The following is a 144,179-nucleotide window of genomic DNA, read 5'->3' on the forward strand; positions in this document are numbered from 1 at the left end:
CACACAGTATACACAGCCCCCCATATTACACCCAGTACCACATTACACACAGCATACACAGCCCCCCATATTACATCCAGCACCACATTACACACAGTATACACAGCCCCCATATTACACCCAGTACCAGATTACACACAGCATACACAGCCCCCCATATTACACCCAGTACCACATTACACACAGTATACACAGCCCCCATATTACATCCAGTACCACATTACACACAGTATACACAGCCCCCATATTACATCCAGCACCACATTACACACAGCATACACAGCCCCTCCATATTACACCCAGTACCACATTACACACAGTATACACAGCCCCCCATATTACACCCAGTACCACATTACACACAGCATACATAGCCCCCATATTACATCCAGCACCACATTACACACAGTATACACAGCCCCCATATTACACCCAGTACCAGATTACACACAGCATACACAGCCCCCCATATTACACCCAGTACCACATTACACACAGTATACACAGCCCCCCATATTACATCCAGCACCACATTACACACAGTATACACAGCCCCCATATTACATCCAGCACCACATTACACACACAGCATAAACAGCCCCCATATTACACCCAGTACCACATTACACACAGTATACACAGCCCCCATATTACATCCAGCACCACATTACACACAGCATACACAGCCCCCCATATTACATCCACCACCACATTACACACAGTATACACAGCCCCCATATTACACCCAGTACCAGATTACACACAGCATACACAGCCCCCCATATTACACCCAGTACCACATTACACACAGTATACACAGCCCCCATATTACATCCAGTACCACATTACACACAGTATACACAGCCCCCATATTACATCCAGCACTACATTACACACAGCATACACAGCCCCCATATTACACCCAGTACCACATTACACACAGTATACACAGCCCCCCATATTACACCCAGTACCACATTACACACAGCATACACAGCCCCCCATATTACACCCAGTGCCACATTACACACAGTATACACAGCCCCCCATATTACACCCAGCACCACATTACACACAGTATACACAGCCCCCACATCCAGCACCACATTACACACAGCATACACAGCCCCCCATATTACATCCAGCACCACATTACACACAGTATACACAGCCCCCATATTACACCCAGTACCAGATTACACACAGCATACACAGCCCCCATATTACACCCAGTACCACATTACACACAGTATACACAGCCCCCATATTACACCCAGTACCACATTACACACAGCATACACAGCCCCCATATTACACCCAGTACCACATTACACACAGTATACACAGCCCCCATATTACATCCAGCACCACATTACACACAGCATACACAGCCCCCCATATTACACCCAGTACCACATTACACACAGTATACACAGCCCCCCAAATTACACCCAGTACCACATTACACACAGCATACACAGCCCCCCATATTACACCCAGTACCACATTACACACAGTATACACAGCCCCCCATATTACACCCAGCACCACATTACACACAGTATACACAGCCCCCATATTACATCCAGCATCACATTACACACAGCATACACAGCCCCCCATATTACATCCAGCACCACATTACACACAGTATACACAGCCCCCATATTACACCCAGTACCAGATTACACACACAGCATACACAGCCTCCCATATTACACCCAGTACCACATTACACACAGTATACATAGCCCCCCATATTACATCCAGCACCACATTACACACAGCATACACAGCCCCCCATATTACACCCAGTACCACATTACACACAGCATACACAGCCCCCCATATTACACCCAGTACCACATTACACACAGCATACACAGCCCCCATATTACACCCAGTACCACATTACACACAGCATACACAGCCCCCCATATTACACCCAGTACCACATTACACACAGCATACACAGCCCCCCATATTACACCAAGTACCACATTACACACAGTATACACAGCCCCCCATATTACACCCAGCACCACATTACACACAGTATACACAGCCCCCATATTACATCTAGCACCACATTACACACAGCATACACAGCCCCTGTAAGGATTGCTCCTCTATTCTTTAACCCTCGATGTGATAGTCCCTTAGACGTCCGTGAGTGTAAACCTTATGCTACAAGTAACATGCAAAACACAAGCAGTAAAGATTCACACTGTTTATTGTTTGTTTAACAAAAGTATATAAAAGAAAGGATTTAGGGCGTGTATGTCCCAAGTCAATAACTAATTGGACAGAACACAAAAGGGGGTGAACATAACATGATTGGTTAGAAACTGCCGCAGCGGAAGGATATACATATATGGGCAAGTTTGTACTCAAAAAGAAAAGTTATGCACACGGTATAAAAAGATAACAGACAAAGACAGTAGCAAAAATGTGCTGGAACAAACAGTTCTGTAACACAAACAATTCTATGACATGTTGAAGCAGAGACGAGCTTTAACCCTTTCATTCCCCTCTTAGAATCATTAATCTATATAATATGATTCTCATTTAATTGTTTCCTTCTAGACCTCCATCTTCTCCTTGTTGGAGGTCAGGGCTGTCTGCCCCCGTTAGTACCTCGCGGGAATCACTTGCTTCTTCTTCAAGGTCTGGTCTGGGAACTTTCTTTACTCGGGATGCATGAATCCAAGTGGGCCCCTCGTCAGTCAGGACTGCTGTTCTGGTCACTGCTACGACTTCTGTCTCGGGACCATAGGTGAAGTCTCCTGGGCTCTTGTTCCTGGGGAGCACCTTTACCACGACTCTGTCTCCAACCTTGAAAGGGTGTGTTGGTTCCTGTGGATTCAAAGGATTTTTACAAACAACTTTATGTTCTATTTCCTCAAGTCTGGTTATAAGGGCCCTGACATACTCTTCCCTTATAAGTTCTAGATCTCCTTCCTGTATTATCTACGGTTTCTTAGCCCAGGGTGTGGGGAAGGGTCTACCCATTAGTATTTCAAAGGGTGAGTATCCTAGAGTTTTCTGTGGGGTCATTCTGATTTCTGCTAGGATAATGGGAAGGACCTGCTTCCATTTGTGGAAGGTACCTCCTGTGGCCTTCCTTAGTTTGTCTTTGAGGGTCCTATTCATTCTTTCTACGACCCCTGAACTCTGACTTAGTTGGGAATACTTCTGGCCAGCGAGAGAACATATCTACAATGACCAGGGCATATTCTTGTTTACCTGTACCAGGGATATGGGTAAAATCAATTTGTAAGTGTGTAAAAGGGGTAGTGGGGTATTCAAGATGCTGGTGTTTCGCTTTATTAGGGTTGTTAGGGTTGTTCCTGAGGCAAGTGATGCATCTGCTAACATATTGGTCCACAAGTGTTTTGGCCTCAGTAACATAAAAATCCTTGGTTAGTAGGAGGAGTGTTGTGGCTTTACTATGGTGACCAACACCATGGTAATGGGCAATGAGCAAAGGGGCACTGGACTGGGGTATACAGGGTTTCCCCTCTTTGCAGATTAATCCTGATTTAGGATTTTTCTGCAGAATTGGGTAAGTCCAGTCGGAGAGATCAGTATTAGTCGCAGCAGCTTGAAGTTGAGTGAGCAGATGGACGTTGTCAAGGGAGGGAGGGGCCATGACTGCCATGTGAGAATGGGCAGTAGGCTGTAGGGCCGCTTGTTTAGCAGTAGTGTCTGCAAGGGCGTTGCCAAGGGAGATATTATCCTTGCCGCCAGTATGTGCCTTGCAGTGGATAATGGCAATGTCAGAAGGGAGGGTAATGGCATGTAACAGATCAGAGATGAGCTGCGCATGCGAGATACCCTTACCATCTGCCCCGAGAAAGCCACGGCGTTGCCAAATGACCCCATGGTCATGAACAACGCCGTGGGCGAATCTGGAGTCAGTGTAGATGGTAACAGGCTTGTTCTGGTAGAGCTGACATGCTCTAGTGAGTGCAATGAGTTCTGCAGCTTGCGCGGACTGATAAGGTATTGGCAGGGCTTCCAATACAGTGTCAGGGAGGGTGACAATGGCATAACCAGCTTGGTATGTATTGTCATTGGGCCTACTGCAGGAGCCGTCAACAAAAATTATATCTGCGCCTGGTATGGGAACGGGAGACATGTCAAGTCTGGGAGAAGTTTCAGCTTCAATGGAAGCAGCACAGTCATGTAGGTCGGGTGGTCCATCCTCGGGACCTTTCAAGCCTAAAAGGGCATTGAGAATGGGTGCAGGGCCAGAAGAACTAGCAGTGTACTTGATGGTAAGGGTAGGGTTGCCCAAAAGAAGTACTTCATATCCACTAAGGCGTTGTGCTGACATGTGCTGTGTGTAAGCCTTTAAGTATTGCCAGGACATCATGTGTGGTGTGGAGTACTGTGGTGTGGCCTAAAGTGAGGGTAGTGGCCATTTCTGCAACCATAGCACAGGCTGCCAGAGCCCTAAGGCAGGCAGGCATACCTTGCACAGACACTGGCATGACTTTGGAAAAAAAATGCCACAGGGCGCAACTTCCCTCCATGAAACTGTGTGAGCACCCCCGCCATGGTTTTACAATTGTCCCTTGCATATAGATGGAAAGGTAGTACATAATTGGGGAGGCCAAGTGCCGGACTTTTCATCAACATACATTTTAAACTTTCATATGCAGTTAACATTTCTTGTGACCATTGTACAGTTTTAGGTTTGTCCTTCAGTGTGGCTTGTCTCAAAATGTTATCATAATAGGAGCAATCAGATATCCACTGTCTGCAGTAATTTACCATACCCAGGAAGGACAGTAGTTCCTTCTGGGTAGTTGGGGTGACCAGGCCCAATACAGACTGTATGCGTTGTGGACTGATTTTCCTCTCTCCCTGAGTGAGCACAAAACCTAAGTAATCAACATGCTTTTTACACCATTGCATTTTTGTTTTGGACACCTTGTGTCCACATTCACAAAGCCAGTTTAGTAATGAAACACCATCCTCTCGGCAGGCCTCCTCAGTTTGACTACAGAGCAGCAGATCATCTGCATACTGTAGCAGGACTGAACCATGGTGAGGTTGCCAGGGCCTCAATGTGGCCTGGAGTACAATGCTATAGACAACGGGTGAGTCAATATAGCCCATGGGTAATCTGCACCAGGTAAGTTGTTTACCCTCAAAAGAAAAGGCAAAAAGTAATTGTGTCTGTGAATCTACAGGTATGCTGAAAAAGGCATTCTTCAAATCAATTACAGAGAAGAACGCAGCATCTGCAGGGATTGCAGAAATGAGTGAGTTTACATCTGGAACAATTGGTGCAATTGGGACAATTAACTGATTAATCGCTCTGAGATCCTGTACAAATCTTATACTGCCATCAGCTTTGGCAACAGGGTTCACAGGAGTACAGTATGGTGATACAATATGTCTGAGAATACCCTGTTGTAAGAATTGCTGTATCATGGGGCGGAGACCTTCTATCTTTTCTGGTGAGAGGGGATACTGCTTTTGATAAACAGGTTGTGAGTTGGGTTTGAGATTGGCCTTATATGGTGTGCATGAGATTAGGCCAGTGTCATATGGACCTTCTGACCAAAGAGCGGGGTTTACTTGGGCGAGGTCAGGCATGTTGGTAGTCATTCCCCAAATTGGAAAATGAGGGGATTCAATATCCAACCCAGTACCAGTAGGTGAGGGCAGAATAGAGATGGAAAGTTTGCTAAGCAGGTCCCTACCTAGTAGGTTAATGGGGCACTCAGGTATGACTGTGAACCTATGTTTGCCCATGCGCAACCCCTTTGTTGTGGAGACAGAGAGGGCCTTGGTTAGGTAGGCATTGGTGGGTATCCCATTGATTCCCATTGAAGGAGCAGTCTTTTCCAAATCACCATCATATAGGTCAGAACACAAAACACTGGTTGTTGCACCGCTGTCCACTAAAAAGGGAATTTTACTTCCATTTATAATAAGTGGCAGCAGAGGTGAATCTTTCCAATGACGGGTGAGTTGAATAAAGGCTGGGATACCCTCCTCCGGGCCCCGTCAGTGCGCGGGGTCTTGCCAGTCAACTCTGAAACGTACATGATCAGAGAGAGGGTTGTCATGGCGTGGGCGGGGGTGTTGTTGGGGGGCAGGATTCAGAGCAGGCTGTCGAGGTGTCTGAGGGGGCTGGGGGCAATCTCTTGCCCAGTGACCATCCTGGCCACAGTTGTAACAGGAGGTGTGCCGTTTGCCGGCCATGTCTCCTGTAGGTGATTTATGTTGGGGTCTTTGGAATCTTCCCTGACTGCGGGGTTGGTTCTGTCTGTCAAAGCGTCTGGAGTTCTGATAGTTATGAGTGGGTGCAGGTTTCTTTACATCAAAACACCCTGCAGCCTCTTTCTCATATAGATGTTTCTCAAAATCTTTCGTACTATCAGAAGTCCAGGAAGAGACGCTTTGCTTAACAGAAACTATGACAGAAGGTAGAAGGTTGTTAATGAAGGTGGAAATGAGTAAGCTTTCCGAGTTAAGCAAAGGTAAGCCAGCGTCATCTATCCAGCAGTCCTTAAACCTTTTCCAAAACTCAGTAACAGACTCTGAAGGCTTCTGTTTACAAGCTACAGCGACAGGCAAAGAAGCACGGGTTTTAAAGACTTCCTTCATATGTGCATCAATTTCCTTCCACATATTCTCGATACCTGTCTGTGTGTTGAGGGTGTAGTTAGCGGCACTATTTTGTGCAGCAGGTGTGTGGATGGCAGGGACCTTTGTCCAATCCCATCCATTATAGTGGTCGGTTACACCATCTATAATCAGCCTCATGTCTTCTTGTGTATAGCTGCGTCCTTTGCAAGCTTTGCGCAAATAAGATATACAGCCATCGGGGGTAATGGTGGGCTTGGGACAGTGTTTTACTATCCTGTCTAACTCTTCTATTTCAATGGGTTTTATTAACATTTGGTCTCCCACTGTCATAAAGGGTAAGTGGAGGGCAACGGTGGTGGAAGAAGCTTCACCGCCGTCAGAGAATTCAGTTCCTCCTCGAGTGACATGGGGGGAGAAGGAGCCCTCGGCAGCGATAGTGGAATCGGCTGTGCGGCGGGTGGCTGGTTGTTTAAGGGATGTGGGCTGGGAGGTTATTACACTATTATCTAAACTCTGGGTTACTGGTGCGTTAGGGATAGAGCTAGTGGACGCATTTTCTAGCAGTGGAGGTGGAGGCGATCCCATCTGTTGTGAAAGGGTTACTGCTGCTAAGAGATCTGTGTCTTTAAGAGCAGGATATATTGGGCTGTAAGGGGGAGGCGAGAGGGTTTTCAAAGATTTACAGGTTCTCACTTCCTCCTTTCTGTGCTGTTGGGAACTGATATTTTTAATCCTCCTTTGTTTCTTATTGATGGATTTATCATACCAATAGGGCGCTATGGTCAGCCACTGCTCACCCCCGGCCCGCATATATGTCATATCCCATTGTGGATCATGATCATACCACGGCCAGGCTTCCCTGTCCCCTAAACAAAGACCTTTAACCATATCCATATAGAAAGGGTAATTACTGCCTTCCCGTGGGAATGGGTCCTATCCTGCTTTCTCTGTCCACCCTGCTAAATTATCCACCCAGGGATCAATCAAATAATAATCAGAGGTAGAATTACTGGCCACGTATTCTTTACATGTCTCCCCGGGTAGGGGAGGGGGGTATACAGTTTTCTTACTCTGACCAGAGCCCATAGTAAAAACACAATTTCCAGCAACTTTCTATGCATGCATCAGCTAACCAGTTAATTAGTTATTGACAATATCACAATATCATCTGCATAGTACTTTAACAAAACAATCGATAGTAATAATCTGTACGTTTACTCACCACTCGTACAGGGACTTGGAAATGCAGCGTATTGTGATAGGAAGCAAGAAAGTTATAAGGGTATTCAACAGACGTGCACTTACCACCCGTCAAGCTGAATACATGAAACTTATACTCTAATATCTGTTATGGCCATAACATAATAAGTAGACAATCAAATCGAGGTAAAATCTACGTTATGTATAGACTCCCAGGTCTATTTTAAGTATCCCAGATACTAACGTCTTTGGAGAATTGCGCTTGGACCCCTGGTCACTTCTCAGACGTATCTTTAAGTCCCAGACATTAAAGATGTTAGGTCACGTGTTCCCAGAACACTGACACGGATTCAGCTTCAGTGTATGACCGCAATCCCGTATGGCAAAGACAGACAATAAATTCTCTATCTTGCCGGTCCGGGGACGATCAACTGAATCCCGGACGAGCCCCCACTTGTAAGGATTGCTCCTCTATTCTTTAACCCTCGATGTGATAGTCCCTTAGACGTCCGTGAGTGTAAACCTTATGCTACAAGTAACATGCAAAACACAAGCAGTAAAGATTCACACTGTTTATTGTTTGTTTAACAAAAGTATATAAAAGAAAGGATTTAGGGCGTGTATGTCCCAAGTCAATAACTAATTGGACAGAACACAAAAGGGGGTGAACATAACATGATTGGTTAGAAACTGCCGCAGCGGAAGGATATACATATATGGGCAAGTTTGTACTCAAAAAGAAAAGTTATGCACACGGTATAAAAAGATAACAGACAAAGACAGTAGCAAAAATGTGCTGGAACAAACAGTTCTGTAACACAAACAATTCTATGACATGTTGAAGCAGAGACGAGCTTTAACCCTTTCAGCCCCCCATATTACATCCAGCACCACATTACACACAGTATACACAGCCCCCATATTACACCCAGTACCAGATTACACACAGCATACACAGCCCCCCATATTACACCCAGTACCACATTACACACAGTATACACAGCCCCCATATTACATCCAGTACCACATTACACACAGTATACACAGCCCCCATATTACATCCAGCACCACATTACACACAGCATACACAGCCCCCATATTACACCCAGTACCACATTACACACAGTATACACAGCCCCCCAAATTACACCCAGTACCACATTACACACAGCATACACAGCCCCCCATATTACACCCAGTACCACATTACACACAGTATACACAGCCCCCCATATTACACCCAGCACCACATTACACACAGTATACACAGCCCCCATATTACATCCAGCATCACATTACACACAGCATACACAGCCCCCCATATTACATCCAGCACCACATTACACACAGTATACACAGCCCCCATATTACACCCAGTACCAGATTACACACACAGCATACACAGCCTCCCATATTACACCCAGTACCACATTACACACAGTATACACAGCCCCCCATATTACATCCAGCACCACATTACACACAGCATACACAGCCCCCCATATTACACCCAGTACCACATTACACACAGCATACACAGCCCCCCATATTACACCCAGTACCACATTACACACAGCATACACAGCCCCCATATTACACCCAGTACCACATTACACACAGCATACACAGCCCCCCATATTACACCCAGTACCACATTACACACAGCATACACAGCCCCCCATATTACACCAAGTACCACATTACACACAGTATACACAGGCCCCCATATTACACCCAGCACCACATTACATACAGTATACACAGCCCCCATATTACATCCAGCACCACATTACACACAGCATACACAGCCCCCCATATTACATCCAACACCACATTACACACAGTATACACAGCCCCCATATTACACCCAGTACCAGATTACACACAGCATACACAGCCCCCCATATTACACCCAGTACCACATTACACACAGTATACACAGCCCCCCATATTACACCCAGCACCACATTACACACAGTATACACAGCCCCCATATTACATCCAGCACCACATTACACACAGCATACACAGCCCCCATATTACACCCAGTACCACATTACACACAGCATACACAGCCCCCATATTACACCCAGCACCACATTACACACAGCATACACAGCCCCCCATATTACATCCAGCACCACATTACACACAGCATACACAGCCCCCCATATTACATCCAGCACCACATTACACACAGTATACACAGCCCCCCATATTACACCCAGTACCACATTACACACAGCATACACAGCCCCCCATATTACATCCAGCACCACATTACACACAGTATACACAGCCCCCATATTACACCCAGTACCAGATTACACACAGCATACACAGCCCCCCATATTACACCCAGTACCACATTACACACAGTATACACAGCCCCCATATTACATCCAGTACCACATTACACACAGTATACACAGCCCCCATATTACATCCAGCACCACATTACACACAGCATACACAGCCCCCATATTACACCCAGTACCACATTACACACAGTATACACAGCCCCCCATATTACACCCAGTACCACATTACACACAGCATACACAGCCCCCCATATTACACCCAGTACCACATTACACACAGTATAAACAGCCCCCCATATTACACCCAGCACCACATTACACACAGTATACACAGCCCCCATATTACATCCAGCACCACATTACACACAGCATACACAGCCCCCCATATTACATCCAGCACCACATTACACACAGTATACACAGCCCCCATATTACACCCAGTACCACATTACACACAGCATACACAGCCCCCATATTACACCCAGTACCACATTACACACAGTATACACAGCCCCCATATTACACCCAGTACCACATTACACACAGTATACACAGCCCCCATATTACATCCAGCACCACATTACACACAGCATACAGTACACAGCCCCCCATATTACATCCAGCACCACATTACACACAGCATACACAGCCCCTCCATATTACATCCAGCACCACATTACACACAGTATACACAGCCCCCCATATTACACCCAGTACCACATTACACACAGCATACACAGCCCCTCCATATTACATCCAGCACCACATTACACACAGCATACACAGCCCCTCCATATTACACCCAGTACCACATTACACACAGTATACACAGCCCCCCATATTACACCCAGTACCACATTACACACAGCATACACAGCCCCCCATATTACACCCAGTACCACATTACACACAGCATACACAGCCCCCATATTACACCCAGCACCACATTACACACAGCATACACAGCCCCCATATTACACCCAGTACCACATTACACACAGCATACACAGCCCCCATATTACACCCAGTACCACATTACACACAGCATACACAGCCCCCATATTACATCCAGCACCACATTACACACAGCATACACAGCCCCCCATATTACACCCAGTACCACATTACACACAGCATACACAGCCCCTCCATATTACATCCAGCACCACATTACACACAGTATACACAGCCCCCATATTACACCCAGCACCACATTACACACAGCATACACAGCCCCTCCATATTACATCCAGCACCACATTACACACAGTATACACAGCCCCCATATTACACCCAGCACCACATTACACACAGTATACACAGCCCCCCATATTACACCTAGCACCACATTACACACAGCATACACAGCCCCTCCATATTACACCCAGCACCAGATTACACACAGTATACACAGCCCCCCATATTACACCCAGCACCACATTACGCACAGCATACACAGCCCCCATATTACACCCAGTACCACATTACACACAGCATACACAGCCCCCATATTACACCCAGTACCACATTACACACAGCATACACAGCCCCCCATACAGAGCCGGCCATAGGTATAGGCAAACTAGGCAATTGCCTAGGGCATTTGATATGCCTAGGGGCATCAGCAGCTTCTGCTGATTAAAATGATATGCGACATGCCTATATTCTGTGTGTACCATTTCATATGCAGATACAGCCACAGTCTCACGCTGTATATAGGCTTGCTGCATATCATTTTAATCAGCAGAAGCTGCTTGTGCATCCTAGCCACAAAGCAATGCAAATAAGATGCATTTTCATTAAAAAAAGGTGCCCAACGTTAGCATTGAGGCAAGATTTATGAGGACACATCTGTATCCAAGCAGAGGCAGAGGTCACAGTGTTAGTGGCAGTGTGAGTGCTGTGTGCATGTGAGTGGGTTGGTTGTGCAGTATTGTTCGGAATATGTGTAAGGAGCATTATGTGTGTTATGTAAAAATGCATTAATAATGTGCAACATGTGTAAGGGGCACTATGTGCGTCATTATGTGTATAAGGGCATTAATAATGTGCGGCATATGTGTAATAGGGTAGTACTGTATGTGTGTCATTATGTGTATAGGGGCACTAATAATGTGCAGCAAATGTGTAGGGGGCACTATGTGTGTCATTATGTGCATAAGGGCATTAATAATGTGTGGCATATGTGTAAGGGACATTATTTGTGAAAGGGCATTAATAAAGGTTGTCATAATGTGTAAGGCGCATTATGTTGATAAGGACATTAATAATGTGTCTCATATGTGTAAGGGGCGTTACTGTGTGGAATTATGTGTATAAATGGATTACTAATGTGTGGCATTATGTGTATAAGGTGCTCTACTATGTGGCGTTGCACATAGAAAGGGCACTACTGTGTTGTCTAATGTGAGTAAAGAGCAATAGGTGTGGTGTAATGTGAATAAGGAGCAATTCAGTGTGATGTAATGTGAATAAGGTGCTCTACTGTGAGGAGTAACTTTTAAGGTAAAGTAATACTACTGTGGGATTTAATATGAATTATGGACACTATCGCAAGATAAAATGTGAATAAAGTTGCAGTACTGTGTGGGGTAATTGGAATTGGGGTTACTATTGTGTGGCCATGCCCTTTGCCAGCAAAAACACACCCCTTTTTGGTCTGTGCGCCAAATGTGCGAACTGTTCCTGTTTAAAATATAGGGGGTACAAACACCAAAATAAGGACTGCTACGGGTGAGGGGTGATCGTGCTGGGAAACAGGTGCAAGGTCAGAGGCGGAACCAGCGGTGGTGCTAGGGGGCACCAGCCAAAATCTTGCCTAGGGCATCATATTGGTTAGGGCCGGCTCTGCCCCCATATTACACCCAGTACCACATTACACACAGCATACACAGCCCCCCATATTACACCCAGTACCACATTACACACAGTATACACAGCCCCCCATATTACACCCAGCACCACATTACACACAGTATACACAGCCCCCATATTACATCCAGCACCACATTACACACAGCATACACAGCCCCCCATATTACATCCAGCACCACATTACACACAGTATACACAGCCCCATATTACACCCAGTACCAGATTACACACAGCATACACAGCCCCCCATATTACATCCAGTACCACATTACACACAGTATACACAGCCCCCCATATTACACCCAGCACCACATTACACTCAGTATACACAGTTCCCATATTACATCCAGCACCACATTACACACAGCATACACAGCCCCCCATATTACATCCAGCACCACATTACACACAGTATACACAGCCCCCATATTACACCCAGTACCAGATTACACACAGCATACACAGCCCCCCATATTACACCCAGTACCACATTACACGCAGTATACACAGCCCCCATATTACATCCAGTACCACATTACACACAGTATACACAGCCCCCATATTACATCCAGCACCACATTACACACAGCATACACAGCCCCCATATTACACCCAGTACCACATTACACACAGCATATACAGCCCCTCCATATTACACCCAGTACCACATTACACACAGCATACACAGCCCCCCATATTACATCCAGCACCACATTACACACAGTATACACAGCCCCCCATATTACACCCAGTACCACATTACACACAGTATACACAGCCCCCCATATTACACCCAGTACCACATTACACACAGCATACACAGCCCCCCATATTACACCCAGTACCACATTACACACAGTATACACAGCCCCCCATATTACACCCAGTACCACATTACACACAGCATACACAGCCCCCCATATTACACCCAGTACCACATTACACACAGTATACACAGCCCCCATATTACATCCAGTACCACATTACACACAGTATACACAGCCCCCATATTACATCCAGCACCACATTACACACAGCATACACAGCCCCCATATTACACCCAGTACCACATTACACACAGCATATACAGCCCCTCCATATTACACCCAGTACCACATTACACACAGCATACACAGCCCCCCATATTACATCCAGCACCACATTACACACAGTATACACAGCCCCCCATATTACACCCAGTACCACATTACACACAGTATACACAGCCCCCCATATTACACCCAGTACCACATTACACACAGCATACACAGCCCCCCATATTACACCCAGTACCACATTACACACAGTATACACAGCCCCCCATATTACACCCAGTACCACATTACACACAGCATACACAGCCCCCCATATTACACCCAGTACCACATTACACACAGTATACACAGCCCCCCCATATTACACCCAGCACCACATTACACACAGTATACACAGCCCCCATATTACATCCAGCACCACATTACACACAGCATACACAGCCCCCCATATTACATCCAGCACCACATTACACACAGTATACACAGCCCCCATATTACACCCAGTACCAGATTACACACAGCATACACAGCCCCCATATTACACCCAGTACCACATTACACACAGTATACACAGCCCCCATATTACACCCAGTACCACATTACACACAGCATACACAGCCCCCATATTACACCCAGTACCACATTACACACAGTATACACAGCCCCCATATTACATCCAGTACCACATTACACACAGTATACACAGCCCCCATATTACATCCAGCACCACATTACACACAGCATACACAGCCCCCATATTACACCCAGTACCACATTACACACAGTATACACAGCCCCCCAAATTACACCCAGTACCACATTACACACAGCATACACAGCCCCCCATATTACACCCAGTACCACATTACACACAGTATACACAGCCCCCCATATTACACCCAGCACCACATTACACACAGTATATACAGCCCCCATATTACATCCAGCACCACATTACACACAGCATACACAGCCCCCCATATTACATCCAGCACCACATTACACACAGTATACACAGCCCCCATATTACACCCAGTACCAGATTACACACAGCATACACAGCCTCCCATATTACACCCAGTACCACATTACACACAGTATACACAGCCCCCATATTACATCCAGTACCACATTACACACAGTATACACAGCCCCCATATTACATCCAGCACCACATTACACACAGCATACACAGCCCCCATATTACACCCAGTACCACATTACACACAGTATACACAGCCCCCCAAATTACACCCAGTACCACATTACACACAGCATACACAGCCCCCCATATTACACCCAGTACCACATTACACACAGTATACACAGCCCCCCATATTACACCCAGCACCACATTACACACAGTATACACAGCCCCCATATTACATCCAGCACCACATTACACACAGCATACACAGCCCCCCATATTACATCCAGCACCACATTACACACAGTATACACAGCCCCCATATTACACCCAGTACCAGATTACACACAGCATACACAGCCTCCCATATTACACCCAGTACCACATTACACACAGTATACACAGCCCCCCATATTACATCCAGCACCACATTACACACAGCATACACAGCCCCCCATATTACACCCAGTACCACATTACACACAGCACACACAGCCCCCCATATTACACCCAGTACCACATTACACACAGCATACACAGCCCCCCATATTACACCCAGTACCACATTACACACAGCATACACAGCCCCCCATATTACATCCAGCACCACATTACACACAGCATACACAGCCCCCATATTACACCCAGTACCACATTACACACAGCATACACAGCCCCCCATATTACACCCAGTACCACATTACACACAGCATACACAGCCCCCCATATTACATCCAGCACCACATTACACACAGTATACACAGCCCCCATATTACACCCTGCACCACATTACACACAGCATACACAGCCCCTCATATTACATCCAGCACCACATTACACACAGTATACACAGCCCCCCATATTACATCCAGCACCACACTACACACAGCATACACAGCCCCCATATTACACCCAGTACCACATTACACACAGCATACACAGCCCCCATATTACATCCAGCACCAAATTACACACAGCATACACAGCCCCCATATTACACCCAGTACCACATTACACACAGTATACACAGCCTCCATATTACATCCAGCACCACATTATACACAGCATACACAGCCCCCCATATTACACCCAGTACCACATTACACACAGTATACACAGCCCCCCATATTACACCCAGTACCACATTACACACAGCATACACAGCCCCCATATTACACCCAGCACCACATTACACACAGTATACACAGCCCCCCATATTACATCCAGCACCACATTACACACAGCATACACAGCCCCCATATTACACCCAGTACCACATTACACACAGCATACACAGCCCCCATATTACATCCAGCACCACATTACACACAGCATACACAGCCCCCATATTACACCCAGTACCACATTACACACAGTATACACAGCCCCCATATTACACCCAGCACCACATTACACACAGTATACACAGCCCCACATATTACACCCAGTACCACATTGCACACAGCATACACAGCCCCCCATATTACATCCAGCACCACATTACACACAGCATACACAGCCCCCCATATTACACCCAGCACCACATTACACACAGCCCCTCATATTACATCCAGCACCACATTACACACAGCATACACAGCCCCTCCATATTACACCCAGTACCACATTACACACAGCATACACAGCCCCTCCATATTACATCCAGCACCACATTACACACAGCATACACAGCCCCCATATTACATCCAGTACCACATTACACACAGTATACACAGCCCCCATATTACACCCAGCACCACATTACACAGAGCATACACAGCCCCCCATATTACATCCAGCACCACATTACACACAGTATACACAGCCCCCCATATTACATCCAGCACCACATTACACACAGCATACACAGCCCCCATATTACACCCAGCACCACATTACACACAGCATACACAGCCCCCATATTACACCCAGCACCACATTACACACAGCATACACAGCCCCTCCATATTACATCCAGCACCACATTACACACAGCATACACAGCCCCCATATTACATCCAGCACCACAGTATACACAGCCCCCATATTACACCCAGCACCACATTACACACAGCATACACAGCCCCTCCATATTACACCCAGTACCACATTACACACAGCATACACAGCCCCCATATTACACCCAGCACCACATTACACACAGCATACACAGCCCCCATATTACATCCAGCACCACATTACACACAGTATACACAGCCCCCATAAATTACACCCAGCACCACATTACACACAGCATACACAGCCCCCCATATTACACCCAGCACATGACATTATACACAGCGCTCCCCATATTACACCCAGCACACGACATTACACACAGCCCCCCATATTACACCCAGCACATGACATTATACACAGCGCTCCCCATATTACACCGAGCACATGACATTATACACAGCCCCCCATATTACACCCAGCACATGACATTATACACAGCCCCCCATATTACACCCAGCACATGACATTATACACAGCCCCCCATATTACACCCAGCACATGACATTATACACAGCCCCCCATATTACACCCAGCACATGACACTATACACAGCGCTCCCCATATTACACTTAGCACATGACACTATACACAGCGCTCCCCATATTACACCCAGCACATGACATTATACACAGCCCCCCATATTACACCCAGCACACGACATTACACACAGCCCCCCATATTACACCCAGCACATGACATTATACACAGCCCCCCATATTACACCCAGCACATGACATTATACACAGCCCCCCATATTACACCCAGCACATGACATTATACACAGCTCCCCATATTACACCCAGCACATGACATTATACACAGCCCCCCATATTACACCCAGCACATGACACTATACACAGCGCTCCCCATATTACACTCAGCACATGACACTATACACAGCACTCCCCATATTACACCCAGCACATGACATTATACACAGCCCCCCATATTACACCTAGCACATGACATTATACACAGCCCCCCATATTACACCCAGCACATGACTTTACACCCAGCACATGACATTATACACAGCCCCCCATTTTACACCCAGCACATGACTTTACACCCAGCACATGACATTATACACAGCCCCCCATATTACACCCAGCACATGACATTATACACAGCGCTCCCCATATTACACCCAGCACATGACTTTACACCCAGCACATGACATTATACACAGCCCCCCATATTACACCCAGCACATGACATTATACACAGCCCCCCATATTACACCCAGCACATGACATTATACACAGCGCTCCCCATATTACACCCAGCACATGACTTTACACCCAGCACATGACATTATACACAGCCCCCCATATTACACCCAGCACATGACATTATACACAGCCCCCCATATTACACCCAGCACACGACATTACACACAGCCCCCCCATATTACACCCAGCACACGACATTACACCCAGCACATGACATTATACACAGCCCCCCATATTACACCCAGCACATGACTTTATACACAGCCCCCCATATTACACCCAGCACATGACATTATACACAGCGCTCCCCATATTACACCCAGCACATGACTTTACACCCAGCACATGACATTATACACAGCCCCCCCATATTACACCCACACATGACAATATACACAGCCCCCCATATTACACCCAGCACATGACATTACACCCAGCACATGACATTATACACAGCCCCCCATATTACACCCAGCACATGACATTACACACAGCCCCCCCATATTACACCCAGCACACGACATTACACACAGCCCCCCCATATTACACCCAGCACACGACATTACACCCAGCACACGACATTACACACAGCCCCCCCATATTACACCCAGCACACGACATTACACCCAGCACATGACATTATACACAGCCCCCACCATATTACACCCTACACAATACATTATACACAGCTCCCCCCATATTACACCCAGCACACGACATTACACCCAGCACATGACATTATACACAGCCCCCACCATATTACACCCTACACAATACATTATACACAGCTCCCCCCATATTACACCCAGCATACGACATTACACCCAGCACATGACATTATACACAGCCCCCCCATATTACACCCACACATGACAATATACACAGCCCCCCATATTACACCCAGCACATGACTTATACACAGCCCCCACCATATTACACCCTACACATGACACATACACAGCACACACACCATACTTGCCTACTTTTGAAAACTAGAATGAGGGAGATTTTAGCTGGTAGTAGAATGTTCCGTGCCGCTGAGAGGGTGTGTCATTCCCTGCCAAAAGGGTGTATCTAGCTCCACCTATGGGCGTATCTATATTTACTCAGGGGTGTGTCCTGCAGTGGCAGGTGAAACCTAAAGTACTAAGTACAGTATGCTGCCGGACAGGGTTTGAGTGGTGGTGTCTCTCCAGAAATCAAATTCCGCATTCACTTTAGACAACCTGTGCTCTACCAAGAAAGTAATGTGCCTGAGCTCAGGAACACTCTGGGCCTGATTTAGAGGTAGACGCTCTAGCAGCTGTTGCTGGAACCACGGGAGTAATAATATGCAAATCTAATTTTGGCCTATCTGTTGTGCACGTGCGCTCACCTTAATGTGCATGTCTTGAGACGCCCACTTTCTGTACCCCTATAAGCTGAGATTGAGGAAGAGACAGTGAGCTCCTCTCTATCTTCTGTTCTGCTACCAACACAACAAGTCAGTCTTCTGTGGGGATCTGGGGCAATTAATAGGTTTTTGTACTTCCTGTTGGGGCCAATGTATGTGCTTTTTTCCCCTGTGGGCGCCACATCCATTTTGTTATTGTCATGCGCTGCTAGAAAAGCCGGGGGCCACTTGATTTATGTTGCCCTCCCAGGCTAAAAGTTGTCAGCCAGCCCTTGATTAGCGTAAGGGTATTTGGACTAAGGGTGAGGGATAGGGCATTAGTTTTAGGATGAAGGGTTAGCGTTACATAGAATTTGATGGCAGATAAGAACCAAATGGCCCATCCAATCTACCCTCTATGGTTAGGGTATTAGAGTTAGTTTAGGGGTTAGGCAGTGGTTTCCAAACTTTACTGAATCATGGCACCCTAGAACATCAGCATTTTTTCAAGGCACCCCTACTCCAAAAGTTTCTTATTGATTAATTTTAAAAATTATATTAGATTATGTAAATTGTGCTTAATTGTCACCCTTAGGTTCAGTTATGTGGTGGTGGACATAGTTGTGGTTGTAATTGCCCAATAATTTATAATTGACAGCCAGTAGCACTGGTTTTGCCTATCAATTTGACAATAAATCATTTATTTTGGTTCTGGACCGCCAACCTGAGGCACCCCTGCAAGTGTCTCGTGGCACCCCAGAGTGCTTAGGCACACAGCTTGGGAACCACTGGGTTAGGGTATTAGGGTTTGTTTAGCAGTTTGGGATAGAGGATTAGGGATATGGTATTAAAGTTATATTGTTATGCAAATAGCCAGACAGTGCATGGAAATTTAGCGCCAATCCCAAAATTGTAGAGGGTCCCTTATGTGGCATAGATGCTCCCCCTTAATATCGGGTTTCAGATGATCTCTTGACAGCACTGGTGAGAGCATTATCACAAATGTAAACTAACTACAGGGGAGCCATTTAAAAGGATTTAACTTAGCAGAATTTGTCACTAGAAAATCAAACTCATTTATCCAAGTTCCCCCTTTAGAGAGAGAGAGAGAGTGTGTGTGTGTGTGTGTGTGTGTGTGTGTGTGTGTGTGTGTGTGTGTGTGTGTGTGTGTGTGTGTTGTTTGGTTTTTTTGGCATGATTTTTTTCTTTTTTTATTGTTTGTGTTAATATTTTAGATCTAAACTTCAACATTAGTGATAGGTTTTCTCAATGTATTCTTGAAATCAAAATTACAACACAGATCAGCTTTCTCCAAAACTCATCATACTGTACATAACAGGAAGACGGAAACAACTAAATACACATTTAGAATAGCCATCCCTTCTTACTATATCCATGCAATTGCATCTTCTAATGGCCTGGAGACAATGGGGGGTGATTCAGACCTGATCACTGAGCTGCTAACTTTGCTGTTCTGCGTTCAGATAGTCGCCGCCCCCAGGAGTGTAAATTCACTGTGCAAGTGTGCGATCCCATGTGTACGCTGAGCTACAAAAATCCACTGTGTGTAGTCTCTGCACAGCCCAGGACTTACTCCTACAGTGTGATGAGAACAGGCTGATCGGGGCCGGAGCTGACGTCACACACCTTCCATTAAAAAGCTTGGGCTCACCTGCGTTTTTCCGGACACTACCAATAAACGGTCAGTTGCCACTCATAGAAAACGGCCTCTTCCTGTCAATCAGCTAGCGAACGCCCGTGCGATCGGATTTTTTTTGCACCATCCAGTCACTGACTGGCCATGCCCTTTGTTGTTGTCCGGCACACGTGCGCATTGCGGTGCATACGCATGCACAGTTAGGACCTGATTGCCCGCTGTGCAAAAACACACAGCAACGATCAGATCTGAATCACCCCCAATATCTCTCCAGAATTGTGTAATAGCACAATATTACAAACATGGATATCTATTATGTAAACCGCTTAAATTCTGTTCAGAAGTTGCGGACTAGAGATTAGAGGACACCCCCCCCCCCAGCTCCTAGTGCTGCAGACATAGGGTCTACCCCGCAGTTCACTGTATGTAGATAGCGGAACCAATCACCTCCTCCAGTACTATCTGCATCCAGCTAAGTCTATAACAACTTGGGCCCAACTCACACCCTAACACTAATGCCACCGACGGAGACCATGCAGCCAGATCTAGCACCTCCGCCTGACCCTCCAGTGTGTCATTATGGAGGTGAAATTTCCAGGATCTCATCACACGTCTCATCAGGACTTTGCTCAGATCACAAGCTACGGACAGGGATAGGAAGATGGAAGAATAGAAAATAGAAAAAAAATCCCCTGCAACCTGGTAGCTAGCGATCCAGCATTTCTTAGTTTCCAACAGCATATAAATGTGTTTTCATGGAACTTAGGTGGTCATTCCGAGTTGTTCGCTCGTTGACGATTTTCGCTATACTGAGAATATCCGCTAACTGCGCATGTGCAATGTTCGCAGAGCGCATGCGCTTAGTTATTTTACACAAAAGTTAGGTATTTTACTCACGGCATTACGAAGTTTTTTCATCGCTGTGCTGATCGTAGTGTGATTGACAGGAAGTGGGTGTTTCTGGGCGGAAACTGGCCGTTTTATGGGAGTGTGCGGAAAAACGCAGGCGTTCGAGTTCCAAAACGCAGGAGTGGCTGGAGAAACGCGGTAGTGGCTGGGCGAACGCTGGGTGTGTTTGTGACGTCAAACCAGGAACGAAAAGGACTGAGCTGGTAGCAATGGCTGAGTAAGTCTGCAGCTACTCAGAAACTGCGGGGTAATCGTTACGAGAAAATTAGCGAAGCTTTCGGGGGTGATTCCGAGTTGTTCGCTCGCTAGCTGATTTTAGCAGCATTGCACACGCTAGGCCGCCGCCTACTGGGAGTGTATCTTAGCATAGCAGAATTGCGAACGAAAGCTTCGCTAATTTTCTCGTAACGATTACCCCGCAGTTTTGGAACTCGAACGCCTGCGTTTTTCCGCACACTCCCATAAAAAGGCCAGTTTCCGCCCAGAAACACCCACTTCCTGTCAATCACACTACGATTAGCAGAGCGATGAAAAAACTTTGTAATGCCGTGAGTAAAATACCAAACTTTTGTGTAAAATAACTAAGTGCATGCGCTCTGCGAACATTTGCGCATGCGCAGTTAGCGGATATTCTCAGTATAGCGAAAATCGTCAACGAGCGAACAACTTGGAATGACCACCTTCGTTTGCAATTCTGCTAAGCTAAGATACACTCCCAGTAGGCGGCGGCTTAGCGTGTGCAATGCTGCTAAAATCAGCTAGCGAGCGAACAACTCGGAATCACCCTCTTAGTCTATTTCATCACATGGGAAACGTACATCTACAGTGATTTCAGGTTATGACTGCAGTGACCTGTTGTGTCGATTATTGCTTCCATCGACACCCAAACTCTTCCAGTATACCAGCACCCATGAGATAGTTCCATCACAAAGAAATATATAAAGAAATATAAGAACATCTTCCAAATTCTTCTACAATCTACTGCAATGAGAGGTCACTTTTACCCCTTTCAGACCGCCTAAAGCGGGTTGCACCTGGGAGCCATACACAGGTGTTTCCCGGGTGCGACCCACCTCAGGCACCTCGCCGCCACTGTCCCCAACCCGACTTATTGACAGGTTGGTGACATCAGCAGTGACACGGGCGGAGTGGAGCTTGGAGATCACATGATCTCCAAGCGCTGCCCGTCGACACAAAGTGAACAGGCATTGGGTCGCATCGACCCGGCTTCCCGTTCACACAGCACAGCAAGCTGGGTTGAACACGCGTTCAACCCTGCTCGCTACCCGAGTTGGAATAACGGGTCGCTCGACCCAAATTATTCCAACTGGGCCCTTTTACACCGCACAGCAACACGGTTATGCACGCTCATGTGCAAATAACCCATGTTCAAAGCTGGCGGTCTGAAAGGGGTATTTGTCTAAATTAGGGGCCCATTTAGCAAAAAATATTTGCGGCTATTTCCCTCAAAACACACATCTGTTTGGGGGTTAGCCACAAATATTAGGTATTCTTGGAATCTATGTAGGAGGGACCGCAGCAGATGTCTCCATTACCTGCTACGATCTCTCCATTCCGGCCAGCAGATGCATACACAATAGGTTTCCATGGGGGATACTGCCAGACTTATCAATATCCGGAATGCAAAGCATTCCCAATATTGGCCCCCACAGGCAGAGAGTTTCCCCGGAACCCTCCAAGGAAGTGGCCTCTGTGTGGTCAGCGGGACCACACATGAGCAGCTGCACCAGCACCACACTCGGCACATCACAGGGGCTTGTCCATGCAGGTACCCGATGATACACCTATCTCAGTGGTTTCCAACCTTAATTGGGGTGTGAGCTACTCAAGAAAAATTAAACCTCCTGAGGTTCTACTAACATTTTTGAAAAAAAAAAAAAAAGGCTGTATTTCAATGGTTGCTGGGACTCTCTCAGTGTTAAGACCAGACTCGTTGGCAGTGGTGTAGCTATAAATTTTGCACCCCCCCTGCCAAAAAAGTTTCTGGCGCCACCTCCCATTGTTTTATGAAAAGAAGGGTGGGGCCTCACTGCAAGGGGCGTGGCATTGCAGGAAATGACTACATTATACCCCAGTTTTGCAACCTGCACACCCAGACGTTGGCCACCACATGAAAAAAAAATCCTGATTCATGCCCCTTACATTGTCAATTTTCCTCCTTATAGTAATGCCCATTACACATTATGCCATACACCGTAATGCCCATTACACAATATACCACACACCGTAATGCCACTTACGCAATATACCACACCGTAATGCCCGTTACACATTATGCCACACACTGCAATGCCCCTAACACATTATTCCACACACAGCAATGTTCCTGACACATTATTACACACACCATAATGCCCATGACACATTATGCCATGCACTGCAATGCCCGTCACATTATTCCACACACAGTAATGCCCGTGACACATTATGTCACACACCGCAATGCCCGTGACACATTATGCCACACACCATAATGCCTGTGACACATTATGCCACACACCATAATGCCTGTGCCACCTACTGCAATGCCCTTGCTAAATTATGCCACACACAGTAAGGCTTCTAATTACTTACAAGTTACCTGCTTATTGCCAGGGGTCTCATGCTCATTGTCAGGGGTTTCATGCTGGTTGTCAGGGGTTCCACATTCAGGGGTATGATGCTCTGGGTGCCATGCTTGTTGCCAGGGGTTGGGCTGCGGGAGCAGCCAGCAGGGGTCAAGCGACCTGGAATGCGGCTGCGAGCGACGGGTTGGCGACCACCAGGGCCGGATTAAGGCTGGTGGAGGCCCCGGGCAACGAACGTGTGGGTGTCCCCACCACTAAAAATTGAGGCCAAAGAACCCCCCCCCCCCCCCCCGTGCACGGGCGGGTCGGCGGGCACTCGCACACTCGCATACACATTACACACACAGTCACTCACACACACAAAATGACTCACACACATACTCACCCACATACGGAGCAGCAGCTTTACAGCAGCGCACGTCGGCGGCTCAGTCAGTGTCTCGTGGGGTAGTGAAGTGAAATCCTGTGAGACACTGACTGAGCTGCTGGCGTGCGTTACTGAGTAACACGTTAGGGGCCCCCACAGACAGCGTTTTAAATCGGAGCAGTCTCTGTCAGCAGCCGACGAGGAGCTCCGTGTACACTTTGTACACGGAGTTCCTCGGCGGCTGCTGAGGAAGCCTGCTCAAATTTATAAAGCAGTCTGTGGGGGCCCCTAATGTGTGGGGGCCCCGGGACGGCTGCGCTTGTCGCCCCTAGGATAATCCGGCTCTGGCGACCACTGATCTAGCCAATATGATCGCATATTGCAATGCAATACTGGGCGCTAATAGCCTAGATCGCAGTGAATATGCGCTCAATGAGAAATAGGTCCCATAGTGTTTTTGTAGCCAGCAACAGCCACAATATCTAAGCACTGTCCATAATGCAAATAAAATGTAAATCAAAACTCAGTGTAAGTGAGGTGAGGGGAAAAAGGCTTATTGCTGCATTAGTTTATTCACATTCTCCTGCCCAGCCAGCCACACAGATCCCAGCCCAGCCACCATGTATCCGTCCCTACCAGCTTCCCACTTACATTATTTTTAGCTATAGCAGGCTATCGTGTGGGTGGGGGTGGAAGAGACTCCCATTGCTGCCGCCCGTCGCTGGTGACACTGCCGCCCAGAAACAGTCTCCTCTCCTCCTATGCGGCCACCGCTACACACACCCGGAATTTACATAACATGACGCCCACATTATGACATCCATGCAGGCCCCGCCCCTGGTATTCCGGACTTGCCGAAAACACTGAATGCCGGGGGGCAAGGCCTGCACGTGGGCGTCATAATGTGGGCGTCATGTTATTTAAATGAGGACTGCCGTGCGGTTGTGGTTAGCGGCGGCGGGGCAGGCATTCCACTTTATACGATAACGCCCCCCCCGCCCCCTGGCAACTCGGACTCGCGCATGCGCAGTCCGCATTTTCGGCAAGTTCCACTAAAAACCGGGAGGACCCGGAGGTTTGGCGGGGCAGCGGGAGGCTCATGTAAAAAACGGGAGCCTCCCGCCGAATGCGGGAGGGTAGGCAACCCTGACACCCCCCCCTCTATATTACACTCTGTACCAGCTTACATATTATTATACACAGACCCCCCCCCCCTCCCCCTATATTACACCCAGTGCCACATTACATCCCCCACCATTACATCCGTACTGACCTGCTATAAAGCTGACCTGAGGACAGTGTGGGAGGGGACATGAACACCCAGAGAGAGCCGAGGAGCTGCTGCTGCTGGGCTGATGATACACGCAGCTGAGTGTGGTGGGAGGGGCCAGCCACAGGGAACCAAAGCCCTGCTTCTGACGGCTTCTCAGTGTGCACAGCAGTACAGCTGCTGCTGCTGCACACAATGCTCCGGTGGCTGCCCTGAAGTCTCCCGTGAAGGCCCCGCCCCCCGGCCTCTCCGGACTTGCGCATGCGCAGTATAGCATGTCATGGGTGGCTTAATATCCGGGAGGGCTGACAAGGTTTGCGGGGCAGCGGGAGGCTCTTTTAAAATTCGGGAGCCTCCCGCTAAATGCGGGAGGGTAGGCAAGCCTGATGTAGATGGATAGTATACTTAATGACGACACAGAGGTAGGTACAGCAGTGGCCTTCCGTACCGTACTGCTATATATAGTATACTGGTGGTCACTGTGTCAGCAAACTGCAAAACTAAAATGCACCACAGGTATAGAATGTAGATGGATAATAAGATTTTACTCACCGGTAAATCTATTTCTCGTAGTCCGTAGTGGATGCTGGGAACTCCGTAAGGACCATGGGGAATAGCGGCTCCGCAGGAGACTGGGCACAACTAAAGAAAGCTTTAGGACTACCTGGTGTGCACTGGCTCCTCCCACTATGACCCTCCTCCAAGCCTCAGTTAGGATACTGTGCCCGGAAGAGCTGACACAATAAGGAAGGATTTTGAATCCCGGGTAAGACTCATTACCAGCCACACCAATCACACCGTATAACTCGTGATACTATACCCAGTTAACAGTATGAAATATAACTGAGCCTCTCAACAGATGGCTCAACAATAACCCTTTAGTTAAACAATAACTATATACAAGTATTGCAGACAATCCGCACTTGGGATGGGCGCCCAGCATCCACTACGGACTACGAGAAATAGATTTACCGGTGAGTAAAATCTTATTTTCTCTGACGTCCTAGTGGATGCTGGGAACTCCGTAAGGACCATGGGGATTATACCAAAGCTCCCAAATGGACGGGAGAGTGCGGATGACTCTGCAGCACCGAATGAGCGAACTCTAGGTCCTCCTCAGCCAGGGTATCAAACTTGTAGAATTTAGCAAATGTGTTTGACCCCGACCAAGAAGCTGCTCGGCAAAGTTGTAAAGCCGAGACCCCTCGGGCAGCCGCCCAAGAAGAGCCCACCTTCCTCGTGGAATGGGCTTTTACAGATTTAGGATGCGGCAATCCAGCCGCCGAATGTGCAAGTTGAATCGTGCTACAGATCCAGCGAGCAATAGTCTGCTTTGAAGCAGGCGCACCCAACTTGTTGGGCGCATGCAGGATAAATAGCGAAGTCAGTCTTTCTGACTCCAGCTGTCCTGAAAACATAGATTTTTAGGGCCCGGACTACGTCCAGCAACTTGGAGTCCTCCAAGTCACGAGTAGCCGCAGGCACCACAATAGGCTGGTTCAAATGAAACGCTGAAACCACCTTTGGGAGAAATTGGGGACGAGTCCTCAATTCCGCCCTATCCATATGGAAAATCAGATAAGGGCTTTTACAAGACAAAGCCGCCAATTCTGACACACGCCTGGCCGAAGCCAAGGCCAACAGCATGACCACTTTCCACGTGAGATATTTTAGTTCCACGGATTTAAAGCCCAGTACTCACGGGCCGATCAAGGAGAGATGCGTGCTGAGCGAACCGCTCAGCACACATCTCTCCTGCCGCTCAGCACAGCGCGATCTGTGCTGAGCGTGCGGGGGGAGACGGGGGGGCCGCTCACTTCACCCAGCGGGTGAAGTGAGCGACCCGCTAGATTGGCCTGCATGCAGGCCAATCTAGCAGCGGCGATAGCGATGTGCGGGGCCGCGCATCGCTATCGCCGAGGGGGCTACACACGGAGCGATCCTGCCGATATTCTAAGCAATCTAGTCAGATTGCTTAGAATATCGCTCCGTGAGTACCCCCCTTAAGTGGTTCAAACCAATGCGACTTTAGGAAATCCAACACCACGTTGAGATCCCAAGGTGCCACTGGGGGCACAAAATGGGGCTGAATATGCAGCACTCCCTTAACAAATGTCTGAACTTCAGGTAGTAAAGCCAGTTCTTTTTGGAAGAAAATCGATAGAGCCGAAATCTGGACCTTAATGGAACCCAATTTTAGGCCCATAATCACCCCTGATTGTAGGAAGTGCAGAAATCGACCTAGCTGAAATTCCTCCGTTGGGGCCTTCCTGGCCTCATACCACGCAACATATTTCCGCCATATGCGGTGATAATGGTTTGCGGTCACTTCTTTCCTAGCTTTAATAAGCGTAGGGATAACTTCCTCCGGAATGCCCTTTTCCTTCAGGATCCGGCGTTCAACCGCCATGCCGTCAAACGCAGCCGCGGTAAGTCTTGGAACAGACAGGGCCCCTGCTGCAGCAGGTCCTGTCTGAGCGGCAGAGGCCATGGGTCCTCTGAGATCATTTCTTGAAGTTCTGGGTACCAAGCTCTTCTTGGCCAATCTGGAACAATGAGTATAGTTCTTACTCCTCTCCTTCTTATTAGTCTCAGTACCTTGGGTATGAGAGGCAGAGGAGGGAACACATACACCGACCGGTACACCCACGGTGTTACCAGAGCGTCCACAGCTATCGCCTGAGGGTCCCTTGACCTGGCGCAATATCTTTTTAGCTTTTTGTTGAGGCGGGACGCCATCATGTCCACCTGTGGCCTTTCCCACCGGTGTACAATCATTTGGAAGACTTCTGGATGAAGTCCCCACTCTCCCGTGTGGAGGTCGTGACTGCTGAGAAAGTCTGCTTCCCAGTTGTCCACTCCGGGAATGAACACTGCTGACAGTGCTAACACATGATTTTCCGCCCATCGGAGAATCCTTGTGGCTTCTGCCATTGCCATCCTGCTTCTTGTGCCGCCCTGTCGGTTTACATGGGCGACCGCCGTGATGTTGTCTGACTGGATCAGCACCGGCTGGTGTTGAAGCAGGGGTCTTGCCTGACTTAGGGCATTGTAAATGGCCCTTAGTTCCAGAATATTTATGTGTAGGAAAGTCTCCTGACATGTCCATAGTCCCTGGAAGTTTCTTCCCTGTGTGACTGCCCCCCAACCTCGAAGGCTGGCATCCGTGGTCACCAGGACCCAGTCCTGTATGCTGAATCTGCAGCCCTCTAGAAGATGAGCACTCTGCAGCCACCACAACAGCGACACCCTGGTCCTTGGAGACAGGGTTATCAGCCGATGCATCTGAAGATGCGATCCGGACCACTTGTCCAACAGATCCCACTGAAAGATCCTTGCATGGAACCTTCCGAATGGAATTGCTTCGTAAGAAGCCACCATCTTTCCCAGGACTCGCGTGCAGTGGTGCACCGACACCTGTTTTGGTTTTAGGAGGTCTCTGACTAGAGATGACAACTCCTTGGCCTTCTCCTCCGGGAGAAATACTTTTTTCTGTTCTGTGTCCGGAACCATCCCCAGGAACAGTAGACGCGTTGTAGGAACCAGCTGCGACTTTGGAATATTCAGGATCCAGCCGTGCTGTTGTAGCACTTCCTGAGCTAGTGCTACACCGATCAACAACTGTTCCCTGGACCTCGCCTTTATAAGGAGATCGTCCAAGTACGGGATAATTAAAACTCCCTTTCTCCGAAGGAGTATCATCATTTCGGCCATTACCTTGGTAAATACCCTCGGTGCCGTGGACAGTCCAAACGGCAACGTCTGGAATTGGTAATGACAGTCCTGTACCACAAATCTGAGGTACTCCTGGTGAGGAGGGTAAATGGGGACATGCAGGTAAGCATCCTTGATGTCCAGTGATACCATGGAATCCCCCTCGTCCAGGCTTGCAATGACCGCCCTGAGCGATTCCATCTTGAACTTGAACCTTCTTATATAAGTGTTCAAGGATTTTAAATTTAAAATGGGTCTCACCCAGAGCCGGCCTTAGGTATAGGCAAACTAGGCAAATGCCTAGGGCATTTGGTATGCTTAGGGGCACCAGCAGCTCCTGCTGATTAAAATGATATGCGGCATGCCTATATTCTGTGTGTGACTGCGGCTGTATCTGCATACGAAATGCTACGTTGTGTGTATTCCTGGAAATCACTGTAATGTAGCATTTCGTATGCAGATACAGCTGCAGTCGCACACAGAATATAGGTATGCAGCATATCATTTTAATCAGCAGAAGCTGCTTATACATCCTAGCCATATAGTAATGCAAACAATATGCATTTTCATAAACAAAAGGTGCCCGACGTTAGCAGAGCTGCCAGCTGACTCATGCCAGGCATCTCCTGCAGAACTAGCGGCGGTGCTAGGGGGCACCAGCCAAAATCTTGCCTAGGGCATCATATTGGTTAGGGCCGGCTCTGGTCTCACCGAACCGTCCGGTTTCGGTACCACAAACATTGTGGAATAGTAACCCCGTCCTTGTTGAAGGAGGGGTACCTTGATTATCACCTGCTGAGAATACAGCTTGTGAATCGCCTCCAGCACTGCCTCCCTGTCCGGGGGAGCTGTCGGCAAGGCAGATTTGAGGAAACGGCGAGGGGGAGACGTCTCGAATTCCAGCTTGTACCCCTGAGATACTACTTGTAGAATCCAGGGATCCACCCGTGAGCGAGCCCACTGGTCGCTGAAGTTCTTGAGACGGGCCCCCACCGTACCTGGCTCCACCTGTGGAGCCCCAGCGTCATGCGGTGGACTTAGAGGAAGCGGGGGAGGACTTTTGTTCCTGGGAACTGGCTGTATGTTGCAGCTTTTTCCCTCTACCTCTGCCTCTGGGCAGAAAGGACGCGCCTCTAACCCGCTTGCCTATCTGGGGCCGAAAGGACTGTACCTGATAATACGGTGCTTTCTTTGGCTGTGAGGGAACATGGGGTAAAAATGCTGACTTCCCAGCTGTCGCTGTGGAAACGAGGTCCGAGAGACCATCCCCAAACAACTCCTCACCCTTGTAAGGCAATACTTCCATGTGCCTTTTAGAATCTGCATCTCCTGTCCACTGCCGAGTCCACAATCCTCTCCTGGCAGAAATGGACATTGCGTTTATTTTAGATGCCAGCCGGCAAATATCCCTCTGTGCATCTCTCATGTACAAGACAGCGTCTTTAATATGCTCTACGGTTAGCAATATAGTGTCCCTGTCTAGGGTATCAATGTTTTCCGACAGGGAATCTGACCACGCAGCTGCAGCACTGCACATCCATGCTGAAGCAATAGCCGGTCTCAGTATAATACCTGAGTGTGTATATACAGACTTCAGGATAGCCTCCTGCTTTCTATCTGCAGGCTCCTTTAGGGCGGCCGTGTCCGGAGACGGTAGTGCCACCTTTTTTGACAGACGTGTGAGCGCTTTATCCACCCTAGGGGATGTCTCCCAACGTGACCTGTCCTCTGGCGGGAAAGGGTACGCCACTAGTAACCTTTTAGAAATTACCAGTTTCTTATCGGGGGAAGCCCACGCTTCTTTACACACTTCATTTAATTCATCAGATGGGGGAAAAACCACTGGTAGTTTTTTCTCCCCAAACATAATACCCTTTTTTGTGGTACCTGGGGTAATATCAGAAATATGCAACACATTTTTCATTGCCGTAATCATGTAACGGGTGGCTCTATTGGAATGTACACTAGTCTCATCATCATCGACACTGGAGTCAGTATCCGTGTCGACATCTGTGTCTGCCATCTGAGGTAGCGGGCGTTTTAGAGCCCCCGATGGCTTTAGAGACGTCTGGGCAGGCACAGGCTGAGAAGCCGGCTGTCCCACATCTGCTATGTCGTCAAACCTTTTATGTAAGGAGTCGACACTGTCGCGTAATTCCTTCCACATAACCATCCACTCAGGTGTCGACCCCGCAGGGGGTGACATCACATTTATCGGCACCTGCTCCGCCTCCACATAAGCCTCCTCATCAAACATGTCGACACAGCCGTACCGACACACCGCACACACACAGGGAATGCTCTGACTGAGGACAGGACCCCACAAAGCCCTTTGGGGAGACAGAGAGAGAGTATGCCAGCACACACCAACAGCGCTATATAACACAGGGATTAACACTATAACTGAGTGATTTTCCCAATAGCTGCTTGTATACACAATATTGCGCCTAAATTTAGTGCCCCCCCTCTCTTTTTTACCCTATGTAGTCTGGAAACTGCAGGGGAGAGCCTGAGAGCGATCCTTCCAGCGGAGCTGTGAGGGAAAATGGCGCCAGTGTGCTGAGGGAGATAGCCCCGCCCCTTTTTCGGCGGACTTCTCACGCTTTTTTCTATGTATATCTGGCAGGGGTATTTTACACATATATAGTCTCTATGACTATATTATGTGTTATTTGCCATCCAAGGTACTCAATATTGCAGCCCAGGGCGCCCCCCCCCAGCGCCCTGCACCCATCAGTGACCGGAGTGTGAGGTGTGCATGGAAAGCAATGGCGCACAGCTGCAGTGCTGTGCGCTACCTTGATGAAGACCGAAGTCTTCTGCCGCCGATTTCCAGGACCCTCTTCTTGCTTCTGGCTCTGTAAGGGGGACGGCGGCGCGGCTCCGGGACCGGACGACCGAGGCTGGGCCTGTGTTCGATCCCTCTGGAGCTAATGGTGTCCAGTAGCCTAGAAGCCCAAGCTAGCTGCAAGCAGGTAGGTTCGCTTCTCTCCCCTTAGTCCCTCGTAGCAGTGAGTCTGTTGCCAGCAGATCTCACTGAAAATAAAAAACCTAAAATAAACTTTCTTTTTCTAAGAGCTCAGGAGAGCCCCTAGTGTGCATCCAGCTCAGCCGGGCACAAAATTCTAACTGAGGTCTGGAGGAGGGTCATAGAGGGAGGAGCCAGTGCACACCAGGTAGTCCTAAAGCTTTCTTTAGTTGTGCCCAGTCTCCTGCGGAGCCGCTATTCCCCATGGTCCTTACGGAGTTCCCAGCATCCACTAGGACGTCAGAGAAAGTATACTTAATGACGACACAGAGGTAGGTACAGCAGTGGCCTTCCGTACCGTACTGCTATATATACTGGTGGTCACTGTGTCAGCAAACTGCAAAACTAAAATGCACCACAGGTATAGAATCTAGATGGATAGTATACTTAATGACGACACAGAGGTAGGTACAGCAGTGGCCTACTGTACCGTAATGCTATATATTATATACTGGTGGTCACTGGTCAGCAAAACTCTGCACTGTACTCCTCCTATATAATATTATACTGGTGGTCCCCAGTCCCCACAATAAAGCAGCACACTGAGCACAGATATGGAGTGTTTTTCAGGCAGACAACGTATACTGGTGGTCACTGTCAGCAAAACTCTGCACTGTACTCCTGCTATATAATACAGCTGCTCCCCAGTCCCCACAATTAAGCAGTGTGAGCACAGATATATGCAGCACACTGAGCACAGATAAGGAGCGTTTTTTTCAGGCAGAGAACGGATAACTGGAGGTCACTGTCAGCAAAACTCGGCACTGTACTCCTCCTATATTAATATACAGCTGCTCCCCAGCCCTCCCCACAATTAAGCAATAATGCACAATCAAGTTCAACAATAACGGAGAGGACGCCAGCCACGTCCTCTCCCTAACATCTCCAATGCACGAGTGAAAATGGCGGCGACGCGCGGCTGCTTATATAGAATCCGAATCTCGCGAGAATCCGACAGCGGGATGATGACGTTCGGGCGCGCTCGGGTTAACCGAGCCATACGGGAGAATCCGAGTATGGCTCGGACCCGTGTAAAAAGGGTGAAGTTCGGGGGGGTTCGGTTCCCGAGAAACTGAACCCGCTCATCACTAGTTATTTATATAGCGCACACATATTCCGCAGCGCTGTACAGAGAGTATTTCTCCATTCACATCAGTCCCTGCCCCAGTGGAGCTTACAATCTATATTCCCTACCACATGTACACCACAAACATTCACTAGGGTTCATTTAGTTGGGAGCCAATTAACCTACCAGTATATTTTGGGATTGTGGGAGGAAACCGGAGTACCCAGAGGAAACCCACACAAGTACAGGGAGAATATACAAACTCCACACAGTTAGGGCCATGGTGGGAATGGAACCCATGACCTCAGTGCTGTGAGGCAGTAATGCTAACCATTACACCATCCATACTACCCATACATATCTATCTATCTATCTATCTATCTATCTATCTATCTATCTATCTATCTATCTATCTATCTATCTATCTATCTATCTATCTATATATCTATCTATCTATCACTATCTCATCTCTATCTATCTCATATCTATCTATCTATCTATCTATCTATCTATCTATCTATCTATCTATCTATCACTATCTCATCTCTATATATCTCATCCCCATATCTATCTCATATCTATCTATCTATCTATCTATCTATCTATCTATCTATCTATCTATCTATCTATCTATCTATCTATCTATCTATCTATCTATCTATCTCTATGTATCTATCTCCTATATAATAGCCCTGTGACTCTGTGCCAGGACTTCTAACGCTGGGCGTGGCTAGGAGCTCTCATTGGGTTAGCAGCAGGTCTATCACACCAAGTCCACAGCTGATTGGGTGAGAAACGCCCTCCCACACAGGTTACTTCCAATGGGAGGCTCTGGCTTTGGCTGCTGTGTTTTCACAGAGCAGGATTAGCAATGGGACTGATGGAGCTGCAGCTCCAGGCCCACACCCCAATATAGGCCCACTGCATCTGCAGCACCACACCCTCCAACAATTTACACATAAACATCGGTACAAATTCGAAAAGGGGGCGTGGCCACGGGTACAAAAGCGTGGCCACACCCCTTTTAATATACTTTCAATGGAAGCTTGGAGAGTCAAAAACTGTACAGACCATAAATAAAAGGGACTGGTTCTGCCAAAAAGGTGCAGCTGGAGGGTATGCCACTGCATGTGCAGCAAGTCTCTGCGCTGTAGATAGGGGGAAAACATCCTTTTACTGCAGCGTCCTATGTCCTGCTGCCAGTCCGCCTGCCCCCTCTGCCATCAACAATCCCCACTCCCTAGCCGCGTCGCAGGTGGAACAAAAGCTGCTGCAGCCACCGGCAGTGGCGTGCGGTGAGGTCAGTCTCTGGTGAGGCACTGCAGCCATAATGTTCGCTGAGTCCTGCCGATGATGCAGAGCAGGGAGGGCAGGATGGGAGCAGTAGTGTGGAGCAGGAGGGGGCAGGATGGGAGCAGTGGTGCGGAGCAGGAGGGCGCAGGAAGGGAGCAGTAGTGTGGAGCAGGAGGGGGTAGGATGGGGGCAGTGGTGCGGGGCAGGTTGGGAGCAATGATGCGGAGTGGGGGGGGGAGGTTGGAAGCAGTGGTGCAGAGCAGGAAGGGAGCAGTGATGCGGGGCAGGTTAGGAGCAATGGTGCGGATCACAGGGGGCAGGATGGTAGCAGCGGTGCAGATCACAGGGGGCAGGATGGGATCAGTGGGGCGGAGCAGTGGTGCGGCGCATGGGGGGCGGATGGGAGCAGTCGTGCGGAGCAGGGGGGCAGGTTGGTAATGAAAGGAAGGGCGACAGGGGCCCCCACACATTAAGGGCCCCCACACTCTGTTATTTAAACTGGAGTACTCCACAGCTGCATAGCAGAGAGGGGAGTGGTGCCCTGCGCTACCCTACACATGGAGGGCGGGACTCCTGCTCCTGGCGCTGAGCGCAGTTAAACAGCCTTACAGTCACAATGGGGGAGTGACCGTCGCTAGAAGAGCGGCATATCCTGGCGGACACACTACTCCCGCCGCCATCGTGGCTCACCTCTGAAGACGTGACTCCCTCCCTCCAGGAGGATGTCCCCCGCTGCCCGCGGATCTTCACTGTCTGTCCACATGCTGGAAGCACCTGGCTGCCCCAACCCTCTATGCTCTTCCCCATTGATGTAAGTGAGTCACCGCCCCCCTCTCAATCCGCAGCGGCCGCCCAGTCTCCCTTCTCACTGTGAGGTGACGGACCCCATGCTGGCAGTGTTGGAGCTGTGTGCCCCTGCTGTGTGCGTATGTACACAGGTGAGTTTGGGGGGGGGGGGGGGGGGGGGGGGGAGTGCTGTGTCTCTGTTGTACAGTATGTGCACAGGAGCTCCTGCTGTGTGTGTGTGTGTGTGTGTGTGTGTGTGTGTGTGTGTGTGGGGGGGGGGGTGATGTGTGTCCCTGCTGTGGATGGGGGGCTGTGTGCCCCTGCAGTGGGTGTGGATGTATGTGTGTGGGTGTGTGTATGGTGGGTAGGCTGTGTGCCCCTGCTGTGTGTGATTAGTGATGGCCTCCACATGCCCCTGGGCCCCCACATGCCCTAATACTGGCCCGACTGCTGTCCATAGCGCCCAGCCGCCTTGGCCCCCTCTATGGACTGCTCCCCGCTCACGCTTGCCGCCGATCAGTGTCGTGTGTCTCCCCCCGTCCCCCCCCCCTCCCGCAGGCACCAGGTCGGAATGAGAATGACGGCTGCTGCGTTGATGGGACTGAGGAGCGGGACACGGCGGGAGCTCTGCTCACACTTGCTCCAGCTATCTGTCTTAGCGCTGCAGCTCCTGTGTGAGCAGAGCTCCCGCCGTGTCCCGCTCCTCAGTTCCATCAACGCAGCAGCCGTCATTCTCATTCCGACCTGGTGCCTGCGGGAGGGACGGGACGGGACGACACTGATCGGTGGCAAGGGGGGGGGTACAGTGACCTGACCCCACTGGCTGCGGGATCAGTAGGATACACACAGGTGAAGGGGGGCAGGAAACTAGACGCTACCGACACAGTTTCTGGAGTCACTGTCAGGGACCATTTCCGAAGCCCTGCCCACTGCCCAATCACATTGACAGGGGTGTGCTTTCATATGAGCTGAAAGCACACCCCTGTCAGAGCGGCACTGCTATTAGGTGCCGCTTCTGCTGCTTTTCTGAATGGGCTTTCACTGCCCAACGCTTGGCCCCGCCCCCCTCTTCCGGCCCTTTCACATAGACTGCAGGAGGCACCTACAGCGGTGCCTCCAAAGCACATTTAATACTGTTTCATAGAGGGTAACAATGATTAAAATAATATAAAGAGTAAACCAGATACTTATGACACAGAACGTGTGTCATAAGTATCTTCTTTATATTATTTTACTCATTACTGACAGGGGAGGAACTGCCTCCCCTGCCTCCCCTGACTGCACGTCCCTGGCCACCGGCATAGATGTGTATGAAAGCCGCACAGCAGAAGACTTTCATAGCCCTCCCTGCCCCTCATACTCTCTGAGCCCCGGAGCCTCCTCTGCACGTGATGTCACAGAAGGAGAGAGAATTGACTGCATAGGAAAGGAATGAGTTAAACATCTTGTGAGGGGTGGACCTAGCTGTGAGGAAGTACAGCCCTTAGGAAAAGGGGAGGGTTAATATATATAGGACAGGCTAGGCCATTTTGTGGTCTCTTTGCTGGTGAATTTGCCTTGGGGTGAGTGCTGCTGTGCAGAATCTCCCCATTACATTTGTGTTATTTGGGCCTGCAATTGTTTAGGTTACCTTATGGCTGCCTCTCGCCCGCGTAGGTCCGCCAGGACCCCAGCCCGTTACGGGGCTAGTCCCGTGGAAGGGGTGGCTTGCCCTGGAGACGGCGTCCCGTCCCCTGGGGCCTTAATGGGTTCCGGGGGTGCAGGGCGTCGGGCGCGGACTACGGCTACGACGGCGGCCGGGCCGGCCTTGATAGGCGGGCGCGGCCGACGCACAGGAGTGGAGAGGTGGTCTGGCCGCCCGGAGGTGGATGGGCAACAGCCCTCGCCTCCGATCACGGCCGGGGATGCTCCCTCACCGGGTGCCCGCAGGCGCGCGCAAGCGCGCCGTGCCGGGCGCCCATCCGGATCTTCTCGCTCGGTTCCCATCTCTCCCTCCTTGCCGGGGCCGGATAGTGGGCCCGGGCGGGGGGAGGGAACCGGGCGGGAGTTCGTCACGCGCCGAGCGAGGCCTGTCGCAGAGCCTCGCGCGGCGTCTCCAGCAGAGATCTCAGCCGAGGACCCCCGGGCCGGAGGAGGTGGGACACGCGCATGGCGTGCGCGCGCACCCACCTGCGGCTCCAGCGGCGTCCTCTTTGTCCCCCAAGCCCTCTCCTCTGCAGCCGGAACACGGCGTGGAGCGGGGGGGGGGAGGCCTGGCAGGGATCAACCAGGTGTTAGGGGAACAAGTAATGTAGGTGCGGCGGGCGCAGAGCGGATTGCAGGCAGCTTTTCTCGGCGCAGAGCCGACCCCAAAGGTGGAGCTGGCTCCCGCGGGGGGGAAGGGAGACATGGTAGAACAGGCCCCGGGGGCCGGGTGCGGGGTGGTGATATGTGGGAAGCCGGGTCGCAGTATCTCAGCGGCCCTGGCATCTCCCCGCCGGGTCGACCTGGGCGCAGGACAGCGGGGCATAGTGAGGCGAATCCTGGGAGCCGGGCGGCTCGGGGCACGCCGCCGCTGGCCCGGCATCCCTCAGGGGACGGCGCAGCGTCTCGGGGTGGCGCTAACCCTCCCGGTACGCTGGCGTCTGCCCTGGCCACGGTCGTGGCGGCGCTGGGGCCGCTGGCCGGAGCCCCGGAGCTCGATGACGGTTCCGGGGAGGTGGCGGGCGGATCTGGGACGCATAACATATCAGCCGCCCAGCGGGTGGCACGCGCCTGTCGTGAGCTGGGAGTGGCCGCGGCGCAGCTCCATCAGCAGCCCGGACAGGGCGAGCGAGGACGGTTACCAGGGACGCCTGCCCCCAGAGGGGCTAGGCGCGCGCCACTGCTGTTGTCCGGGTCCTGTCCCCCTCTTTTTCCCGCAGATTATCAAGAAGGTGCGGAGGTGTCGGCATCGGAGAATGAGGATGTCGCGTATGTCACGCCAGAGGAATCCGGGTCTGAACAGTCTACGGCTTCAGGTGAGGAGGAGCAGTCGGGGTCGGGTTCTGACACGCGTTCGAGTTCGCGCAGCTCTTCCTCTTCATCCTCTTCTTCCTCCTCGTCTTCCCTGTCATCGCCAGCGTCCGAAGTCAGTAGCACGACTAGGGCGAAGAAACGGGCGACTAAATACGCCAAGAAGGCGGCAGGGCAGCGGGAGAGGCGGAAGAGGCGAAGGCGGCTTAGCAGGGACTCTCGCAGGGCCAAGAAGCGACGCGACCTGCCTGGCGTGGTCCGCTGCGAGTATACTGCAGTCATGCGGGGGCTAAGGGACAGCTGCCGCAGAAAGATTCGCAGGGGGGACTACGTAGATGTGTTTGTCTTGACAAAAGACGCTAAGAAAGACTTCAAGGCGGCAGCTGCTAAGAAGGGCGTCGGGGCCGAGGCGTTCCGTACCTTCGATAACTGGCTGGCCGGCTTTTGGGTCTTCGCAGCTTGTTACCTTGAGGATAGGCCAGAGGAACACATGAATGTCATTCGGTACCTGCATCTCGTGCATGATATGCAACGCACGTCGTCGGGCACCGAATGGCGTAGATACGATGAGGAGTTCCGGGAGAAGCAGGACGGGTTGCACGTTATGGACTTCGGGTTTAAGGACGTAGAAGTCTGGCTCAAGGTCACTCGGGCCTCACAGCAGAGTAAGGAGCCCCGGAGCGCGGGGGCGGACGGGCACCGCGCAGGGTCGTCCGCCCATGTGCCCGGCGCGGACGGCGGATCGGCCAAGCCCGGTAGGTCGGCCGTCCGGGCAGGGGGGCAGCCCGCGGCGAAGGGAAAATGTTTCGCGTTTAACAACGCGACATGTTCCTACGGCAAGCAGTGTCGGTTTCGGCACGCGTGCCTGAATTGTGGCGGTTCCCACTCGGCCTCCTCCTGCTTCAAGGGTAGTCGGCAAGGTCCCCGTAGTAAGCACACTTACCCAAGATCTGCCCCCAGCGGGAGCGCTCCACAGAGCGCCAACGCCAATTAATTTGGATACGATGGGCAGATGGTTGGGTTGGTATCCGAATAGGGCGGATGCCTCGTTTTTGTATTCAGGTTTTCGTTTTGGTTTTCGCTTGCCCGTTGCGAGCGATGTTACGGTACGGGCCCAGAGGAACCTCCAGTCTGCTCGAGCCTTGCCTTTGGTGCTACGGGAAAAGGTTGACAAAGAGGTCAGGCTGGGCAGGATGGAGGGGCCGTTTTCATCACCCCCGGTGGAAGGCTTGGTCATCTCCCCGGTGGGGGTGGTTCCCAAAAAGACTCCAGGCTCTTTTCGGCTTATCCAACATCTTTCTTACCCGGCGGGGGCGTTGGTCAACGACGCAATACCTCCGGCTCATTGCTCGGTGGTGTATCAGTCGTTCGACGAGGCGCTGGTCCGCAGCTACGGCGCTGGGGCCCTCATGGCAAAGATCGATGTGGAGTCCGCTTTTCGGTTGCTGCCGCTGCATCCGGACTCATTCCGCTTTATGGGTTTCCGGATTGGGACGGAATATTTCATCGACAAATGTTTGCCGATGGGATGTTCCGTGTCATGCTCGTATTTCGAACGTTTTAGTTCCTTCCTGCATTGGTGCGTGGAGTCTTCGTCGGGAGGTCACGGGGTCGCCCATTACCTCGATGACTTCCTCTGTACGGGACCAGCGAATTCACCGCGATGTGGCGAGTTGCTTTTCAGCATTCGAGCTTTGTTTTGCCACTTCGGAGTCCCAGTAGCCGTAGATAAAACTGAGGGGCCGGTTTCTTGCCTGTCATTTCTGGGCATCGAGATTGACACGGTGGCGGGTTTATGCCGGCTGCCTGTAGACAAAGTGGCAAAGCTCCGCGACGCCATTTGCCGGTTCGTGGGGTCGCGCAAGGTTAAGCTGCGACAGGCGCAATCCTTGCTGGGCATGTTGAACTTTGCTTGTCGGGTTATCCCGATGGGCAGGGTTTTCTGCCGGAAGCTAGAAAGGGCGACCGCGGGGTGCGCCAGACCACACCATTTCGTACGTTTGTCCGCTGAGATAAAACGGGATCTGGCAGTATGGGCCTCGTTCCTGGAGGATTTCAACGGGGTGTGTATATGGCAGGCTCCAACGGTCGACAGCGCTAGACTGCAGCTGTTCACCGACGCAGCGGGTGCCTCCGGATTCGGTTGCTATCTGGAGGGATCTTGGTGCGCGGCCTCATGGCCGGCGGATTGGCATCGTGCGGGTCTGACGAAGGACCTTTTGCTCCTTGAGCTTTTTCCCATCATGGTTGCGCTGGAGATCTGGGGCGAGAGGCTGGCACATCGCAGCATCCTGTTTAGATGCGACAATCTGGGCGTTGTGCACGCGATTAACAACCAAAGGGCAAAGTCGCTGGTGGTTCTACGGGTGCTAGGGCAGTTGCTATTGACATGCCTACGCAAGAACGTGTGGTTTCGCGCGCAACACGTGCCGGGGCTGGAGAATGGTATCGCTGACGCGTTGTCACGAGGGCAGTGGGACAGGTTTTGCTTGTTGGCTCCCGAGGCTGACGAACAGGGTTTTCACTGTCCCGGTTATGTCTGGCAGGTCATCGGGCCGGACTGGAAGGTCTAGCACTGCGATCGGTCGCGCCATCCACGCTTAAGGCTTACGACCAAGCTTGGAGCGAGTGGGAGGAATTTGCTCGAGGACGGAACCAACGAGGTAAGAGCGGGCATCGGATGATGCTTTCTTTTATGTGGCAGCTTTATGTTTCGGGTAGGTCCAGAGCTGTGGTATCCCGGTACTTGGCAGGCATCTCGTTCTTCAGCAAACTTAAGGGTGTTCCCGACGTTACGAGAAGTGGTATTCTGCTGAAGGCGATGAAAGGATGGGCGCGGGTGGCGCCGACGCCGCCTGACAGGAGGCGGCCCATTGATGCGGCCTTAATGCCGGGCGTCATTGGGGCGGTCGGAGCTATCGCGTCGTCCATGTTTGAATCGCTGCTTTTTAGAGTGGCGTTCTCCATGGCTTACCACGGAGCCTTTAGGATTTCGGAATTGGTAGCGCCTTCTAAGAGAGCAGATTCACGCATTCTCGTCGGGGATGTAGTGGTGGGTGAAGGGTCCTTGCTTTGCAGATTGCGACGCACTAAGACGGACCAGGTGGGGAGAGGTCAATGGGTCGCACTGGTTCCGTCACTTGAGGAGAGCATATGCCCAGTACGGTTGGCAGTGCAATATGCGGCAGTAAGGCCCGACTGTTGAGGGTCGTGGTTGCTGCACTATAACGGGCTGCCAGTGACAAAGTATAAATTTCCAAGGATATATATAAAAAAGATTTTATAAAGGAGCGCTTGAAACAAAGATATACAATCAAATGAATTTATAGTCAATTTATTTAAATCTACTCCACATAGAGCATAAAGATAAAATGCATAAATTTCATAAAATGTGCAAATATTACAATCCCATGCCTTTAAAATAACCGTCCATTAATGAACATCCATAAATCTGTTTGTGACCAATTTATAGCGTCTGTGTGATATTCGGACTCACTGGTCCCTTTAGTATAAATTTTCACAATCTCTGTGGTACCACATAACTTATATGTCCAAAGCGGGGGAGAGGGGGAGAGCGCTGTGTGAGATGGTGACCACAGCGGTATGCTACGACCCCTCTTGCAAGCTCTTTCCCGGCCGTAGTTTAAATTGCTGGATACTCACGGCCGCCGCAGTACTCGGCTTCACGGGGAGCGGACCTCTTTAGCCAGGTCTCGCTTTTGCTGTATCCCCGGTCGAACGGCTCACCAGCCTGCCGCAGGTCACAGGATGAAGTGTAATGGCTAAGGCAACAGGATCAATCAAAGAAATGCCCTCCTTACGCGTTTCTCCGCAAATAGGGCAAGCGGTTTCGTCAGAGGAATACTGTAGCTGCAGTGTTGGATCATTTTATAGCAGGGTCAACCAATCATTCTGCTAATTAACTTAATTCTGCTCAGATGATTTTATTCGGCATGTGTAGCCTATTAGGAGGGCATTTCTTTGATTGATCCTGTTGCCTTAGCCATTACACTTCATCCTGTGACCTGCGGCAGGCTGGTGAGCCGTTCGACCGGGGATACAGCAAAAGCGAGACCTGGCTAAAGAGGTCCGCTCCCCGTGAAGCCGAGTACTGCGGCGGCCGTGAGTATCCAGCAATTTAAACTACGGCCGGGAAAGAGCTTGCAAGAGGGGTCGTAGCATACCGCTGTGGTCACCATCTCACACAGCGCTCTCCCCCGCTTTGGACATATAAGTTATGTGGTACCACAGAGATTGTGAAAATTTATACTAAAGGGACCAGTGAGTCCGAATATCACACAGACGCTATAAATTGGTCACAAACAGATTTATGGATGTTCATTAATGGACGGTTATTTTAAAGGCATGGGATTGTAATATTTGCACATTTTATGAAATTTATGCATTTTATCTTTATGCTCTATGTGGAGTAGATTTAAATAAATTGACTATAAATTCATTTGATTGTATATCTTTGTTTCAAGCGCTCCTTTATAAAATCTTTTTTATATATATCCTTGTTAATTAGTGGGTGGAACAGTACCACCGGTAGGAGCTGCAGGAACTTGGTATCAATTAAAACAACTAAGACTAATAGATTTTTTGGTGGTTATATAAGCGCTGTGTGTTTATATATTTTTTATTAAGTATCAATTTCGTTGGATGCTGGGTCGCTGTCTGACGAGCTTGGGCCTTTCACCCTCCGATTTCGGAACACACTCCTTCCGCATAGGAGCTGCGACGACGGCTGCGGCGGCGGGTTTTTCAAGGGCGGAAATCCAGGCGGTGGGGCGATGGAAGTCGTCTTGTTACAAGCGATATATTCGCCCCGTCGTTTGAGATTTTTGCTCGCGCGACGTATGTTTTAAGTTAAAGTGTTAAGATCTTATTGTGCTGTTTTAGCGTGTTATAGTGCTGTACGTTGGTCCGTTTACCCGTTTGTGTATCCTACTCAGGGATTAGCCACTCGCCGCTGCTGGCGTGAGCCGGCAGCGGGGGTCTGGAGTTATTTTGCGATTTTTGCCTGACTTGACGGACTGAATTCTGATCTTCAATTCGGCTAATTTGTTCTAATCAAAGTCCCTCAGCAGGTTTTACGCTTTCACCTCCAGCTGAGTTCTTACATGTTTTATCCCTGTTTATATCCCCCCCCTCCCCCCCCCCCTCGTTTATTTTCTTTTGTTCATTTTACCTTTCCCTTTGTGTGTTCATGTTTCTGCTTCAAATTGGCTAGAAGCTCGTGAGATCGGCTAGGCCGTGACTGCTGCAATATTTGGAAGCACAAAATTTTTTTCTTTTTGGCAGATCCTTCAGGTTAACATTTACAAACAATGGCGTAGATTTTAGTAACCAATTTTACCCCTTTTTCCTCCTCTTCAGGTCGGTTTGCTGATGACTTGCCCGTTTGGGTGGTGGGCCACTCGTATGTTTTTTGGGCTGCAAAGTTCTTGTCCTCTGATAGGGCTCAGAGGTTTCCTGGAGGTCAGGGAATCAGATGGCTTGGTTGGCGAGGAATGATGTGGGAAGATCTGAAAGGTAGACTAGTCTGTCAGGCCAGCAAGCATGGAGTTCCCAAGGTTCTGGTTGTCCATTTAGGTGGCAACGACCTAGGGAATAGGACTGCTTTGGAGCTACGGTGGGCCATGATTCTGGATCTGGCAAGGGTGGCCGCAGCTTGGACCGATTGTGTATTGGTATTTTCCTTGATGGTGCCAAGGTTGTGTTGGCGAGGTGTGGAGGACGGTCGCGTAATGGATGAGGCCAGGAAGAAGGTGAATGGGGCGGTGGCGAAGTGGGTGCTGTCCCACGGAGGCAAAGTAGTTCGCCACCCTAGGATTCGGTTCCGAGACAGTCACCTTTTTCGGCCTGATGGGGTACATCTATCCACTGAGGGGATGTTGTTTTTCCTGGAGGATCTGTTCCTTGTGTTGCAGGAGTTAGGGTAGGTTATGGTGGCGGTGCGAGGACTCTGGGATGGAGTCTTTCGCTTTTGGCGGAAAAGAACGGCAGTGTCACTCACCGCGGGCAGCGGCGGCCGCGCTTGTCCCTGCGGGTGACCTGGTCTGCCCGGCGCCTCTCTTCTCCCGGCGATCTCCGGTTCCAGCAGCGGGTCGGCGAGTTCCTCCGGCGGCTTCCCGGAGCGAGGGCGCCGCCATCATAGTGAGGTCAAGGAGGCGGAGCAGGACTGACGTCACCTGCCTGCTCCGCCAATCAGGCAAGGGCGGGGAATTCAAAACCAGACGCCGGGCAGAGATCCGGTGCCTGAGTATCTTCGTTTCTCCCGCAGAAGCTGTGATTCCAGAGCTCCCACGTTCCTGTGATCTCCGTGCCTCCAAGCACCCTGTACCTCCAAGCGCCTCCGTGCCTCCAAGCACCTCCGTGCCTCCAAGCACCCTGTGCCTCCAAGCACCTCCGTGCCTCCAAGCACCTCCGTGCCTCCAAGCACCGCGTGCCTCCAAGCACCTCCGTGCCTCCAAGCACCTCGTGCCTCCAAGCACCTCCATGCCTCAAAGCACCTCCGTGCCTCCAAGCACCTCGTGCCTCCAAGCACCTCCGTGCCTCCAAGCACCTCGTGCCTCCAAGCACCTCCGTGCCTCCAAGCACCTCGTGCCTCCAAGCACCTCCGTGCCTCCAAGCACCCTGTGCCTCCAAGCACCCTGTGCCTCCAAGCACCTCCGTGCCTCCAAGCACCTCGTGCCTCCAAGCACCTCCGTGCCTCCAAGTATTCCGTGCCTCCAAGCACCTCCGTGCCTCCAAGCACCTCCGTGCCTCCAAGCACCTCTGTGCCTCCAAGCACCTCCGTGCCTCCAGCACTTCAGTGCCTCCAGTGCCTCAGCATTCAGTCTCACTGTGCTCCCGGCACCTGTGTGTCTCAGTACCTGTACTACCAGCACCTCAGTGCCTCCAACACCACAGTGCCTCCAACACCACAGTGCCTCCAACACCTCAGTACCTCAGTATTCAGTATTTCTACAAGTCTTGTCTTTCAGGAAACCTTCAAGAATTCTTCCGTGCTTCCTGCCTGCCGTCTTAATCCTGCATGAGGAAGACCTACATCCGGCCATCTCTACTGCGACCCAGTAGCGGTTCCTCTTCCCGGTCATCGGAAGAAGCCCCGAGTCCACAACACTCCCAAATCAGGTCAGTGACAGTATACTCAGGCCAGATGGACCCGGGGAATCGGAACACGGACTCAAGTGCCATCCAGAATCTGGCTTCCCGAGTACAAAGTCAGGAAGCGGCGCAAGGCCAGGTGATGCAGTACCTCCAGTAGTTGTCCGGGCGTCTGGATCAGATTCAGGCGTCTCTAGCCTCTGTAATTCCGGCACCTGTTCCAGTAGTCGCACCAGTTGCCGTTGCCAGCAATGTTCAACCATCGGCCGGTATCACCCCACGCCTTCAGCTGCCTACTCCGTCCCGCTATAATGGGAATCCTAAAAATTGTCGCGGTTTCTTAAACCAATGCGAGGTACATTTCGAGCTACTTGCACACAACTTTCCTACAGACCGGTCCAAGGTAGCATATATTATTTCTCTGCTGGAAGGGTCTGCCTTGGATTGGGTGTCTCCATTATGGGAACGATCTGATCCCATGGTTTCCAACTATACCAACTTCATCACGTCCTTTCGAAGAATTTTCGACGAACCCGGCAGAATGACCACTGCTTCTTCCGACTTGCTCCGTGTTCGACAGGGCGCCCGTTCCGTGGGTCAGTACGTGGTTCATTTCCAGACCATTGCCTCCGAACTACGCTGGAATAATGATGCCCTGAGAGCTGCCTTCTGGAACGGTCTTTCCGACCGGCTGAAAGATGAGCTGGTTACTAGAGATCTGCCGGATCCATTAGAAGATTTGATTTCCCTTTGCGTCAAGGTGGATCTTCGGATGCAGGAGCGTGGAAGAGAACGTAGCCGTTCGGATCGTTCCAGGTTCCGGAATCCTACTCCTAGACCGGTGGCCTCACCTAGCTCGGACGAGCCCATGCAAATTAACCGATCCCGACTGTCTCCGGAAGAACGACAGCGTCGTCGTGAGGGTAAACTCTGCCTTTACTGTGGAGCCGCAGATCATTTTCTTAAATCTTGTAAATCCCGTCCGGGAAACGGGCAGGCCTAGCTTGTTCCGGAGGAGTCAAGCTGGGAGTTACGACAAAAGCTTCTCCAACTTCGGACTGTTTGCTTCCTGTAACTCTAGTCTCCAATTCAGTCTCCAAGTCTTGTGAAGCCCTGTTGGATTCCGGGGCTGCGGGGAACTTCGTATCTTCCTTCTGTGCCCAAAGCTTGGGTTTAAAGTTACGGCCTATCGAGCGGCCAATTTCACTGACGGCTATCAACGGGACTAGAATTTCCAAAGGTCTTATAATGTGGCGCACGGGGCCAGTTAAGCTGCAGGTCGGGGCTCTACATCAGGAAGGTCTGGAACTCTTGGTAATCCCAGAAATGCACCATGATCTGGTTCTTGGAATGCCTTGGCTAAAAAGTCATAATCCCCACATCGACTGGAAGTCTTCACAAATTCTGTCCTGGAGTTCCTTTTGTCACACTAATTGTCTCACTCCTGTTTGTCCGCTCCGTGTCTCCTCCAAGACGGATGAAGAGCACGTTCCGGAGGCGTATCAAGGGTACAAGGACGTATTTTCGGAACAAGCAGCTGATCTGTTACCACCTCATAGGCCTTGGGACTGCCCTATTGACCTTGTCCCAGGGAAGACGCCACCCCGTGGTCGCACATATCCTCTGTCACTTCCCGAGACTCAAGCTATGTCGGAGTATATTAAGTCCAATCTGCTCAAGGGATTTATTCGCCCCTCTTCCTCCCCTGCTGGAGCGGGCTTCTTTTTCGTGAAGAAAAAGGACGGGGTGTTGAGACCATGCATCGACTACCGCGGCTTAAACGATATTACTATCAAGAATAAATACCCCTTGCCACTAATCACAGAGTTATTTGATAGGGTTCGTGGTGCCCGCATTTTTTCCAAACTCGACTTGAGGGGAGCTTATAATCTTATACGCATCCGAGAAGGGGATGAATGGAAGACTGCCTTCAATACCCGAGATGGGCATTACGAATACTTGGTGATGCCGTTCGGTCTCAGTAATGCTCCCGCTGTTTTCCAGGGATTTGTCAATGAAATCTTTCGTGACATGTTATATCAGAGTGTTGTGGTATATTTGGACGACATACTGATCTTTTCCAAGAATCTTGTCGAACACAGGACTCAAGTCAAAGAGGTGCTCCACCGTTTACGAGAGAATCATCTCTATGCCAAGCTTTCCAAATGTACCTTTGAAGTAACATCAATTCCGTTCCTCGGTTATATCATCTCGGGGACGGAGCTTCGCATGGATCCGGAAAAGCTGTCTGCCATTCGTGACTGGACTCAGCCTCTTTCGTTGAAAGCAATACAAAGGTTTCTGGGCTTTGCGAACTACTACAGGAAATTCATTAGGGGTTTCTCCACCATTGTTGCGCCCATTACTGCCCTGACGAGAAAGGGTTCTAATCCAAGTTTGTGGCCTCCGGAAGCCATTGAGGCTTTTTCCCACTTAAAGTTAGCTTTCATGACGGCTCCAGTTCTCCAACAACCAAATTTCGATGAACCTTTCTTCCTAGAGGTTGATGCATCTTCAGTCGGGGTTGGGGCTGTTCTCTCTCAGTACTCCTCTGATAAGAAATTACACCCGTGTGGCTTCCATTCTCGTAAATTCTCTCCGGCCGAACGAAATTACACTATTGGAGACCAGGAACTCTTGGCAATTAAATCCGCCTTGGAAGAGTGGAGATATCTTTTGGAAGGGGCTAAACATGTGTTTACCATCTACACGGATCACAAAAATTTTCTGTACATCAAATCCGCACAATGCTTGAATCCTCGCCAAGCGAGATGGGCACTTTTCTTTTCTCGATTCTCGTTTGTTATCAAGTACCGGGCCGGGACTCTCAATATTAAAGCAGATGCGCTTTCCCGTTCACAAGCTTCCACAGACGAGGATGAATCTCCTGAGCGGGGTTTAATTCTAAATCCAGTTTCTGTCTCTGCTGCTTTAACTACTCCAGCTCCTCCTCCTGGAAGAATGTCCGTACCAGCTAGATTCCGGCCAAGAATACTACAGTGGGTCCATAACTCCAAGTTTTCCGGTCATCCCGGTGCCCAGAAGATGTACAAGTTTCTGCAAAGGTCTTACTGGTGGAACACCATGAGGAAGGATGTACAAGATTGCGTTAATTCTTGTCCACAATGTACACAACATAAATCTCCTCGTCTGCCTCCTGCAGGGTTACTTCGTCCTTTGCCTATCCCTGTGAGACCCTGGACTCACATTTCCATGGACTTCATCACTGACTTGCCCTGTTCCAAGGGTTGCAACACCGTTTGGGTAATCGTTGACCGTTTTTCGAAGATGGCACACTTCGTGCCTTTGACTGGTCTCCCGACAGCTCCGAAACTGGCTCTACTGTTCATCCAAGAACATTTTCGATTGCATGGGTTGCCACAAGAAATTGTTTCTGACCGTGGAGTACAGTTCACCGCCAGGTTTTGGTAAGCCCTCTGTTCAACTCTACAAATTAAACTTAAGTTTTCGTCCGCTTATCATCCCCAAACAAATGGTCAAACGGAACGAGTCAATCAAGATCTAGAGACTTTCCTTCGTTTGTATCTCTCCCCTTCACAGGACAACTGGGTGGAGTTGTTGCCTTGGGCAGAGTTTGCCCATAACCATTTGTTTCATTCTTCCACTGGGGAATCACCATTCTTCGTCAACTACGGGTTCCATCCACGTGTTCCAGAATTTCCAAGCCTTCCGATAGAAGAGGTTCCAGCTGTAACGTCCACTCTACGACACTTCAGACAAATTTGGAGAAAGGTTCATGCTAATCTTAAGAAGGTTTCAGTCAGGTACAAGTTCTTCGCAGATAAGAAACGGCGAGCCGCACCTCAATATAAAGTTGGGGACAGGGTATGGCTGTCCACACGTAATCCCCGGTTGAAGGTGCCCACCATGAAGTTCGCTCCAAGGTTCATCGGTCCTTACCCTGTGCTACAAGTCTTAAATCCTGTGGTCTGTAAACTGGGTTTGCCTTCCCACCTTCGAATACCTAACGCCTTTCATGTTTCTCTACTCCGTCCCCTCATTCTGAATCGGTTCCACTCAGCATCCCCTAGGCCAACGTCTGTAGTGACAGAAGCTGGAGCGGAGTTTGAAATCAAAGCTATTCTTGACTCTCGTTATCTTCATTAAAAAAATTACAGTACTTGGTGGACTGGAAGGGTTATGGTCCTGAGGAGAGAAGTTGGATTAAGGCTACTGAAGTAACGGCTCCTCGACTGGTTCGGATCTTCCACTCCAGACATCCAACTAAGCCCGGAAAGTGTCCAGGGGCCACTCCTGGAGAAGGGGGTACTGTCACTCACCGTGGGCAGCGGCGGCCGCGCTTGTCCCTGCGGGTGACCTGGTCTGCCCGGCGCCTCTCTTCTCCCGGCGATCTCCGGTTCCAGCGGCGGGTCGGCGAGTTCCTCCGGTGGCTTCCCGGAGCGAGGGCGCCGCCATCATAGTGAGGTCAAGGAGGCGGAGCAGGACTGACGTCACCTGCCTGCTCCGCCAATCAGGCAAGGGCGGGGAATTCAAAACCAGACGCCGGGCAGAGATCCGGTGCCTGAGTATCTTCGTTTCTCCCGCAGAAGCTGTGATTCCAGAGCTCCCACGTTCCTGTGATCTCCGTGCCTCCAAGCACCCTGTACCTCCAAGCGCCTCCGTGCCTCCAAGCACCTCCGTGCCTCCAAGCACCCTGTGCCTCCAAGCACCTCCGTGCCTCCAAGCACCTCCGTGCCTCCAAGCACCTCGTGCCTCCAAGCACCTCCGTGCCTCCAAGCACCTCGTGCCTCCAAGCACCTCAGTGCCTCCAAGCACCCTGTGCCTCCAAGCACCCTGTGCCTCCAAGCACCTCCGTGCCTCCAAGCACCTCGTGCCACCAAGCACCTCCGTGCCTCCAAGTATTCCGTGCCTCCAAGCACCTCCGTGCCTCCAAGCACCTCCGTGCCTCCAGCACTTCAGTGCCTCCAGTGCCTCAGCATTCAGTCTCACTGTGCTCCCGGCACCTGTGTGTCTCAGTACCTGTACTACCAGCACCTCAGTGCCTCCAACACCACAGTGCCTCCAACACCACAGTGCCTCCAACACCTCAGTACCTCAGTATTCAGTATTTCTACAAGTCTTGTCTTTCAGGAAACCTTCAAGAATTCTTCCGTGCTTCCTGCCTGCCGTCTTAATCCTGCATGAGGAAGACCTACATCCGGCCATCTCTACTGCGACCCAGTAGCGGTTCCTCTTCCCGGTCATCGGAAGAAGCCCCGAGTCCACAACACTCCCAAATCAGGTCAGTGACAGGCAGTTTGTAGTTGTATTGTTTAGAGGTAGTAATTTTCAGAGTTATATGGTTTAGGTGCACTCACCTCCATCGACTTATTGGCCGCTCGACCACCCATCCGGGAGGCAGCGGCAGGGCACCCGTCAGCGGTGGGAAGTCACTGTGGGGGTTGAGTTGACACCTATTACCGGTCGTGATAGTGTGTAGGATGTTTGGTGATTTTACCATTTTAAGGTTAGCGGTAGTTTAATAGAGCCGTTCTTTTTTCTGCCACCATTATGCCGGCTGATTCGGCATATTAACAAAGTTTTCAATTACAGGTTTGCTATGGTTAGGGTCAAATAAATAGCTAGCAATTTTTCTGCCAAAATCAAGTCTCCGTGTCTTTATTTCCTGGTTTAGAGTTAACAAAGGGTTACTTCGAATGAAAGGGGTCCACCAAATATCACTAGGATGTTTAATGCCTCCCAGCCACAGGCGCGCCCAGATCCCCAGAGGCCCTTACTCCGCAACACAGCACCTGGGCTGCCGGCCTGGAAGCCCCGAGATGGCTAATGTAACGGATAGAGTGGGTGATATCGTGGAGGGTAATGTCAGGACGCTGAATCAATGTAAAAGGTGACAGTGCTGTGCAGTGCAGTGGGTGTGCAGTCAGGGCCGGTGCTAGAGTGTTCGTCGCCCCCCTGCAAACTATAAATTTGCACGCTCGCATACTTTACAAAGGCACAGCGCACAGAATACCCCTGTAGTCAGGGCCGGTGCAAGGTTTCTCGGCACCCTAGGCAAAAGTTCTGCCTACTGCCCCTTCCCCCTAACAGGCCTTCAGGTGAAAAGCATACTGCTGCTCTCCCCCAACCTCAGTCTGTTGCATGGCTGCTCTCTTCTCCCCATCTCCATAGTCTGTGTGGATTCCTGCTGCTCTCACTTCCCCCCCTACTCTTTTAAATGTCTTCTGTCCTATCCCCTCCACCATCTGTGTGCATGCTGCTGCTCATCCACCCCAGATAGTGTGCATGCCTGCTGCTCATCTCAGCACCTGCCCCCCAAGACTGCTGCTCTCCCCCTCTTTCCTTATCAAATGCGGACAGTGCACTGTGCAGCCACCTTACCTGCAGGCTGCGATGCAGAGTTGGTACTGAGTAGTCTGTGAAAGAGCCTGGAATGAAGAGCAGCACCGCATGTCACCCTGCAATACAGGAGCTTGGCAGTCATGGCTTTTGTAGATACGAGTGCTCGGGGGATTGCGGCAGTTGTGAGAGGTAGGACCACGCTACCTTTTTCATGCAGCTGTAGCAGGTCGCCCCCTCAGGTCCCGGCGCCCCTAGGCAGCTGCCTAAAGCTGCCTAGTGGAAGCTCCGGCCCTGCCTGTAGTAGAGACACTTACACATGTAATGCCCCCTGTACCAGAGACGCTTACACAAGTAACACCCCCTGTAGCAGTGACGCTTACACACGTAACGCCTCCTGTACCGGTGACGCTTACACACGTAACGCCTCCTGTACCGGTGACGCTTACACACGTAACGCCCCCTGTACCAGTGACGCTTACACAAGTAACACCCCCTGTAGCAGTGACGCTTACACACGTAACGCCTCCTGTACCGGTGACGCTTACACACGTAACGCCCCCTGTACCAGTGACGCTTACACACGTAACGCCTCCTGTACCGGTGACGCTTACACACGTAACGCCTCCTGTACCGGTGACGCTTACACACGTAACGCCCCCTGTACCAGTGACGCTTACACAAGTTACACCCCCTGTAGCGTGACGCTTACACACGTAACGCCTCCTGTACCGGTGACGCTTACACACGTAACGCCCCCTGTACCAGTGACGCTTACACACGTAACGCCCCCTGTACCAGTGCCGCTTACACACGTAACGCCCCCTGTACCAGTGACGCTTACACACGTAACGCCTCCTGTACCAGTGCCGCTTACACACGTAACGCCCCCTGTACCAGTGCTGCTTACACACGTAACGCCCCCTGTACCAGTGCCGCTTAGCCACGTAACACCCTCTGTACCAGTGCCGCTTACACGGTAACGCCCCCCTGTACCAGTGACGCTTACACACGTAACGCCCCCTGTACCAGTGACGCTTACACACGTAACGCCCCCTGTAGCAGTGACAGTTACACACGTAACGCCCCCCTGTACCAGTGACGCTTACACACGTAACGCCCCCTGTACCAGTGACGCTTACACACGTAACGCCCCCTGTACCAGTACCGCTTACACACGTAACGCCCCCTGTACCAGTGACGCTTACACACGTAACGCCCCCTGTACCAGTACCGCTTACACACGTAACATCCCCTGTAGAACTGATGCTTACACACGTAACGCCCCCTGTACCAGTGCCGCTTAGCCACGTAACACCCTCTGTACCAGTGCCGCTTAGACATGTAACGCCCCCTGTACCAGTGACGTTTACACACGTAATGCCCCCCTGTACCAGTGATGCTTACACACGTAACGCCCCCTGTACCAGTGCCGCTTAGACACGTAACGCCCCCTGTACCAGTGCCGCTTAGACACGTAACGCCCCCTGTACCAGTGCCGCTTAGCCACGTAACACCCTCTGTACCAGTGCCGCTTAGACATGTAACGCCCCCTGTACCAGTGACGTTTACACACGTAACGCCCCCTGTACCAGTGATGCTTACACACATAACGCCCTCTGTACCAGTGCCGCTTAGACACGTAACGCCCCCTGTACCAGTGCCGCTTACACATGTAACGCCCCCTGTACCAGTGCCGCTTACACACGTAACGTCCCCTGTAGCAGTGACGCTTACACACGTAATGCCCCCTGTACCAGTGCCGCTTACACACGTAACGCCCCCTGTAGCAGTGATGCTTACACACGTAACGCCCCCTGTACCAGTGACGCTTAGAGACATAACGCCCCCTGTACCAGTGCCGCTTACACACGTAACGCCCCCTGTAGCAGTGATGCTTACACACGTAACACCCCCTGTACCAGTGACGCTTAGACATGTAAACCCCCTGTACCAGTGCAGCTTACACACGTAACGCCCCCTGTACCAGTGACGCTTACACACGTAACGCCCCCTGTAGCAGTGATGCTTACACACGTAACGCCCCCTGTACCAGTGACGCCTAGACACGTAACGCCCCCTGTACCAGTGACGCTTACACACGTAACGCCCCCTGTAGCAGTGATGCTTACACACGTAACGCCCCCTGTACCAGTGCCGCTTAGAGACGTAACGCCCCCTGTACCAGTGCCGCTTAGAGACATAACGCCCCCTGTACCAGTGCCGCTTACACACGTAACGCCCCCTGTACCAGTGACGCTTAGACATGTAAACCCCTGTAGCAGTGACTCCTAGATACGTAACGCCCCCTGTACCAGTGACGCTTACACACGTAACGCCCCCTGTACCAGTGCCGCTTACACACGTAATGCCCACTGTACCAGTGGCGCTTACACACGTAAAGCCCCCTGTACCAGTGACGCTTACACACGTAATGCCCCCTGTACCAGTGATGCTTACACATGTAATGCCCCCTGTACCAGTGACGCTTACACATGTAATGCCCCCTGTACCAGTGACGCTTACACACGTAATGCCCCCTGTACCAGTGACGCTTACACACGTAATGCCCCCTGTACCAGTGACGCTTACACATGTAATGCCCCCTGTACCAGTGACGCTTACACATGTAATGCCCCCTGTACCAGTGACGCTTACACATGTAATGCCCCTTGTACCAGTGACGCTTACACACGTAATGCCTCCTGTACCAATGACGCTTACACACGTAATGCCCCCTGTACCAGTGACGCTTACACATGTAATGCCCCCTGTACCAGTGACGCTTACACACGTAATGCCCCCTGTACCAGTGACGCTTACACATGTAATGCCCCCTGTACCAGTGCCGCTTACACATGTAATGCCCCCTGTACCAGTGCCGCTTACACACGTAATGCCCCCTGTACCAGTGACGCTTACACATGTAATGCCCCCTGTACCAGTGACGCTTACACATGTAATGCCCTCTGTACCAGTGACGCTTACACATGTAATGCCCCCTGTACCAGTGACGCTTACACATGTAATGCCCCCTGTACCAGTGACGCTTACACATGTAATGCCCTCTATACCAATGCCGCTTAGACACATTATGCAGCAGTCGCACATACACACACATACACACACGACATATATATATATATATATATATACACAAACACACACATACATACTGTACATACATTACACACATACACAGTCACACATATATACAGTATACACAGACACTGTATATATACACACACTCACTCTCTTTCCAGACACTTCTCTAATGAAGTCTGGCTGGCCGAAGCTTTTGCAGCTCATCCTCCTGCTGCTGACTGGTCCCGTCTAGCTCCGCCCCCCTTTGGCTCCCGTCCGGCCACTGAATGTCACACAGGGGAGGGGGGAGAGGAGGTTTTGTGCTGCCGGTGCCGAGGGGGAGAGGAGGTTTTGTGCTGCGGTCGCCGCTGCATGTGTGACAGCAGGGAAAGCAGCAGCAGCTCAGCACAGGGATGCAGAGCAGGGAGAACGTCTCTCCTTCCTGGTGCCTCCCTGCACTGCATCCCTTTGCTTAGCGGCTAGCGCCGGGCCTGTGTGTAGTGTCACCGACACTGCACAGCACTCTCACCTTTTACATTGATTCAGCCAGTCAGTCAGATCTGCCAGCCTGTCACTATTGTTATCACCAGTGTCCCAACGCCCGACATTACAGGGAAGCAGACGCACTAAATAAACTACAACTCCCAGCAGCCCTTAGCGCCGAAGCTTTCCGCTCCTTAGGGCTGTTGGGAGCTGTAGTTTATTGAGTACATCTTCTTCCCTGTAATGTGGCGCGATGGGACACCGGCGCTAACAATAGTGACTGGCTGCTGTGCGAGTCTCTGGGAGAGCCACTGCCAAAGGGAGGACAGCAGCTTAGCTGCTGACAGGAGGAGAAGCATTACCCCCTCCCCCACTCGCAGTACCTCCGAGCCCCATCCACGGCACCCCCACACACCCCCTCCAGCACCCACGGTAGCTCCTGACCCCCACCCGCAGTGACCCCGCACCCGTACCTCCCACCGCACCACCGCATACGCCCCTACCCCACCCGGGGCAACCCTGCAACTGCTCCTCCCCCACCCGCAGTGGCTCTGGAGCACCACCCGCAGCACCCACGCACCCTCCCCCACCTACGGCACCACCGCACCAGCCCCTCCCCCACCTACGGCACCACCGCACCAGCCCCTCCCACACCTGCGGCACCACCGCACCAGCCCCTCCCACACCTACGGCACCACCGCACCAGCCCCTCCCCCACCTACGGCACCACCGCACCAGCCCCTCCCACACCTGCGGCACTACCGCAACCGCCCCTCCCGCCGCACCCCAGGATCCCATCCGCCTCTTCCCCGCACGCCCTACTTCCCCAACCAAAGCACCTACTAGGTGATTCACCAGGCCCTGTGTGCGCTGTCCATGCTGTTGCAAGGGGCTTCCACCCTTAACCATTGCACGCCCTTTGTCCGTGCAATATTTAACCACTCACACAATTATGATTGGATGTAATACTCCATATAATAAAAATATTGCACGCCTCAAGGGTGTGCAAGAGTTAAGGGGGCGTAGCCTCTTACGACGGTGTGAAGAGCGCCCGTAGGGTGCGATGAATCACCTAGTAACTATATAATCTCTATCTATCTCATCTCTATCTATCTATCTATCTATCTATCTATCTATCTATCTCTATCTATAACTATCTCATCTCTATCTATCTCATCTCTATCTATCTATGTCATATCTATCTATCTATCTATCTATCTATCTATCTATCTATCTCTATCTATAACTATCTCATCTCTATCTATCTATGTCATCTCTATCTATCTATCTATCTATCTATCTATTCTATAACTATCTCATCTCTATATATCTCATCTCTCTATCTATCTCATCTCTATCTATAACTATATAATCTCTATCTATCTCATCTCTATCTATCTATCTATCTATCTATCTATCTATCTATCTATCTATCTATCTATCTCTATCTATAACTATCTCATCTCTATCTATCTATGTCATCTCTATCTATCTATCTATCTATCTATCTATTCTATAACTATCTCATCTCTATATATCTCATCTCTCTATCTATCTCATCTCTATCTATAACTATCTCATCTCTATCTATCTCATCTCTATCTATCTATCTATCTATCTATCTATCTCTATCTATAACTATCTCATCTCTATCTATCTATGTCATCTCTATCTATCTATCTATCTATCTATCTATCTATCTATCTATCTATCTATCTATCTATCTATCTATTCTATAACTATCTCATCTCTATATATCTCATCTCTCTATCTATCTCATCTCTATCTATAACTATCTCATCTCTATCTATCTCATCTCTATCTATCTATCTATCTATCTATCTCTATCTTTCTATCTATCTATCTATCTATCTATCTATCTATCTATCTATAACTATCTCATCCCCATATCTATCTCATATCTATCTATCTATCTATCTATCTATCTATCTATCTATCTCTATCTATAACTATCTCATCTCTATCTATCTCATCTCTATCTATCTATCTATCTATCTATCTATCTATCTCATCTCTATCTATCTATCTATCTATCTATCTATCTATCTATCTATAACTATCTCATCTCTATATATCTCATCTCTCTATCTATCTCATCTCTATCTATAACTATCTCATCTCTATCTATCTATCTATCTATCTCTATCTATAACTATCTCATCTCTATCTATCTATCTATCTATCTATCTCATCTCTATCTATCTCATATCTATCTATCTATCTATCTATCTCATCTCTATCTATCTATCTATCTATCTATCTATCTATCTATCTATCTATCTATCTATCTATAACTATCTCATCTCTATATATCTCATCCCCATATCTATCTCATATCTATCTATCTATCTATCTATCTCATCTCTATCTATCTATCTATCTATCTATAACTATCTCATCTCTATCTCATCTCTATCTATCTATCTCATCTCTATCTATCTATCTATCTATCTATTCTGTAACTATCTCATCTCTATATATCTCATCTCTCTATCTACCTCATCTCTATCTATAACTATCTCATCTCTATCTATCTCATCTCTATCTATCTATCTATCTATCTATCTATCTATCTATCTCATCTCTATCTTTCTGTCTATCTATAACTATCTCATCCCCATATCTATCTCATATCTATCTATCTATATCTATAACGATCTCATCTCTATCTATCTATCTATCTATCTATCTATCAATCTCATATCTATCTATCTATCTATCTATCATTATCTCATCTCTATATATCTCATCTCTCTATCTCATCTCTATCTATAACTATCTCATCTCTATCTATCTATCTATCTATCTATCTATCTCTATCTATCTATAACTATCTCATCTCTATCTATCTATCTCATCTCTATCTATCTATCTATCTATCTATCTATCTATCTATCTATCTCTATCTATAACTATCTCATCTCTATCTATCTCATCTCTATCTATCTATCTATATATGTCATCTCTATCTATCTATCTATCTATCTATCTATCTATCTATCTATCTATCTATCTATCTATCTATCTATCTATCTATCACTATCTCATCTCTATATATCTCATCCCCATATCTATCTCATATCTCTCTATCTATCTCTCTATCTATCTATCTATCTATCTATCTCTATCTATAACTATCTCATCTCTATCTATCTCATCTCTATCTATCTATCTATCTATCTATCTATCTCATCTCTATCTATCTATCTATCTATCTATCTATCTATCTATAACTATCTCATCTCTATATATCTCATCTTCATATCTATCTCATATCTCTCTATCTATCTATCTATCTATCTATCTATCTATCTATCTATCTATCTATCTACAACTATCTCATCTCTATATATCTCATCTCTCTATCTATCTCATCTCTATCTATAACTATCTATCTATCTATCTATCTATCTATTTATCTATCTATCTATCTATCTATCTCATCTATATTGTTTCTTTGCAGGGTAAATACTGGCTGCTTTATTTTTACACTGCAATTTAGATTTCAGTTTAAACACACCCCACCCAAATCTAAGTCTCTCTGCACATGTTACATCTGTACCCCCCCATCCCCCCTATCTCATCTCTATCTATCTATCTATCTATCTATCTATCTATCTATCTATCTATCTATCTATCTATCTATCACTATCTCATCTCTATATATCTCATCCCCATATCTATCTCATATCTATCTATCTATCTATCTATCTATCTATCTATCTATCTATCTATCTCTATCTATAACTATCTCATCTCTATCTATCTCATCTATATCTATCTATCTCATCTCTATCTATCTATCTATCTATCTATCTATCTATCTATCTATCTATCTATTCTATAACTATCCCATCTCTATATATCTCATCTCTCTATCTATCTCATCTCTATCTATAACTATCTCATCTCTATCTATATATCTATCTATCTATCTATCTATCTATCTCATCTCTATCTTTCTATCTATCTATAACTATCTCATCCCCATATCTATCTATCTATCTATCTATCTATCTATCTATCTATCTATCTATCTATCTATAACTATCTCATCTCTATCTATCTCATCTCTATCTATCTATCTCATCTCTATCTATCTATCTATCTATCTATCTATCTATCTATCTATCTATCTATCTATCTATCTATCTATAACTATCTCATCTCTATATATCTCATCTCTCTATCTATCTCATCTCTCTATCTATCTCATCTCTATAACTATCTCATCTCTATCTATCTCATATCTATCTATCTATCTATCTATCTATCTATCTATCTATCTATCTATCTATCACTATCTCATCTCTATCTATCTATCTCATCTCTATCTATCTATCTATCTATCTATCTATCTATCTATCTATCTATCTATCTATCACTATCTCATCTCTATCTCATCTCTATCTATCTATCTATCTATCTCATCTCTATCTATCTATCTATCTATCTATCTATCTATCTATCTATAACTATCTCATCTCTATCTCATCCCCATATCTATCTCATATCTCTCTATCTATCTATCTATTTATCTCTATCTATCTATAACTATCTCATCTCTATCTATCTCATCTCTATCTATCTATCTATCCATCTATCTCATCTCTATCTATCTATCTATCTATCTATCTATCTATCTATCTATCTATCTATCTGTCTATCACTATCTCATCTCTATATATCTCATCTCTATCTATAACTATCTCATCTCTATCTATCTCATCTCTATCTATCTATCTATCTCATTTCTATCTACAGTATCTATCTATCTATCTATCTCATATCTATCTATCTATCTATCTCTCATCTATGTCATAACTATCTATCTATCTATCACTATCTCATCTCTATCTCATCTCTATCTCATCTCTATCTATCTATCTATCTATCTCATCTCTATCTATCTATCTATCTATCTATCTATCTATCTATATATCTATAACTATCTCATCTCTATCTCATCCCCATATCTATCTCATATCTCTCTATCTATCTATTTATCTCTATCTATCTATAACTATCTCATCTCTATCTATCTCATCTCTATCTATCTATCTATCTATCCATCTATCTCATCTCTATCTATCTATCTATCTATCTATCTATCTATCTATCTATCTATCTGTCTATCACTATCTCATCTCTATATATCTCATCTCTATCTATAACTATCTCATCTCTATCTATCTCATCTCTATCTATCTATCTATCTATCTATCTATCTATCTATCTATCTATCTATCTATCTATCTATCTATCTATCCACCAGCCGCATCACACTAATGACTGTGTATACAATCTGCTTGATGCATTTTTTATTCTGTAATTTCTTTACAAATAAAACCATTCAGTTAGTGACCCCCGCTCTCTGTAATTTCTGACATACACTGAACCCCCCCCTGCAACACTCACTCAATACCCTGTGTGTAACCTTTGCAAGGACAGCACCGATGGAAATCCAATTTTCTTTACAACATAATAAATTTCTGTTGTCCTCAGAGATCAATGTCTGTAGGACGAGATACCCCCATGGTACTACTAAGCAGATCTGTGCAATCGATGCACCGTGACTTTCCCTGACCTCTCGTATGGTGATCACCTGTCTTGAGGTGATGGAACCATATTGGAATTTGTAACTAACGGTACGTCCTTCTCTATTATTCCAAACATCAGTACAGAGCGGGACGTGACGCACAGCAGCTGCAGGTGTTGTTCCAAAACAATGTAATGGGATCCCCTGAAGTTGCCGTTGTGGATAGGGGCTGAAGTCAGTGTCATGAAGTGAGTGTCATTTTGAAATAAAGTTGATTCAAAAAAGATCAGTTGGAGAAGTGACAGTTGGAGCTGCAGAGAGAGGAGAGCGGAAGCTGAGAGTCTCGTCCATTTATTTGCCGTGTCTACCTTTTGGAGGGGAGGTCGCATCCTGATTTAGGTCCTCAGATTTGGTGAGAGGAACCCATTATTAGCACACACAACATCTATGTGTGATATTAAGATATCGCTCCTACTTTATATACCAGCTTTGCGATGTTGCTAAATAAATACACTTTAAGGGACTCAACGTATGCATAAATGATATGTTGTCTGTATTAGGTTATTGAGACATTCTACCAATGTGTAAAGAATGTTTCTAATTTAGTATAGGGAACATTCAATTAGATAAATGGTAATTGCTTTTGTTATTGTACAGTCATTTAGGTGATTTATTGTGCTTATTGAACCAAATGTATATAAACTCTCTAGCGGCCGGCCGACACACGCCACACTTCATTCACACAACACGTATCTAAGGAAATAACGACTCGGACAACTGAATTGGCAGTGAAAGGGGTCAGCTTTATATTTGGAGAGACTTTAATTTTCATTTAATTTTAAATGAAACTGAGGTATGGTGGCGGGGGATAGAATGGCCTTGCTTAAGAAACAAATTAACCCGAACAAATCAATATGAGCCAACTGCCGACAAAAGCAAGGATGAGGCCATCTGTCACCATCCCTGCCAACGACTCGTAAGGGGAAGAACCATCTGCCCAACCTCTTGCGAACACCTTCTAGTATTACCGATAAGGCCAACTGCCACCATCTTTATCAACTTGAGGCGCTCAACCCTGCCCAAAGAAGCCAAAGGACCCACCTGGACCAATGATGCCCTTGCTACAATCTGACATCCAAGCCTAGCCTTCTCGAATGGCTTGGCCTGCACCCCAGGGAAACCACATAAACCAAACTTCATATCCCAAAGGCTGTTCTGAGACCAGCCAAAAACCAGGTTCCTCAGAACCACAGCCGCCACCATACCAAACCAGCAAAACTAAATTGACCTCAAATCCTGAAACAGATCAGACATGAAAAGGGCCATGTCCTCCTCTGAAAGATGAGCTTCATCACTTCTGAACAAATGCCTTTGCAAAAAGTAAATAGCCTTAATAATTGCCCAGCCGACCAGAGCATTCACCCTATGCCGTGACAAATCAACCGCACCAGGGGCGGGATTTACTAAAGGAAAAATGCATCCAAAGGCCCGTTTTCGGGCTTTGGCTGCATTTACCATATGTACTAAGCTATGGACACCAGGGATCCGGTGCGGATGGTAACTCGAGCAGAGACCACAGCACCGCTAGAACTTTTACAACCAGGTCCCATAGCTCCCATTACAGCTGCCACCACAGGGCCTATTGCTTGTGCTAACTTTGATGCAGGCCCTGTGGAATAGAAGGAGCAGCTGCACCCCGTCCCGCCACCGGGCCCCCTGGTAAGTATAGGGACTAAAGCCAAAACCACAGATGCACATGGCACCGATACTGTTGACACATCCAGCACGCCGCCATGACCTACCCCTGCTACTGAACCAGCCCCTTGACCAAGAGTCCTGCTGACAACAGGCCGCTGATGAACTACAGCCACATAAGACCTCCGACATGCCGAAACAACATCTCTATGGTGCGCGGCCTGCACCACCCTCCTAACGCCAGCAGAAGGAGCACAACCACGCACAGCCTCAGAAGCATCATCACAGCTACTGTACTTGCCCCAGCAGCTAAGTTCCCAAAATGGTGCCTCTGCCTAACCTGACGGTGTGCCCTAGCGTTAGTGGGGCCCCCACTGTAATTGGTGGGAAAGGCAGCCGATCACCTGGGACACTCCATGGCCACAAAAAAGGAGAGTTGGGAGAGAGAAAAGAAATTAAACACTGAAGAGGGAGACCGCAAAGTAAAATCGGGACAGCAGAAAGACAGACAGAGGGAATAAACAGAAGACATGAGCAGACGATAACAATACAATGCAGTAACAGACAGGAATTAAGCACAACAATGGAATAATCAGAGCAGGACTTCTCTGTCCAACGACCAAAACAAAAGAGACAGATCCGACTCAGCCCAGCATGTCAATTAATATACGTCCTAGCCAAAACAAGCCACTCCATTGGCACAGACAAATTAAAACCTCTCTCCCTAAAAAAACTTAACCCCTTCTTGTGTCCGGCAGAAAGTGTGCGTGTGCAGGCCTAGAAGTTGCATCCATGTTCTTTCTATGGGTGTAGTATGGTATTCCGGTGGTCGGGCTCCCGGCAACCACCATAGCGGTGCCGGGAGCCCGACCGCCGGCATACCGACAATGTGGCGAGCGCAAATGAGCCCCTTGCGGGCTCGCTGCGCTCGCCACGCTGCGGGCACGGTGGCGCGCTGCATTTTATTCTCCCGTCAGGGGGGTCGTGGACCCCCACAAGGGAGAATAAATGTCGGTATGCCGGCTGTCGGGATTCCGGCGCCGGTATACTGTGCGCCGGGATCCCGACAGCCGACATACTGAAGACCACCCCTTTCTATAGCAGTGACCCATTCCAGTAATTTGGGGTTATTAGAAATAAATCTAGATTGCTGTTGCATAAAATTTGTGCCCCATTATCTGTGTCTGGTTGGGGAACCCTTGCCTCTTACTGTAGTCTACCTGTGGCTCGCCAACTGGAGAGCAACAAGTAGCAATCATCTTATCAACAGGCCCGCAAGATCGGTAAATGTGTCATTAGAGCATTGCAATTTATGACATTGGTTTGTAATGTTGCAAAGGAAATTGAATGTGGGAAAGGGGGGGGGGGGGGGTTCAATAACTATAACATGCCTGGGTTTTGCACAAATGATGGAAAATTAACCAACTAGAAAGATGATTTTCCTAAATTCCCCGCTCAGTGATGTCAGTTCCACCACACTTGCAATCGTGTCCGGGGCACATAGAGGTAAATGTAATAGTTTGCCACCTGCAGGCATCCGCGGGTTCCCGGCAAGTCTATCCAATGTTTTAAAGTAGCAAACATGTCAAAGGCTAAAGAATGATTGCCACAGTACTTTAAACTGGGCAGGCTCACCGGGAACCCACTGGTGTCGGCAGTTCGCAGGCGATTACATTAACCCCGTAGATTGTATTTTATGCGTTGGCATTGTTCTAGAACGTGACACGTTTATGACCTTGAGATTATCCATCTGCCGCCAAGCCAAGAATTGATGAAATTATTTATTTAATAAAAAATAATATGAGCGGGAGACGTTGTTCAGGATCCCAGCTATGGCCGCTGCAAAGATTTTATAGGACCGTGGTTACTTGTAAACCTGACATCAGTGTAAATCTTTCCCTCCGTAACGCAGCAGACACCAGAGTTATTTATGCATCGCGACGCGTTACACGTTCGCTGGCCTTGTCCTATGTCATGATTAATTTTCTGGCTAAACCTCTGGCTTCTAATCTCGGTTTGAAACTCATTTAATAACACTGTATTCCTGGCATATTTTTAATCACGATGCTACAGTATATGTAATCCTTTTAATCCTTTCATTTCTAGCCGGCCGTGTTTGGTGTAGATGCTGCAAATGTACTGCCGAAAATTGCGGTAATGCATATTTTACATAACACTTGTGTTAGATAATGCTCAGCGCAATAAAAATCAACTTACTCTGCGTATTGTGTGTACCTCTCAGTATTATTCATTGTCATTGTTTTATAGTAACTATATCTATTCACCTTCTTAAATAATGACAGGGTCCTGCACTTTGTAAGGCCGAGAAGCCGCACCCCACAGAGCTGACACTTGCAGAGTTCACACACAACAGCAGTGCAACGCCCGTCCGTCACTCCTGGAGCGTCTCCACGCCCTCCGCGTATAAACAGTCTTCCAGCAGGAAAGTTTCCATTGTTTTTCCCCATCTGTCATGAGAATAAATTCTTGTGTTTGTTTTTCTCGTGCTATAAACAGACCCTGGCGAGAGCGAGCGCAGTGCGCAATAAAATGATGTTATGTGACACAGGGGGATATGTATCAAATCTTGGAGAGAGAGATAAACTGCCAACCAGTCAGCTCCTAGCTGCCATGTTACAGGCTGTGTTTGAAAAAGGACTGGAGCTGATTGGCTGGTACTTTACTGTATCTCTCTTCACTTTATTACTGTCCAAGGCTTAGTACATCTGACCCAAAGTACCAACCAATCAGCCGCTTTCATTTTTGAAACACAGCCTGTAACGTGGCAGGTAAGAGTTAATTGGGTGGTAGGGCGAGATGATTCCCACGTTCAGCTCTATTGTAGCAGTAAATAACAAGCGCCTTGTTTCTGGATGCAGAGAATTGTGCAGTGCGCAAGCAGATAACGTATGTCTGATTTCAGTGAGGGATGAATGATGCTGTGTTGCCGTTCCTTTAATGTTAGACATTAACAATCAACTCAAAAAATCATGCCGATGTTACTCACTGCAAGCTGCCATATTACCACCACCAAGTCTGTCTTGTCGCACAATGAAATGTGCTTCATTGGGTTCTGTTTTCCGGGGTGGAAGTGACCTGCAACCTTACCAAGAGAAGCCATTTTAGATGGGAAGTAGGGAAGAGGTATCGGAAAGCATCAGTATAGAGGGGTTTAGTTATGGTAGAGCATTAATAAAAGGGGAAGCATGATATATGGGGGTGGTGGCATGAGTTTGGGTGAATGAATGCTCTATGTAGTTTATGGCAGTCACTAATATGCTCTCTGTAGTTAATGGCGGTCCCTAAATGCCCTCTTTATTATGTGGCATTTAAAAAGCTGTTTTCTGTATGGTATGGTGATCACATGGATGCTCTGTGTATTTGTATGGCGGTCACTATGATGCTCTGTGTATTGTATTGTGGACACTCTGTGCTCTTTGTTTTTTTTATGGTGGTCAAGAATTCTTTCTGTGTTGTATATCTGTCACTGGGGCGATCTTTGTATTTCATGGTTGTCTCGAAAAGGCTCCCTGTATTGTATGTTTGTCACTAGTACTCTCTGTAGTATTATTATTATTATTATTATTATTATTATATGGCATTCACTAGGATGCTCTCTGCATTGTGGGTGGTCACTGTGATGCTCCCTGTATTGTATATTAGTAGGAAGCTGTATGTTTTGGTTACAGACAGGCAAATATAATATAACTTAATTTTATCTATGTTCCCTGCTAGTGAAAATGTTTTTTTTAACCCTGCGTTGGCCCCTCCTACATGGGATTTGGCCCCAGTTATATTTCATTTTTTTTTCCAGGGCCACTTTGAATTCCCATTCCCCCACCCTGCTTCCATTATATCTTACTTCTTATAGAACGCACACAGAGATCCGCGGAGATGTTCATCTACGCCGGTCTGAGCAGGTATGTAGGTAAGTTGATGGCACTTTTCCCGGTAGGGTCCTTGTGTCTCAGATCCTCTGCTCTGAAGAACTTTTAATTTCCTTTTGGTAAAAAGTGTTTTTTTCCAGGAAAGTGTTGAACGGATGACTTGTTATTCCCTACCGGCTATGACAGTGGTAAGTGATAACAAGCCTGGTACATTCATCTAGAAGCTGACAATTATCTCTTCCACGGTCTCATTCATTACCATAACTAATATAAATGTATTCAGTGTCTGCCCATTAAGCTGCTTATATATACAAAATCCATCTCGTTTATTACATTACCAGCGTTTGCTTATTGCCATGCCTGGCTGAAGGCCTCTTATCATTATTTTATTTCTTCTCTCTCACTCCGGCACCTGGGACCCCAGGCTGCTGTCAGCGAGCGGCCCACCATTGCCTTGTACAGTACATACCATGCTCTGTGCTATCCTAAGGAATCCCATCCTTCTTTTAGCAATAGCGTTTGTGCATTTTTACAACAGAAAAAGGAAACGCTCCCATTTCTGGTATACATTCAGCTGTAAATGAGCCTCATATGCTTGAGTTACGCATAATAGCATTTACCTGGCAGAAAATGCTTAATACCTTGTGTTTAACCCTTGCTTTTCACACTGATCTCCATATTAAAAACACTGGTTCAGTCAGGGCCATCTTAGTGTGTAGGCACACTAGGCAGCTGCCCGGGGCCCCACAATTCTGGGGGCTTCTAAGCTACGAGGCAGCATTCTCTATCATCCTGCAACCAGACAGTGAATGGCTGTCAGGGTGCTGGTTGGTGGATACCTGGAGCTCTCCACCAATCAGTGTATGGAGGCATGTGGAGAAATGGTGCAGGACAGCAGGAAGACAATGGGAGTCAATCCGAGATAATTGCTCGCTGGCTACTCTTTGCAGCGCTGCGATCAGATAGTCTCCGCCTATAGGGGAGTGTATTTTTGCTTTGCAAGTGTGCGATCGCATGTGCAGCCGAGCGGTTGCCCAAAACGTACTCAGCCGCTGCGATCACTTTAGTCTTTTTGTTCCCGGAACTGACGTCAGACACCCGCCCTGCAAACACTTGGACACGCCTGCGTTTTTCCAACCACTCCCAGAAAACGGTCAGTTGACACCCATAAACTCCCACTTCCTGTCAATCTTCTTGCGATCGGCTGTGCGAATGGATTCTTCGTTAAATCCATCGCTCAGCAACGATCCGCTTTGTACCCGTACGATGCGCCTGCGCATTGTGGTGCATACGCATGCGCAGTTTTGAGCTGATTGCACCGCAGCGAATAAACCTAGTGTGCGATCAGGTCATAATGACCCCCAATGTTACAATGTTTTTAATTTGTTCCCATGAACGGGTGGGCAGGGGCCCCAGTGCATTGCTGTGTCCAGGGCATACAGACGGCCCCGAGTTCAGTCTCCAGTTTTACACATTTCAGGTACTAATATTATTATAATATATAATGCAGGGCAGGTAATCCGGCCGCGGCTGGGCTGTCCTTAGGAGCAGGCACTACGCCGCCTGTAGACGCTGCGTGCCAGTCAGTGAGGCACAATCTATGACAATACGCTCTGTGCTTCTCCACGTTGCATGGATCTTATTTCCTGCCTCTGATGCTTCAGACGGAGCATGGAACAAACACATAGAAGATTAATCGTCATTTCATCCTCTGTGTGCAGAGGGACCGGGATTTAATGCAGCCGGCATACACTGGCAAATGTTCATTATAGGTATTATTAATAATGCTCGTTATAGGTATTACTCTGCCTACGTCCAGTGACTTTTGTGTGACGGGAAAGAGGCTGAGCAATAGGTGACCCGAGACCAGCAAATGGTTCCATTCGGCGCACAGGACCACGCGGGATATAAAATAGTTAGTTTTTGTTGGTCCTTGTTCCTGTGAGTGTGGAGAAGGCTGGAAAGATATGTAATTAGCTGTCACAGCATATGGCGAATTCATTCTCTTTCGCTAGGTGTTTGCTCAGACTGACTGTCTGGCACAATTACACAAGTCAATGTGAATCATCCTAATTAGGTTTTCCCAGGACACAAATCTCCCGTGGAACCATCTTAGTATTAGGATACAGTCACTGACCAGTGGGGCTCTGCCGAGCGGATAAGAGAATAAAAAATATATATCTTTCCCCCAACACTGTCTGCTGCTATCTGCATTTGCCCTCCGAGAGAGAAGTGGCTCAGTGGTCAAGTGCACAAGCTACAAATGACTGATACTGTGAGACATTGGGGGTCTATGTACTAAAGCCTTGAAGAGAGATAAAGTGGACGGAAATAAAGTAACAACCAATCGGCTGTGTTGGACAAATGACAGCTAGGAGCTGATTGGCTGGTACTTTGGACCAAATGTATAAAGCCTTACAAAGTGATAAAGTGGAGAGTGATAAAGGAGTAACACATCAGCTCCTAACTGTCATTTTTCAGGCACATCCTGTAACATGGCAGTGAGGAAGCTGATTGGTTGGTACCGTATCACTCTTTGGGGTCTATTTACTAAGCCTTGGATGGAGTTAAAGTGCATGGAGATAAAGTACCAGCCAATCAGCTCCTAACTGTCATTTTTAAAACACATCCTGTAACATGACAGTTAGGAGCTGATTGGCTGGTACTTTATCTCCACGCACTTTATCTCTCTCCAATGTTTAGTACATATAGATCCCATTGTCTGATGATGGTCACGTTTAGGATCATTTTATTATGTAGAATGATATACTGATAGTTGACCATTTTTACTGACGCGTTATTGATTCAATTCCACAACATAAAGGAAGCGAGCAGCAGCAGACAATGGGGTATACGGGAAAATCTATAATGCTTGAAAGGTGCACACCTTGCACCCAATGGGAAAACGTCACGGGTGCCACTTTCCCGGAGATCTGAGCATGGCATTACACTACGGCATGGCGCCAGAGTCTGCACCGCGAAGGAGCCGGTGAGAGATGGGGGGCAGCACAGCGGCGGCACACGAACCCCCTCCTATCCGGCCACTGCGATGGGATTTCATATGCCGTTTCAAATACAACACTGCCGTATCTCCAGTGATCACAGATGGTAGAGATTTACTGACGGCTGGCAGCAATACTTTCCTCTGTGCAGAGTTACCCTTCAGCAAAGTCATATACTGCATAATTATTACTGATGGGTGTGAGTAGAATATACCGGGCACCGCTCCAGCACTGACGCCAGATACCCCCACCCCCATTACACACCGGCTTCCTATATACTCACTGGTATTATCAGTATCTATCCTGCTATATTGCTGCAGGAATAAATTAATGTACAGCTGCACCGAGGAGGCTCCTTAGATGAACCGTCCCCCCCTCACGCTATACCCAGGACACATATAAATATTGATGGGTTTTTCTCCTACCTACAGAATGTGAAACAAGAATCATTGTAATCAATCTTTGCTTCTGGAATAAGATGGGCTGAGTTGTGTGCAGTCCGTCAGCCGGTGATTCCCAGGCTAACAGTCCAGGCTTTAGTGATCTACGTGCTTGAGCACAGATGGTTAAATCATATTGACTGAGGTTCTTATTAAGTCATTTGTGCTCAAGTATTGCCTGTCCTTTAAACCTGGACTGTTAGTGTGTGCCTTGAGGACCGTGGTTGGGAACCCCTGCCCTAGCCTAGGCAGTCATCAACAATCTTCCCAAAATGTGAACCGGTCCTGACTTTAGGCCCTGGGTAGGCGGAGGTTATATACTGCATAGAAAAATGCTATTAAAGCTCCGTCCAGTTCTGCCAAGAAACAAGGTTTTGGTTTATAACACACGGGCTTCAGGCCAGGTGACATGGTCAAATTATAAACACCCAGACACCAAAACGATAATAAATACCCCAATAAACCAGAACAGAGGAGGTCATTAACAATTGATAGAACTACAGCCAACTACAGGCCCCATATTTAGGGGGCTGTAGTTGGCTGAATATAAAAATGCCTTTACTGTACTTGCCTGCCTTTCCCCTCCCCCATTCCACCACTACTCCCCCCTAATCCGCCTCTCCAGGCATATACAGTCGTAAATGTATATTTGATCACAGAGGCACGTACACAGACCTTTAGTGGATGATCCCCGTTGTGATCCACCACCTATCAGGTTGGTAATTGTACAGCGCAATAGACTATGCTGGCACTATATAAATAAAAAAATAAATATACACTGTAAGCTCCTCCAGGCAGAGAAACTCTTTCCACCGCTACCTGCGCAGTCCTGCGTAGACATACAGATGTAGCCATGCTTATCTTGCTGTGATGCGGCCCGCTGCATGGCATGCCAGGCTGTAACTATTCGCAGCTGGTGATTGCACCATTAATTCCAAATAGTGCTCATTGGCTGCGAATAGTCACAGACCGGTGTGACATGCAGCGGCATGCTGCATGTCACACCGGTCTGTGACTATTCGCAGCCAATGTTGCAACATACCGCATCACAGTAAGATGAGCCACATCGCAGTAAGGTGAGCCACATCGCAGTAAGATGAGCCACATCACAGTAAGGTGAGCCACATTGCAGTAAGGTGAGCCACATCGCAGTAAGGTGAGCCACATCGCAGTAAGGTGAGCCACATCGCAGTAAGGTGAGCCACATCACACTAAGATGAGAGACATCGCAGTAAGGTGAGCCACATCACAGTAAGGTGAGCCACATCGCACTAAGATGAGCCACATCGCAGTAAGATGAGCCACATTGCAGTAAGGTGAGCCACATCGCAGTAAGGTGAGTCACATCGCAGTAAGGTGAGCCACATCGCAGTAAGGTGAGCCACATCGCAGTAAGGTGAGCCACATCACAGTAAGGTGAGCCACATCGCAGTAAGGTGAGCCACATCGCAGTAAGATGAGCCACATCGCAGTAAGGTGAGCCACATCGCAGTAAGGTGAGCCACATTTCAGTAAGGTGAGCCACATCACAGTAAGATGAGTCACATCGCAGTAAGGTGAGACACATCGCAGTAAGGTGAGACACATCGCAGTAAGGTGAGACACATCGCAGTAAGGTGAGTCACATCGCAGTAAGGTGAGTCACATCGCAGTAAGGTGAGCCACATCGCAGTAAGGTGAGCCACATCGCAGTAAGGTGAGACACATCCCAGTAAGATGAGCCACATCGCAGTAAGGTGAGTCACATCGCAGTAAGGTGAGCCACATCGCAGTAAGGTGAGTCACATCGCAGTAAGGTGAGCCACATCGCAGCAAGGTGAGCCACATCACAGTAAGGTGAGCCACTTCGCAGTAAGGTGAGCCACATCGCAGTAAGGTGAGCCACATCGCAGTAAGATGAGCCACATCCAGGGGCGGATTGGGAACAAAAAGCGGCCCTGGAAAAATTTGTACTAGTGGCCTCACATGGGCAGCACCAGAGGTGTAAGGTCTAGCCATGGGCCATGGCAGCAGCACCCTCCCCCCAAGACTTTCCAGATAGTGGGCATGTCCAGCATCAAGGGGGAAGTTAAAAAGAAATAAAATTAAATGTTATGAGCACATTATATGATACACCTTCAGAATTTAGGAAACTATATCATTCTCTAGAAAGATATATTTTCTTGCTTATTACACCAACCGTATCCCAATCACTATTCACTCAATCTTATATGTCAGCCAAGCAGGCAGACAGAGCATACACTAGATTATCTGCAATCACAGGCTATGTGGCAAAGTAATTTTCATATATGCAAATTATTTTGCATCTTATTGATTATGTCTATAAAAAGGACCACATGTCCTCAAACAAAACAGGCCCCATGGGTGCGTCGGCTCATCGGGAATCTTTTTCTTGGGGCGGGCGAGCCGTGCAATCGTCCCTGTAGACCCTATGGCCAATCCCTCTCTGGCCACATCGCTGTAAGGTGAGTCACATCGCAGTAAGGTGAGACACATCGCAGTAAGATGAGCCACATCGCAGTAAGGTGAGCCACATCGCAAGATGAGTTAAATCGCAGTAAGGTGAGCCACATCGCAAGATGAGTTAAATCGCAGTAAGATGAGCCACATCGCAGTAAGATGAGTTACATCGCAGTAAGGTGAGCCGCATCGCACTAAGATGAGCATGGCTACCAGGGCCATTTCTTGGGGCGGGCGAGCCGTGCAATCGCACGGGGCGCCCACCGTGGCACTGGCTGTGGCTCCCTGGCTTCCCCCTCTTCCCTCTCCCCGAGTACCCAGCTCAGGGGGCGGAGTTTCGTCGAATGACGTAACCGCGTCATCCATTGAAACTCCGCCCCCCAAGAGGAGTACTGAGGAGGAGCGGAAGCCAAGCTTTCTTTCTTTCTCTCTCTCTCTCTCTCTGTAAAATGTGGACTCTTCCCTGCCGTAATGTGTAAAATGGGGACTCTTGTCTGCCGTAATGTATAAAATGGGGACTCTTGCCTGCCGTAATGTATAAAATGGGGACTCTTGCCTGCCGTAATGTGTAAAATGGGGACACTTACCTGCCATAATGTATAAAATGGGGACTCTTGCCTGCCGTAATGTGTAAAATGGGTACTCTTGCCTGCAGTAATGTGTAAAATGGGGACACTTACCTGCCGTAATGTATAAAATGGGGACTCTTGCCTGCCGTAATGTGTAAAATGGGTACTCTTGCCTGTCGTAATGTGTAAAATGGGGACACTTAGCTGCCGTAATGTATAAAATGGGGACTCTTGCCTGCCGTAATGTGTAAAATGGGGACACTTGCCTGCTGTAATGTATAAAATGGGGACTCTTGCCTGCTGTAATGTATAAAATGGGGACTCTTGCCTGCCGTAATTTGTAAAATGGGGACTCTTGCCTGCCGTAATGTGTAAAATGGGGACTCTTGCCTGCTGTAATGTGTAAAATGGGGACTCTTGCCTGCCGTAATGGATAAAATGGGGACTCTTGCCTGCCGTAATGTGTAAAATGGGGACACTTGCCTGCTGTTATGTATAAAATGGGGACTCTTGCCTGCTGTAATGTATAAAATGGGGACTCTTGCCTGCCGTAATGGATAAAATGGGGACTCTTGCCTGCCGTAATGTGTAAAATGGGGACACTTGCCTGCTGTTATGTATAAAATGGGGACTCTTGCCTGCTGTAATGTATAAAATGGGGACTCTTGCCTGCCGTAATTCGTAAAATGGGGACTCTTGCCTGCCGTAATTTGTAAAATGGGGACTCTTGCCTGCCGTAATGTGTAAAATGGGGACTCTTGCCTGCCGTAATTAATAAAATGGGGACTCTTGCCTGCCGTGATGTGGAAAATGGGGACTCTGCCTGCCGTAATGTGGGGATTTAATGTATCAAGGACATTACTGTGTGGGGCTTAATAAGGTAGATTTTTTTTTCCTATGGTGGGCGTGATCTCTTGGTGCAGGGTCAAATACTGGGGTGTGAGGTAGTCTTTTTAGACGAGACCACGCCCATTAAAATGAGGCCACGCCCATTAAAATGATGCCACACCCCCTTGCTAAGAGTGCGCACAAAGTTTGTTTTTTTTAAGCTAAGGGGGGGGGGAATGGGGGGCGCATTTTTAAATCTCGCATTGGCTAGAAAGAGCCCTGCTGGCTACAGCTGTACATGCGCTGCAGAGATATAGGGCAGACACTGATTTACAGATGGCTTTTATTTGACTTGGAGATGGCAAATATTACTTCATGCCTCCAGTTGCAGGTTGTTTGTCTTCCGCAGACGGGGGCTCCTGCATTTGGGTGACTCAGAGGAGGTCCTGTCCCCATAAGCACCTGAATTAATCCTCTACCTGCGTATGTCTGACTCATGGCTGCTGCTCTGATTACAGCCCGGCTCTCGGCGCACTGCACTGGCAGCAGAATTATTCATAGCCTCTCACCGACGCTGAGAAAATACAGCAATGCTCAGACTGTGGATGAGCAACTTTCCCTCTGTCATCGCTCAGATACAGCTACTGGATGTCTTATCAGGACGTTCCACACACCAGGAAGCCAATTATTGCTGCTGCTCTGTGATATTGTCTTATACATAGGTAGGTAGGCTTACCATACTGTCCCTTTAAACCAGGACACATGTATAACACAGGTTCTGTGGCTGGCTGACATCAAGCCTGCCTTTCACCTGTTTTTAATCAGCCACAGAACCTGTGTAATCCAGAACAGTGCAGGTTTTAGTGATAGCCAGGATTCAGCACAGATGGTTAATACAAAATAACTGAGGCACTAATTAAGTCACCTGTGCTCAAGCAGGGATATCAATAAAACCTGGACTGTTGGCGTGCCTTGAGACCCGAGGTTGGAAATGCCTGAGCTAAACGATAGAGATGAGCGCCTGAAATTTTTCGGGTTTTGTGTTTTGGTTTTGGGTTCGGTTCCGCGGCCGTGTTTTGGGTTCGACCGCGTTTTGGCAAAACCTCACCGAATTTTTTTTGTCGGATTCGGGTGTGTTTTGGATTCGGGTGGTTTTTTCAAAAAACCCTAAAAAACATCTTAAAACATTGAATTTGGGGGTCATTTTGATCCCATAGTATTATTAACCTCAATAACCATAATTAACACTCATTTTCAGTCTATTCTGAACACCTTACACCTCACAATATTATTTTTAGTCCTAAAATTTGCACCGAGGTCGCTGGATGACTAAGCTCAGCGACCCTAGTGGCCGACACAAACACCGGGCCCATCTAGGAGTGGCACTGCAGTGTCACGCAGGATGTCCCTTCCAAAAAACCCTCCCCAAACAGCACATGACGCAAAGAAAAAAAGAGGCGCAATGAGGTAGCTGTGTGAGTAAGATTAGCGACCCTAGTGGCCGACACAAACACCGGGCCCATCTAGGAGTGGCACTGCAGTGTCACGCAGGATGTCCCTTCCAAAAAACCCTCCCCAAACAGCACATGACGCAAAGAAAAAAAGAGGCGCAATGAGGTAGCTGTGTGAGTAAGATTAGCGACCCTAGTGGCCGACACAAACACCGGGCCCATCTAGGAGTGGCACTGCAGTGTCACGCAGGATGTCCCTTCCAAAAAACCCTCCCCAAACAGCACATGACGCAAAGAAAAAAAGAGGCGCAATGAGGTAGCTGACTGTGTGAGAAAGATAAGCGACCCTAGTGGCCGACACAAACACCGGGCCCATCTAGGAGTGGCACTGCAGTGTCACGCAGGATGTCCCTTCCAAAAAACCCTCCCCAAACAGCACATGACGCAAAGAAAAAAAGAGGCGCAATGAGGTAGCTGTGTGAGTAAGATTAGCGACCCTAGTGGCCGACACAAACACCTGGCCCATCTAGGAGTGGCACTGCAGTGTCACGCAGGATGTCCCTTCCAAAAAACCCTCCCCAAACAGCACATGACGCAAAGAAAAAAAGAGGCGCAATGAGGTAGCTGACTGTGTGAGAAAGATAAGCGACCCTAGTGGCCGACACAAACACCGGGCCCATCTAGGAGTGGCACTGCAGTGTCACGCAGGATGTCCCTTCCAAAAAACCCTCCCCAAACAGCACATGACGCAAAGAAAAAAAGAGGCGCAATGAGGTAGCTGACTGTGTGAGAAAGATAAGCGACCCTAGTGGCCGACACAAACACCGGGCCCATCTAGGAGTGGCACTGCAGTGTCACGCAGGATGTCCCTTCCAAAAAACCCTCCCCAAACAGCACATGACGCAAAGAAAAATAAAAGAAAAAAGAGGTGCAAGATGGAATTGTCCTTGGGCCCTTCCCACCCACCCTTATGTTGTATAAACAAAACAGGACATGCACACTTTAACCAACCCATCATTTCAGTGACAGGGTCTGCCACACGACTGTGACTGAAATGACGGGTTGGTTTGGACCCCCACCAAAAAAGAAGCAATTAATCTCTCCTTGCACAAACTGGCTCTACAGAGGCAAGATGTCCACCTCATCATCATCCTCCGATATATCACCGTGTACATCCCCCTCCTCACAGATTATCAATTCGTCCCCACTGGAATCCACCATGTCAGCTCCCTGTGTACTTTGTGGAGGCAATTGCTGCTGGTCAATGTCTCCGCGGAGGAATTGATTATAATTCATTTTAATGAACATCATCTTCTCCACATTTTCTGGATGTAACCTCGTACGCCGATTGCTGACAAGGTGAGCGGCGGCACTAAACACTCTTTCGGAGTACACACTTGTGGGAGGGCAACTTAGGTAGAATAAAGCCAGTTTGTGCAAGGGCCTCCAAATTGCCTCTTTTTCCTGCCAGTATAAGTACGGACTGTGTGACGTGCCTACTTGGATGCGGTCACTCATATAATCCTCCACCATTCTATCAATGGTGAGAGAATCATATGCAGTGACAGTAGACGACATGTCCGTAATGGTTGTCAGGTCCTTCAGTCCGGACCAGATGTCAGCATCAGCAGTCGCTCCAGACTGCCCTGCATCACCGCCAGCGGGTGGGCTCGGAATTCGGATTTGGGATTTCGAAGAATGCACAGTTCTTTGCTGTGCTGCTTTTGCCAGCTTGAGTCTTTTCATTTTTCTAGCGAGAGGCTGAGTGCTTCCATCCTCATGTGAAGCTGAACCACTAGCCATGAACATAGGCCAGGGCCTCAGCCGTTCCTTGCCACTCCGTGTGGTAAATGGCATATTGGCAAGTTTACGCTTCTCCTCCGACAATTTTATTTTAGGTTTTGGAGTCCTTTTTTTTCTGATATTTGGTGTTTTGGATTTGACATGCTCTGTACTATGACATTGGGCATCGGCCTTGGCAGACGACGTTGCTGGCATTTCATCGTCTCGGCCATGACTAGTGGCAGCAGCTTCAGCACGAGGTGGAAGTGGATCTTGATCTTTCCCTAATTTTGGAACCTCAACTTTTTTGTTCTCCATATTTTATAGGCAGAACTAAAAGGCACCTCAGGTAAACAATGGAGATGGATGGATTGGATACTAGTATACAATTATGGACGGACTGCCACGGTTAGGTGGTATAAAAAAACCACGGTTAGGTGGTATATAATACAATTATGGATGGACGGACTGCCTGCCGAGTTCCGACACAGAGGTAGCCACAGCCGTGAACTACCGCACTGTACACTGGTTGATAAAGAGATAGTAGTATACTCGTAACAACTAGTATGACACTATGACGACGGTATAAAGAAAGAAAAAAAAATACCACAGTTAGGTGGTATATATTATAATAATAATACAATTATGGATGGACGGACTGCCTGCCGACTGCCGACACAGAGGTAGCCACAGCCGTGAACTACCGCACTGTACACTGGTTGATAAAGAGATAGTAGTATACTCGTAACAACTAGTATGACACTATGACGACGGTATAAAGAAAGAAAAAAAAATACCACAGTTAGGTGGTATATATTATAATAATAATACAATTATGGATGGACGGACTGCCTGCCGACTGCCGACACAGAGGTAGCCACAGCCGTGAACTACCGCACTGTACACTGGTTGATAAAGAGATAGTAGTATACTCGTAACAACTAGTATGACACTATGACGACGGTATAAAGAATGAAAAAAAAACCACGGTTAGGTGGTATATATTATAATAATAATACAATTATGGATGGACGGACTGCCTGCCGACTGCCGACACAGAGGTAGCCACAGCCGTGAACTACCGCACTGTACACTGGTTGATAAAGAGATAGTAGTATACTCGTAACAACTAGTATGACACTATGACGACGGTATAAAGAAAGAAAAAAAAATACCACAGTTAGGTGGTATATATTATAATAATAATACAATTATGGATGGACGGACTGCCTGCCGACTGCCGACACAGAGGTAGCCACAGCCGTGAACTACCGCACTGTACACTGGTTGATAAAGAGATAGTAGTATACTCGTAACAACTAGTATGACACTATGACGACGGTATAAAGAAAGAAAAAAAAATACCACAGTTAGGTGGTATATATTATAATAATAATACAATTATGGATGGACGGACTGCCTGCCGACTGCCGACACAGAGGTAGCCACAGCCGTGAACTACCGCACTGTACACTGGTTGATAAAGAGATAGTAGTATACTCGTAACAACTAGTATGACACTATGACGACGGTATAAAGAATGAAAAAAAAACCACGGTTAGGTGGTATATATTATAATAATAATACAATTATGGATGGACGGACTGCCTGCCGACTGCCGACACAGAGGTAGCCACAGCCGTGAACTACCGCACTGTACACTGGTTGATAAAGAGATAGTAGTATACTCGTAACAACTAGTATGACACTATGACGACGGTATAAAGAATGAAAAAAAAACCACGGTTAGGTGGTATATATTATAATAATAATACAATTATGGATGGACGGACTGCCTGCCGACTGCCGACACAGAGGTAGCCACAGCCGTGAACTACCGCACTGTACACTGGTTGATAAAGAGATAGTAGTATACTCGTAACAACTAGTATGACACTATGACGGTATAAAGAATGAAAAAAAAACCACGGTTAGGTGGTATATATTATAATAATAATACAATTATGGATGGACGGACTGCCTGCCGACTGCCGACACAGAGGTAGCCACAGCCGTGAACTACCGCACTGTACACTGGTTGATAAAGAGATAGTAGTATACTCGTAACAACTAGTATGACACTATGACGACGGTATAAAGAAAGAAAAAAAAATACCACGGTTAGGTGGTATATATTGTAATACAATTATGGATGGACGGACTGCCTGCCGAGTTCCGACTGCCGACACAGAGGTAGCCACAGCCGTGAACTACCGCACTGTACTGTGTCTGCTGCTAATATAGACTGGTTGATAAAGAGATAGTATACAATACATACAACAATATACTACTATACTGGTGGTCAGGCACTGGTCACCACTAGTCACACTGGCAGTGGCACTCCTGCAGCAAAAGTGTGCACTGTTTAATTTTAAATTAATATAATATTATGTACTCCTGGGGGCTCCTGCTATAACAACCTGCAGTGCTCCCCAGTCTCCCCCACAATTATTATAAGCTTTGCCTTTTATACATTGATGTGCAGCACACTGGGCTGAGCTGAGTGCACACAGACTGAGTCACACTGTGTGACTGGCTGCTGCTGTGTATCGTTTTTTTTCAGGCAGAGAACGGATATAGCAGAGAACGGATATATTATATTAAAATAAATAAAAGTTAACTAACAACAACTGCACTGGTCACTGTGGTAAACTCTGTCTGACTCTGCACAATCTCTCTCTCTCTTCTAATCTAATTTCTAATGGAGAGGACGCCAGCCACGTCCTCTCCCTATCAATCTCAATGCACGTGTGAAAATGGCGGCGACGCGCGGCTCCTTATATAGAATCCGAGTCTCGCGAGAATCCGACAGCGTCATGATGACGTTCGGGCGCGCTCGGGTTAACCGAGCAAGGCGGGAGGATCCGAGTCTGCTCGGACCCGTGAAAAAAACATGAAGTTCGTGCGGGTTCGGTTTCAGAGAAACCGAACCCGCTCATCTCTACTAAACGATAGGATTACCACCTAATCCCTTTAATTCTGGACACATAATAATTACACAGGGTCTGCTGCGGGCTGACTTCAATACTCCGTTTCACCTGGTTTTAATCAGCCACAGAACCTGTGTAATTGGGTGTAGCATGGTATGCCGGCGGTCGGGCTCCCGGCGACCAGCATACCGGCGCCAGGAGCCCGACCGCCGGCATACCGACAGTGTGGCGAGCGCAAATGAGCCCCTTGCGGGCACGGTGGGGCGCTACACGCGCCACGCTATTTTATTCTCCCTCCAGGAGGGACGTGGACCCCCACGAGGGAGAATAAGTGTCAGTATGCCGGCTGTCGGGATTCCGGCGCCGGTATACTGTGCGCCGGGATCCCAAGAGCCGGCATACTGAAGACCACGGGGTAAATTTACTAAGATGGGAGTTCTATTTAAGATGGGATGTTGCCCATGGCAACCAATCAGATTCTACCTCTCATTTATCCAGCACCTTCTAGAAGATAATACCTGAAATCTGATTGGTTGCTATTGGCAACATCCCATCTTAAATAGAACTCCCATCTTAGTAAATTTACCCCCACCCGTGTAATTAATATGTGTCCAGAATTAAAGGGACGAGGCAGTAACCCTACTAGACGATCATAGGCCGGGTACAGTTTTGCCTTAATAACAGAGACGCAGACTCGTATGCATCTGCCAGGAGCCACGTCTCTTGCGGGGGCTTTGGGGCTGGTGCAGCGAGACCCAGTACTCAGAATGACAATCTGTTTATGCAGCGCGCAGGTAAATGCGCTGCTCAGTCTTCTTCTCTTATGCAGGTTTTTCATGACAGCATTTTAAAAATGAATAAAAAAGTGTTCCGGGGTATCTCCTTCAGCCTGCACTAGAGCATGAAGCGTTGCATCCCACAGATCATGGATAATGGTTTACAGCCTGCAGGGACAGTGAGGAGGCAGGATAATTACTGACCTGTAACCCATCGCTGACGTCAACTGTCTAAATCCACTGTATAGATCAATTTCATTACCTAACGAATCATTGCATTGTTTCTAAGCTTCTATTTACCTCTTCTCCATTATGCATGGATGCAAGATGGTCAGCATTGTGCTACAGTGTAAAGAGCAGAGCCTTGTCAGTCAGCGGCAAGCCGTGGCACTCACCCCACGTCGACACCTGCCGGCTCCCTAGGTATAGTCATGACTGTTCAATGCATAATGCAGGGTAAATAGGAATAAGAATTAGAGATGTGCACCGGAAATTTTTCGGGTTTTGTGTTTTGGTTTTGAATTCGGTTCCACGGACGTGTTTTGGATTCGGACGCGTTTTGGCAAAACCTCCCTAAAAAAATTTGTCGGATTCGGGTGTGTTTTGGATTCGGGTGTTTTTTATCAAAAGCCCCTCAAAAACAGCTTAAATCATAGAATTTGGGGGTAATTTTGATCCAATAGTATTATTAACCTCAATAACCACAATTTCCACTCATTTCCAGTCTATTCTGAACACCTCACACCTCACAATATTATTTTTAGTCCTAAAATTTGCATCAAGGTCGCTGGATGACTAAGCTAAGCGACCCAAGTGGCCGACACAAACACCTGGCCCATCTAGGAGTGGCACTGCAGTGTCAGACAGGATGGCACTTAAAAAAATTGGCCCCAAACATCACATGATGCAAAGACAACCCTTATGTTGTATAAACAGGACATGCACACTTTAACAAACCCATCATTTCAGCCACAGGGTCTGCCACACGACTGTGGTTGAAATGACTGGTTGGTTTGGGCCCCTACCAAAAAAAAAAGCAATCAATCTCTCCTTCCTCAAACCGGCTCTAGAGATGCAAGATGTCCACCTCCTCCTCCTCATCATCCTCCGATTCCTCACCCCTTTCATTGTGTACATCCCCCTTCTCACAGAGTATTAATTCGTCCCCACTGGAATCCACCATCTCAGGTCCCTGTGTACTTTCTGGAGGCAATTGCTGGTGAATGTTTCCACGGAGGAATTGATTATAATTCATTTTGATGAACATCATCTTCTCTACATTTTGTGGAAGTAACCTCGTACGCCGATCGCTGACAAGGTGACCAGCTGCACTAAACACTCTTTCGGAGTACACACTGGAGGGGGGGCAACTTAGGTAAAATAAAGCCAGTTTTTGCAAGCGCATCCAAATTGCCTCTCTTTCCTGCTAGTATACGTACCTACTTGGATACTGTCACTCATATAATCCTCCACCATTCTTTCAATGGTGACAGAATCATATGCAGTGACAGTAGACGACATGTCAGTAATCGTTGGTAGGTCCTTCAGTCCGGACCAGATGTCAGCACTTGCTCCAGACTGCCCTGCATCACCGCCAGCGGGTGGGCTCAGAATTCTTAGCCTTTTCCTCGCAGCCCCAGTTGCGGGAGAATGTGAAGGAGGAGCTGTTGATGGGTCACGTTCCGCTTGAGTTGACAAGTGTCTCACCAGCAGGCCTTTGAACCTCTGCAGACTTGTGTCTGCCGGAAAGAGAGATACAACGTAGGCTTTAAACCTAAGATCGAGCACGGTGGCCAAAATGTAGTGCTCTGATTTCAACAGATTGACCACCCGTGAATCCTGGTTAAGCGAATTAAGGGCTCCATCCACAAGTCCCACATGCCTAGCGGAATCGCTCCATTTTAGCTCCTCCTTCAATCTCTTTAGCTGCTTCTGCAAAAGCCTGATGAGGGGAATGACCTGACTCAGGCTGGCAGTGTCTGAACTGACTTCACGTGTGGCAAGTTCAAAGGGTTGCAGAACCTTGCACAACGTTGAAATCATTCTCCACTGCACTTGAGTCAGGTGCATTCCCCCTCCTTTGCCTATATCGTAGGCAGATGTATAGGCTTGAATGGCCTTTTGCTGCTCCTCCATCCTCTGAAGCATATAGAGGGTTGAATTCCACCTCGTTACCACCTCTTGTTTCAGATGATGGCGGGGCAGGTTCAGCACTGTTTGCTGGTGCTCCAGTCTTCGGCACGCGGTGGCTGAATGCCTAAAGTGGCCCGCAATTCTTCGGGCCACTGACAGCATCTCTTGCACGCCCCTGTCGTTTTTTAAAAAATTCTGCACCACCAAATTCAATGTATGTGCAAAACATGGGACGTGCTGGAATTTGCCCACATGTAATGCATGCACAATATTGGTGGCGTTGTCCGATCGCACAAATCCCCAGGAGAGTCCAATTGGGGTAAGCCAATCTGCGATGATGTTCCTCAGTTTCCGTAAGAGGTTGTCAGCTGTGTGCCTCTTATGGAAAGCGGTGATACAAAGCGTAGCCTGTCTAGGAACAAGTTGGTGTTTGCGAGATGCTGCTACTGGTGCCGCCGCTGCTGTTCTTGCTGCGGGAGGCAATACATCTACCCAGTGGGCTGTCACAGTCATATAGTCTTGAGTCTGCCCTGCTCCACTTGTCCGTGGTTAAGTGGACATTGGGTACAACTGCATTTTTTAGGTCACTGGTGAGTCTTTTTCTGACATCTGTGTACATTCTCGGTATCGCCTGCCTAGAGAAGTGGAACCTAGATGGTATTTGGTACCGGGGACACACTACCTCAAGAAATTCTCTAAGTCCCTGTGAACTAACGCCAGATACCGGACGCACATCTAACACCAACACAGCTGCCAAGGCCTGAGTTATCCGCTTTGCAACAGGATGACTGCTGTGATATTTCATCTTCCTCGCAAAGGACTGTTTGACAGTCAATTGCTTACTGGAAGTAGTACAAGTGGTCGTCCGACTTCCCCTCTGGGATGATGATCGACTCCCAGCAGCAACAACAGCAGCGCCAGCAGCAGTAGGCGTTACACTCAAGGATCCATCGGAGGAATCCCAGTCAAGAGAGGACTTGTCAGACTTGCCAGTGACATGGCCTGCAGGACTATTGGCGTTCCTGTCTAAGGAGGAGGAAATTGACACTGAGGGAGTTGGTGGTGTGGTTTGAAGGAGCTTGGGTACAAGAGGAAGGGATTTAGTTGTCAGTGGACTGCTTCCGCTGTCACCCAAAGTTTTTGTACTTGTCAATGACTTCTGATGAATGCGCTCCAGGTGACGTATAAGGGAGGATGTTCCTAGGTCGTTAACGTCCTTACCCCTACTTATTACAGCTTGACAAAGGCAACACACGGCTTGACACCTGTTGTTCGCATTTCTGTTAAAATAATTCCACACCGAAGAGGTGATTTTTTTTGTAATTTGACCAGGCATGTCAATGGCCATATTCATCCCACGGACAACAGGTGTCTCCCCGGGTGCCTGACTTAAACAAACCACCTCACCATCAGAATCCTCCTTGTCAATTTCCTCCTCAGCGCCAGCAACACCCATATCCTCATCCTGGTGTACTTCAACAGTGACATCTTCAATTTGACTATCAGGAACTGGACTGCGGGTGCTCCTTCCAGCACTTCCAGGGGGCATGCAAATGGTGGAAGGAGCCACCTCTTGCCGTCCAGTGTTGGGAAGGTCAGGCATCGCAACCGACACAATTGGACTCTCCTTGGGGATTTGTGATTTAGAAGAACGCACAGTTCTTTCCTGTGCTTTTACCATCTTAACTCTTTTCAGTTTTCTAGCGGGAGGATGAGTGCTTCCATCCTCATGTGAAGCTGAACCACTAGCCATGAACATAGGCCAGGGCCTCAGCCGTTCCTTGCCACTCCGTGTTGTAAATGGCATATTGGCAACTTTACGCTTCTCCTCAGAAGCTTTTAATTTAGATTTTTGGGTCATTTTACTGAACTTTAGTTTTTGGGATTTTACATGCTCTCTACTATGACATTGGGCATCGGCCTTGGCACACGACGTTGATGGCATTTCATCGTCTCTGCCATGACTAGTGGCAGCAGCTTCAGCACTAGGTGGACGTGGATCTTGATCTTTCCCTATTTTACCCTCCACATTTTTGTTCTCCATTTTTTAATGTGTGGAATTATATGCCAGTAATATTATTATATCAATAGGAATGGCCTACTGTACTGTACAACTATATACTGTTGGTCACCAAAATGCTGCACTGTACTACTATATATACTGCTCACAAAAATGCAGCACAGATATGGAATGGATACTTGCAGTGACACAGAGCTGCAAGATACAGCAATGGCCTACTGTACTGTACAACTATATACTGTTGGTCACCAATATGCTGCACTGTACTACTATATATACTGCGCACAAAAATGCAGCACATATATGGAATGGATACTTGCAGTGACACAGAGCTGCAAGATACAGCAATGGCCTACTGTACTGTACAACTATATACTGTTGGTCACCAAAATGCTGCACTGTACTACTATATATACTGCTCACAAAAATGCAGCACAGATATGGAATGGATACTTGCACTCAGTGACACAGAGCTGCAAGATACAGCATTGGCATACTGTACTGTACAACTATATACTGTTGGTCACCAAAATGCTGCACTGTACTACTATATATACTGCTCACAAAAATGCAGCACAGATATGGAATGGATACTTGCACTCAGTGACACAGAGCAAAATGCAGCACACTGAGCACAGATATTTGCAGCACACTGAGCACAGATAGGGAGCTTTTCAGGCAGAGAACGTAGATATTTGCAGCACACTGAACACAGATATTTTCAGCACACTGAGCACAGAAATGGAGCTTTTCAGGGAGAGAACGTAGCCACGTCCTCTCCGTTCAATCTTCAATGCACGAGTGAAAATGGCGGCGACGCGCAGCTCTTTATATAGAATACGAATCTCGCGAGAATCCGACAGCGGGATGATGACGTTCGGCGCGTTCGGGTTAACCGAGCAAGGCGGGAGGATCTGAGGCTGCCTCGGAACCGTGTAAAATAGGTGAAGTTCGGGGGGGTTTGGATCTCGGAGAACCGAACCCGCTCATCTCTAATAAGAATGCTGCGTTACTGGTGAGTCTTTCCACACTGGGAGTATAATACACTAACCAGTGGTGACTAGGGTTACCACCTCATCCCTTTATAACCAGGAGTGACTAGGGTTACCACCTCATCCCTTTATAACCAGGAGTGACTAGGGTTACCACCTCATCCCTTTATAACCAGGGGTGACTAGTGTTACCACCTCATCCCTTTATAACCAGGAGTGACTAGGGTAACCACCTCATCCCTTTATAACCAGGAGTGACTAGGGTTACCACCTCATCCCTTTATAACCAGGAGTGACTAGGGCTACCACCTAATCCCTTTATAACCAGGAGTGACTAGGGTAACCACCTCATCCCTTTATAACCAGGAGTGACTAGGGTTACCACCTCATCCCTTTATAACCAGGAGTGACTAGGGTAACCACTTCATCCCTTTATAACCAGGAGTGACTAGGGTTACCACCTCATCCCTTTATAACCAGGAGTGACTAGGGTAACCACCTCATCCCTTTATAACCAGGAGTGACTAGGGTTACCACCTCATCCCTTTATAACCAGGCGTGACTAGGGTTACCACCTCATCCCTTTATAACCAGGAGTGACTAGGGTAACCACCTCATCCCTTTATAACCAGGAGTGACTAGGGTAACCACCTCATCCCTTTATAACCAGGAGTGACTAGGGTTACCACCTCATCCCTTTATAACCAGGAGTGACTAGGGTTACCACCTCATCCCTTTATAACCAGGAGTGACTAGGGTTACCACCTCATCCCTTCATAACAAGGAGTGACTAGGGCTACCACCTCATCCCTTTATAACCAGGAGTGACTAGGGTTACCACCTCATCCCTTTATAACCAGGAGTGACTAGGGCTACCACTTCGCCCCTTTATAACCAGGGGTGACTAGGGTAACCACCTCATCCCTTTATAACCAGGAGTGACTAGGGTAACCACCTCATCCCTTTATAACCAGGAGTGACTAGGGCTACCACCTCATCCCTTTATAACCAGGAGTGACTAGGGTTACCACCTCATCCCTTTATAACCAGGAGTGACTAGGGTTACCACCTCATCCCTTTATAACCAGGAGTGACTAGGGTTACCACCTCATCCCTTTATAACCAGAAGTGACTAGGGTTACCACCTCATCCCTTTATAACCAGGAGTGACTAGGGTTACCACCTCATCCCTTTATAACCAGGAGTGACTAGGGTAACCACCTCATCCCTTTATAACCAGGAGTGACTAGGGCTACCACCTCATCCCTTTATAACCAGGAGTGACTAGGGTTACCACCTCATCCCTTTATAACCAGGAGTGACTAGGGTTACCACCTCATCCCTTTATAACCAGGAGTGACTAGGGTTACCACCTCATCCCTTTATAACCAGGAGTGACTAGGCGCACAGGTTGCCTAACCAGAGGGGTTCCTTGTGAGGCTAGGACAGTGTCGTCACAAGGGGGGTGCGGCCCGCAACCAGGAGTCACTCGCCGATGACAGGGACAGGAGCCGAGTGCTGCACCGTTACATTATGTGCAGCACTTGGCTCCTGTCACTGTGTAGGAGCCAGCACTGCAGAAACAGCACTCCACACCTCCCGAACCCCCCAAGTGACGAAAAACAGGGGTCGGTACACAAAGCCCCGCCCCCTCCTGAAAACCACACCCACTTCCTGGGAAGCCACACCCCTTTTCTGCCTGCACTGCAACGGGTGTCCACAACATAAGTGACGCCTTTGGGCTAAGGTACACACCTTATGTTTATACTTGTCACTTGTTGCTACTGGGTTCAGTATGAAATACCTACAATCAAAATCACGACGGTCAAAATACCAACAACAATTGACCGACGGTCAAAATCCCAACAAGGTCGAAATACCAACATTTAAAATGTCGACAGGTCAAAAAGTCGACATACGTTTTTCAAACAATTGATGTGTACGTCGACATAGGTCGACGTGGACACCGTATAAATGTGCCACGTCCCCTCGCATGGTTCGCGCTTCGTCCCTCCAGTATGAACAAGTCAGTCTCAATGAAAAACTCATGTTGACTTTTTGACCTGTTGACACTAGAAATGTCAGTATTTTGACCATGTGGGGGGTTTTGACTTGTCGGTATTTTGACCGTCGGTCAATGGTTGTCGGTATTTTGACCTTTGGGATTTTGATTGTAGGTAAATTGACCGCACCCTGTTGCTATTGGATGCTAGAGCGGTGAGGGCCCTGTAGGTTATTATAGTTATCTGTGTAGCCTGGTGACTCCGAGTGGTAGATTTACTAAGTCTTCAAACACGGACCAATAATTTCTCTATTGCAGTCCAGATAGTGACAGAATGTAATTGGTTCCTATGGGCACCACCAATTGTCTGTTTTAGAAGCTTTAGTAAATATACCCCTAAGTACAGATCAGGACAGGGACCTGCACGGCAGTGTCATCATCTCCTTACAGGAACCTGTGGGGGAGAGTGCAGGCCGAAGTGTCAAGAACAGCATTGGTGAGACCCTCTGTGTTTGTCTGTCTCCCTTCCTCCTGGGCGGACAGTGGGCCTTGCTCTCTGGCGCATGATTACCCTTAGGTGAAAATCGGGATCTGAGGCCAAAAGTGGTGATAAACTCCGCTAAAACCTGAACTCCCTATTTGTGGTTTCGGATCGGTGGTGCACTGCGGTCTGCTCTGTGCAGGTGTGTCGTTCGTCTGATTAGTTGGCTACACATCGTTCTGATTTGTAGCTAACCTTTGTGCTAGCGATTGTATGGGTGGAAGCCAGACAGCCTCTTCACTCTACGGGAGGTAATCCAATTACTGGCGGCCAATGCCTGCAGGTAATTGTATCGCTAGGGGCTATCCAATTAGTCCCAATGCAACGCACTCCTACCCACAATGTCGGCACTTATAGTATCGGGGATTATGCTTCGGGTGCCTCAGATTTATCCCCGATCCCATGTGTTTTCGCGCAATCATCGCGGGTCCAGTTTTGATCGCCCAAAATGGCATTGGGACTATTCGGATGCCCCCCTAAGTGTCCACTCCATAGACCAATGTAATCTGAGATCCGGACAAGCCTCTTCACACTGAAAGCCACTGAATGCCACACTGCCCTATACTCAGGGCCGTAACTACGTGTGTGCCAAGTGGGCTTGGCACACAGCGCAGTTGCCCTGAGGGCGCACGGCCAGCGGCATGTAATGAGTCAAATTGACTCATTACATGCCGCCTCTAAGTCTCTGCGCCGTGCGCCGCGCTGTGAAGATAGAAGACATCAGCGCCGGGCAGCGGAGAAGGAGGAGGGAGGGGGAGCAGGGAGCCGCAGCAGCGCTATGTTATTGGTAGTAAGCGCCGCTGCGGCTCCCTGCTCCCCCTCCCTCCTCCTTCTTCTCACCTCACTGCCTGCACCGAGGGAGCTGCACAAGGAGCCTGTCAGCGGGGAGAAGGTAAGTATACCCCCCCCCCCCCCTCTCTCTCTCTCTCTCTCTCTCGGACACCGCCTGCCGCAATGTGTAAAAAATGGCACTGGCTGCCGCAATGTGTAAAATGGGACTGGCTGCCGCAATGTGTAAAAAATGGGACTGGCTGCCGCAATGTGTAAAAAATGGGACTGGCTGCAGCAATGTGTAAAATGGGACTGGCTGCCGCAATGTGTAAAAAATGGGACTGGCTGCCGCAATGTGCAAAAAATGGGACTGGCTGCCGCAATGTATAAAAAATGGGACTGGCTGCCGCAATGTGTAAAATGGGACTGGCTGCCGCAATGTGTAAAAAAATGGGACTGGCTGCCGCAATGTGTAAAATGGGAATGGCTGCCGCAATGTGTAAAATGGGACTGGTTGCCGCAATGTGTAAAAAATGGGACTGGCTGCCGCAATGTGTAAAATGGGACTGGCTGCCGCAATGTGTAAAATGGGACTGGCTGCCGCAATGTGTAAAAAATGGGACTGGCTGCTGCAATGTGTAAAAAGGGGGACTGGCTGCTGCAATGTGGGACTGGCTGCCGCAATGTGTAAAAAGGGTCTATCTGCCGCAATGTGTAAAAAGGGGGACTGGCTGCCGCAATGTGTAAAAACTGGGGGACACTGTCTGCTGTAATGTATAAAAGGGGCTCTACCTGGTGTAGTGGCGCTACTGTGCAGCGTAATTTGAATAATGTAGACTACTGTGCACCGTAGTATGAATTGCTATTATTTTGTGGCCACGCCCCTTCCCCGTGAAGCCACGCCTATACTAAACAATGGCTGGACCTACCCAACAAGAGTCTAGCAGTGCCATGGGCCTTCTGCCTACTTAATGATGGAGGTGAAGTGACCTAGCACCTCCAGGTGCTTAATGTTGGGGACTCCTATTCAATAAATAGGACCTAGTGCCCACAGAAGGCTCAGGCTTAGTACCCGCAGATGGCTCAGGCCTAGTGCCCGCTTTACAATGGCGACCTACACAGTAAATAGGGCCTAGTGCCCACAGGTGGCTTGGGCTTAGCACTTGCAAGTGGCTCAGAATTCTGGTGGCCTATTGGAAGTAGTCACAAAATTCCAACTATTGTCTCTGGCTGAACCAGCCTCATCCTGGGTCTTCACCTGAGGAGCAGAACCCTCCGTTACCTCAGGACTTCTGGGACCCAGTGGCCCAACATTCACCAGGTGTTAGCTCTTTTGCATCATCAGCTACTTCCCCAAGTATTTCCGGTGTCTTCCTCTGCATCCTTCTTGCTTGCTGCTTCCTCTCCGGAATTTTCTCTGCTTCCCACGTCTGGTGTCTGTCTACAGTGGGACAGGGACTAAAGTAAATGAAACTAAGGGCCTATGCATCAAAAAATATTTGCAGGATGTTTTGTTTTTTTGTTTGTTTGTTTTTTGGGGGGGGGGGGTACCCACAATTATTAAAGATTCCCCAAATGTATTCCATGTGACCACAGGGTCATAGCGAGTTGATAATGGAAGGATCTGCGACCACCTCTCAGTGTTTGTGCGCAGCTGCTTGGGTCTGCGAGGTCGCACGCGGGCGTCTCAGGATATAACCAGGTGGGTGGCAGCATTATCATATTTTCCCACTTCCGGCGCCTACAAGATCGCAGCTACGAATGGATTTGCGTCTATCCCTGAATCGAGCCCTGTGTCCGCAGTCTCCTTTATCCCTTGGCTCAGATCCATACTGAAAGTTTTCAGAGTACGTCAAAGTCTAAAAAAGACTCTGCAATAAAAACGAAACACCTCGCTTATCTTCTGCGCGGTGATGACAAGCCTAAAATATTGATCGGCTCTATGAATGCTTTATGGGATTATAAAAGTGTGTAAAAAAACAGATTTATAGTGTCCATCCCCAATACTTGCGTCATATAAAACCTCTTCTCTCGCTGTTTTTTTTTTAAATATATACAGTATATCTCATTTGAAGGCATTTTCAAATATATCTATAGATACCTATTTATAGCCATGTATAGAGAGGTGAGGTCATAGGCTGTCATTGGGGGTAATTCCAAGTTGATCGCAGCAGGAAATTTTTTAGCAGTTGGGCAAAACCATGTGCACTGCAGGGGAGGCTGATATAACATTTGCAGAAAGAGTTAGATTTGGGTGTGGTGTGTTCAATCTGCAATCTAAATTGCAGTGTAAAAATAAAGCAGCCAGTATTTACCCTGCACAGAAATAAAATAACCCACCCAAATCTAACTCTTTCTGCACATGTTATATCTGCCCCCCCTGCAGTGCACATGGTTTTGCCCAACTGCTAAAAAATTTCCTGCTGCGATCAACTTGGAATTACCCCCATTGTCCAGAAGTCGTGCAATAAGAGGACAGATCTGCCCTGTAGGTTCGGGTAGGAGAAGAAATGCATCCAGATTCTGCATATGGTAGCAGGTAGGTGCTGCAGATTAGACTTCCCTTAATGGGGGATTTGCCCATTGAGTAGTAAAGGGGTTGTCTATGACTAGGGGTGGCAGCGTTCACAGTGCAGACCAACCACTGCTAACCGCTGTTCCCACTATGCAGCTAGCACTGTGTGGCATTGTTCTAGCAAAAAGTGTCAGCTACTTGCAGTGGTGCAAGTAGAAATATTTTCTTAGTTTCTACTGAGTGCCGAAAATGGGCGTTGCCATGTGGTTTGAAGGGGCGTGGCCACATGCTGCTAGTGGGAGTGGCTACATGACATTAGCGGCGTGGCTACACGACAGCCCCTTTTTGGGGCGGAATCTGGAGGCAAGGCTAAAAGTATACAGTAATGCCTCCGGTATAATAGAAATATATAGTAATGCCTCCAGTATACTAGAAATATATAGTAATGCCCCCATTTGAATAACAATATATAATAATGCCTCCAGTATAACAGGAAAATACAGCCACTGTCGCGCTCCCAGTAACCATGACAAAGTGGGAGGAGCCGTCATGCTGCCGAGCACCATGGTCTTGTTGCTTTGTGGCACATTATAATTGTGGTAATGGCAAAGTGTGTGGCAGGTGGTACTGCGTACCCGCTGCCAAATTCTTAAGGGTACTCCGTACCCGAGTGTACCCGCGTACTCGTCAGTGTTGCTGGTCGAGGGAAACCTGAGTCAGCCACTCACATACTTTGACTGCTGGAAGGCCCACATTCTGAGAAGCGTCAGCGGACCTGGGCCTCTCCTGGGCCCTAACAGCAGCACGGACCCAGGTAATTAGTACCCGCTCCTCCCCCCTCTCTGCGCCATTGCGTGCCACTACTAATGACATCCGCAGGTGGAAATACACTGGGTGGTGCGACAAATGCGCATTCAGATGCAAAGACGCTCGCCTAGACGGGCTGATACTCGCATTAGCATATACTAGCATATGCAGCCCCAGAATATCCCGCTATCTTCTCAGACACGATGATACATGTCTGTGAGCTATGTCCAGAAATCCAACATACCAACAGCTGGTCCCACTCCGGCCGGTCTATTCCTGGTATGGCGGAATTCCAGGTTCTATGCAATGACTCGGAGAAAGAGGCAGTGATGGTGCAGAATTATTACCGCTGTCAGCACCGGCGGTTTGTGGAAATGTCATGGAAATTTCCTAGAAAACTACAAGGGCTGCAAAGATGACAAAGAACAATCCGATATATGTGTAGAAGTTGTGTTAGCATTACTGAGATCCAGAGACAGTAGACAATGCCTGAAACTGATAGGACTGGTTTGTTTTTTATCATTTTGTTGTGTGTTAATGGGGCTGATTCTGAGTTGCGCACAAGCCACAATGTGTATGGATCTCGTGGATTTCAGTACGCTGCAGCGCAAGCCGCACAGGCTGTGAGGGAAATCTCACATGTGCAGACTTTAGAAAGGGTTTGTGCACTCAAACACATCCTGCTCAAATGCTGTTGTAACAGATGATGTGTGATGCTGACATATGATGATGTCCTCTGTGACGCTGACATATGATGGTGTCCTGTGTGACGCTGTCCTGTGTGATGCTGACACATGATGGTATTTTTGAGATGGAAATGACAAGACTGCAACAGGTAATGAATGTGTGGTTTGAAGGAGAGGAAGGAGTAAAGGATAATTCCAAGACTGCGCATTTGAGGGCTAGAGGAGATGGTTGTGCCATAAATAGTGAAATTGTGGGAGGTGAGGTTATGCGGGAGGGTGGGAAGATGATCAGCTCAGTCTTAGACATGTTAAGTTTAAGATAGCACTGGTACATCCAAGAAGATATATCAGAGAGACAGTTTGAGATACGAGTGAGAAGAAAGGGGTAGAGGTCAGGGAAGGAAAGGTAGATCTGAGTATCATCAGCATAGAGATGATATTGGAGGTCAAATGAGCTCACCTAAAGAGGACATATAGGTAGAGATGTGCACCGGAAATTTTTCGGGTTTTGTGTTTTGGTTTTGGGTTCGGTTCCGTGGCCGTGTTTTGGGTTTGAACGCGTTTTGGCAAAACCTCACCGAATTTTTTTTGTCGGATTCGGGTGTGTTTTGGATTCGGGTGTTTTTTTCAAAAAACCCTAAAAAAAGCTTAAATCATAGAATTTGGGGGTCATTTTGATCCCAAAGTATTATTAACCTCAATAACCATAATTTCCACTCATTTTCAGTCTATTCTGAACACCTCACACCTCACAATATTATTTTTAGTCCTAAAATTTGCACCGAGGTCGCTGGATGACTAAGCTCAGCGACCCAAGTGGCCGACACAAACACCTGGCCCATCTAGGAGTGGCACTGCAGTGTCACGCAGGATGGCCCTTCCAAAAAACACTCCCCAAACAGCACATGACGCAAAGAAAAAAAGAGGCGCAATGAGGTAGCTGTGTGACTAAGCTCAGCGACCCTAGTGGCCAACACAAACACCTGGCCCATCTAGGAGTGGCACTGCAGTGTCACGCAGGATGGCCCTTCCAAAAAACACTCCCCAAACAGCACATGACGCAAAGAAAAAAAGAGGCGCAATGAGGTAGCTGTGTGAGTAAGCTAAGCGACCCTAGTGGCCGACACAAACACCTGGCCCATCTAGGAGTGGCACTGCAGTGTCAGGCCGGATGGCCCTTCCAAAAAATACTCCCCAAACAGCACATGACGCAAAGAAGAAAAAAAAGAGGCGCAATGAGGTAGCTGTGTGACTAAGATAAGTGACCCTAGTGGCCGACACAAACACCTGGCCCATCTAGGAGTGGCACTGCAGTGTCACGCAGGATGGCCCTTCCAAAAAACACTCCCCAAACAGCACATGACGCAAAGAAAAATGAAAGAAAAAAGAGGTGCAAGATGGAATTGTCCTTGGGCCCTCCCACCCACCCTTATGTTGTATAAACAGGACATGCACACTTTAACCAACCCATCATTTCAGTGACAGGGTCTGCCACACGACTGTGACTGAAATGACGGGTTGGTTTGGACCCCCACCAAAAAAGAAGCAATTAATCTCTCCTTGCACAAACTGGCTCTACAGAGGCAAGATGTCCACCTCATCATCATCCTCCGATTCATCACCGTGTACATCCCCCTCCTCACAGATTATCAATTCGTCCCCACTGGAATCCACCATCACAGCTCCCTGTGTACTTTGTGGAGGCAATTGCTGCTGGTGAATGTCTCCATGGAGGAATTGATTATAATTCATTTTAATGAACATCATCTTCTCCACATTTTCTGGAAGTAACCTTGTACGCCGATTGCTGACAAGGTGAACGGCGGCACTAAACACTCTTTCGGAGTACACACTTGTGGGAGGGCAACTTAGGTAGAATAAAGCCAGTTTGTGCAAGGGCCTCCAAATTGCCTCTTTTTCCTGCCAGTATACGTACGGACTGTCTGACGTGCCTACTTGGATGCGGTCACTCATATAATCCTCCACCATTCTTTCAATGGTGAGAGAATCATATGCAGTGACAGTAGACGACATGTCCGTAATCGCTGTCAGGTCCTTCAGTCCGGACCAGATGTCAGCTAGAGATGAGCGCCGGAAATTTTTCGGGTTTTGTGTTTTGGTTTTGGGTTCGGTTCCGCGGCCGTGTTTTGGGTTCGACCGCGTTTTGGCAAAACCTCACCGAATTTTTTTTGTCGGATTCGGGTGTGTTTTGGATTCGGGTGTTTTTTTCAAAAAACACTAAAAAACAGCTTAAATCATAGAATTTGGGGGTCATTTTGATCCCAAAGTATTATTAACCTCAAAAACCATAATTTACACTCATTTTCAGTCTATTCTGAATACCTCACACCTCACAATATTATTTTTAGTCCTAAAATTTGCACCTAGGTCGCTGGATGACTAAGCTAAGCGACCCTAGTGGCCGACACAAACACCGGGCCCATCTAGGAGTGTCACTGCAGTGTCACGCAGGATGTCCCTTCCAAAAAACCCTCCCCAAACAGCACATGACGCAAAGAAAAAAAGAGGCGCAATGAGGTAGCTGTGTGAGTAAGATAAGCGACCCTAGTGGCCGACACAAACACCGGGCCCATCTAGGAGTGTCACTGCAGTGTCACGCAGGATGTCCCTTCCAAAAAACCCTCCCCAAACAGCACATGACGCAAAGAAAAAAAGAGGCGCAATGAGGTAGCTGTGTGAGTAAGATAAGCGACCCTAGTGGCCGACACAAACACCGGGCCCATCTAGGAGTGTCACTGCAGTGTCACGCAGGATGTCCCTTCCAAAAAACCCACCCCAAACAGCACATGACGCAAAGAAAAAAAGAGGCGCAATGAGGTAGCTGTGTGGTAAATGGCATATTGGCAAGTTTACGCTTCTCCTCCAACAATTTTATTTTAGGTTTTGGAGTCCTTTTTTTACTGATATTTGGTGTTTTGGATTTGACATGCTCTGTACTATGACATTGGGCATCGGCCTTGGTAGACGACGTTGCTGGCATTTCATCGTCTCGGCCATGACTAGTGGCAGCAGCTTCAGCACGAGGTGGAAGTGGATCTTGATCTTTCCCTAATTTTGGAACCTCAACATTTTTGTTCTCCATATTTTAATAGGCACAACTAAAAGGCACCTCAGGTAAACAATGGAGATGGATGGATACTAGTATACTTATGGATGGACTGCCGAGTGCTGACACAGAGGTAGCTACAGCCGTGGACTACCGTACTGTACTGTGTCTGCTGCTAATATAGGCTGGTTGATAATGAGATGTAGTATGTATAAAGAAGAAAGAAAAAAAAAACCACGGGTAGGTGGTATACAATTATGGATGGACTGCCGAGTGCCGACACAGAGGTAGCTACAGCCGTGGACTACCGTACTGTACTGTGTCTGCTGCTAATATAGACTGGATGATAATGAGATGTAGTATGTATAAAGAAGAAAGAAAAAAAAACCACGGGTAGGTGGTATACAATTATGGATGGACTGCCGAGTGCCGACACAGAGGTAGCTACAGCCGTGGACTACCGTACTGTACTGTGTCTGCTGCTAATATAGACTGGTTGATAATGAGATGTAGTATGTATAAAGAAGAAAGAAAAAAAAAACCACGGGTAGGTGGTATACAATTATGGATGGACTGCCGAGTGCCGACACACAGGTAGCTACAGCCGTGGACTACCGTACTGTACTGTGTCTGCTGCTAATATAGACTGGATGATAATGAGATGTAGTATGTATAAAGAAGAAAGAAAAAAAAAAACCACGGGTAGGTGGTATACAATTATGGATGGACTGCCGAGTGCCGACACAGAGGTAGCTACAGCCGTGGACTACCGTACTGTACTGTGTCTGCTGCTAATATAGACTGGATGATAATGAGATGTAGTATGTATAAAGAAGAAAGAAAAAAAAAACCACGGGTAGGTGGTATACAATTATGGATGGACTGCCGAGTGCCGACACAGAGGTAGCTACAGCCGTGGACTACCGTACTGTACTGTGTCTGCTGCTAATATAGACTGGTTGATAATGAGATGTAGTATGTATAAAGAAGAAAGAAAAAAAAAACCACGGGTAGGTGGTATACAATTATGGATGGACTGCCGAGTGCCGACACAGAGGTAGCTACAGCCGTGGACTACCGTACTGTACTGTGTCTGCTGCTAATATAGACTGGATGATAATGAGATGTAGTATGTATAAAGAAGAAAGAAAAAAAAAAACCACGGGTAGGTGGTATACAATTATGGATGGACTGCCGAGTGCCGACACAGAGGTAGCTACAGCCGTGGACTACCGTACTGTACTGTGTCTGCTGCTAATATAGACTGTTTGATAATGAGATGTAGTATGTATAAAGAAGAAAGAAAAAAAAAACCACGGGTAGGTGGTATACAATTATGGATGGACTGCCGAGTGCCGACACAGAGGTAGCTACAGCCGTGGACTACCGTACTGTACTGTGTCTGCTGCTAATATAGACTGGATGATAATGAGATGTAGTATGTATAAAGAAGAAAGAAAAAAAAAACCACGGGTAGGTGGTATACAATTATGGATGGACTGCCGAGTGCCGACACAGAGGTAGCTACAGCCGTGGACTACCGTACTGTACTGTGTCTGCTGCTAATATAGACTGGATGATAATGAGATGTAGTATGTATGTATAAAGAAGAAAGAAAAAAAAAACAACGGGTAGGTGGTATACAATTATGGATGGACTGCCGAGTGCCGACACAGAGGTAGCTACAGCCGTGAACTACCGTACTGTGTCTGCTGCTAATATAGACTGGTTGATAATGAGATGTAGTATGTATAAAGAAGAAAGAAAAAAAAAACCACGGGTAGGTGGTATACAATTATGGATGGACTGCCGAGTGCCGACACAGAGGTAGCTACAGCCGTGGACTACCGTACTGTACTGTGTCTGCTGCTAATATAGACTGGATGATAATGAGATGTAGTATGTATAAAGAAGAAAGAAAAAAAAAACACGGGTAGGTGGTATACAATTATGGATGGACTGCCGAGTGCCGACACAGAGGTAGCTACAGCCGTGAACTACCATACTGTGTCTGCTGCTAGTAGACTGGATGATAAATAATGATATAAAAAATATATATATATCACTACTGCAGCCGGACAGGTATATATTATATAATGACGGACCTGCTGGAGTGGACACTGTCTGTCAGCAGAATGAGTTTTTTAATTTTTATAGAATAAAAAAACACCACACAAGTCACACGACGAGTGTACTTTTTCAGGCAGACATTCAATCACAATATACTATACTGGTGGTCAGTGTGGTCAGGTCACTGGTCACAGTGGTCAGTGGTCAGTCACACTGGCAGTGGCACTCTGGCAGCAAAAGTGTGCACTGTTTAATATGTACTCCTGGCTCCTGCTATAACCTATAACTGCTCCCCAGTCTCCCCCACAATTAAGCTGTGTGAGCACAGTCAGATATTATACATAGATGATGCAGCACACTGGGCTGAGCACAGATATGGTATGTGAGTGTGACTGAGTCACTGTGTATCGTTTTTTTCAGGCAGAGAACAAGAACAGAACGGATTATTAAATAATAATAAATTATAAAACTGCACTGGTGGTCAGGTCACTGGTCATCAGTCACTAGTATAACTCCTCCTAAGCTCCAGTAAGTAAATGAAGTGTCTCACTCTCACTCTCCTATCTATTTTAATTTCTAAACGGAGAGGACGCCAGCCACGTCCTCTCCCTATCAATCTCAATGCACGTGTGAAAATGGCCGCGACGCGCGGCTCCTTATATAGAATCCGAGTCTCGCGATAGAATCCGAGCCTCGCGAGAATCCGACAGCGTGATGATGACGTTCGGGCGCGCTCGGGTTAACCGAGCAAGGCGGGAAGATCCGAGTCGCTCGGACCCGTGTAAAAAAACATGAAGTTCGGGCGGGTTCGGATTCAGAGAAACCGAACCCGCTCATCTCTAATGTCAGCATCAGCAGTCGCTCCAGACTGCCCTGCATCACCGCCAGCGGGTGGGCTCGGAATTCTGAGCCTTTTCCTCGCACCCCCAGTTGCGGGAGAATGTGAAGGAGGAGATGTTGACAGGTCGCGTTCCGCTTGACTTGACAATTTTCTCACCAGCAGTTCTTTGAACCCCTGCAGACTTGTGTCTGCCGGAAAGAGAGATACAACGTAGGTTTTAAATCTAGGATCGAGCACGGTGGCCAAAATGTAGTGCTCTGATTTCAACAGATTGACCACCCGTGAATCCTTGTTAAGCGAATTAAGGGCTCCATCCACAAGTCCCACATGCCTAGCGGAATCGCTCAGTGTTAGCTCCTCCTTCAATGTCTCCAGCTTCTTCTGCAAAAGCCTGATGAGGGGAATGACCTGACTCAGGCTGGCAGTGTCTGAACTGACTTCACGTGTGGCAAGTTCAAAAGGTTGCAGAACCTTGCACAACGTTGAAATCATTCTCCACTGCGCTTGAGACAGGTGCATTCCACCTCCTATATCGTGGTCAGTTGTATAGGCTTGAATGGCCTTTTGCTGCTCCTCCAACCTCTGAAGCATATAGAGGGTTGAATTCCACCTCGTTACCACTTCTTGCTTCAGATGATGGCAGGGCAGGTTCAGGCGTTTTTGGTGTTGCTCCAGTCTTCTGTACGTGGTGCCTGTACGCCGAAAGTGTCCCGCAATTCTTCTGGCCACCGACAGCATCTCTTGCACGCCCCTCTCGTTTTTTAAATAATTCTGAACCACCAAATTCAAGGTATGTGCAAAACATGGGACGTGCTGGAATTTGCCCATATTTAATGCACACACAATATTGCTGGCGTTGTCCGATGCCACAAATCCACAGGAGAGTCCAATTGGGGTAAGCCATTCTGCGATGATCTTCCTCAGTTGCCGTAAGAGGTTTTTAGCTGTGTGCGTATTCTGGAAAGCGGTGATACAAAGCGTAGCCTGCCTAGGAAAGAGTTGGCGTTTGCGAGATGCTGCTACTGGTGCCGCCGCTGCTGTTCTTGCGGCGGGAGTCAATACATCTACCCAGTGGGCTGTCACAGTCATATAGTCCTCAGTCTGCCCTGCTCCACTTGTCCACATGTCCGTGGTTAAGTGGACATTGGGTACAACTGCATTTTTTAGGACACTGGTGAGTCTTTTTCTGAGGTATGTGTACATTTTCGGTATCGCCTGCCTAGAGAAATGGAACCTAGATGGTATTTGGTACCGGGGACACAGTACCTCAATCAAGTCTATAGTTGGCTCTGCAGTAATGATGGATACCGGAACCACGTTTCTCACCGCCCAGGATGCCAAGGCCTCAGTTATCCGCTTTGCAGCAGGATGACTGCTGTGATATTTCATCTTCCTCGCAAAGGACTGTTGGACAGTCAATTGCTTGGTGGAAGTAGTAAAAGTGGTCTTACGACTTCCCCTCTGGGATGACCATCGACTCCCAGCAGCAACAACAGCAGCGCCAGCAGCAGTAGGCGTTACACTCAAGGATGCATCGGAGGAATCCCAGGCAGGAGAGGACTCGTCAGAATTGCCAGTGACATGGCCTGCAGGACTATTGGCATTCCTGGGGAAGGAGGAAATTGACACTGAGGGAGTTGGTGGGGTGGTTTGCGTGAGCTTGGTTACAAGAGGAAGGGATTTACTGGTCAGTGGACTGCTTCCGCTGTCGCCCAAAGTTTTTGAACTTGTCACTGACTTATGATGAATGCGCTGCAGGTGACGTATAAGGGAGGATGTTCCAAAGTGATTAACGTCCTTACCCCTACTTATTACAGCTTGACAAAGGCAACACACGGCTTGACACTTGTTGTCCGCATTTCTGTTGAAATACTTCCACACCGAAGAGCTGATTTTTTTGGTATTTTCACCAGGCATGTCAATGGCCATATTCCTCCCACGGACAACAGGTGTCTCCCCGGGTGCCTGACTTAAACAAACCACCTCACCATCAGAATCCTCCTTGTCAATTTCCTCCCCAGCGCCAGCAACACCCATATCCTCCTCATCCTGGTGTACTTCAACACTGACATCTTCAATCTGACTATCAGGAACTGGACTGCGGGTGCTCCTTCCAGCACTTGCAGGGGGCGTGCAAATGGTGGAAGGCGCATGCTCTTTACGTCCAGTGTTGGGAAGGTCAGGCATCGCAACCGACACAATTGGACTCTCCTTGTGGATTTGTGATTTCGAAGAACGCACAGTTCTTTGCTGTGCTGTGCTTTTGCCAGCTTAAGTCTTTTCATTTTTCTAGCGAGAGGCTGAGTGCTTCCATCCTCATGTGAAGCTGAACCACTAGCCATGAACATAGGCCAGGGCCTCAGCCGTTCCTTGCCACTCCGTGTGGTAAATGGCATATTGGCAAGTTTACGCTTCTCCTCCGACGATTTTATTTTAGATTTTTGAGTCCTTTTTTTACTGATATTTTGTGTTTTGGCTTTTACATGCTCTGTACTATGACATTGGGCATCGGCCTTGGCAGACGACGTTGATGGAATTTCATCGTCTCGGCCATGACTAGTGGCAGCAGCTTCAGCACGAGGTGGAAGTGGATCTTGATCTTTCCCTATATTTGGAACCTCAACATTTTTGTTCTCCATATTTTAATAGGCACAACTAAAAGGCACCTCAGGTAAACAATGGAGATGGATGGATACTAGTATACTTATGGATGACGAGTGACTGACGACACAGAGGTAGCTACAGCCGTGGACTACCGTACTGCGTCTGCTAGTATAGAGATGATAATGATATAAAAAATATATATATATCACTACTGCAGGTATATATAATATAATGACGGACCTGCTGGACACTGTCAGCAGACTCCTAAACTACTAGTATGAAGAAGATAGAAAAAAAAAACCCACCACAGGTAGGTATACAATTATGGACGAGCACTGACGACACAGAGGTAGCTACAGCCGTGGACTACCATACTGCGTCTGCTAGTATAGAGATGATAATGATATAAAAAATATATATATATCACTACTGCAGGTATATATAATATAATGACGGACCTGCTGGACACTGTCAGCAGACTCCTAAACTACTAGTATGAAGAAGATAGAAAAAAAAACCCACCACAGGTAGGTATACAATTATGGACGAGCACTGACGACACAGAGGTAGCTACAGCCGTGGACTACCGTACTGCGTCTGCTAGTATAGAGATGATAATGATATAAAAAATATATATATATCACTACTGCAGGTATATATAATATAATGATGGACCTGCTGGACACTGTCAGCAGACTCCTAAACTACTAGTATGAAGAAGATAGAAAAAAAAAACCCACCACAGGTAGGTATACAATTATGGACGAGCACTGACGACACAGAGGTAGCTACAGCCGTGGACTACCGTACTGCGTCTGCTAGTATAGAGATGATAATGATATAAAAAATATATATATATCACTACTGCAGGTATATATAATATAATGATGGACCTGCTGGACACTGTCAGCAGACTCCTAAACTACTAGTATGAAGAAGATAGAAAAAAAAACCCACCACAGGTAGGTATACAATTATGGACGAGCACTGATGACACAGAGGTAGCCACAGCCGTGGACTACCGTACTGCGTCTGCTAGTATAGAGATGATAATGATATAAAAAAAATATATATATCACTACTGCAAGTATATATAATATAATGACGGACCTGCTGGACACTGTCAGCAGACTCCTAAACTACTAGTATGAAGAAGATAGAAAAAAAAAAACCACCACAGGTAGGTATACAATTATGGACGAGCACTGACGACACAGAGGTAGCTACAGCCGTGGACTACCGTACTGCGTCTGCTAGTATAGAGATGATAATGATATAAAATATATATATATATATCACTACTGCAGGTATATATAATATAATGACGGACCTGCTGGACACTGTCAGCAGACTCCTAAACTACTAGTATGAAGAAGATAGAAAAAAAAAACCCACCACAGGTAGGTATACAATTATGGACGAGCACTGACGACACAGAGGTAGCCACAGCCGTGGACTACCGTACTGCGTCTGCTAGTATAGAGATGATAATGATATAAAAAATATATATATATCACTAGTGCAGGTATATATAATATAATGACGGACCTGCTGGACACTGTCAGCAGACTCCTAAACTACTAGTATGAAGAAGATAGAAAAAAAACCCCCACCACAGGTAGGTATACTATTATGGACGAGCACTGACGACACAGAGGTAGCTACAGCCGTGGACTACCGTACTGCGTCTGCTAGTATAGAGATGATAATGATATAAAAAATATATATATATATCACTACTGCAGGTATATATAATATAATGACGGACCTGCTGGACACTGTCAGCAGACTCCTAAACTACTAGTATGAAGAAGATAGAAAAAAAAAACCCACCACAGGTAGGTATACAATTATGGACGAGCACTGACGACACAGAGGTAGCCACAGCCGTGGACTACCGTACTGCGTCTGCTAATATAGAGATGATAAAGATGATAGAGATGAACAAAAAAAATATAACACTACTGCAGGTAAATATTTATATAATATAATGAATGACGGACCTGCTGGACACTGTCAGCAGAATGCGTTTATAGAATAAAAAAAAAACACCACAGGAGTGTTTAACTTTTTCAGGCAGACAATATACTGGTGGTCACTGGTCAGTCACACTGGCAGCAAAAGTGTGCACTGTACTCCTGCTATAACTGCACCCCAGTCTCCCCCACAATTCAGCTGTGTGAGCAGTGAGCACTCAGCACAGTCAGATATACATAGATGATATTATCAATCATGCAGCACACTGAGGCTGAGCACAGATATGGTATGTGACTGTGTATCGGTTTTTTTCAGGCAGAGAACGGATTATATTAAATAATAAAGTGGTCAGTCACTAGTAACTAACTATCAGCAAAACTCTGCACTCTGAGTACTCCTAATGCTCCCCAAAATTACTAAGTAATCAACTCAAGTGTCTCTATCTATTCTAACGGAGAGGACGCCAGCCACGTCCTCTCCCTATCAATCTCAATGCACGTGTGAAAATGGCGGCGACGCGCGGCTCCTTATATAGAATCCGAGTCTCGCGATAAAATACGAGCCTCGCGAGAATCCGACAGCGGGATGATGACGTTCGGGCGCGCTCGGGTTAGCCGAGCAAGGCGGGAAGATCCGAGTCTGCCTCGGACCCGTGTAAAAAGGCTGAAGTTCGGGGGGGTTCGGATTCCGAGGAACCGAACCCGCTCATCTCTACATATAGGGGGATATTCAATTTTTTGTAAAGTCAGTTGGGTGTCTGTGTTTCCCTCTCTAATAGACAGGAAAAAAACAGACATCCAACCGACTTTTCAAACATTTGAATTCCCCCCCATAGATGGAGAATAGCAGAAGTGCAGCAACAGAACTTTGGGGAACAACTACCATTAGTGGAAGAGGAGGAAAGTGAAATTATGAGGGGAGACATAGAAGGAACAATCAGAGAAATAGGAGGGCAGTGTCATGTAGACCAAGGAAGTGAAGGATTTGCAGGAGAGGGTGGTCCATGGTGTCAAAAGCAGCAGAAAGGTTTAGGAGAATGAGTAAAGAGTAGTGGCCCTTGGATTTGGCAGCAAGGAGGTCATTGCTGACTTTCATGAGGGCAGTTTTAGTGGAGTGGAGAGGACAGAAGCCAGACTGAAATTGGTCAAGCAGAGAATGGGAGGAAAGTAAGGAGGTTGTAGACAATACGCTGAAGGAGTTTGTAGGCAAAAGGGAGGATGGGTCGGTAGTTGGAGAGAATGTTAGGAATAAGGGTAGGTTTTTTAAGAATGGGGGAGACAAGTACATGCTTGAATGTAGAGGGGACAGTGCCTGATGAGAGGGAGAGATTGAGGAGTGGGGCAAGATGGGAAGAGGCAGAAGGAGAGAGGTAACAGAGGAGGTAAGCGGGTATAGGGTCAAGGGGTAGGACCATAACTTCATCACCAGATACAGGGGGGAAAAGAAGTCAGAGGTGGTAAAGTGGATGGGGAGGGGACAGGCTCAGAAAGGAGGGGGCAGGGTGCTGGGGGTCTGGTGAAATGTGATGTCCTGACCTATGGAGTCAATTTTAGATGTGAAGTAGCTTGCAAAGTCAAGGGCAGAGAGTGAGGTAGGGAGACAAGAAGGAGGTCGGCAGATGAGGGAGTTGAAAGTAGCAGAGATTCCGGGGGTTTGAGGAATGGGAGGAGATTACATTCTTGAAATACAGCTAGAGAGGAAAATGGCCGCACTGTAGGATGATGGCATACATTTGAAATGGAGGACGTCTGCTTTAGAGCGTGATTTCCTCCACTGTCTTGATTCCCTCCACAGTTCGTGAACACTTTTTATGATTGTACCTGGTGCATTTGGAATGCCAGGATTGAGGTGTGGATCTGAGAGGGTATTGGAGTCAATAGCGGAAGTAAGGAAGGAATTTTATAGGGCGGTCCATTAGGAGAGACCAAATGATGGTGTGAGGGTAAGGAGTTTAGAGTATTCTGTGGGGATATCACTTGGGATATTGAAGTCACCAACGTAAGATAGTAGCGGGAAGAGCTTAAGAGAGGAAATGAGAGAGCCAGCAAGCAAAGTTGTCAAGAAATTTGGAGGGAGTGCCAGGGAGATGGTAAATGACAGCTACTCGAAGGTGAATGGTTGGAAGAGGCGTATAGCATGAACCTCAAATGTAGACAATGTCAGGGTCGGTTCTGAGGGTAGAGTTGGTAGGAGTTACCAGAGGAAAGAAGGAACCCTACACCACCACCCTGGTGACTCCCAGGCCAGGTGGTGTTAGAGAATGTGAGGCCCCCAGAGGACAGAGCTGCAGAGAAGTGGCGTCAGAGGGGTAACCCAGGTTTTTGTTATGGCTAGGAGATTTATGGAGTTGGAGATAAAATGGTCATGGGTGGGAACCAGTTTGTTACAGACAGATCTGGCATTCCAGAGGTCACAGGAGAGAAGGAGATAGTTTGTAGGAGAGATGTGAATGAGATATCAAGGTTGTGTTGTAGTGTTGAAGTGAGATTCATTTGGAGGGCAGGGATGAGAGAGTGTAGTGAACGTGCGGACTTCTGATTTAGGAAGGGAAACTGCAGGAGGTGGGCAAGTAGAGAGTTTAGTGTGATGTGGGTGGAGGTGACAGGGAGAGGAGTGGGGTATTAGGACCATGGTGGGGGAGAAGTGAATGAAAATGGAGTAACAGGAGAGGAGAGGGAAGGAAGCAGAGGGGTGAAAGGCAGACAGAGGAGGGGAAGGAGGAGGTGGAGGAGACTGGGGGTGGGTGATACAGTTGACAACAAGGGGCAGAATAAAGGATTAGGTAGACACTGAGTGATCGGGGTAGTTGAAGAAAACATGGTCATGGTGTGGATGAGGTTACTAGGGGGAGGACAACAAGAAGCAGGAGTGGAGACTATATGAGAGATACAGTGCAGCACAACTGCAGAAATGCAGGTGAAAGTACAGCATCGGTGTCACACCAGAGAGTTGGGCGAGGCTTGGGTAGGCGTGTGTGGGTGGAGCAGACTCAGAGGAGGAGTGAACGAAGTGAGGAGGCTTGATCCAGCTTCTTCTCATAGAAGACTGAACTTAGCAGAGAGGACAGGAGCTGCGGGTATTAGACGTTGGTGCTCTAGCAGTAGCTAACCCGAAGGCGTGAGAGGAAATAGAAATAACTTTATTGTACTGGAACGGAATACGTACTGCTTGAGAACTGGAACTGTGGACAACTGCAAAAAAATATAGATATAAAAGAGGGCGCAGGTAAGAATTTTAGGTGGGCTAATAATTTGTATAATAGACTTCCCTCTGTGGCGACTGCAGCCTCAAATAGAGAAAACTGGTTCTCTAATGAAAAAGACAGAAAATAAACAAAATATATGAAGCACTATCACTCCCCAGGGAGATCTATATAAACACAGACTCAAATATCCCTTTAAAATAATTATTGCATACACTGGTACATATATATATATATATATATATATATTTATTTTTATTTATTAACAGTTTCTTATATAGCGCAGCAAATTCCGTTGCGCTTTACAATTTGAAATAACAATAACAAACTGGGTGATAACAGTCATAGAGGCAGGAAGGCCCTGCTCGCAAGCTTACAATCTATAGGCATAGGCATAGGCATAGGCATATGTACACAAGGAAAGGTGCTATCTATTGCATAGAATGAGAAGACATGTGAGGATATGTGTGGACTGTACAGAGTGGATGCAATTTGATAGGAAGGTTTATGAAAGTAATGTGGGTGGTTCAGGAATTTGATACGCTTGCCTAAAGAGGTGAGTTTTGAGGGAACGCTTGAAGGTTTGAAGACTAGAGGAGAGTCTTATTGTGCGTGGTAGTGCATTCCACAGAGTGGGTGCAGCCCGATGAAAGTCCTGCAGTCGCGAGTGGGAGCGAGTAATGAGTGTGGATGAGAGACGCAGGTATATACACACACACACACACACATATATCTCCTATATAATAGCCCAGATCTGTGACTTTGTGATTCATTTGCTAACGCTGGGCTGAGTCACAACAGTGGGCGGAGTTAGTCAAATGAGTCACAGATCTGGCCAAATCTACAGGAGACTAGGCGCAGGAGCAGATAGTATGGGCATGGCACAAGCAGGGTTGCATACCTCCGAGCTTTCTGCAGGAGCTTTCTTCAGACAGAAGGAGGGACACACACTCGGCGAAAAGGGGGCGTGGCTTCACGGGAGGGCCCCGTTTTCGTCAGTGAGGGGGCATGCCTAGCGCTCTGTGAGCTGCTGGCATGCCCCCAGGGGCTGATTATGAGTCCGGGGGGCCCAGGGCACTTGAGACAGGGGAGCCCTATCTCATTGCTGTGCCTGCTGTGGGTTGGGGGCGTGGCCTAATCGCGGCCCGCGAGGCCACGCCCCCTTACGCAAATTCCGGTGTTTTTTTTTTTAAATTGAATTTTGGCCCCTCAGCTAGGGGTAAATCCAGAGGAGGTGGTCGCTCCCACCTACACACCCGCACAGGCAGAAGAAAGCAGGGAGACTGCTGCCTCCCTGCAACACCACAGACCTGCCAACACGCAGCAGCGTGTGCCGACTGTAGGACAATGCTGCTGCTGTTATTGGCAGGACGGGGGAGCTTCTGAGCTGGGACAGAGCTACTCGAGCCGGGGGGCCCCCTAAAACTGTGGGGCCAACGGTACGTACCCCCTGCCCCCCCCCTTAATCCGGCTCTGCTGCTGGAACCCCCCCTTAATCCATACCCCCTGATGCCCCCTCTCCCTCTGTCTCCACTATTCACCGCTGCTCTGCTAAGCAGAACAGCGAGTACAGGAGCTTTCCAACTGACCCCCCCGTTACCGCGGGACACTGCGACCCGCGGGTGGGACAGCGGGTCAGACCCCAAAAAATGGGACTGTCCCGCGAAAATCAGGACATTTGGGAGGTATGGGGGTGTGTGAGGGGGTATGCCGTACAGACAGACGGGCACCGGCTCACTGTGTGCTTGACCCCCCCCCCTCTCTGGCGCGGAGGAGCGTCACTTTCTGGCACACTCCACGCTTCTTAGCTGCAGTTTTGTGGGGCACCTGCCGCTGTGCAGGTTCTGTACTGCCTCTGTTATCTCCAGCCCCGGCAACCCCACCGCTAGCTGCAGCGCTGCCACCCACAGTGAGGTGCGCCCAGCTCCTTCACACACTTTAGCCAGCGGGTAACGCTGCAGAAGTCTGCGCTGCTTGCAGGCTCCGACCCCCTCCTCCCTCCAGCCGCAGCGTCTCCTGGGGGCTAACCAGTCACTCCCAGTCTCCCCTTACCACAGTGCCCGGCAGCTGCGCGAGGTCTGCGGTGTGTGACTGAGGAGGGGGGGAGGGATGCCAACGGGCAGAGGAAGCAGGACTCCAGCCTAAGAGAGTCAGCCATGCCAAGTCTCCACCAGCAGCAGATCCCAACAGGTTGGAGTGGAACAGCAGCAGCCAGCAGCAGTGACTCCGGTAAGACACATCTGTCTGTCACCACTGTTTTGTCCCTAATACCAATCTCTCCCGTGCCCTGTGTTCTGTCATGTCCCTGTCACCCCTGGCCTTGCCCTGCCACCCTTATCCTGGCCCTTTCACCCTTATCCTGGCCCTGTCACCCTTATCCTGGCCCTGTCACCCTTATCCTGGCCCTTTCACCCTTATCCTGGCCCTTTCACCCTTATGCTGGCCCTGTCACCCTTATGCTGGCCCTGTCACCCTTATGCTGGCCCTGTTACCCCTATCCTGGTCCTGTTACCCCTGTGCTTGCCCTGTCAACCCTATACTGGCCCTGTCACCCCTGTCCTGTTCCTGCCACCCCTACCCTGGCCTGTCACCCCTATCCTGTCCCTGTCATTTCTGTCCTGGCCCCGTCGCCCCTGTCCTGGCCCCGTCACCCCTTTTCTGACCCTGTCACCCCTGTCCTGGCCCCGTCAACCCTGTTCTGACCCTGTCACCCCTGTCCTGGCCCTGTTACTGCATACCCTCCAACTACCTTTTTGGCAGGTACAGTACCCGCAGCGCCTCCAGACCTCTCCCCAATGCACCACACCTCCGCACCTTCCCCTCCACCCCTCCCCCACACGCTGTGCCTCCAGACCCCCTACACCACCCGCGGCTCCCACTCCTCCGCCCCTTCACCACCCACAGCACCTCCAGGCCCCCTCCATCATCCACCCCCTTTATATGTCTCCCCCCACACCTGCCCCCCTCCACCCGCAGCATCTGCAGACACCCTCCTCCATCCGCGGTCCCCCCCTCACCCACCCCTCCCCCACCAATGGCACCACCGCACCTGCCCCTCCACCACCAGCAGCACCTCCGGACCTCCTTCCCTATGCGCCGCACCACCCGTACCTGCCCCTCCCCTACCCATGGCGCCTGCGGACCCCTACCCCACCCCCGGCACTCCCGCCCCTTCCCATCCCACAGCACCTCCGGAAACCTTCACCCATCCACAACATCCCCACAACTGCCTCTCTCCCACCCATGGCACCCCTGCCCCTCCCCCACCTGCAGTGCCTCTGGACCCCTCCCCAATCTGCATCCCCCACTCCTCTGCCCCTCCCCCACCCGCAGCACCTCCCGACTCTTCCCCATCCGGGCCCCACCCCCACTTCTGCCCCCCCTCCACCTGCAGCATCTACAGACACCATCCGCAGTCCCCCCCGCACCCGCTACATTCTGTACATCGTGCCCTGCAGGTGCTGTTCACGCCGTCGCAAGGGGCTGCGCCTCCTTCACCATCGCACGCCCTTTCATTGTGCAATATTTAACCACTAACAAAGGAATGCAGGTAAAACTTTATATAATACAAATATTGAACCCCAGAAAGGCATGCAAGGGTTATGGGGGCGTAGCCCCTTGCGACGGTGTGAAGAGCGCCCGTAGGGCGCGATGAAGCACCTAGTATATATATATATATATATATTATATATACACACACACACACACACACACACACACACACGCACCCCCCCCCCCCCCCCCCCCCCCCCAGTGTGACACTATTTACAGGCAATATAAGAAAAAGAGAAAATGCAGATACATTAGGAGCAATAATATCTCACAGATTTGCCATTATAGCTGTTCGGAATATAAAGGTTATTTGTAGCTATCTCTAGGCCACCTCCAACAGTAAAAAGTTACTTGTATCCAAATAAAAAATAACGTGGATTCTATCCAAATGACAATAGATGTTACAGTATACAGTAGTTTCAATTTTAGCCTACAGTTAGCTACAAAATAACCTTTACATTCCAAATAGATATATTTGCAAATCTGTGGAAAATGTGAACGATCAAAAGACACAACTTAATTATTATTGTTTTTAATGTATATGCTTTTATTATTATTATTATTATTGTATTTTCTGTAAAAAGTGTCACTGTGGATAACTGCTTGAGAACTGGAACTGTATGATAACTGGATTGGGACTGGAATTCTGGCCGGACTGGAACCGGAAAAATAGTTCAGAGTGAACCTGAAGTACTTACTGGGCTGGATCCGGAATGATGACTAAAGAAGGAGAGTATAGGCCCTTTAAAGGACAAGAGGGGAGTCTTAATCAAAAATAATAATGACATAGCAAACAAACTAAACAAGTTTTTTTCAACGGTATTTACCAGAGAGGACCAATTGCTGGGTCTAACACAAAATCTCAACAAAGATAATGTCCCACTGCTAAATGCTTATTTATGTGAGGAGGTAGTCTGTGACCGATTAAAAAAGTTAAAGATTAATAAGTCACCTGGTCCAGATGGAATTCACCCGAGATTTCTTATGGAGCTGCACGCTGAACTAGCAAGACCTCTATTTTTGATCTTCATGGATTCGGTTAATTCGGGTATGGCTCCCAAAGACTGGCGTATAGCGAAGGTAGTGCTGATATTCAAAAAGGGGAGCAAAGCTGAACCAGGTAATTATAGACCAGTTAGTCTTACATCTATAGTGGGGAAAGTATTGGAAGGTATTCTAAGGGACAGTATTCAAAAGTTCCTTGAAGCAAATAAGGTCATTAAAAGGAACCAACATGGATTTGTGAAGGACAGATCATGTCAAACAAACTCACTTGGCTTTTATGAAACAGTAAGTGCGAACCTTGATCAGGGTAAGGAGGTGGATGTAATCTTTTTAGACTTTGCCAAAGTTTTCGACACTGTACCACACATGCGTCTTATCTATAAGCTACAAGAAATAGGGGTAGGGAGCACAATATGCACTTGGGTCAGTAATTGGTTAGATAATAGGGGGCAGCGCGTTGTGGTCAATGGATCATTTTCAAATTGGATTAAAATACTAAGTGGTGTGCCACAAGGGTCTGTACTTGGGGGGTCATTCCGAGTTGTTCGCTCGCAAGCTGCTTTTAGCAGCTTTGCACACGCTAAGCCGCCGCCTACTGGGAGTGAATCTTAGCATCTTAAAATTGCGAACGAAAGATTCGCAATATTGCGATAAGACATCTCTGTGCAGTTTCTGAGTAACTCGAGACTTACTCAGCATCTGCGATCAGTTCAGTGCTTGTCGTTTCTGGTTTGACGTCACAAACACACCCAGCGTTCGCCCAGACACTCCTCCGTTTCTCCGGCCACTCCCGCGTTTTTCCCAGAAACGGTAGCGTTTTTTCACACACACCCATAAAACGGCCTGTTTCCGCCCAGAAACACCCACTTCCTGTCAATCACATTACGATCACCAGAACGATGAAAAAGCCATGAGTAAAATTCCTAACTGCATAGCAAATTTACTTGGCGCAGTCGCAGTGCGAACATTGCGCATGCGCACTAAGCGGAAAAACGCTGCGATGCGAAGAAATTTACCGAGCGAACAACTCGGAATGGCCCCCTTGGACCACTTTTGTTCAACATTTTCATCAACGACCTAACAGTAGGTCTAGAGAGCATGGTGTCAATTTTCGCAGACGATACCAAATTGTGTAAGGTTATAAATACGGAGGGGGATGCTGAGTCACTTCAGAACGACTTAACTAAACTGGAGCATGGGCAGCAAAATGGAGAATGAGATTCAATACAGACAAGTGTAAGGTAATGCACTGTGGGGGCAAGACAAAAAGAGCACCTACATACTAAATGGGGTAATACTAGGGGATTCTGTACTGGAAAAAGACTTAGGGGTTCACATAGATAACAAATTACGAAGCAGTGCCCAAAGTAGGAGTGCAGCAAAGAAGGTTAATAAGATATTAGCATGCATTAAACGGGGAATTGATGCAAGGGACGAGAGTATTATACTCAGGTTATATAAATCACTAGTGAGGCCTCATCTTGAATACTGTGTGCAATTTTGGGCACCATATTACAAAAAGGATATCCTGGAGCTAGAAAAGGTTCAGAGGCGAGCAACAAAACTAATCAAGGGCATGGAGACGCTGGAACACGAGGAAAGGCTTGCAAGGCTAGGCATGTTTACATTGGAAAAGAGGAGACTAAGAGGGGACATGATCAACCTCTACAAATATATAAGGGGTCCATACACAGAGCTTGGGAGGGACCTGTTTTCTATAAGATCAGCACAGAGGCCACGTGGTCACTCGCTTAGGTTAGAGGAGAGAAGTTTCCGCACATTGAGGCGAAAAGGTTTTTTTCACAGTAAGGACAATACGTGTTTGGAATTCCCTGCCTGAGAGAATAGTAACTGCGGACTCAGTCAACACCTTTAAGAATGGGTTAGATAAATTCCTATTGGATAAAGATATTCAGGGTTATGGTGCGTAGGCACGCATTATAGTTAATATAACTAGCCCTAACATAAAAATAACTAGTCCTATAATAAGACTGCATAGGAGACCACAAATAGGTTGAACTCGATGGACAATTGTCTTTTTTCAACCTTAGTTACTATGTTACTATGTTAGTTACTATGGAAGCTGAAGTGCTGACCGGGCGGGATCCAGAATGATGACACTGTGAAGCATACTTGCCTACCCTCCCAGAATGGCCGGGAGGCTCCCGAAAATCGTGTGGCCCTCCCAGCCCCCCGGAAAGGTGGGCAAGCCTCCCGCTGTCCGTGCTGCCCCTCCACAAGCCTCCTCGGCCGCCCGCAGCAGAGAACAAGTGGGCGGTCCGAGGGGGTGGAATGACGCGATTTGCGCTGAATCGCGTCATCGTAGCTCCACCCCCCGCTATACAGCGCCTCTTTTCTCGGCATTGCATAGTGGGGGCGGAGCCATGCCCCCCGGACTGTCCACTACCCTGTTGGCCACACCCCCAGACCGCCCATCCTGCTGCCGGCCACATCCCCATGCACCTACAACGTTGCCTCCTCCCGGAGGAGGGGGCAGCAAAGTAGGTAAGTGTGCTGTGACGTCCCCTGGAGAAATAACTTGAAGAATTGAAGATAGAAGAGACATGGATTACACCAGCCTGGATCTGGGTTGGGTGGAGCGGAACCGTACAAAAACAGAGTACTTGGAAGCTCAGCACAGAGCTGTAACTTCAGTGGAAGCGACGATTGTACTGGCTATGTGGTGTCAGCAGGAAGTTCTCTTTATAGCACAGAGTGCTTAGCGATTGGAAGCTGCAGTCAGCTGGGTTGGAGAAGCTCCAGGATTAGTCAGTGGGGAGTCAGCTGACTGAGATCAAGATGACAGCGCCCATAGCCTGTTTTGAAGGGAGCTTTGGACTAGGCCCAAACACCCGGACCTCAGTGCCAGCCAGGACAGACACAGCAGCGGTATGAAACCAGTTTTAACGCTCCGGAGCTTGACAATCGGTAAATGTGCATGCACAACAAAAGTTAATTATTATTAAGTGGAATAAATGTGGAGATTTTATGGGTGCAGAAATTGAATATTAAAGTAGACTGACAATTGATGATGTCATGTGTGACAGTGACATATGATGATAGCCTGTGCGATGCTGACAAATGATGATGTGGTGTGTGACTCAGACAAACACTGTGTTCTATATTGGCCACTGTAGCAGTAATTGTATTGCTATGACAAGTATCCTGTTCCCTGTTACTAGCTAAACGCTGCTACTTAGAAATTGTTTCAGCAACTTGCCGTTCTTTTCATTCTGTAGTATTGTTTGTGTGATCGGCGGCTGGCTCGGGTAAGTGTAGACATCCCATGGGTGTATTATATCTCAGGCTTACTGCACCTCCTCGTAAATTCCCAATTTAAAATTGCTATATGTTACCCAACGTTGGTACTCTCACCGATAAGAGTTAGGGTCATCCTATTAGTGTAAGTGGCAGACATAAGTGCCAATGTATGGTGCTGCGGCAACGATCGCAGTCTGAATTACTTTGTGTAGTGCGCACGCGTAGTGGCCGCACTGTAGGTGCGCACCCCGGGAAGCCCAGTGAAATGCTATCAGCGTCTCAGGACTGCGATCGCCTCTGCCTGATTGACAGGCAGAGGCAGTCGTTTGGCGTGGGAGGGGGCGTGCCAACGGCGGGGTGCGGTCCGGACAATGGAGGCGTGTCCGGACCGTTGGAGGGGCGGACCGCGGCGGCTGTGTGACGTCAGATGCAGCCACTACGACCTGGGACGCGGCGAGTAGCGGACTGCCAGCACAGCAGGAGCTGCGCTGGTAGGGAGCTACTCATCAGGCGAACCCCGGTGTTTTGGTTTTGGTTCTTCTAATTTATCATAAAGAGTTGATAAAAACAGCTAAAATCATGTCATTTTTGCAATTCAAAACCCAAAATTTGATTTAAAATCTGAATTCCGAACCGCGGGAAGATTCAAACCAGGACTCGGTTTGGATTGGATCTCCTACGAGGATCCGGGCCGGGTTTCCACAAAATTCTGGTGGCTTTGGATTTCTGGAGAACTGCACATCTCTAGTTATAAATTGCACTTTTTCTTTTTAATCTTTTTATCTGCTAATGCGCAATGTCGTCATAAACTTCCGGCGAGTGTTTAGCGAATGCACGCCACGCGACCAGACTCCCACTTCTATGTATATACATTCTCCATCCTGAAGAACATCATCTAGACCCCACACTTCACATCCTGCACTCCCAAAGGGCTTTGGTATGGAGACGTAATCTCATCGTGGCTTTGTTGTAGATAAACTCTATAAACTATAACAAAAGATTTCTCCCAGTGTCCGTGCGGCACAGGTCCGGCTGATGTTCAACTCATCCATCACCCAAGGAGCCACTTCTAGGTCAACGTCAGTGGTTCAAGAGGAGCCTGTGCCCCGACGTTGCTTTATTTGAAGATGTGATGATATCTGCCTTCCCGGCTGAGTGAATTTTCCACTGTTTTATTAGTGTAAGGAGATGTCTGTGTTTATGAAGCTCAAGTACATTAATTTGACCTATAATTCTGTATACATGAGTCTCAAACATTAGACGCAAAACTAAACAGACTTCTGGGTCCCTGCAACCATTTAAAGAGGCCACGGGCGCCGTTCCCTCTGCAGCGCTTGGTCAGGCCCCGGGATATGAGTGTTCTCTATGAGCCGGTTCCACGGTGCATCCTCTGAAATGATTTGTGTCGATGGAGGAAAGACAACATGACTAGAGAAACACCTGTGTAGACGTGTCGCACTAGCGCGGACGCCACACAGCGCCGGCTATGTGCTAAGTGTAATAAATTCGAATAAATAATCACACAAGCAACAAGAGCGGGCGATAAATTCCGTGATCAATTTATCTTTTCATGCCTAGCGTGTGTCCCACCCGGGAAAGCGGACTTGCTGGCACCTCGGCTACGGACAGCCAATGCCCTTCTGAGGGGTAGAGTACAACGCTGTACGCCCGCACCCTATATGTATGCTTGGTTTACTACCAGTCATCATCCTCATCACCGGTTTGGCACGTGCTCTTTTCTACCCTACTAGGTGCAAACGATACGCCTAGGCACAGCCGGCAGTTGCGTCAACACCAGTGACCTGCCCTCCCTGACTGAGATTTGCCCACGTGAGAACGCCTCGCTAGAGCTGTTACGCCTCTTTGGGTGTAAGTGGAGATGCAATCGAATCGCGCACATCTCCGCATCACTCGTTCTCATTTCCCGAGCGCACACAGTGCAAAAACATGTGACTCTGCATCCAAAGGCGCACATTCATCTGTGCATCAGCCCCACAGCAAGAGCTACGGGAGGCTGACTGGTTTTTGGCTTGTCCCTTGCACTGAGAGTGGAAACATGCCAGGTTTGACTGCCTGGATCACCCACGTAGTAATAACATGCAACGCTTTGACGGATGGCGTTATATTGATGTCATTAATGAGTTAAATGCTGCAATAAATTCTGCTCTTTGTGACTGTCCATTCATTTTGTTTCCCCTCTGTTCTGTTTTTTTTTTTTTGCAAGTGATCGAGGCCTCTCTGCAAAGAGGTCAGGGCTGACGTACTGTATCCCATCTCCCCTCCTGGTACGTGCCTCGCCAAGATGGCTTCCAAGTGTCAATCAGCTTAACAGAGGACAAGCACAACTTATAGAGCGATTAGTTTAGCACACATTGCAGGCGCCAGTATAAGTGGGATAAACCTGTCTATCACAGCGGACCACAGACGCGTACAGTAACGGCGTCATTTGCATCCGTTCACCTCTCGACCTCATGAATTCTGCAGCTTACCGTGCACTCAGCTCTCCTTAATTATAACTTGTGCTGTATACAAATTACCAGAACTAATTACTTGTCTGCATCGCTTTCTTAGCACATACCCATAGTAATGGATCCGTGCAAAGCACTGTGGGGGGAAGTTGTGGGAGTTGATCGCAGCAGCAAATTTGTTAGCAGTTGGGCAAAACCATGGGGGGTCATTCCGAGTTGATCGCTCGCAAGCAGTTTTTAGCAGCCGTGCAAACGCATTGTCGCCGCCCACCGGCAGAGCCGTAACTACGTGTGTGCCAAGGGGGCTTGGCACACAGCGCAGTTGCCCTGGGGGCGCACGGCCAGCGGCATGTAATGAGTCAAATTGACTCATTACATGCCGCCTCTAAGTCTCTGCGCCGTGCGCCGCGCTGTGAAGATAGAAGACATCAGCCAGCGCCGGGCAGCGGAGAAGGAGGAGGGAGGGGGAGCAGGGAGCCGCAGCAGCGCTATGTTATTGGTAGTAAGCGCCGCTGCAGCATCCCCCTCTCCTTCCATATTGGCTGCCCGGCAGCCAATACAGAAGGAGAGGGGGATGCTGCAGCGGCGCTTACTACCAATAACATAGCGCTGCTGCGGCTCCCTGCTCCCCCTCCCTCCTCCTCCTTCTCATCTCACTGCCGCCAGCACGAGGAGCCTGTCAGCGGGGAGAAGATAAGTATATTCCCCCCCCCTCTCTCTCTCTCTCTCTCTCTCTCTCTCTATCTGTCTCTCTATCTGTCTCTCTCTCTCTCTGTGTGTCTCTCTCTCTCTCTGTGTGTGTGTGTGTGTGTGTGTGTCTCTCTCTCTCTCTCTCTCTCGGACACCGCCTGCCGCAATGTGTAAAAAATGGGACTGGCTGCCGCAATGTGTAAAATGGGACTGGCTGCCGCAATGTGTAAAATGGGACTGGCTGCCGCAATGTGTAAAATGGGACTGGCTGCCGCAATGTGTAAAAAATGGGACTGGCTGCCGCAATGTGTAAAATGGGACTGGCTGCCGCAATGTGTAAAAAATGGGACTGGCTGCCGCAATGTGTAAAATGGGACTGGCTGCCGCAATGTGTAAAAAATGGGACTGGCTGCCGCAATGTGTAAAATGGGACTGGCTGCCGCAATGTGTAAAAAATGGGACTTGCTGCCGCAATGTGTAAAAAATGGGACTGGCTGCCGCAATGTGTAAAATGGGGTCCTGGCTGCCGCAATGTGTAAAAAAAGGGTCTATCTGCCACAATGTGTAAAAAGGGGGCCTGGCTGCCGCAATGTGTAAGAAAGGGTCCTGGCTGCCGCAATGTGTAAAAAGGGAGACTGGCTGCCGCAATGTGTAAAAAGGGGGACTGGCTGCCGCAATGTGTAAAAAGGGAGACTGGCTGCCGCAATGTGTAAGAAAGGGTCCTGGCTGCCGCAATGTGTAAAAAGGGGGACTGGCTGCCGTAATGTGTAAAAAGGGGGACTGGCTGCCGCAATGTGTATAAAGGGGGACACCGTCTGCCGTAATGTGTAAAAACAGGGACGTTGTCTGCTGTAATTGTAAAAAAGGGACGCTGTCTGCCGCAATGTGTAAAAAGAAGGACCGGCTGCCGCAATGTGTTATAAGGGAGACTGGCTGCTGTAATGTGTAAAAAGGGGGACTGGCTGCCGCAATGTGTAAAAAAAGGGTCTATCTGCCACAATGTGTAAAAAGGGGGCCTGGCTGCCGCAATGTGTAAGAAAGGGTCCTGGCTGCCGCAATGTGTAAAAAGGGAGACTGGCTGCCGCAATGTGTAAAAAGGGGGACACTGTCTGCTGTAATGTATAAAAGGGGCTCTACCTGGTGTAGTGGCGCTACTGTGCAGCGTAATTTGAATAATGTAGACTACTGTGCACCGTAGTACGAATTGCTATTATTTTGTGGCCACGCCCCTTCCCCGTGAAGCCACGCCCCTAGAATTTTTTTGCGCGCTTACGGCGCGCACTGCCCCTATCTTACATGGGGGGGGGCGCCACTGTCGTTTCTTGCACACAGCGCTAAAATGCCTAGTTACGGCACTGCCCACCGGGGAGTGTATTTTCGCTTTGCAGAAGTGCGAACGCCTGTGCAGCAGAGCGTCTGCAAAAACATTTTGTGCAAAACAAGACCAGCCCTGAACTTACTCTTCCTGTGCGTTGATTCTAACGTTGGAGGGACGGCTTTTGACGTCACACACCCGCCCAGCCACGCCTTCAGTTTCCCTGGCACGCCTGCGTTTTTCTAAGCACTCCCTGAAAACGGTCAGTTGACACCCAGAAACACCCCCTTCCTGTCAATCTTGTTGCGGCCGCCAGTGCGAAGGAAAACGTCGCTAGAACCTGTGCAAAACCACAAAGCTCTTTGTACCCGTACGTCGCGCGTGCACATTGCGGTGCATACGCATGTGCAGATTATCCTTTTTTCCACTGATAGCAACGCAGCGAAGAACGGCAGCTAGCGATCAACTCGGAATGACCCCCCCATGTGCATTGCAGGGGGGTGGGGGGGGGGGCAGATATAACATGTGCAGAGAGAGTTAGATTTGGGTGGGGTGTATTCAAACTGAAATCTATATTGCAGTGTAAAAATAAAGCAGCCAGTATTTACCCTGCACAGAAACAATATACCGCACCCAAATCTAACGCTTTCTGCACATGTTATATCTGCCTCCCCTGCAGTGCACATGGTTTTGCACAACTGCTAACAAATTTGCTGCTGCAATCAACTCTGAATTACCCCCAGTGTTCCCAATGTGCAAGAGGACGGATTATTGAAAAATACTGACGTAGCGCCTGATTCAGATCGCTCGAAGTGCCCCAAAGATTTACATACTGCGGCCATTTGGGGGCGTGTCCACCCCGTTTTCAGGGAGTGGCGAGGCCGGTGTCTGAGTCTTCCAATGCAGATTTACTGATACAGTGCTGCGTCTCCTGCGATGTCTTTTTCCTTCAGACGCCTCCTGCGTCATTATTTTTGCACAGCAGCTGCGTCCTCTGAGAGCAAGGTATATGCCTGCACCTTTTTTCGATTTGCCTGAGAGTCTGAGCCCGGCACATCTGTATACATGCCATTCTTTCTTCAACTTGAGCCATGCGTCCGCGATGATGTCATCAAAAATCAGCGTCGCCATCATACTTGCCTACTCTCCAGGCTCACAATTCTTTGGGTAGCCCCCTGCACCAGTGAAGTGGGTAGAATGGGGTAGAATAATACCGTCAATCCTTGCGGAGGGGGCAGGGCATAGTGACACGTTTCTGTGGTAATTGCATCATTTTGTCCCAGCTCCTATTCAAATATGTGCATTTTGCATCATTTTGTCACGAGGGGTGGGTCCTAATTATGCAAATTGTTTGGCCCCGCCCCATCACTGCCCACCTGCGTCTCCTCTCCAGGCTTGGACTTTATGCGTCGAAGATCCTGTGACACCACAGCCAGACTTCTGGCACCATGTAAAGTGGTCTCTGTGCAAATCCCCTCAGGACTCTGGGGAGCTGCAGAAGTGTGTCTTTACTCGCTGCAGTCATGCTGAACAACGAATGTAGAGGCACTTCCTGTATAACAAACACTTCCTGTATGAGAAACTGAATCACAATGATGTAACTTCTGCCCATCCACATACAGCATACATCTACAGGGGGCTCAAGGGACGGTGGGGCTGCTAGGGTGGGGGGGGGGGGGGGGGGGGGGCTCAGCGCAGTGATGCAGAGAGATAATGGTTCCACAGATGGCGTGCTAGAAAGTCCGATGTAGTGAACTGTCCAAACAAAGATAGAGGAGCTCCTTCCAGTCGTGCCCACTGACCCAGCGCAGCTCGATGACGCGTTTCACTGCTCAATGCAGCTTTATCAAAGGTGTCTTATAGCGTCCCAAACCTTAAATAAAATAAATATCCACATATAAATATAAACAATATGTTATGAATAGTGGGGCAACCCTCCTAATCCTAATTAGGATGTAGAATATTAAAATAAATGTTGGAAAGTACTTTTCTATATATAATCTATGTACATTCAGGGAGAGCTGAGAGTATGAATATTACCCCTCTGACAATGCTGCATAATACCCACTAACGCCTGCCTATAAAATAAAAGTGGGCACAAAATTGCAATCGATGACTTACAGATGGAGCCACGTTAATCGTGGCTCCGTCTGTGCCTGGGCGCGCCAATCACAGTGTCTGGGGTGCGCGCACGTCCGTGACGCGCACGTGCCCTATTCACTAGAGTAGGAGCATCTCTGTGCACTCCCATGGTGGGGCTATGCGCCGGATCGCCTAGTCCCGCCGGGAGCGCACATATGCGATGGAGCCGCACTAGATGAGTGTGTCTCCACCTGTATTATACTAGCACCAGTGGCACATTTCCCATTAGGAACCTGAGAGACGTGCATAGGGGCGCCAGTTGTTGGGACTCGGACGCTTGTACCAATACCTGCAAAATATTTCTACTGTACTGTACCATATGCCACTCATTCCGCAATGTACAGTATGCCAGCCCAAACAGAACGTGGACCATCAGCTGGCACTTGCAGCAAGCCTTCAAGGTGCAGGTACAGTAGTGGTAGGATGTAACCAGGGCCGGTTCTAGACCTTGTGGCGCCCAGGACGAAAGTTCCCTTTGCGCCCCCCCCCCCCATCCCCCCCGACAGGCAAAATAGGGTTAGTGTGCGCCAGAGCCGCGTGGCAAAAAATTGGGGCGTGGCTTCCCAGTAGTTGTGCCCCCTGTAGATGTGCCCCCACTAGATTTGCCCCTTGTAGATGTGCCCCCAGTAGATTTGCCCCCCGTAGATGTGCCCCCTGTAGATTTGACCCCTGTAGATGTGCCCCCTGTAGACGTGCCCTCTGTAGCTGTGCCCCCAGTAGTTGTGCCCCTCCTGTAGATGTGCCCCCAGCGCCGCTTACACACACACAAAAAAATACACAGTACTCACCAACCACGCTCCTGCTTCCCGCCGGGAGAGATGTCATGACGTCTCTCCCATAGCAGCGCCGCACAGACACTAGAGGTCTGATTGGTGCCGGCTGCAGACGGGGTGCGGGTGGGCCGGGCGCCTGCAGGGTGACTGTGGCCGTGTCCGCAGGCTGCAGTGCCCGCTCCTGGAAGTGACTTACCTCGGCCCTGTATTTGTACAGTGTGGGTGTTCTGGGGTTTTATTACTGAATTCATGTGCTGGTTGACAGGGGGAGGGGCTACAATGTTCCGTCATTGCTTTTCAGTGGATGTGCTGGACTTCATGACTGCCCACTCTCGGCACAGCGATGATCGATGGGGGCGTGGCTTACCATAGGGGGCATGATGTGGCATTAGAAGCTTTGGGTGGGGGCTTGGCTTCGCGATCGTGCCATTTTAGCCACGGCCTCGCCTATACAATGCACAGATTACCGGGCATTGGTGGTCATTCCGAGTTGTTCGCTCTGTATTTTTCTTCGCAGCACAGCGATTTTCCGCTAACTGTGCATGCGCAATGTCCGCACTGCGACTGCGCCAAGTAAATTTGCTATGCAGTTAGGTATTTTACTCACGGTTTTTTCTTCGTTCTGGTGATCGTAATGTGATTGACAGGAAGTGGGTGTTTCTGGGCGGAAACTCGCCGTTTTGTGGGTGTGTGTGAAAAAACGCTACCGTTTCCGGGAAAAACGCGGGAGTGGCTGGAGAAACGGGGGAGTGTCTGGGCGAACGCTGGGTGTGTTTGTGACGTTAAACCAGGAACGACAAGCACTGAACTGATCGCAGATGCCGAGTAAGTCTGGAGCTACTCAGAAACTGCTAAGAAGTGTGTAATCGCAATTTTGAGAATCTTTCGTTTGCAATTTTGATAAGCTAAGATACACTCCCAGTAGGCGGCGGCTTAGCGTGTGCAATGCTGCTAAAAGCAGCTAGCGAGTGAAAAACTCGGAATGAGGGCCATTGTACAGCGATGGGCGTATCCACGATAACGCAAATCAGTGCAAATCGTGTCATCAACCACCCAGTCTTTGGGAGACTTGCCCACTTTCCTGGGGGAAGGTGGTGTGGGCGTGAGCGCCACCCGATTTCCGGGAGCCTCACAGCAGTTCCGGGAGGGTAGGTAAGTATGCCCTCCAGTGTTGCGTCACTAAGCGGAGTGAGTGTGTGTGAGTGAGTGTGAGATCCAGAGACAAATGAAGGGGAAAATAGGTCCAGGGGAAGAAGATGCACTTCGCACCTATATTTCCCTCACTTCAAAACAGGAGCCCTACCTGCAATTCATGTCTGTAAGGTCAGTAGCGGGCACGGGCAAGCAGGACTTTTGCCCGGGGCGCCGCCTTCCGGAGGGCGACGGCGCCATCCGGAGGGCGCCGCACCAGGGCAAGATCCGCTACTGCCCAGCTGCCCTCCGCTACTGCCCGCTACGACCCGCCGCTGCCCGCTCTCTGCTCCGAAGGGAACAAGACGCGTAGCGTCTAGTTTCCCTTCATGGAGAGGACCTTTACTGTGCGGTGCGCAATGACGTCATCGCGCACTGCCCAGCAAAGGTCCTCTCCACGAAGGGAACTAGACGCTACGCGTCTAGTTTCTCGTCGTGGAGAGGACCTTTGCTTTGCGGTGCGTCATTGCGCACCGCACAGCGTTTCAGCAGCGCTACTCTGAACAGGGGGTGTAACTGACCACGCCCCCTGTACAGAACCACGCCCCCTACTTCCCGCCCGGGGCGCCAACGGCACTGGAACCGGCCCTGTGTAAGGTATTGCACAGCCACTAGGAAGCGGATGTGCAATTCATGCACCAGCAGGCCTCTGTAGGAGAGACACGCCTGAAGCTTAAGGCCCATATAGACGGGCCGATGCATGGAGAACCACTCAGCACACATCTCTCATGCCACTCAGCACAGCGCGATCTGTGCTGAGCGTGCGGGGGGAGACGGGGGGAAGGGGGCGCTCATTTCACCCAGCAGATGAAGTGAACGACCCGCTAGATTGGCCTGCATGCAGTGGGGGGTACTCACGGAGCGATCATGCTCAAATTCTAAGCAAGTCAGATTGCTTAGAATATCGCTCCGTGAGAACCCCTCTTAACTCAGGCCGACCGTCAGATCCGGGTACCTGGGTCCAGTAAGTCAGAATCCAATGATGCAGACCCTGGAAAAACCTACAAACCTACAAAACGGGGCGTCACACCCCTGTTTTGAAGAATGGTGCCGGGTGGCACCATCCGCTTTTCCTCCCAAAAGACGCAGCATGTCAATCATTCTGCAAGCGACATCGCAGGACCCGCTCTGCACAGCTCCACAGGCGGAAGATCTACATGTAAAGCACAGGGGGGGTACATACAAATCAGAATTACTGTACACAAAGGTCACACTACTGCTGTGCATCTGACCTTACATACACAGTAATCCCATGCATAGAGTGAGAGAAGTGATACTGTGAATCTGACCTTACATACTGTAATATACCATGCACACAGAATGAGAGAAGTGAGACTGTGCATCTGATCTTACATACTCTAATATACCATGCACATAGAGTGAGAGAAGTGAGACTGTGCATCTGACCTTACATACTGTAATATAACATGCACATAGAGTGAGAGAAGTGATACTGTGCATCTGGTCTTACATACTGTAATATACCATGCACATAGAGTGAGAGAAGTGATACTGTGCATCTGATCTTACATACTCTAATATACCATGCACACAGAGTGAGAGAAGTGATACTGTGCATCTGATCTTACATACTCTAATATACCATGCACATAGAGTGAGAGAAGTGAGACTGTGCATCTGGTCTTACATACTGTAATATACCATGCACATAGAGTGAGAGAAGTGATACTGTGCATCTGGTCTTACATACTCTAATATACCATGCACACAGAGTGAGAGAAGTGATACTGTGCATCTGATCTTACATACTCTAATATACCATGCACACAGAGTGAGAGAAGTGATACTGTGCATCTGATTTTACATACTCTAATATACCATGCACACAGAGTGAGAGAAGTGGTACTGTGCATCTGATCTTACATACTCTAATATACCATGCACACAGAGTGAGAGAAGTGATACTGTGCATCTGATTTTACATACTCTAATATACCATGCACACAGAGTGAGAGAAGTGGTACTGTGCATCTGACCTTACATACTCTAATATACCATGCACACAGAGTGAGAGAAGTGATACTGTGCATCTGATTTTACATACTCTAATATACCATGCACACAGAGTGAGAGAAGTGATACTGTGCATCTGATTTTACATACTCTAATATACCATGCACACAGAGTAAGAGAAGTGATACTGTGCATCTGACCTTACATACTCTAATATACCATGCACACAGAGTGAGAAAAGTGATACTGTGCAGTTGCCCATACATACGCAATAATCCCATGCATACAGAGTAAGGGAAGTGATACTGTGCATCTGACCTTACATACTCTAATATACCATGCACACAGAGTAAGGGAAGTGGCACTGTGCAGGTGACCTTACATACACAGTAATCCCATGCATAGAGTGAGAGAAGTGGTACTGTGCATCTGACCTCACATACTCTAATATACCATGCACACAGAGTAAGAGAAGTGGTACTGTGCAACTGACTTTACATACACAATAATCCCATGCATACCACACAATAATCCCATGCATACAACGTAAGAGAAGTGACACTGTGCAGCTGACTTTACATACACTAATATGCCATGCACACAGAGTAAGAGAACTGATACTGTGCAGTTGCCCATACATACGCGATAATCCCATGCATACAGAGTAAAAGAAGTGATACTGTGCAGCTGACCTTACATATACAATGATCCCATGCACATTGAGTAAGAGAAGTGGTACTGTGCAACTGACCTTACATACACAATAATCCCATGCACACAGAGTAAGGGAAGTGGTACTGTGCAGCTAACCTTACATACACTAATATGCCATGCACACAGAGTAAGATAACTGATACTGTGCAGTTGCCCATACATACGCTATAATCCTATGCATACAGACTAAGAGAAGTGGTACTGTGCATCTGACATTACATACACAATAATCCCATGCCCACAGAGTAAGGGAAGTGATACTGTGCAGCTGACCTTACATATACAATGATCCCATGCACACAGAGTAAGATAAGTGGTACTGTGCATCTGACCTTACATACACAATAACCCCATGCACACAGAGTAAGGGAAGTGATACTGTGCAGGTGACCTTACATATACAATGATCCCGTGCACATAGAGTAAGAGAAGTGGTACTGTGCATCTGACCTTACATACACAATGATCCTATGCACACAGAGTAAGGGAACTGATACTGTGCAGCTGACTTTACATACACAATAATCCCATGCACACAGAGTAAGGGAAGTGGTACTGTGCAGCTGACCTTACATACACAATGTGCCATGCATACAGAGTAAGAGAAGTGGCACTGTGCAGATAACTTTACATACACAATAATCCCATGCATACCACACAATAATCCCATGCATACAGCGTAAGAGAAGGTGTACTGTGTAGCTGACCTCGCATACACTATCATGCCATGCACAGAGTAAGAGCAGTGATACTGTGCAGCTGCCCATACATACACAATGAGCCCATGTACACAGAGTAAGGGAAGTGATACTGTGCCGCTGACCTTACATATACAATGATCCCATGCACATAGAGTAAGAGAAGTGGTACTGTGCAACTGACCTTACATACACAATAATCCCATGCATACAGCGTAAGAGAAGTGGCACTGTGCAGCTAACCTTACATACACTAATATGCCATGCACACAGAGTAAGAGAACTGATACTGTGCAGTTGCCCATACATACGCTATAATCCTATGCATACAGACTAAGAGAAGTGGTACTGTGCAGCTGACATTACATACACAATAATCCCATGACCACAGAGTAAGGGAAGTGATACTGTGCAGCTGACCTTACATATACAATGATCCCATGCACACAGAGTAAGAGAAGTGGTACTGTGCATCTGGCCTTATATACTCTAATATACCATGCACACCGAGTAAGGGAAGTGGCACTGTGCAGGTGACTTTACATACACAGTAATCCCATGCATAGAGTGAAAGAAGTGGTACTGTGCATCTGACCTTACATACTCTAATATACCATGCACACAGAGTGAGAGAAGTGGCACTGTGCAGCTGGCCTTACATACACAATAATCCCATGCACACAGAGTAAGGGAAGTTGTACTGTGCATCTGACCTTACATACACAATAACCCCATGCACACAGAGTAAGGGAAGTGATACTGTGCAGGTGACCTTACATATACAATGATCCCATGCACATAGAGTAAGAGAAGTGGTACTGTGCATCTGACCTTACATACACAATGATCCTATGCACACAGAGTAAGGGAACTGATACTGTGCATCTGATTTTACATACACAATAATCCCATGCACACAGAGTAAGGGAAGTGATACTGTGCATCTGACCTTACATACACAATGTGCCATGCATACAGAGTAAGAGAAGTGGCACTGTGCAGCTAACTTTACCTACACAATAATCCCATGCATACCACACAATAATCCCATGCATACAGCGTAAGAGAAGGTGTACTGTGTAGCTGACCTTGCATACACTATTATGCCATGCACACAGAGTAAGAGCAGTGATACTGTGCAGCTGCCCATACATACACAATGATCCTATGCATATAGTGTAAGGGAAGTGATACTGTGCAGCTGACTTTACATACACAATGATCACATGCACACAGTGTAAGGGAAGTGATACTGTGTATCTGACCTTACATACACAATGATCACATGCACACAGGGTAAGGGAAGTGATACTGTGTATCTGACCTTACATACACAATGATCACATGCACACAGAGTAAGAGAAGTGGCACTGTGCAGCTGACCTTACATACACTAATGTGCCATGCATACAGAGTAAGAGCAGTGATACTGTGCAGCTGCCCATACATACACAATGATCCTATGCACACAGTGTAAGGGAAGTGATACTGTGCAGCTGACGTTACATACACAATGATCACATGCACACAGAGTAAGGGAAGTGATGCTGTGCAGCTGACCTTACATACACAATAATCTCATGCACACAGAGTAAGAGAAGTGGTACTGTGGAGGTGACCTTACATACACAATAATACCATGCATACCACACAATAATCCCATGCATACAGCGTAAGGGAAGTGGTACTGTGCAGTTGCCCATACATACAGAATCATCCCATGCACACAGAGTAAGAGAAGTGGCACTGTGCATCTGACCTTACATACACAATGATCACATGCACACAGTATAAGGGAAGTGATACTGTGCAGCTGACCTTACATACACAATGATCACATGCACACAGAGTAAGGGAAGTGGTACTGTGCAGCTGACTTAACATACACTATTATGCTATGCACACAGAGTAAGGGAAGTGGTACTGTGCAGCTGACCTTACATACACAATGTGCCATGCATACAGAGTAAGATAAGTGGCACTGTGCAGCTAACTTTACATACACAATAATCCCATGCACACCACACAATAATCCCATGCATACAGTGTAAGAGAAGGTGTACTGTGTAGCTGACCTTGCATACACTATTATGCCATGCACACAGAGTAAGAGCAGTGATACTGTGCAGCTGCCCATACATACACAATGATCCTATGCATATAGTGTAAGGGAAGTGATACTGTGCAGCTGACCTTACATACACAATGATCACATGCACACAGTGTAAGGGAAGTGATACTGTGTATCTGACTTTACATACACAATGATCACATGCACACAGTGTAAGGGAAGTGATACTGTGTATCTGACCTTACATACACAATGATCACATGCACACAGAGTAAGAGAAGTAGCACTGTGCAGCTGACCTTACATACACTAATGTGCCATGCATACAGAGTAAGAGAAGTGGTACTGTTGAGGTGACCTTACATACACAATAATACCATGCATACCACACAATAATCCCATGCATACAGCGTAAGGGAAGTGGTACTGTGCAGTTGGCCATACATACAGAATCATCCCATGCACACAGAGTAAGAGAAGTGGCACTGTGCATCTGACCTTACATACACAATGATCACATGCACACAGTGTAAGGGAAGTGATACTGTGCAGCTGACCTTACATACACAATGATCACATGCACACAGAGTAAGGGAAGTGGTACTGTGCTGCTAACCTTACATACACAATGATCACATGCACACAGAGTAAGGGAAGTGGTACTGTGCAGCTGACTTTACATACACTATTATGCTATGCACACAGAGTAAGGCAAGTGGTACTGTGCAGCTGACCTTACTTACACAATGATCCCATGCACACAGAGTAAGAGAAGTGGTACTGTGCAGTTGGCCATACATACAGAATGATCCCATGCACACAGAGTAAGGGAAGTGGTACTGTGCAGCTGACCTTACATACACAATGATCCCATGCACACAGAGTAAGAGAAGTGGTACTGTGCAGCTGACCTTACATACACAATGATCCCATGCACACAGAGTAAGAGAAGTGGTACTGTGCAGCTGACCTTACATACACAATGATCCCATGCACACAGAGTAAGAGAAGTGGTACTGTGCAGTTGGCCATACATACAGAATGATCCCATGCACACAGAGTAAGGGAAGTGGTACTGTGCAGCTGACCTTACATACACAATGATCCCATGCACACAGAGTAAGAGAAGTGGTACTGTGCAGTTGGCCATACATACAGAATGATCACATCCACACAGAGTAAGGGAAGTGATACTGTGCAGCTGACTTTACAATACATACACAATTATCACATGCACACAGAGTAAGGGAAGTGATACTGTGCAGTTGGTAGCACATTCAAATATATGATGTTGTTATTTTAACTTATGAATATGTGAATCTCCTGTATAAGGAGAGATGTGTGCTGTATATAGAAATGTCTCTTCCCTTTCATAGACGTCGGTACGTCAGTCCGACACTCAGCCTGAGCTCTCGGAAGTTAGTGAAATGTTTGGGTCTGGGAGATGTGGAGGATTAGTCCCCCCTGGGACCCCATGATGGTAATTGTGCCTCTAGATTGAGCCTCACACAAGAGGCGCATGTTCTGTGGATGGGTTTGTTTTCTAGAGCTCATATATTATGAAGCTGGTTACTTGGCAGACATCTGTGCTGTTCCTGTAACGCTGCCGCACAAGTCTGAGTGCACTGGAGGAAGAGGACCCAGTAGGACAGACACTAGGACACAGTGTTACCGCCTGCGAGATATACGAACTCAGTCTGATCCCTAACATGGACCCCAGAGCAATGCGGGCACCGCATACGGAAACAGTGAGGGGGCCACGATGGACACAGTGATGGCATGGGGGGCTTATTCCTAGAGCGTCATACTCTAGCGTAATACAGAATACCTATTAAGGTTACGCGAGCGTCCACTTAAAGGACAAAACTAAGTAATTAGCTCTTTTCTCAGCACCCAGAAGTCTCCCAATTTATTTTGTGTACTTATGTATTTTTCATTGTACACTATGGGGTACATTTACTAAGATTCGTATTTTCCAAATTCATGTCCAAGTTCAATCACGAATGACATCGACAGTGTAAAATTGCAACTTTTTGAATTGATTACGATGGATTTACTAAGCTGTCGTATTCGGGTTTTTCTTTTCTTCCGATGTCGATGTCATTCGTGGTTTTTTACCTATTTTTACGGCAGTGATTAGCAAAACACTGCCGACTTTTTTTACAAACAATCTCGGCCGGATCTGTGTGATCCGTGCTGGGTTTTTTTTTTTTTTTTTTAATTAAACACTGTAAAATAATAAAAAAAAATGCGTGGGGTCCCCCCTCCTAAGCATAACCAGCCTCGGGCTCTTTGAGCCGATCCTGGTTGCAAAAATATGGTGAAAAAAATGACAGGGGTTCCCCCATATTTAAGCAACCAGCATCGGGCTCTGCGCCTGGTCCTGGTCCCAAAAATACGGGGGACAAAAATGAGTAGGGGTCCCCCGTATTTTTAAAACCAGCACCGGGCTCCACTAGCTGGACAGATAATGCCACAGCCGGGGGTCACTTTTATATAGTGCCCTGCGGCCGTGGCATCAAAAATCCAACTAGTCACCCCTGGCCGGGGTACCCTGGGGGAGTGGGGACCCCTTCAATCAAGGGGTCCGTCCCCCCCCAGCCACCCAAGGGCCAGGGGTGAAGCCCGAGGCTGTCCCCCCCCATCCAATGGGCTGCGGATGGGGAGGCTGATAGCCTTTGTTGCAAAAGAAAATATATTGTTTTTAGTAGCAGTACTACAAGGCCCAGCAAGCCTCCCCCGCATGCTGGTACTTGGAGAACCACAAGTACCAGCATGCGACGGAAAAACGGGCCCGCTGGTACCTGTAGTACTACTACTAAAAAAATACCCAAAAAAAGACAAGACACACACACCGTGAAAGTATAATTTTATTACATACATACACACATACATACATACTTACCTTAAGTTCCCACGCAGGTCGGTCCTCTTCTCCAGTAGAATCCAAGGGGTACCTGTTGAAGAAATTATACTCACGAGATCCAGGGGTCCAGGCTCCTCGGGAAATCCAGGGGTAATCCACGTACTTGACAAAAAAAACAAAACGGTGTCCCGAGCCACGAACTGAAAGGGGACCCATGTTTGCACATGGGTCACCTTTCCACGAATGCCAGAAAGCCACTCTGACTTCTGTCTAAGTGGGTTTCTTCAGCCAATCAGGGAGCGCCACGTTGTAGCACTCTCCTGATCAGCTGTGTGGTCCTGTCCTCACTGACAGGCAGCACACGGCAGTGTTACAATGTAGCGCCTATGCGCTACATTGTAACCAATGATGGGAACTTTCTGCCCTGCGGTTGACCTAAAGTGACGTCACCGCTGAGCAGAAAGTTCCCATCATTGGTTACAATGTAGCGCATAGGCGCTACATTGTAACACTGCCGTGTGCTGCCTGTCAGTGAGGACAGGACCACACAGCTGATCAGGAGAGTGCTACAACGTGGCGCTCCCTGATTGGCTGAAGAAACCCACTTAGACAGAAGTCAGAGTGGCTTTCTGGCATTCGTGGAAAGGTGACCCATGTGCAAACATGGGTCCCCTTTCAGTTCGTGGCTCGGGACACCGTTTTGTTTTTTTTGTCAAGTACGTGGATTACCCCTGGATTTCCCGAGGAGCCTGGACCCCTGGATCTCGTGAGTATAATTTCTTCAACAGGTACCCCTTGGATTCTACTGGAGAAGAGGACCGACCTGCGTGGGAACTTAAGGTAAGTATGTATGTATGTGTGTATGTATGTAATAAAATTATACTTTCACGGTGTGTGTGTCTTGTCTTTTTTTGGGTATTTTTTTAGTAGTAGCACTACAGGTACCAGCGGGCCCGTTTTTCCGTCGCATGCTGGTACTTGTGGTTCTCCAAGTACCAGCATGCGGGGGAGGCTTGCTGGGCCTTGTAGTACTGCTACTAAAAACAATATCTTTTCTTTTACAACAAAGGCTATCAGCCTCCCCATCCGCAGCCCATTGGATGGGGGGGGACAGCCTCGGGCTTCACCCCTGGCCCTTGGGTGGCTGGGGGGGGGGGACCCCTTGATTGAAGGGGTCCCCACTCCCCCAGGGTACCCCGGCCAGGGGTGACTAGTTGGATTTTTGATGCCACGGCCGCAGGGCACTATATAAAAGTGACCCCCGGCTGTGGCATTATCTGTCCAGCTAGTGGAGCCCGGTGCTGGTTTTAAAAATACTCTTTTTGTCCCCCGTATTTTTGGGACCAGGACCAGGCGCAGAGCCCGATGCTGGTTGCTTAAATATGGGGGAACCCCTGTCATTTTTTTCCCCATATTTCTGCAACCAGGATCGGCTCAAAGAGCCCGAGGCTGGTTATGCAATTTTTTTAGAAAAAATAAGCACTTTCCCACCCCTTCCCACTGATATACATGCACGGATCTCATGGATCCGTGCATGCCTATCCAATCACGAATAAAAAAAAAAGGTCTGGTTTTTTTTAGCACTTTTTTACGAGTTGTAATTTTTCCCGGCAGTGTTTGTTCTTTTTTTGCTTTGCACTTCTTAGTAAATGACCGAGATTCATACTTAAACAGCCGCGTTTTGACCGATGGTGTATTCATTCGTAATTTTTTACCTGAACTTGCAAAAAATTACGAATGCCCTCATCACTGCCGTGATTAGTGCTTAGTAAATTACCGAGATGACACTTTGATGAAAAAACGGCATCTCGGTCAAAATCGGGAGCTTAGTAAATTTCCCCCTATGACTCCGGTGTGTTTTACTAACCGTTACGTCACTCGCCACACTGGTCGCGTCCGTGTCTTAGCTGTTACCATAGGGTACGTAGCATTCCCGTGCTCATTCGCCTAGTGCCCAGGGACGCATCAAGGTGAAATCCATTTCCTTTTCCTCAGACACATATACAGATCAATCACTGCCTTCCCCTCTGGTACTGGGTCAATAGTATTAGCAGATCCTACGTTACTAGGTGTCAGCGGTGTGTGATGGAGGAGAGTCCACACGATCAATAACTTAACCAGTCATTGGCTTACTAACCAGGGAGAACAGCGGGATGTGAGACAACACATGGTTAATGCAGCAGGATGCAGGGACATACAATATGAGATACATCCAGCCAGGAGTATAGAATGAGGATGTGCGGTGTATGTATGTAATAAGGGTGTGGGGTATATAATGCGGGCGCGGGTATAAAATGAGGGTGCGGAGTACAGAATGAGGGTGCGGAGGATAGAATGAGGGTGTGGAGTATAGAATGAGGGTGCGGGGTATAGAATGAGGGTGCAGAGTATGGAATGACGGTGCGGAGGATAGAATGAGGGTGTGTGGTATAGAATGAGGGTGCAGGGTATGGAATGAGGGTGTGGGGTATAGAATGAGGGTGTGCGGGGTATAGAATGAGGGTGCAGGGTATAGGATAAGGGTGCAGGGTATAGAATGAGGGTGCGGGGTAAAGAATGAGGGTGCGGGGTATAGAATGAGGATGCCGGGTATAGAATGAGGGTGCCGGATATAGAATGAGGGTGCCGGGTATAGAATGACGGTGCCGGGTATAGAATGAGGGTGTGGGGTATAGAATGAGGGTGCGGGGTATAGAATGAGGGTGTGGGGTATAGAATGAGGATGCCGGGTATAGAATGAGGGTGCCGTATATAGAATGAGGGTGCCGGGTATAGAATGAGGGTGTGGGGTATAGAATGAGGGTGTGGGGTATAGGATGAGGGTGTGGGGTATAGAATGAGGGTGCCGGGTATAGAATGAGGATGCCGAGTATAGAATGAGGGTGTGGGGTATAGAATGAGGGTGCGGGGTATAGAATGAGGGTGTGGGGTATAGAATGAGGGTGTGGGGTATAGAATGAGGATGCCGGGTATAGAATGAGGATGCCGGGTATAGAATGAGGGTGCCGGATATAGAATGACGGTGCCGGGTATAGAATGAGGGTGTGGGGTATAGAATGAGGGTGTGGGGTATAGAATGAGGATGCCGGGTATAGAATGAGGATGCCGGGTATAGAATGAGGGTGCCGGATATAGAATGACGGTGCCGGGTATAGAATGAGGGTGTGGGGTATAGAATGAGGGTGTGGGGTATAGGATGAGGGTGTGGGGTATAGAATGAGGGTGCCGGGTATAGAATGAGGATGCCGAGTATAGAATGAGGGTGCCGGGTATAGAATGAGGGTGCCGAGTATAGAATGACGGTGCCGGGTATAGAATGAGGGTGTGGGGTATAGAATGAGGGTGTGGGGTATTGAATGAGGGTGCCGGGTATAGAATGAGGGTGCAGGGTATAGAATGAGGGTGCGGGGTATAGAATGAGGGTGCGGGGTATAGAATGAGGGTGTGGGGTATAGAATGAGGGTGTGGGGTATAGAATGAGGGTGCGGGGTATAGAATGAGGGTGTGGGGTATAGAATGAGGATGCCGGGTATAGAATGAGGATGCCGGGTATAGAATGAGGGTGCCGGATATAGAATGAGGGTGCCGGGTATAGAATGACGGTGCCGGGTATAGAATGAGGGTGTGGCAGTGGCGTAACTACTGCCCCCGCAGTCCTCGCGGTGGCTTGGGGCCGAGGGGCTGCGGGGGCGCCACTGATTTAGTGCAGACTGACATGCGGACGAGCGTCCGCATGTCAGTCTGCGGTCTCGTTCTCTCCCCTGCTGTTAGGAGGGACACGGAGGGCACAGCGCACGCCTCCCTGTGTCCCTCCTGGGTCTCCGGCGGCCGCGGGTCTCATAAAGGAAGTGCCGTTCGTGAGCACTTCCTTTATTACAGTGACCCGAGGCCGCTGGAGACCCAGGAGGGACACAGGGAGGCGTGCGCTGTGCCCTCCGTGTCCCTCCTAACAGCAGGGAAGAGAACGAGACCGCAGACTGACAGGCGCGCACTGTGCCCTCCGTGTCCCTCCTAACAGCAGGGGAGCGGCGGCGGAGGAAGCGGGGGGACGCACTGAGGGGGCATATCTGGCACTGGGGGCAAATTTGGCAAGGAGGGGGGGGGTGTTAATATCTGGCACTGGGGACATATATGGCACTGGGGGGAATATCTGGCACTGGGGACATATGTGGCAGGGGGTGTGGGGGGGGAATATCTGGCACTGGGGCATATGTGGCACTGGGGGGGCATATCTGGCACTGGGGGCATATATGGCACTGGGGGGAATATCTGGCACTGGGGGCAAATTTGGCAGGGAGGGGGGGGTTAATATCTGGCACTGGGGGGAATATTTGGCACTGGGGACATATGTGGCAGGGGGGGGGAAATATCTGGCACTGGGGCATATGTGGCACTGGGGGGGAATATCTGGCACTGGGGGCATATATGGCACTGGGGGGGGAATATGTGGCACTGGGGGGGGAATATCTGGCACTGGGGGCATATGTGGCACTGGGGGGGAATATCTGGCACTGGGGCATATGTGGCACTGGGGGCATATATAGCACTGGGGGGGGGATATCTGGCACTGGGGGCATATGTGGCACTGTGGGGGAATATCTGGCACTGGGGGCATATGTGGCACTGGGGGGGTATATGTGTACCTGGCACATGGGGGGGGGACTATATTTGGCACTGGGGGCATGTGAGTACCTGGCACCGTGGGGGAATATCTGGCACTGGGGACATATGTGGCACTGGGAGCACAGCGCTAGCAACAAGGACTACCTCCTGGCAACGAGCATGACACCCAGTGCATGAAACCCCTGGCAACGAGCATGACACCCAGTGCATGAAACCCCTGGCAACGAGCATGACACCCAGTGCATGAAACCCCTGGCAACGAGCATGACACCCTGAGCATGAAAACCCCTGGCACCGTGCATGGAACCAAGAGCATGAAACCCCTGGCAACGAGCATGACACCCAGTGCATGAAACCCCTGACAACGAGCAAGTAATTGAAAAGTAATTAGAAGCCTTACTGTAGGACTTAATGTGTAATGGGCATTACGGTGTGTGGCATAATGTATCACGGACATTGCGGTGTGTGTCATAATGTGTCACAGGCATTATGGTGTATGGTATACTATATCGCGGGCATTGTGATATGTGGTATAATGTCTCAGGGTCATTGCAGTGTGTGGCATAATGTATCACGGACATTGCGGTGTGTGTCATAGGGTATAACGGGCATTGCGATATGTGTCACAGGCATTACGGTGTATGGTATACTATATCACGGGCATTGTGGTATAATGTATCGGGCATTGCAGTGTGTGGTATAATGTATCACGGACATTGCAGTGGGTGTCATAATGTGTCACAGACATTGTATGTGCTATAATGTATCAGGGGCAGTGCAGTGTGTAGCATAATGTATAACGGGCATTGCGATTCCTGTCATAATGTGTCACAGGCATTATAGTGTGTGGCATAATGTGTCGGGGGCATTATGGTGTGTGCATATTGTGTCGTGCATTATTGTGTGCGGCATAATGTCTAAGGGCCATTGCAGTATGTGGAATAATGTATACTGGGCATTACTATAAGGAGGAAAAATGACAAATAATGTAAGGGGCATGAATCAGGATTATTTTTCTTTCCTGTGGTGGCCAACGTATGGGCGTGCAGGTTTCAAAACTGGGGTATAAGGTAGTCTTTTCCTGCAATGCCACGCCCATTCCAACAAAGCCACGCCCATTCCAACGAAGCCACGCCCCTTTTTGCAGCCGCGCGCATATTTACCCCTTTATTGCTCCCAATTATGGGGGATGGGGGGGGCGCCGAAGAATTTTTTGGCTTGGGGGAGAAAAATTTCTAGTTACGCCACTGGGGTGTGGGGTATAGAATGAGGGTGCGGGGTATAGAATGAGGGTGTGGGGTATAGAATGAGGGTGTGGGGTATAGAATGAGGGTGTGGGGTATAGAATGAGGATGCCGGGTATAGAATGAGGATGCCGGATATAGAATGAGGGTGCCGGATATAGAATGAGGGTGCCGGATATAGAATGAGGGTGTGGGGTATAGAATGAGGGTGCCGGATATAGAATGAGGGTGTGGGGTATAGAATGAGGGTGCGGGGTATAGAATGAGGGTGTGGGGTATAGAATGAGGATGCCGGGTATAGAATGAGGATGCCGGGTATAGAATGAGGATGCCGGATATAGAATGAGGGTGCCGGGTATAGAATGACGGTGCCGGGTATAAAATGAGGGTGTGGGGTATAGAATGAGGGTGTGGGTATAGAATGAGGGTGTGGGGTATAGAGCAGAATGAATAACGCAGTCCCAGCTGTATTTATAGGGCCTAATTCAGACCTGATTGCAGGCCTGCAAACTGTTGCAGGGCTACGATCAGGCACACAGAGATGCGGGGGGACGCCCAGCACACGGCTAGTCCACCCCGGCATGTCAGGCCCTGCCCCCTCCCCCCCACAGAAGTACAAAAGCGTTGCACAGCGGCGATGCAGTAGCTTCCGGCAAGCAAAGCTTTAGCGCGCTGGCCAGGAGCTACTCGTCACTGCTCCCGCACGGTCTGGCCACATTGGCCGGACCTTGCCCACAAAATGGCGGCCAAACGCTGCCGTGCTGCCCCATCCCACCCAGCGAACACCTCTGCCTGTCAATCAGGCAGAAGCGTCCACTTGGCAACGACAGCGCACTTCTGACCTGATCGCTGCACTGCGATGACGGGCAGTGAGTGATCAGGTCAGAATGACCCCCCTAGACTAGAGATCCAGCGCAATTCAAGATGTGCAAATAAAGCGCAGAATGGGGAGACAGTTGCCGCAGCGCTGAGTCTCTGCAAAGCGCCCCATTCTGACACAATTATAAATCGGCGTAAAGCTGTGACTCGGATCTGTAGCTAGCGGCAGCCGGTGACATCGTGCGATTCCTCTATTCCTTTATCCGATGATACAAAACTCCTGTAGAAAGAGATCAGAACTTTGTAAAGTTATGTAAATGGGCGGTCCCGCTCCGTGCTCCGGGATTACTGGGGGCGGTGATGGAATGACATTCTCCATCTGCAGCTCTGTGATTCCTGCAATATAATAAATTACCTCCATGGTTAACTATAAATGCCAGTGCATGTAATTCCTGATGCTCATTACTCAGGTATGTAGCGGTGCTTCCCCGAGGCGCCATTATTACCATTTACATATACTGTACATTGCCTATAGGTGACATTTACACTGTAATGTGGTCTGCTGGGAGCAGCGCTTAGGTGACGTCTCAGCAGGTCTGTGACTAACGCAGCGTGCGGCAAGTCAGGCATAGCGTACGGTATATCTCACCGGTGGAACCTCCATTAGTCGATGCTGGGTTATACATTTATTAGGCGAGGAATGTATTATTCTGATGTTACAGCTGTATGCAATACTGCACACCTACTGGAGGAAGGGCTCTCACTTCTCCTTGTGAACATCCAAGTGGCAAACTATAGGTGGGAGCACAGGGCATACTGTACCCCGGGCCCCCCTCTGTCAGCCCCCCCCCCCCAACCAAAGCAAACCGGCATCACTAGCTCTCCCTCTTGTGCAGCAGCAGAACCAGGCAGCCAGGGACAGTATGCCATCAGGCAGAGACACAGAAGTATTAGGTTTCATGAGATACCAAAAAGCTTCCCAACCAGAGGAGAGATAGCAGGGTGGGGAAGAGCTGTAAGTGACCCAGGCATACCAGCTTCTCCTCCTTCCCACCTGGGTGTCTTCGTTATGTGTAACCTGCTTTCTTATGAGCGCATCTGGGTGTAGAGCAGGGGTGGGCAATTATTTCACTATAAAAACATATACCACAATATACATTAAATACGTCGTTTTTTACGGACAAAATACAAAATGTCTAAAAAAAGTAATCCAGTGATAATAATAAAAAACAAAAACAAACAGTGCTGAAAACAAACAGCATCCAGTGTAATGCTGTTATTCCCAGCTCCTGTCTCTCCCTGGGTACAGTTACTAGCTCCCCCCCCATCCTCCCCTGGACCCATATAGCAGTCTCTCCCTCCCTCCCCGCTGGACCTATATAGCAGTCTCTATCCTCCCCTAAACCCATATAGCAGTCCCTCCCCTCCTAACCAACCCTCCCCTCCCCTGAACCTATATAGCAGCTTTTAAAGTTAAGCATAGATGATGATCCCTTTACCTTTTTTAACAGTGGCAGATACGCTGCCCGCTGCCTGATCCCCGCTGCCCGCTGTGCCGCATGGAGTCGCTGCTGTTGCTGCCCGCTCCTGCCATGGCCCCGCCCCCCCGTGCCACCCAGCGCCTGACGTCACAGTGAAAATCCCGGTCAGCAGACCCAGTGACGTGACCAGGATTTCCTCTGCGGCGCCGCTTCTGGGAGCTAGGTAGCGCAATGACGAGCGGCTCAGCCGGGCAGGATCGGTTCGCGGGCCGCACCCGGCCCGCGGCCCGCACGTTGCCCACCCCTAGTCTAGAGAGAGACACACACACACAGAGTCCTCCTGAGTCCTGTCCCAGTGTCTAAGTAGTACAGAGGCTGCTGCTATTCTTACATGTGACAAGATAAATTATAGATTTTATTTTTCTATGTGTATTTTAGGGTTGTTTAAGTTGTCTTTGTTCGACTGCACGAAAACTTTATAAAAATAGTTGTCTGTCAATTAGCTGGAGCTATAAATAGTACCCAGGCATTATTGACTATTAGATTAAATCTAATATACACCATTGGTTTGAATTTAATATACAGAATCCATACCTCCTACCATGACCCATTCCAGGAGGGACAGAATACTCTCTACCTGGACTTCCCTCTTAATTGATGATTACCAGCACCTGTGCTGAAACACCTTTCTTATCCATTTACCTGTTCAAAACATGTGCCGGTAATTACAAATTAAGAGAAAAGTCCAGAAGCAGAGCATTGTGTCCCTCCTGGAGAGCGTCATGTAGGGAGGTATGTATACACAATCCATACTGTAACTCCCAACATGACCAATGCTCTCTATCTGGACTTCCCTCTTAATATATGATTAGTGTTACCTGTGTAAGAGGGTGACGGCGGTGCGTGTAGTGACTGCTGCCGTGCAGGTGTAGGTTCACCACTTACCAGGTGCCGCACTCTCTCACCTTCAGGTACCGGAACCTTCAATGGACCTGGAATTCTTCAGTCGGACCCGGACACGATGGAGATTGCTGAGTGCCGTCCTCCTGACTGTGGACCGAAACGCCCTCCGGAACCCAGAAAAATAACGCTTTCGGGCTAGGTGAGGGTCATCCCAGGCGTACGCCTCAGAGCCCGAATTTCACCTTTTGGCACTCTCGCACCAGGTGGAGATTCTACCTTGCACCGGCGTGCAAGGCTCACTGTTCGCCCTGAAGGAAGGGAGACAGATAGGGACACACACAGAAGGAACACACAGACCGATGTTACTCACAGTCCTACGTCTTGTACTCCGATCTTCTCCACTTACAGGTCCCTGTAAGGCAGTGGCGTGCGGTGAGGTCAGTGACTGGTGAGGCACTACAGCCATAATGTCCGCCGAATCCTGCCGATGACCCCTACCGCCGACGAGCCAATGCCCGCAACTGCCCCTGTGGCGATGCCTGCTGCCACCACCAATGGCTTACAAACTCGCCCACCATCAACTGACCCAGCCCTCCGTAACTAATTTGCATCTCAGTCCGATGCCGCCACTGCCACCAATGCCCGCTGCCTGCCTGCTCATCATACTTGTGATATATTGTACATTTTTATAGAAAAAATATAATTAGTGTTTGGGACTGGGAAGGGAAGGGAGTGGGAGGAGGACATGAATGCGATTTTGTTGTCCAGGGCTTCCATTAGTCAAATTACGATGCATAGTAGCGCCACTTACACAAATTACGCCAGGCAGAGCTCCCTTTTACACATTATGACAGGCAGAGCTCCCTTTTACACATTACGGCAGGTAGAGTCCCCTTTTACACATTACGGCAGGTACAGCCTCTTATTACACATTACGGCAGGTAGAGATCCTTTTTTTACATTATGGCAGGTAGAACTCCCTTTTACACAGTGCGGCAGGTACAGCCCCCGATTACACTGTTAGGCGCCGGGGTCCGCTCGTCGGTGCGGCCCGGCGCCTAGCAACCAGGGACGCCGTGCGCGTACAGCCGCCGGCTCCCTGGCAACGCTAGACGCCGGGCGCACGGAGCCGCTCTGACCCTAGCAACGGGGACGCCACGTTCGGGCCGCGTTCCCCGTTGCTGGGTCTGTTCTAATTGTATCATGATGTGCTGATTGTATCATGGTGTGCTGGCCGTGCAGCATGCAAGCTGCACGGCATTAATTGTGATGACCCAGTCTGGCTCCTGATTGGGGAGCTCACACTTATAAGCACCCTTTGGACTTCTCACAGACGCCGGTGATAGCTTCCTGTTTGCCTTTGTCAGTTGCAGAGAGTTTCCAGTCCTGCTCAATCCGGTTGTTCCTGTCCTCAGTGGTCCTGTACTCGGATATTAGTCATCTATTCCTGGAGTCTGACTGAGCACCTTTAACATCCTGTGGTGTTCGTGAGTCGCGGCGCAGCCGTGTGTTGCGGCTTGTCCGCTTACTGTTTATTATTTAGTATATTTGTGTTCTGGAGCTTTTGCGGAGGATTCCGCTCCCACAGATCCACTCTGGTATCCAGCGGTGCTGGATAGGAGTAACGGATCAGTGGATCTTTGGTTGTCCTTTTCCCTGGCGGCTAGTCCGCACATACCTTGGTTTAAGTTAGTTAGCTTGTAACCCCTGGCCTGGTTGCTTAGTCAGAGGGCCCCTTGTTATCACCCTGTCTCGGATTTCCCTTTGTCTCCCATTAAGACCTGAGGGGGCATCGGGGTTGGGCAGACATAATCCGCCCTTCGAACGCGGCTGCCATGGGCTCAAGCAACCATAGTCTCGCAGGGGATTTCTGATAACACGGGCGAGACAACGGAGTTAGGGCGCCAGGGGTTACTAGGCTCTCCTGCTCCCACAACCAGCAAATCTTCCCAGTACTCAGACCTCTGCCATTAGATCTCCTCTGGTCTGGAGTACGGGAATCATAACATTATCACCGGCCAGACAAAAAAAAAAAAATTTAAAATTAACAGGAGTTAATTTTTTTTTTACTTATTCAGTTGGGAGATTTTTGTCGGCCTCATGAATCCCACCGGTGTTGGGCCAAATCCTGGCCAGCTTCTAGTTAGTCAGATTCAAGAACTTACTCAGATGGTTCAGGATCTGTCCCTCCGGGTGAGGTCACAGGAAGATCTGTTACGGACTTCCCCGAGGGTCATTCCTGAACCAAAAATGCATCTGCCTGACCGTTTTTCTGGGGA

General features: G+C 48.5%; 1 long non-coding RNA gene across 1 annotated transcript; it reads left to right on the forward strand.

Moving 5' to 3' along the window:
• The first annotated feature begins 62,317 nt into the window (after positions 1-62,317).
• LOC134911086 (uncharacterized) lies at positions 62,318-66,230 on the forward strand. Its single transcript, XR_010176310.1, has 3 exons — positions 62,318-62,474; positions 65,864-65,911; positions 66,061-66,230. It is a non-coding gene; the product is annotated as an uncharacterized LOC134911086 (long non-coding RNA).
• The last annotated feature ends 77,949 nt before the right edge of the window (positions 66,231-144,179 follow it).

Source organism: Pseudophryne corroboree, chromosome 4 (genome assembly GCF_028390025.1).
Source record: "Pseudophryne corroboree isolate aPseCor3 chromosome 4, aPseCor3.hap2, whole genome shotgun sequence".
Classification (NCBI taxonomy): Eukaryota; Metazoa; Chordata; class Amphibia; order Anura; family Myobatrachidae; genus Pseudophryne; species Pseudophryne corroboree.